The sequence below is a fragment of the Labrus bergylta genome, chromosome 2, assembly GCF_963930695.1.
Source record: "Labrus bergylta chromosome 2, fLabBer1.1, whole genome shotgun sequence".
NCBI classification, from domain to species: Eukaryota; Metazoa; Chordata; class Actinopteri; order Labriformes; family Labridae; genus Labrus; species Labrus bergylta.
This window is the reverse complement of record NC_089196.1, coordinates 19,378,836-19,523,014: the sequence shown is the minus strand read 5'-3', so window position 1 is coordinate 19,523,014 and position 144,179 is coordinate 19,378,836. Positions and strand designations below refer to the sequence as shown.

The 144,179-nt window shown below is 39.1% G+C and overlaps 4 protein-coding genes and 1 long non-coding RNA gene across 6 annotated transcripts; 3 read left to right on the top strand and 2 right to left on the bottom strand.

Moving 5' to 3' along the window:
• Positions 1–24,236: 24,236 nt before the first annotated feature.
• On the top strand, positions 24,237–43,347 carry scarf2 (scavenger receptor class F, member 2). The gene is made up of 11 exons (XM_020636658.3): positions 24,237–24,949; positions 27,166–27,224; positions 27,313–27,414; positions 27,993–28,512; positions 29,044–29,262; positions 29,492–29,620; positions 29,930–30,033; positions 31,633–31,747; positions 32,092–32,189; positions 38,333–38,488; positions 39,823–43,347. The coding sequence occupies exons 1-11, from the start codon at positions 24,840–24,842 to the stop codon at positions 41,058–41,060; spliced, it is 2,850 nt and encodes a 949-aa protein (XP_020492314.1). The 5' UTR covers positions 24,237–24,839; the 3' UTR covers positions 41,061–43,347.
• An 11,447-nt stretch (positions 43,348–54,794) lies between these two features.
• On the top strand, positions 54,795–57,928 carry selenoe (selenoprotein e). Its single transcript, XM_020636654.3, has 4 exons — positions 54,795–54,960; positions 56,270–56,346; positions 56,621–56,699; positions 57,569–57,928. The coding sequence occupies exons 1-4, from the start codon at positions 54,853–54,855 to the stop codon at positions 57,710–57,712; spliced, it is 408 nt and encodes a 135-aa protein (XP_020492310.2). The 5' UTR covers positions 54,795–54,852; the 3' UTR covers positions 57,713–57,928.
• A 315-nt stretch (positions 57,929–58,243) lies between these two features.
• Positions 58,244–61,742, bottom strand: LOC109975625 (uncharacterized). 2 transcript variants are annotated; one of them, XR_002277137.3, is made up of 4 exons: positions 61,651–61,742; positions 60,300–60,421; positions 60,072–60,199; positions 58,244–59,806 (listed from the first exon to the last, which is right to left on the bottom strand). It is a non-coding gene; the product is annotated as an uncharacterized lncRNA (long non-coding RNA). The 2 variants fall into 2 exon arrangements; XR_010664761.1 differs by lacking the exon at positions 61,651–61,742 and adding an exon at positions 60,668–60,832.
• A 567-nt stretch (positions 61,743–62,309) lies between these two features.
• Positions 62,310–65,520, top strand: zgc:112294 (transmembrane protein 17A). Its single transcript, XM_020636589.3, has 4 exons — positions 62,310–62,618; positions 63,154–63,260; positions 63,645–63,758; positions 64,962–65,520. Exons 1-4 carry the CDS (start codon positions 62,492–62,494, stop codon positions 65,280–65,282), a joined length of 669 nt encoding a protein of 222 aa, XP_020492245.1. The 5' UTR covers positions 62,310–62,491; the 3' UTR covers positions 65,283–65,520.
• A 25,608-nt stretch (positions 65,521–91,128) lies between these two features.
• LOC109986100 (calcium-binding protein 7) lies at positions 91,129–118,704 on the bottom strand. Its single transcript, XM_020636653.2, has 5 exons — positions 117,767–118,704; positions 97,816–97,959; positions 97,554–97,666; positions 96,532–96,682; positions 91,129–94,508 (listed from the first exon to the last, which is right to left on the bottom strand). Exons 1-5 carry the CDS (start codon positions 117,873–117,875, stop codon positions 94,378–94,380), a joined length of 648 nt encoding a protein of 215 aa, XP_020492309.2. The 5' UTR covers positions 117,876–118,704; the 3' UTR covers positions 91,129–94,377.
• Positions 118,705–144,179: the final 25,475 nt, after the last annotated feature.

Sequence of the window (144,179 nt, the reverse complement as noted above, 5' to 3'; positions counted from 1 at the left end):
GCTCTCCTCTAGTGGGCATTTGGCGAGGCAAACCGTGTGGGTTCTGTTTCCTCATATAGGCATCATGATCGCAGCAGCTTCAATGAAGATGTGGGTGTCCAAAAACGCCGAATGGGAACGGATGAGTTGTCCACTTTTTTCCCCCTTCACACGCCCTCATTCTCTAGCTCTCACAGCCGGAGCCTACACAAGCACAGAGTGCAGAAATCAATGAAGATGTGCCAGACTTGGCTCTCTTATCTAGAAAATCAGTTCTCTTATAGGCTGCCGCCTCACGTTCAGCCTCAGGGCTGTGAAATAGGGATGGGGGAAGGGCTCTCTGACTCATCGTCCCCAAAATAAAACAAGCAATTATTCATATGCTGTTTGGAAAAGGATCAAATAAGTTAATACTGCTGACATGGCTATCAGCTCACCTCTAATTGCTCTTCTTCTCAACTCTATTTAATGTATCTGCTGTAACATGGCTCTTCATCCCTACATCTGTTCACAATGGGACAATCAGAGCTGTTAGTCCTGTGTCACATAAGATTCATTAAAAACACATATTTGATGAGTTACCCATTTTAGTGTTGTGATCTTAAGAAGACAAATGAATGTTCACTCATTACCAAAGAATATTGGAGAAACACCGAGTTTGAAACATGAAACAGCTCTATTCCATGTTTTGATCAGTTTTAATCACCATGTTTGTTTGTATTGAGGGGGACAAGACCTCCTTGGATAATTAGGTCTCTAGTTAGAACACTAAAGGAAGACAGTGACAGAATCCTAACCTAGAAATGAGCTGCACAACTAAAAACAAAAAAAATAGAGGCAGCTCAACTTCATCCTGATGTCCTGTTTGTAAGTTGATATTTTTTTTTTATAATAAATGGTCCAAATTACCAAAAGTAAAATGTGCAGTGTTGTGCTTTAGCATCTTTGAGCATTTATCTTAGCATGTTATGCAAACCATAAATTAAATTCCATTCATCTAGATCCAAAACATCATGCATGTTCAGATATCTATCCAGGATATAAACATGTGTTGATATGGGTGAAAAAAAGGAAAATAAACTTAAACTAATATGCAGCTTAAACATATCAGTAGAAAGAAAAGGGAAGAATACATGTTGTAGGTTGGTTAGAGCTATAAGGTTCAGTTGAACAAACCTTTGGTTTATCTATGCTGCCTTCAACAAAAGTACTTCCACCTATTTCTCCAACAAATCCAAACACAAATCTGGTCGATTGCTGTTTGTCGGCTCACCGCAGAGCAGAAAGAAAATCCAGGCTGGCAGATCTACTCTCTCTGCTTTCATCTCAGCATCACTGGTGGTCGGGTAAATGATCCCCCTACTGTTTTGGCGTGACAATTGGATCCCTTAACCAAGGAGCGCCATGCTGCGTTGGCCTGGAGTCATGCTGGTTTCTATAGGCGGGCTCACACATATACAATAGTACACACGCAAAGACAACAACAGGAAGCTGCAGGCCAAATAGGCATAACCAAACCGACAAATGTTCACATACATGAGTAGGAGTACGGGCTCATCTCTGTCTCTAAATCGTAAAAGGAAATACTTGAAAATCTTTCAATCTCATGTAATAAGCCCTTTTGTTATACCCAGTGCAAATAATATATAACAGTTGTAAACCTTTCTGATCTGCTATCTACTGTATTTAGCTTGATCAATAACACTAGTTTAGATGTGTATCAAGCTGAATGTATGAAAATTTGACAAAGATAAAAGCTCAGCAGTTAACAAGGGTCAACAACTAAAACTGCATTTGTGCTTTCTTTGATAGCCAAGCTATTAAATGAAGAAGAAATACTAAGACGATCAACTCTGCAATGGCAATTCCATTTTCAATTGTAATGTGTAGTATTATTCAACAAAAACACTTATAATCCAAGAAGAGGTTGATGTGGTTCATAAAGGTCAATTAAATGTGCAGGTCTGCAACAAGCTCCTAAGTACTCCTACAACCTTTGCCCATCTCGGCATGTACTGATTACTCAAATACAATATGGAAATATGACACTAGAAGGAATGATGTCCTGACTATCAGCATTGCTATGATTCAGTCACAGGCATAAGGCTGCGGCCGGAAGATAATCACAGCATGCTTATGTACAGCACAACAGCATTTCCCCCCCCCCCCCCCCCCCCTCCATTAGATATGGCTTTTACCAAGTGGGAACATCTGGTGTCGAAAAACGAAGCTAATGTGGAAGTGCAAAAGACTGCACTTCCTCAATGTCCCCTTGAGGCTCCCAGTGTAACTGTAACACCCATGTTAACAAAGCCTTTATGACAGCAGATCAAGATGTTTGTAGTTTTTTTATAACTCATCTGTATTGATTATATTAGAGCTAGGAGTTATGCATACTAAGGGGTGTGGCTCAATTGACTGGCAGGCAGGCAAAATTAATTTGAGACAGCATTTCCATTTTCAATTAGAGCCGCTTCGGAAATCATTGGGGGACATCACTGAAACTACACCCAAGGTTTAAACAGTCTATGGCTTTTACACAACAGGTCAATGATCAATGTATTATGACAAAAAAGATAAAAAAGCAGCTATACTTTTTAACCATACATTTTGCTCCAGCAGCACAAATAATTCTATAACTTCACGAGAAGTGATCTGTTGCTATGCGACCAAGCATTTCCATTTTTGATGTACATATCTGTTTGTTTCCATTTACCATGCAACCAGTGAAATGGTCTGTTGTGGTGAAATGTGTGTACCATCTTGATGAATCTAGACAATTACTTTTAGATGACACTTTAATTAACATAAATCAGAACCACTAGCTGAAGCAGAGTGATACATTATTATCAAAAGTCCCAGTGCTGTTGTACCCTACATCAGCACTCATGGAAAACCGTTGGTTCAATCAGATTTCTGGGTCATAAATAAAGTCTATACAATTTTTATTTAGCCAGAATATTGTGTTACAAACACTATTTAGTTGTTACTTTAGCTCAGCAAAGGGCAGTAGTCCTATCAGTTGTAACCCCAAAGATATTGACGAGACAAATAGAAGCATGCCCTCTCTGCTACCAGATATATTCACACATATTTACTGTGTGATCTTTGCACTGAAAGAAGATTTATGCGTTATTTGATCCCAGCTCTATTGTGTGTATATAATATATCCACAGACAGGTAAAGGCACAATTGAATTTAGATGTGTACACATGCAGGCACGAATAAACACTCAAAACAGTGCACACACACACACACACACACACACACACACACACACACACACACACAAACACCAACATGGTTTGTTCCCCGCGTATCAGGTAACCGATCCATCCAGTGATGGGGAATTGTTCTTTTTCTTATTAAATGAGCAGGTGGCCATGAGATAGCAGTCTCATTTTTTACTGCTGCAGCACTCCATGAGTCCAAACTAATGATCAAAACACTGAGCCGTCTCAAATCATCTCTCACCCAAGACTGGTAGATATGAGGACTGATAGGAGCGTGTGTGTGTGTGTGTGTGTGTGTATGTGTGTGTGTGTGTGTGTGTGTGTGTGTGTGTGTGTGTGTGTGTGTGTGAGGCCAGGTGTGCTTGTGTGAGTGTATACTGTCAGTGCATGACTGTGTTTGCATCCCCTGTATGCATCTGTGACAACTTAAGAGATCCAAAGCTCAGTCTGCCCTCAAGTTTAAAAGCAGAATACATTCACATTCTTTTACAAAGTTAAAATATGTGTGGAGGTTTTAGAACATTACACACTCAGAGGACTAATTAGTACCTGCTTAAAAATACTTGTTGTTTCATATTTCCTTTGTTCAATTCAAACTTTAAAGTGTTCTTAAACAAGTGCGAAGCCTATCATTATATATTCTGTAGCCAAGTCATACTGTAAGTTAAAAAAAAAGAAAAAAAAACTGTCTTGCACTTTTCTGTTGGCTAAAAGGCTAAACTGCAGGTGATTCTGTTGATAACTAGTGCTCTGTTTTAGCACCAGACGCTGTCCACTGTCTGCAGCACTGCTCACGCACTGTTCCATGGCGAAAATATTTGTGTCTGTCGCTGATTGCCACACCCATTGTTGTTAAGAAAATAATAAAACAAAGAAAAGTCACAATGACAATAATCTTGCAGGCAACAGTTTATAGGCTAGATGAGACCACAAATTAGATGCATTTCCTCGTTTCACAGGGATCTTTTTGGCGCCGATTTGACAAATTGCATCATCTAAATGAGCTCCTTTTTTAATTTGGCTGAAAGCAGAAACATTCCCAAAGTGGCAAAGTTACATTCGGTTTAGGCACCATTACAGAGCTCTCCCGGACTGAAGCATGTAACAGGGTTTTAAAGGTGTGTGAGGTCATCAGACTGGTTTATGTGTATTTGTCACCTCTGAGGGGAAGGCTTTGAGGAAGTTTTCTCTCATATTATATTCTTTTCCCCCTGTTTCTTTGTCTGTAGAAGACCGCTTGTAAAATACCTAATTAGTTTTAGTGTTTTTCTTTTTTTGGCTGGCATGAATACATCTTTTTTTTTACCTGAGAAATGAAATCCCAAATTGTTATTTTGCTGTATAAAGAGATTTGGATCTCGCCAAGTTATAATATCCAAATCGCTCCAGTGGTTTTTTCAACATTTCTAAATTTGTCATTGTATTTTTGCATGTACATATGTGGCCGTAGATGGGAGCCTCTATATGTTTGTAGGGGGGCAATTGTGAAAATATGGGCCTTCATGGTCAGTACCCAAACAAGGCTGTGTGGCCAACACAGTTGTGACGAATCGCTTGCTACACTCTATCTCCATACTGGAGGCATTCTCTAAGCAGCGTCCTCTTCAGCACCCACACACACAGAAACCTCCTGTCTCCTTTTTTTCTGTCTCAGCCAGTCGTGGTTCATTGGTGCCGCACCATGGCTATTGCTTTGAAAGGGAAAACAGCGTACATGACAAAAGAAGAGAAGATGAAAGCAGTTTAATGATCTATAATACATGGGCGCCATTCAGTGGAAGAGAACAAACGGTTTTAGGTGATGGGAGAGAAACAGCCGACTGGAAGAAATCGAGGGAGGGATTAATTTTGTCGCCCATCTTTGTCTTTGAGTGTGAGGATTGGAAGCCCACAGTCACAGCCATTGTGTTTTCAATTCTTACTGGACGGCTTTTCCTAGCCTCTAAACGGTATAACTAAAAAACACAAACCAGTCAGTGGTGACAAACTGACTGAGTGGAAGAAAAAAAAAAAATTAATTTCAGGGATGTGTGAGGCGTGTGATATGCTATTTGAATTTTGTCGGTACTCACTGTCACAAAACCTGAGATAAGTGACAATGTTCTGCCACACACATCCGCTCAGGAGATTTGGCAGATGATTTGTGTTTGATAGCACAGTGATGACACCGACAGAGGCGCCGCGATGTGACGCTTTGGTGTGTGAAATAAAAGTGTTTTCTGTCATGCACACTTGACAGCGTGCAGAACTGAAAACACAAACTTTCCCCCTCTTCCCCCTTGGCTTTTGATCATTTGCGCTACGTTCTGCCACTCTATTTGGGCCGATGAGATTAGTCATAGCCTGTCCCATCTGTTGTGTTTGCGACTCATTTGTTTACTCGCTGGTTCACATCAGAGGCCTGCTGCGGCTGACGGGAATTCCTTTAGCGCAGGACTGGGTCCGGGCTCTGAGGTCAACTTAACTCAATGATCCATCCCATTTCTCACTAGATGAGTTCGACGTCACAGATTTCTGTAGACAATATGCATTTTTTTAAATCGCAGTGTGCTGTAATAAACTGATCACTACTAGTGGCGCTACTGAAGATGGATTTGCAAGTCGTAATTTACCAGACACATTCTGACAAGTCACATAGTCTGCTTGTGGCTGCTGTCTTCAATGGCTTCAAGCATGAACATGGCTGGACAAATGATGTGAAGCAAGCCAGCATTAGTTCTTACATTGTTCCGATGGGAAGAATAGACACAGCTGGAGAAATTCAACGACAAATTAAACTGCTGAAACACTAAGTTGTCCACCACCTTTTGTATGCCAGACTGGAAATGTGTTGTTGATCCAGCTGTATCCCACAGTCTAATGATTTGTCCACCCATCCCTGCATGCAGTTCTATTTCATCCTTCCTGACCGCCAGAGGCAGTGCATCGGCCTAATTATGGAGAATATCCTCCACGAAAGGGTAGGTTGAGTGTGTATACAAACAAAATCATGTGTGACCCAGGATGACCCCTCCTCTACTATAAAGGACCAGTGGCACCCAGTGGTGAGTCTACCCTTACCGGGCCCCAAGCATTTGCCTGCCTTGCCCGTTGACAAGCAGAACCTCTGGTGTCATCCTGTCATAATTTCTTTGGAAATCTTCTCAACACTCCTGATTCTGAGTGACCGAGAAGCTCTGGCAGTAATCCAGAATACATATGTAACTTTCGTTTTATACCGACTCACAGAAAGTGTGTGATATTCTTTTCTTTGTCGTATGAAATCATCCCTGCACATTGAAAGCTTCTTAACATTTTAAATACATAAATATGACTACTGATGAGTTATTCCTTGGTGAGAGGTCTTCATATGCAAAAAAAAAGGAGAAGCCTCTCCAGCCTCAGGCAACACATGCTATCCCCTGAAGTCAAACAAACAAACAAACAAGCAAAAATATTAACAGGTTCATGTGGTAAGCTGTTACAGTTAGCATGAACATGTTAGTAAATAGTTTGCTTTATCTTTATTTATCTGCCTTCTTCCTGAGGTTTCTTGGAAACCTCCAAGAAATCTTGAGCTAGCTTAAAGAGGAATAGCATCCCTCCTACTTATTTTTCAACAGTACATGCAGTAGACCTATGAGTTAGATTCTATGTAATTCAGTAGCTCAGTTCATTGCACAGACACAATTTGCAACAAAACATACTTTATAAAGATGTATCCACATAGGTGAAATGAAAGAGAGAATAAACAAGAAAAAAGAGAGAATAAACATCCTACCTAAGAAGCACTCTTAACATGTGACTATGTTCCTGTGTAGTTAAGTTGTACTGCTTTTGTCCAAAATAGTAAAAAAAATGTAATTAAAAAAATATGTTTCTCAAAAGTAATCCAAGTTGTGAATATCATCACCCTCAGGTATCAGTTTAATTTACTACCCTCTTAAGTCACTAAGGACAAAAATGTCCACTTAGTACAAATATTTCACAGTGTTCAATTGATCTATTAAAAAAAAAAAATGCATTCCAAAATGCCAGATAAAGAGGAAACATTTGCCCAAATTGACAAAAATGTCCATAATGATGCATGAGGGTTAAAGAGCCCATATTATGCCCTTTTTGGGGTTCGTATATTTAATCTATGTACCTACTTTTGTATGTTCACAATAGCTAAAGTCCGAAAAAATATGTTTTCATGTACTGCTCCTCCTCGCTCCCTCTACGCTCTGAGTCAGTCAGCTGCACTCTGTTGAGCCCACACTGTTAGACCCCACATGGGCCAAGTCTGCTCTGATTGGTCTGCCGATCCGCTCTGTCGTTATTGGTCAGTTGCTCAGCACGCGTCTCGGAAATTTCAACATGAGCTGCAGGGCTTGCCATAACGAGCCAATGGGCTTAGATCAGTGATCTCACACTGACAATGATGCTGCACTGACAATTTTTTTTTTTCGAGGGGGGCTAGAACCGAGCGTTACATGCAGCTAATGCTACAGCTAACAGGAGGACGTAGGAGAAGCCGCGTTTCCGCAGACTTTGAATTTTTGCACATAGATGTGCCTAAACATGCACAGGACACATGGAAAACACACTTAAGGGCATATAAAACCAGAAAAAACATAATATGGGACCTTAAAGTTTGAATTAGGTGCCATATTATAGTAAAGGCTGCCGTTGGGAAAGCATTTTCTCCGTCGGAAACACCTTACTTCCTGTACTGTGTTGTTGGGTACATTTGTTCTAATTACATCGCTGCCTCAGAAGAAAGGTGTACCTTACCTTTCTTTGTAACCACCCACCGTCGGACAAGCCCTCAAGTACAACAAACACTCCCAAACGGATGACCAATGGATTCTTGTCAGGAATCTTTGCCGGCATGTTAAAGGGAGCCGTAATTGGCTGTCAAGCAGTCAATCCACTGCGAATGTATCCAATCATTTTTCAAGTCTGGTTGCACTCGAGCTGAGTGAACGTCGCGCCATCGTCTCGCTGACACAGGTAAAGAAACTGCTGGCCTGGAAAATGTTGTGTTATCTCCATAATTATTAAGCTGCTGGATAATTTTTGGACAGATTGTGCTATTTTGGTGACATCCAAGGAAACCCTCTAACTAATTACTCCCATGAGCTCCCATAAGGTAGGCTTAACAGTGTTACCTAGCTGTCTTAAATAGGATATAATGCAGATGTTGAGATCAGCAGGTTTCTTGAATGCTTATGAACATATTGTAATCAATCTTTACAACTTTTGAACTGCTGTAGTTAAGGATGTTTTCCACAATTTATACAAAAACTTTTTAAAAACAATCCAGAATATGTGAAATAAAAATAGAGAAGGACAATTTATGATGGTTAAGCTAACTCGCTAACTGGCTGTAGCTTCTCATGTCAATTTTTAAATGTACTACACATGTAGTGTGTGTCTACTAGTGGGTGACAAAACTATTCGGACTACTGAGAATAGACTTGAATATTTCCAATTATAGAGAGACATCACATAGGGAAGTGCAATTAATTATTTAGCTCTTAGTTTCTCCTGTGTTCCTCTGCTGTTGGTTATTAGTTGTGATATTCTGTTCACCTTAGTGTACAGTGCCAATTATTTTACTGGGGACATGTCAGTGTCTTGCAGAGAGTTAACGACCCTTTTCCTTGTTAGGCGTGTGTGCCAACTTAGCCTCAGATGTTGTTATAAAATATTGACAACATGTCTTGCAGCACATTTCACTGATGCCAATATCCTCTAGTTATACTGTGCTTGTCATTCTGACCAGCCATGTAGAAATGATGTTGCGATTATGTTGCAATGTGAGGAAACACAGTCCAGTGTCTGACTGTTGAGGATGTCATTTTATCAATGTTTCCTTCATCTCTACTGTATTTATCCAAGGTGCTATGTACTGGAAAAGCAAAACCATTACTCACCTGTTGATCCACTTAAAGTTTTATTACAATATGGTAACCAAGACAACATAGTGCTGATTAGGAAACTCCTCTTTAAGTTTTATTTTTTTTGTTGTTGAATGATTAATCCCTCACTGTTTATTGCGAAATTATTTCTCTAATTGTTTTCAGCCTTCCTGGCGTGAAACAGCATGTTAACATCATTACTGAGGGTATGATTATAGGGCCCCCGTTTTTGTATTGTGGATTGTGAGAATGTAATCTCTCACTTTGTCAAAAACATAGAAATGCACAATAACTCTGGGTGGCACAAAGCCAAACATGCCTGCTTCAATGCAGCAGCAAGCCAACCCATCCATTCTGTCATTTCAAAACCTGAAAAGCAAAGTCTGAGTAAGTTTCAAATCTCTTTCATAGTAATAGCCTTTGCTTTAAGACCAGCAAAAGATGTGCCGTCGATTAAACCGACAAAGCCAAGGGCACGGCCAAACATAAGATCCAAGATGTCAGACAACATGGAACTGACTTCAGAGGAACCTGAGAAGATCTGTTCATTATGCCACCCTTCACATCTTGCATAATACAAAGCCAACATTCATTACTTAGAGTAAATTAGCCCGAGCTGACTCTCTTACATGCCTTGTGTGCTTTCATGTAGGGAGAAGTGTTGAGCCCATGCTGGGTCGGACTTAACTTGGATCTTGTGTAGAATTTCTCATTCTATAATGTGTCCTCCAAATCATCTTTGCGACTGAAAATTAACCAGGAAAAACTGAAGCGACTGCATGAGTAGGGATTTGTTGGCAAATGTATACCCAAAGGCACGTCTTACATCAAAAGTCGACTTAATTAAACCGATAGAATACAGCGGCGGTGACAGCTCTGTGGTGCTTTGCCTCAGTAAAACTTAACAGCCACTAAAGTTTCTTCTGAGTAATGATTAATGCCTCCAATTTCTGTGATCTGTATTGAGCGTAGCATCATGGGTAATTAAATGATGGTCTACAGAGCACTGACTGCTCTCATAAAATGACAAGGCCATAATTATCACGACGCCTGGTTACCCTCCGACTCAAATACTAATTGTGTATCAATAACCAGGCGGAAGATGTCAGAAAACCAAAACAAGTCGAGCTGTAGGCTAACAGCTGCGACATCACAGTCAATAACATTAATGTATCCTCTTTAGTAAAGTTTGAGATCCACTTTTGCTCTACATACAGTGGATATTTATTCATTGAGCATGTTCACAGATTGAAAGGCACTTGTTTAAAGGCATAAAAAACAACAAATGTATAACTTGTCTCAAATGTAAATTTACATTGTCAAGTATAAAAACTGCACCGTTAATCCATCAAAATGCAGTAAGCCGACCCTGAAACTTGTTTTTTATTCCCTTGCATTTTATCTTGTAATGAAAAATACACCTGCCAGGCTTGCTGGCAGCTGTATTTAAAAGATTTACTCACTGAATAGTGGCTGCTGTGCATTCTCTTGTAACACCTGAGTGACCAGGAATATAGCTTTCTCCTGTAAATACAATAACAAACGCGTTGCACCCTTTTAAAGCAGAGGGGAGTGTGTGGAGCCGTTTATCCTCTCTCATTGACTCATAAACAGGTTTCATTTTCACAATGCAGTACCACCTCAAACACAGCGGCACAAATAGATACAATACAGAGAAGTTTCCTCTGGGGACTCTGAGGTTTTCCAGGAGTAAGAGAATTCTAATATAGGAGGAAAATATTGATGTTTCCTTTACTACCATTTAAATCAAGCCTGTTATTTTTATTATTGTTGTCCCTGTCCAAGATGAATAGGGTGATAAAAAGAGACACCCGCTCTGGTCTCGTTGACATTTTAGGGAGTCCTTTTGGAGCACTAAAGATGCCCACATGATGGATACCAGAGCTCTATAGACAACAGGAAGACAGCATGAGGGATGCTTATGGATGCAGAGACTGATAAGAAAAAGAAAAAAGAAATACAGAGAACAAGAGCAGAACACAGAAAAGAGTAGGGGTGAAGGCAACAACAGAATGAAGAACAGTGGAACGACAAGAAACAATAAGCGACAGGCAGAAAAAGTCCAGCAGCAAGAAAACTCCAGGACAGGGTAGAACAGGGAGAGCAACACGCAGGCAGAGCTGTACTGAAGGAGAGACCGAACAGACAGCCACAGCAGCAGCCGTCAACCAGAAAAAGATAAAAAAAAGTCGACATGTTGACACCCTCTCCTCTTTGTCTCTTTCCTCTCTGTTTTTAGTACACCGGCCTGTAGGGAAGCTCCCCAGAGGAAAGTCTGCGTTTCATGGATCCTGCCACAGCAGCCTCCTCTCTTTTCGGGCTCCCTTCATGAAGCCTCGGTTCTCCTGGGCGCTCTGAGGCAGGTAGGGCATCACCTCATTCACCGGCCCATAGGGGACGTACTTATAGACAGGGAAGCCTGCCTGACCTGGGGTTGAGATGGGAGACAAAACAAGAAATAAGAGGCTTTATAGAATAATATGGAACAGGTTTTTTTTATTTAAATAAAGAAATTTAAGATTTTTTCAAGTCAGCAATTTCATTGGACTGTTCATCTTAAGGTCAGCATTAGATTCCATTTTTTTGTTTGATTCAAACATAGTTAAAGTAATCATTTGTACGACAATAATCAATTCAATTGCACACTAATATCACACTCGTGCCTACCTCAAACATTTCTGTTAATATGACTAAATGTAGCCAGATGTATTGCCCTGCCACGGTACAACATGTTGTGAAATCAATAAACACAATTAGGAAAGATCTTCTCAGAGAGTAAAACATAGACATGAGTGAAGAATCGTAAATCACAGAGCATTTAAAGAGCATATTTAATTTCAGAATATTGGACTATAGATGTAACGTTTTCTGATGAGAGCATGTTTTTTCATACTTTCGGGAGCGCTCTCTCACATGTTTTCAGTACATTCAAAATTAGTTTCTAATGCACTGCTGCAATGCGTCAAGATGTGCCTTTTAAACATAAATATGTTGAATTTTATTATAATGTTTACACTAAAATATCTAAATTATTTAAAAAAAAACGTAAACCTACGTTATTATTTTGTTGCTCAGTATTTACATTACCTCTAATATTTCCAAAACTTATCAAAGCCAGAAAATTATTTCAGTTTATAGTTGTGACACGACATGTCTTGTTGTTCAGGCCGCCTTGACATGTTTATCATTGCCATGGAAACAGTGGTTGTTACGTCAAAGACCGCTACATAAGGAAACGGGAATCGCTTCTAAAAGCTGCCGTACTCTTATTGTTGTGATAAAAAGGTCATGTATATTGTAGCTGGATACATCGTGGGTAAACATATTCTCTTCCTCAGGACGGTTTCGCCCGTTTGTAGCCTATTGACTATGTTCAACTCAGAGTTCGCTTTTATAGCGGGTGTGGGAGGGTGTAGCAGTGAGGACCACTCCCATGATTCCCTGCCAGACTTGACGTCATCTTTTGTTATTGTTATGAATGAGAGCCCCCTGGTCGCGGAATTTGCATACTGTGCGTTTAAGGTCAGTTCTGCTTATTGTGAATAAACAAAACAGTTACTCTCCAGCCTCTAAATCTATTGACTAAGTATGTATGGCTGGACTATTCATTTTCTTTAGCGATGTACATGGAAGCTTAAAGGAAATATTGTGTTTTAGAAAAACAAACAGAAAAGGCCAGAGCCAAAATGTTTGTTCACCCAAACAAAGTCATTATATAGTGGCTGTAAGAATATGGAGTCACATGGGTTTTGCCAAAAAGAATGATGTTGCCTTCCTCCTTGATCTGAGGGATGTAAGATGACATTCAAGCTATATGGAACTTGTTTCCCCTTTTTTTTCCCTCTCTTGTCCTACTTTTGTAATGACAATTGTGTTTGCTTATTCCAATCATGGAATATGTGGGTAACAAACTCTCAACTCCTGTCGGCTTTATTGCCTGAAACAACATCTTCATTGTTTGGAGATTCAAACACTCCGCACTGACGGCTCTATCCCCCGAGAAGACATCAAAGAAACACATGTGCCTGTTTACATCAATACTGGTCAAGGCTGCTTCAACATCAGCTTCACACTGACAGACAACTGCCTGCTGCCGCTGTGTCTGCCTCTGACAAACAAAGTGTTGAGGGCCAGCAGCAATGCTTTGTTAAGACAGCTTGTCAATATGGAGGTGTCCCAGTCCATATGTCACGTTATGGGCTGCAGACTGACTTTCATCTGTTCTTTGTCCAATGCGAGTAGTCTGTGTGGTAAAATATGTGTAGCGCCGAGGTTTTGAGTTTAAAGGTTGAGGGTGATGAATACAGATCCTGCAGAGGCTGAACTTAAACTGTCAAAGCATCCTAATGTAGGGCAGGAACACTGGGTGCCTAGTCATCGTTGGTTATGTGAGAGAAGGTGTTTGTGTTTTTCTCACCCAATGGGAAGCTGATCTGATCACACATGCACAGCAGTTGTGCGAAGAACACCTTGTTCCATGTGGGTATATGAGACCCAGCTCATTCATTCTGAATGAGACAAAGAGAGAGAGAGAGGGAGAGAGAGAGAGAGAGAGAGAGAGTGTGTAGAGGGGAAGAGGGTGGGACTTCCCTCTCTCGGAAAAATAACTTTGTTTTCTCACAGATGCAAAGCTGTGAGAACACAGATCAATGGTAAGTGTGTTTTCAACAGCTTGTTTGGATAGAATGTAAGTATAGCTCCTCGAGGTGTGTTTCACTGTGCCCTCATTGTGTGGAGCCACCATTATGTTTGTTTTTTCTATTGAGGGCAATCTCATCCAGCAGGTAGTCCAGACACCTTACACAGGTGTACACACACGCACGCACACACACACACACACACACACACACACACACACGAGAAGAAGCCATGATCTTAAATATTGTCTTTGAAATACTGGTGTGTTTTCTCCGGGAAGTGGGAGTTATCATTATTGCCCTTCACTAAGGATTCATTTATTGCATTCATATTGTGGCTCACAGTATTTCATAACACATCCAAACAGATCTTCCTTATTAGCAGTTAAGATTTATAGTGTGTTTCAGGGTTATCTCGACCATGAAAAACACTGAAAATATTTGCCAGCAGTCTAAACACATCCAATCATGATAGATTTTAGCTTTCTCCTACTCCACCAGTAGACATTATGTTTTGAATGTCAAACCTTACTTTAACACATCTGTCAAAAGTGTGTCTGTTTTTTCCTGAAAATCTAGGGGTACACTAGAGGATGACCTTTATGCTGAGCATTGATCTCCACAGAGGGGTTTCTTTGAGTTTCCTGATTCTAGGATGGTACAATTTTTTTTTGCAAATATCAGTCCTGGACGTGGATGTTATTCTGTAACTTGTACAGGGATCAATCTACAAGGTAAAAGCAGACTTATGTTGAACTTAGACACAACAACATCTTTTGCGACGTTACACTTTATCCCTCTTTTTGCTTTCAGAAGGGGCCAAAACCAAATCAGAATGGCACAGGTAAAGGAAAAGGGTATTCATGCAGTGTTGCTATGGTAATAGTTGACAGCATGCTTGAGTATGAGTGAGGGAGGCACAATAACAAATCAAAGGTGTAATTTGTATTCAGAGTCAAATATCCTAGATAAAGGATATGGTAATTGAATTTGTCGTAGTTAAGGACAGTTGAACTTATAATACTGTTGTTGATTTTAAATTACCTCAAAATAAACTCTCTTTTGATGGCTGCATGCCATGAAAAAAAAATGATGGGCTGCGGCTCTCAGCAGACTGACATTAGTGATGCAGAGGAAGTACAACAGAGCAAAGCTTCTCATCTTGAACACCTAAGTAGTGTTAGCTCAAGGTCAGAATCCACAATTGGCCCGAGAAGCAGAGAAGTGAGACCGAAGTATGAATTATGTGTTTGCACACAGAGCCAGTGTGAAGTGGAGGATAAAACTTAGGTATAGAAAAAAAAGATATTTGTAAAGATTCAAGTCAAAAATACAAATTGATTAAATCCCAGTGAAATTATTATCATCCTTTTTTATATTATTCATATTCTGTTAAAAAGTTCTAATTACACATACTTCCATTCATAACATGCATTATTGTGAGATGAAAATAACATCACTATTAGCTGATGGTAATTATTCCAGATTAGGGCAAATTAATGCAAACATTCTCAAATTGAGTCTTCCACGTGTTATAAATATGGAAACCATGAAAAACAAAGTAATGCTTGCATAAACCTGCTTGAATGGAATTCTTAAATGGAATACTAATCCAATAAGTGTCTTACTTTAAATGCTTACTGCTTGCAAATTTTCAACAAATATCATTATGTGTTTTGTTTTGAATGATCAGCTTTTGGTAGTTTAATGAATGTGTATCTTGGCTAAAGACGTCCATACACTGAAATATCCTTTCCTTTTGCTTCTCCTCATCTGCAGTAAACATCATCAACAGAGGCTGGAGCTCATCTGACTGACTTTACAACCAAAAAGAGAGAGCTCCATGTGACGCTAATGAACAGAATGTGACACAGAATGACACCTATTGCTTCTTACTACCCAACATCTGTCATCTGTTATCCACGGCCCTCAGATCTCATAAGGGCTTCTTGACAGCGAGACATCAGTACATTATATCTAATAGATTACATCAGATTTTGTCTAACTTTACATTTCAGCTACGGCCAGATTTATGTAAAATGTCTTTTCATGAATGTGTAACAACAGTGTTTGCATTAACACTAGGACCGCCAACATTCTAGACCCCCCTCCAAGCGCTGCAGCCGTCTGTCATACGGCATATGCAAATTTAATTGTTTGTGCTCAGAAGCACACAAATAATGCATTGGTTTGCTGGGTTTGTTTCCCCGACATAGAGGAAATCATTGAACAACACACGCACACCAAAAACAACAACAACAACAAAAACTATCTATGGGCATGACAAACTATATAGCCTGCAATAATAACTGCAGAAATCCATAACAGATGCAGTGGCGAACAAACAAACAGATGAATAAATGAACGATCGGCACCTTATACAGCGCTGCGGCACGTAATGCATAAACCTGCGACAAAAGTGTTCAACCTTGGGTGCGTGAGTGCACTTCCCACTCACAAGGCGCTTGCACCCCTCGCAGGAGACAATGGTCATGTTTTTCTTGCAGTGTGTGTTTGTCTGACACTGCCTCTTTCTCAGCTCTTCTCATCTGGCACCGATGTCAGACTGGCCTTGACACGCAGGTGTTCCTCTCTCTGTTCCTTTGCCGGCTCAAGAATGAGCATGTATCTGTCTGTCTATGGTCTCTATCTATCTATTTGTATATCCTATCTATCTGTCGCTCTTTGTTAAATTCTCGCCCATATATTTAAAGTCTATAAATAGAAACAATAACTAATAATAAATTAAACGACGCGCGAAAACAATCCAGTGAAATTTATAATTTTCAACTGCCATCTATATGACGGCGTTTAGAGGTTTAAATGCTCAGAAATCTTGTGTTTTATTTATCCCATTTATAACACATAGGCTTCAGAAAACATACAAGACACATATTTAAGAAAAGTCATAGGATGAGAGGCTCGTAGTTTTTATTCAAAAAGAGTTATTTGTATTATATAAACCATCAGACGGTCTTGGCGGTTCTACTGTTGAAGGGAACAGACTCATTGATGCATCGATACATCGACTCACCCACCAAAACATGACAGCTGTAGACAGTGAATTTCAAATTATTCCTTATAATTCAAAATCAGTTCAAAGCAGGTGCAGCTCATACTAAAAAAAAACCTCCCTGCCTTAAATTAGATTTTCTTTAAAAAATCTCCAGCCGGTAAAGAATGACATTTAAAGACTGGAATTTTTTTTAATACCTTATTTTATCTGAATACCATCCTCGCTCAGTGTCTCACGCTACTAACCTCTGTATTTGAGAAACATGTAACAGGTCTGATGTATTGCTTCGGTTATCTCTTAGGTTGTTCCAGTCGAGAATGTCAATGATTCTGTCATGACATGATACAAAGGTAAAGTGTTATGGCAACAGCAGACTGGTGAATCTTAAATATTCACTAATATTAAGGTCATTTCTCTATCTTTCAGTCACTGTGAACCCTGATATGTGTTTGTAGATGTATTTTAAATAGTTATAGAAAAGAAAGTTGCTGTGTCACAGATCCTGTGACCTCTAAAACGGATCAGTTATATATGAAGAAAGATATTATATGTTATACTCTGAATGAGCATTTCGCATAATGTGATTAAAACACATTTGTTTTGCATGTTGGGAAATGAGTGCTGATAATTATATGGTTTAAGGTTGAAAAATATATAAAAAGTACTAAATAATATAATACGATTGCAAAATATTTTAGCATTCATAAGATGGTTTCATATTTTCTACTGAATTAATTTTCTTCTAAATTGTCTGGCGTATAATTAAATATTTTCCTCACATCAGACCACACTGACATTGTTAATGTCTGTGTTCAAGCTTAGCCAAAAGAGGAATTGTTCTTTCCACTAAACCAGAGGTAGAAGTCACCCTTTTCACCCAGTTTGTTCAGGAATTCCTAGATGGAGAAAAATATCAAACGTACTGCAAAGCAGACAGTGTAGCAATATCCTCCTACTGTGTTGGAAATAGGAGTGCAGAGGTGACCTATAACCGTGGATGTAACATCTGATGAGGTAACACTATAATTAATGTTCACCTGCAGAACAGAAGTTATAAAATTCTACCTGCAATTGTTTTAGCTCCGGTCTTCAGTCTTCAGTGCTCTTAGACCTCCATGTCATCTGTCCCCTGCTGTGATGCCAGGAATGTAAAAAAAAAAACTGTCGCCATTTCACCAGCCCCTCTGTGAACTGGAGCTCAAAGAAAGAAAGCATGGTGTCAGTTCGCCACACCCTAGTCCCAAGAGTTCCTGCTAAATCAACTAATTAACCTTTAATCATTCTTCAGTGTCCACCAGAAGCTTAGGTCGTCCATTTGAATGGCAGTTAAACCCTTTATTGCACTCCCACCTAGAGGATGAACTGACTTCAGTCAATATTTTGAACTTGGAAAAAAAGTCAAATGAAAAAAAGACAAAAGCTCAAAGATGACGCATGCTAAAAGCCACAGGAATGCCCCAACCCAAATCTACATCAGCTTTTGTAGATGAAAGTAATAGAAATGATTGTATATATACCAAATTAAAATATTTTCCGTGAAATCTCTTGATGTTTGATTGATTTTGATTGAGTTGCTTAAGCTCACATATCAGATGTCTAAATATAGAAAAAGTCACACAACAGCTTTTCACTTGGCTGCAGTGTTTTCTGTGTTTTGTGTTGGAGGGGAATCTAAGCTCTGTAATTGTATAGCAAAAGGTAATGCCTATTATACATTTATATTTTCTGATTCAATAAAGGTATATGTCTTATGCATGGCATTAGTAAAGGATTATTGATTATTACTACATATCATTAAAAATGATAGCTAGTTCTTTAAAATGTTAAAAAAAAAAAAAAAAAAGTGTTGTTTTTGTAGGGGTGCTGAGATGAAATTCAGGGTAGATATCAACTATGCCAGTTGCCTATATGCATTTGATGAAGGCCCCCATATCCTGTCACATTTGGCCTCATCGCTGTAGAAATGGTTGTGAGCTCGAGTCTCTCCCCCATGATGCTCCCTGAACTGTTTGTGAGCGTTTTAATTTTTCTCTCTGCGCTCTCGCCTGGAGGTGAAAACAAATTTACATGCTCATTACTTCTAATTACATCACATATTTTTTTTCCCCTATAAAAGAACAAAAACAAGGCAACCTACCTATGTTCTCTTTCTCTGCAGCAGATGCAAATGAGCCAAATGATCAGAATTACAGAAGGTTAAAATTAGTTTATCCTTGCGGGATGCGTTAGAAAAATAAGTTTCTTCAGAATTGAAGCAAATGTCAATTATGTTACAGTTTATTTTTGGAAAACTTGCACTTTTATTAAAACATGTTGGACCTGGGGCACTGGTGACGCAGTGGTTAGTGTACGTGTCCCATATATGGAGGCTATAGTCCTCACCGCGGTCCTCAACGCAGGCAACCTGTGGCTCCTTTCCAAATGTCATTCCCCTCTCTCTCTCTCTCCCTGATTTCCATTTCTATCCACTGTCCTATCTCTCCAATAAAGGCACAAAAAGCCAAAAGAAAACATGATGGACCTGTGGCAGTGGCGTGCCAGAAGCTGGCATTATGTCTACACAATATAAGCTGAACTGTCCTGTTGTCAGCCTGCTGAATCTCCAGCGAGGGCAGTTGTAACGTCACACCACAACTAAGACACCAAGACTAAACGGAAGTTACATTCAAATGTAATAATGATATTCATCTAAAGTAATTCAGCATTGAATTACTTTAGTAAGTGTTGGTCTGAGTCCAGATGAGGTTTAGCCTTTTTCATGATTTATATTCAGATGCGTTCTATGTTGTCCTGCCAAAAATTCAAATTGTGCTGAAAGCACTGATTATTAGTTATCTTTTGGCACACAAACACATTCTGATAGATTGTGGCAGCTGGCATAAATTATTCTTATTTGGAACCCTTTTACAAAATGTCAGAACAGGCCCTCTAAAAAACAGCATTTAAAATAAAATTAGGGTTATGTATATTTAATTTACATTGACTTTATTCGACTGAAGCATTGCATTTCTATTATCATGCTCCCAACACACCGAGCCAGGTTTTGCCTCTTACATCCCTTACATCTTCTTTCTGTTTCAGAGAACTGAGCAATGCTGTTGTTGATATCTTGACAGATCACAGGAGTGCCTGTCAGACCCTACTGCCTGAGATCAAGCTGGCTTAATGTGCCTTGTCCTCTTGCTTTACGGTGTGAAGGTGTGTGTGTTCGCCAAACAGACAAACAACTTTTTTTAGTATGAGGTTTGATACAACCTTTTGATGTTTCCAAGAAGCCATCCCCACGACAATATTTATGATAGCTGTGAAGCAAACATTGCAATCAGCTATAGGTTTATCATCAGACTGTAACACTTAAATACTGAAACGTGCTTCCTAACAGTCTTGTCTACCCACTACATCTGAACTTTACACATTCAAAGTGACTGTCAGTCTATCTTCATGCTAAGTATACCTGACAAGTACATTTGACTTTTTCACTGCAGTAAAAAAGCCACTGAGTTATATTCACTTCAGCATCAGTATTCACTGATTTGACTGGGAAGCTATTTCTTAATGAGCCAAATAGTTCCATTTTGATTTAGGGCTGTGAGATGTCCCTAATTAACTCATACTGCATGAATGCCCATTTCCACCACTGAAGTTATATCGCTTCTGCCTTTGCCCAGAGAGAGGCTGCTTACATAAGGTTTGTACAGATGTCCAGTGAAACATACAGCGAGGGGTTTGAAACAAGTTATGAAACGGACTAGCTTTAATCCTGATGCCACTATATGTCACATGAAAGCAAACCTCAACATCATCTAGACTAAAGAGTGTTTCTATATAGTTATTTAAATGACTGCTACCACTACATTCCAGCAAAGTGTTTAATAGCATTATGACCCAAATGACTCTTGCTCTTTCACACATGTCCGCAACTTTTCCACCGTGGGGGTTAGGGTTGGGGGTGGAATGCTACGGAAGTCCGAGTTAATTACAACATATCAAAGATGGCGTATGATCAACAGAATAAAATACTATCATGACTGTGGTTGGCTTTAAATCAATGCTATGTGTCGTTGTTGGCAAGAAGAAAGGAGCATGAAGCAGCTTCATCGTGTGCACAAAGATGGAACCGGTCTCGCAGCAGTATTACCTGCCGTGTTCAACGGCTAACCCTGACCTCTTGAAGAAATAATCGGATGGCAGATTAAGTCTGAATAAAGTTGTAGTGATAAATCTAGCTGTCTCACAAATCTCACATGCAACCCACCTCAAACATAGGCTTTTAAGGAAATATCAAAATTTGCACATGTGAAAGGCTATTTGTAACCATTTTACTTGGCACATTTCTCTCAGCGATTGGAACGTTAGACAGTTAAAAGGTAGCAGGATGAGATTTCAGTTGGATAATTTAACACACACGTACAGGACAGGAACAGCAAATTGAAAAGACTTAGCTGCTCAGTCCTCAGGGGTGACCAAAATCGACACTAAATTAAATATTCCTCACATTTGATTTAAGTAGTATTGTTGCTTCCGCTGCCTGGAGGGAAAGAAAGCCTGAGGAAATCTGTAAGAAATTGTATCTGGCTTGCCAGAAGAAATCTAGAACGAGTGATCTTGGCAAAGCATGCCACTTCTTATTTTAATACAACAAATGATCTTACATCAAGCTCAAAATCTGACAAACAAATCATGAATAAAATACTAACAACGTTGAATCGAAAACATCTGAAATCAATGGTAATAATCCATCATGTTTACTACTTGTCTTTTTGCATGTCCTCCATCTCACTGGTGTATTCCTCCACAGTGTATTTTCTGACAGAGCCAACGCCAAAGGCTTGATTCTTCTGGATCAGCGGTCAGATGGCCATGTGGTCACCAGCTACAAAGTGGCCATAAAATGTCATCTTCATCATCTTGTCGAGAGCTCTCTGGCCAAGGATCTTCTGCCCTAGATCTGTTATCTGAGCAGAGAGAGACAAGTCCTCATAATCAAATTACATTTTAGATTTTTGACAGGCATATAATGTGCTTGTTATTTATGATTAATACTTCCAAGTTAGGCCTAATATCAGTGAGTCTGGTTTAATGATCGTAATTTCACTGAAAAATCCAGGTTGTGTCTTGCCTTAGTTTTGGACAGCAGATTTCTCTGTCAGAAAAAGACGAACATAAACGAGTTGATCATTGATTCGCAAAGGAAATTAAAATTATCCTCTAACACTTAAGCTATAAATGATATGGCTAACTCGAGTAAAATCGGGACAGAGAACCACACACCCTACAGAGAATCAAGACTAATACAAAATGAGATTACTCCTTCACATTTGTTGGAGCTACTTGTTTTTCACAACCTCTGCCAAGCTTTCCATTGATTCCATTGATTACATGAGGACGTGATGTGAAGAATGAACCTTCAGGGCCGAGTCTATTTAGCCACTGACTACCATGATTCATCACAAAATGCACTGGAAAAAAAAATTGTCTGTGCTATGTGGCCAATCCAGTTTAAAACTAGCTGAACATTTACATCATGTTAAGATCTGACATTAGGTTCAGGTAAGGTAGCGTGGCATGCAGAGAAGTTCACTTGCATACTTGGAAAAGCAGCTTGTGAAATAAGAGGTGGGTGTTACAGATTAGTCTGAGGAGCAGGTTGAGTTCAATGGAGGTTGACATGTAGGTGGACTGAGGTTTTGTTATACCCAAAACACCCCATGAGGCCGTTAAATTTGCAGCATACGCTTTAAGGCAGGGTTCAAAATTAAATGAGCACATGCCCACTACATAGTATGTTAAGCATAGATGAAAAGTCTGGTTACCTTTTTTACTGGTATTTGCTTTTTGTATGGTAGAATGGGGTCAGTAGTAACAAGGGACAGTTGCAACCAATCAGACACATGCAAAAGAGCTCCCACTAAATGTATATACTCAGTTAGACCGTTCACCCTACATTCTATGGGAAATGGGACTGATATCGTCCTGCTGCTTCACCTGAGTTGCCTGTGTGGAGGGGCCTGTGGACCGGAGTCTTAGGCTGAGGAGTGACCATTTCAAGTAAATGTCTGCCCCCTTCTGTGTCAGGTCTGTCACGGTTATGACAACAAAAAACCATCAGCCCAGAGAGGAGGTGGGTGCCAGCAGAGAGGTGAGGTTAGACCATATGTCGGTGCTCTGCGCAGCTACACTGTAAACATACAGGAGGTAAACAGTCATATTAATTGAGGGATTTTTTTTGGAAAAGACTCAGCTTGGCTTTCCTTAAATTGACACAACTACAGGTTTAAAGTGAGGCTATAGGGCATATGTTAACTTGAACCCCCACTCCAATCGTATTAAAACTGTCATAGGCCTACTTTTACTTTTACTAAGTTAAACTAAACCTTTAATTATTTATTTATTTTAACAAGCCTTTTAAATTGTTGTTATTAGAGCCATATTGAAAAAAAAAAATGCTTTATTAAATTAACATATTGGGTCATTAGCCCTAGAATGTGGTCAAGGGAAAATGCAGGGCTACAACAAGAAAGTGAACACATTTAGAAAATGAAATAAAAAAGGGGTTAAATTAAAAGAACATGAATAACATAACCATGGAACGTTAGATAACCTACCCAGCTTGTTTTTTTTTTTATCTCCCCTGCTGTTCAATGTGCGCAGCAATGGCTATAATATAGATAGGCCTAAGAATGTAAACAAAGAGTAGGCCTTATTAAATAATATGTTTGTAATTTAACACATTTGACTGTGTAGGAGGGCTTTTGCATGATGATAGTTTTTGCCGTGGGCTTTGTTTACATACTGGCATTATCTGCAAACCATAGAGGTAACTCACAAACATGTCATAACAGTTTGCAGAGAGTAAATTATAAAACGTATGAGTGTTTAACCTGGAGCCCTTCACACCCTTCACACGCAGCTGAAGGCCCACACAACCTGCTGAAATGAGACGTGCTCTTGTGAGAAACTTTACACCCCAAAATGCATGCATGTAGCCTTATCTATAAATGTGTGTTTTCTCTTGGCTTCAGCTGGAAGAGCACTCCCATTTACTCAGTGCAAGGTGTCCTGTGCCGAAATTACTTCATCCGTGTTAACAGATGGGGGAGCTATTGTCTAATATGAAGTCATTACACTCCTGCCCCCTCAAGCCCCCACATACTGAGGCCCACACACTCTCTCCATCCATCAATCAAAAAAACAGAACAGCCCCAAATCCTCAAATGAGTGTTTCTGAGTAGGTAACTGTCTACAAAATATATTTATTCACGTTTTTTTAATGATTGGAAGACACTCTGAATAAGCATATCATGCGAAGAAAATAGTGGTATTGCAGCCTAAATAAGACAAGAGATCAATTATTTTTCATCCTTATCGCTTAATTTTACCTTTTAGTGTGAGGATTAAAAAATTAAGCCGAGGGACATCTTTTGTATCCAAGGCCATTGAAACAGAGCCTGTTGCGCGCAGGCCTATGTAAATTTGGTGGCGCACGCATGGCGCACAGAGCCAAAGATAGAGTAACAAATCAGGAATTTCCCTCCTGCCACTCCTGAGAGCGCGAGAGAGGACAAAAGTTGGGGATTAAGCGCTGGTCCTCAGAGAGGAAAGGCTAAAGGCAGGCCATGTACCTACATTTTTGTTACGATAGCTCGTTTCCAGACGCGCTAAGGATATAATGTTGGAAAAGTTTTGATTTCAGATTGGACACAGCGTTACATGATCTCAGAAACTTTGATGGAATAATTTACACTCAGCAGGAGAACAGTGTCTATTTAGTATAGCCTACTGTGTTTTTCAAGTTCTGTTTTAATGACTTTTTTCAGTTTCTCTGGTGGGATTGCTGTCGCTGGTCACTTTTTTTCGCCACTGAGTTTCTGGATGGCGTAGGTGGTGGCAGGAGTTTCAGAATCACCGTTCTAGGTCAAGGATTTAATATTTTCAACATAAATGGTCCAGGATATTGAACGTGAAACATATCGGAGTATTTAACGCCAGTGAAAGGCAATCATCGTCACTTTCTGAGAGGAGTATGCGGAGTAAAAACGGCGTCTAGAAGGATGCTGCTGCTTGTACAATGGAATTGAAGAACACTTTTGCTGTTGTTGCGGTGGTTTGTCTCTTCTTTTGCTCCAGTTCCTGCCAAGAACTCAACCCTAAAGGACGGAATGTATGCAGAGCACTTGGGTAAGCATCAGAACAAATGAAAATATGATTGAATACGCTTGTAATTGATGCAGATCAGTTTTGATGCTGAAGTTTCCTTTGAGACATATTTCGCCTCTTTCTTCAGCATGTCTCTAGATACGACTTTTTGTGAAAATTGCCCAGTCAGAGTTTTAATTGCGTTAAATACAAAAAGCATTTTGAAATACCTCAAGAAGTTTGCATTTTATTCTGTACAAATAAAGTTTAAAAACACAGCAAAACATATTTAGAACTTCATATTAGACCCAAAAGCTGCGCTGGCCTTGTGCTCGCATAACGGTTCATTAAAGCGATACAAGTAGAAACAAAAACGGAGATCGACTGAACCCTTTGAGATTCTCCATAACTTTGATATAAACGAGTAAAATGCATCTTTTAATAATAATAATAAAAATAATAGACTAAATTGTCGCTTTCTGTCTTTCCTTTCGACATATTTGTGTTCCCAATCCGCTGTACAGCAGGAGGAGGAGTCCAATGAGGAGAGCAGCTTTACAGATGTGTACATCTGGAACAGAAGTGTTTACATTGCCCTGTAGGGGCGCTCTCATTGACCTTAATAGCAATCGTGGCACTATTTGATAACACACTAGGGCTGGCCTGATCATTTAAAAAAAAAAAAAAGTTTTTGAGGTTTTGAAAAAAGTTTATAAAATGAATTATAGTTTGATTGACAGCTGAAAACTGTCTAAAGAGTGTAGGTCAACTAAAGGTAAAGTTAAATCATCTTATATTCAGTCAGCCCCCTCTCTGAGGTCAAGGTGTCTGAAGAGCAACATTTGATGACCTCTAGGATTATAGCAGAGCCTGTGGATGCATGTTTACTCATGTAAAAGAAAAACATCCAAGTCCATAATTGCTAACTGCAGCGTCCAAGCTTGTTGGACTCATGTCTATGAACTTGGATATTGTGGTCGACAACAAACAACAAATGTAGTCAAGGGATCATTCTTAACTATGCTATACGATATGATGTGCTTAAAGTTTGTAGAAGTATATTTTGTTTCTTTTTACATAACTTGAACTCCTTTACAATTGTGGGTGTGAGTAAGCATAAAAGACAAAGTGAAAGGAAACGTTCAATGGGCAAAACTGAAAATAGATCAGCTGCAAAGTGCACTGCAACAATGAAGAGCTGAAAAGTTTTGTATGCGCTTTTGTTTCATTTTAATTTTACCTAATTGGGAAATAAGTTGTAACTTAACTGAAAACACAGTGATCTGTGAAAGTGTATTTGCAAAATTCAGTTCTGGGCACCACTTTTCCACAAGTTTGACGTTTTGGCCCTCCAACAAGCGTTTACCATTTATTGCAGTGAACTTGCTACTTGTTTTTTTGACATTAAACCCATAATACAGCATCAGTGCTTCCTGATGTTGGAAAAAGCATTTATGAGTTAGTAAAAAAAATAAAACGTCTTTGGCAAAGGTAGGAACATTGTTTGTCCAATAGTGAAAGACAAACATGAGTGCATATATAAAAAGAAAAACCTCCACAATACATGAATGCAATCTCTCTTCTTGAGTGCTGACATGTATTGCCTTTGCGAGGTCAGCAAAGGTCAATTGCGTACATGGTTGCTGTAGTTAATCAAAAAATTGGAGCAGAACAGTTGCAAAAAGTTGATTCCAGTTTCATATCTGGCAGATAGAACATAAAAAAAAAAATGTGTTCATTAAAAGTGAAAGTATTACAGAGGTTAGACCTGTGATCTCTTCCACGTGCCTATTCTGGCAGGATAAAAAACAGTGCCGATCCCTTCTCATTGACAGAAAGCAAACTGCTATCTTCAAACACTTTCGGGGAAGCTGACGTGTTGCAGGGGCCCCACAGAGGTCACAGGCGTGGGAGGAAGAGGAGACACATCCATCTTTTCCTGACAGGCCTTAAAATTTGGCTGCTAAATACTATCTCTGATTATTCACTGTCCTGCTTCTATTTTTTTATTAAGCGGTTAAGGCCTGTATGCAGATGGGAAGGTCCTGGTTCATATAAGTATTCAACCATGTGCAAAGCATATGCAACACATACAGTGCCTCGCGTACGTTTTCAGATCTTAGCCACATCAATGAAAAATGTAAGATCACAGAGGCATGAGTTGGGTGTGGACGTTGTCGCTTTAAAACAGGCTTTATTGTACTGTATTTTACCCATAATTCACCTCTCATTCGGAATCTCATAACTTCTTTTTCCAGGTCGTCAGGGTTTGTGTGTTGCAGTGGATGGGGGCAGCTAGGGGATGAATGCCTGACACGTATGTACCAAACACATTCATCAGTTCATGTAATGCAGATCACTGTGCCAGACAGTTCAATGATGTGGCTTGTTCTTGTCCATCCCAGCTCTCTGTGAAGGCAACTTCACCTGCAAGGAGAATGAGGTGTGTGTCAGGCCCAATGAATGTCGCTGTCGTCATGGATACTTCGGAGCTACCTGTGATACTAGTAAGTTATTATGTCAATCATTTTTAGCTACAGTATACGATTGGTTCCAACTTTTTTCCTCTCAGGCTTGTAGAATTAGCTAAACTAGCTTTTATTACACACATTAAACTGAACAGCTCAACAAGGTGACTGCTGTTATCATCTTCTTTCTCATTTCCCCATAGTACACAGTCATTTTCCAGACTTCTTTTTGCAGTTAGATATTATTACAATTACTCCTCTAGGGTCCGCTGTGTTTAGAGCCGTGCCTCGTAGCAATAGTCTGCTTTTCATGGTGTCATCGTTGTCTCATGTTTAGAAGCTCTACCAGGAGTAAGTCATCTAACCCAAGTTGCTAAAAAGTTGTCTATGCAATACCTGCATTCCCATTTGAACTTGCTGTATGTTATGATTAGTGCTTGTTAGCATGTTTTTAGCTAAAACGATAAACAACATGACCAAAGTAAACAGTGTTTCTGCAAAACATTTAAAATCTCTAAATACAGCCATAGAAACCCAAGAGAAGCTTTATACTTTCTTGTTAAAGGGTATTAGATGGATAATAAGATTTTTCTGATCTCCACACTGTCTGTTAACAGAGTGCCCTGCACAGTTCTGGGGACCTGACTGTAAGGGGAAATGTAACTGTTACCCCAACGGCCAGTGTAACGACTTCACCGGCCAGTGTACCTGCAACCACAACCGTTGGGGACCTAATTGTGAGAATGCCTGTATGTGCCAAAAGGGCAAGTGTGACCAAGAGACGGGCAAATGCTCATGCCATCCTGGTGCCTGGGGCCCCCAGTGCAACAACAACTGCTACTGCAGCATCCACTCCACCTGCGATGCAATGACAGGGCGATGCATGTGCAATCCTGGCTGGACAGGGAGGAACTGTGCCATCCAGTGTAACTGTAACAACTCACCATGCGACCAGTTCACAGGACGCTGCCAGTGTAAAGAGACACTTTGGGGTCCCCGGTGTGAAAGATACTGCCAGTGTATCCACGGCAACTGCAACCAGGCAGACGGCTCGTGTACCTGCATACCAGGGTACCGTGGGAAGTTCTGCAGGGAGCCATGTCCTGCAGGGTTCTACGGTCAGAACTGCAGGAACAGGTGGGGGAAGAAAACTTGGCAAAGAGCAAATGTACAATTTTAAACACATGAAACATGCCTTTTTTAACAGATGTCTAATGTCCAGCACCCCTGCCTGCTCTATATTACGGTGCGGTTATGTGGTTTGATAGGAAATAAGATTTGATATATGCTGCTGGTGATAACCCATAAAAGATCTGAACATGTTGCTTAATGGAGCAGTAGTAAAGTGAGATTTGGGAGTTGGTATTCACATTATCCCATAATCATCAGCCAGCATGTAAAAGCAATTCAGGTTAAGTGTTTCGCCTTCCATGGACTGTGCTGATCTCACAGGATACTGTTGCTATAAACTGAAGAGAAACAAAGTTAAATGTTCTTTTTTAATAAAAAAAAAAATAGAAACACATTTGAAGGAAAACTAATACAAACTCTTTTCTCCACAATCAAAATTCTTTAACAGTTTCACCAAAGATTGATGAGGTGGTCGATTTTTGTCAAAACAACACAAATTAGATGTCTGTTGTTTTTGAATTCCTTGGCTGAACACAGGTGTGGGCACTGCAAGGGCCAGCAGCCCTGTAAGGTGACGGAGGGACGCTGCATTACCTGCGACAGAGGCTGGAACGGGACACGGTGTGACCAGCTCTGCTCCAAAGGCTTCTTCGGCGACAACTGCCAGGAGGTGTGTCCAACCTGCAAAGACGGACACCACTGCGACCCTATTCAGGGCAAGTGCTCCCACTGTAACCCTGGCTGGATTGGGGACAGGTAAGACATTTCATACACACTTAAAAAAAAAACAAGCAGAAATACATGCAGAAAAATGTTGTTTTTTCAGAGAGGTAGAGCTTTGTCATTTTCAGAGTTCAAAACATAATGGCTGTTTCTAACTACTAGCCACCATAGAAACCATTTCCCACACTGTGATAATGTCTATGACTCATTCTGCTCAGCTTGAAAATGATGGTAATCACTGCATTCCTTTTGTGTGTGATAGGTGTGAGGTGCGCTGCCCCAATGGCACATATGGCGAGAACTGCGAGAACAACTGCTGTCACTGCTTTAATGGCATCTGTCATGTTGTCACTGGAGAGTGCCTGTGTGACCCGGGGTTTTATGGCACCTAGTAAGTCACAAGACACCTCATACCCCCAAAAAGTCATGTTTATGCCCTAGGCAGTTTTACAATACAAAGGCTTTATATGAACACTTTCACACACTTGGGATTTAAAGAGAGAAGGTAGTGTTCGAGGCATTTTTTTACAGTTACAGATAAAAGAAAGGTTATATACCAGAAAAGTAAAATGACTACAAACGTATAGCAGAGTAAAATGTGTCTTTAACAAAGAACTGGTCTATTTCTAGGTCCCTTTTTTTTACGCATCCAATGCTTTGGATTCATTTTAAACACATGTCTGTGTCTCTTTTGTTAAAGCTGTAATATGACCTGTCAACCTGGCCAGTATGGAGTGAACTGCAACCAAACCTGCTCCTGCAATGACAAGAACTGTGATCCCGTGTCTGGTGCTTGTTATTTACGTAAGACAATCTCCGTTTTGGTGTTTGTTAAATTCGTAAGAAAATCTCCTATAAGGGGATTTTGTACCCATCATAACATCTCCTTTTTGGTGCTAGTTATTTATGTATGAAAATCTCCTCTTTGGTTCTTGTTGTCTACGTAAGAAAATCTTAGTTTTGGTGCTTGTTACTTATGTAAGAAAATCTTAGTTTTGGTGCTTGTTACTTATGTAAGAAAAGTTCCTTGATGGTTCTTGTTGTCAATGTAGAAATTGTCCTTTTTTTAAGCGGCAACCACAAGCTTTGTGTTTATGCTGTTTTAAATGTCTTGCCTGTGTGCGTGTCAGTACGTGTGCACAAGTAGCCTTTTTTTTTTTTTAAATGGCACCTTTTCAGAGACAAAATCAGTCATTTCTTGCCTGTACTACTTGTACCAGAGAAATATTTTTCCAAAGAACCAGATGCCTGTATTAAATGTCTAATAGTTGGCTTTACACACTGAGTAGCAACAAACACATCTATTCAGGTCAGTGTTTGTAGTGGGAGAGTTAGCATAGCAAGGCCTTGATAGCAATTCCAGACCAAAACCGGTGTCCTTTTTATGGCTGTGTTTGTTGGCTCTGTTCCTGTCCAGATAGAGAGAGAGGGGAATAGAGAGAGAGAGGCAGAGGAAGGAAGAAACAAAGAGGGGGATGGTGAAAATACAGGAGAAAAGAAAAAGTAGGAAGGAAGAGAGAGGTAGGAAGAAGATAGATTTAACAGTTCTAACATCATTTAGAACATCATGAACATCAACATCAAGGCAGACAGCTACAACATTGTAGTATAGGACACAAAGGCTTGGGACCAGGTGACATGATCGGCCAATGGAAGGCTGGTCAGTGATGTTATAAGACCTTGACATTTCACACCTTATCCCCCTCGAAACCATTTCTATTCTTTATCCCGCTGTTAGCAATGACACCATGTCACACCGAGACGGTCTAACGATCCAGCTCAGCCTCATGTGACAGAGTCAAGACCACCTCTGCTTAACTGATGCTTTGCTTCTCCTCTGGTGTCGTCTGTCCTCGCAAGCGCCAATTGCAGTCCATTCTTATGCAATGCAGCACTTAGTATCTCTGGGGTGTATCCCACTAGAGGGAGGGGTGCTAATAAATCATTACTGAGTTATGGTTGGGGGGGCGGGGGGCGTAAAAGTAAAGAGGGGATGAGGAGGGAAAGTTGCTTGCAGGAAATCAGCAGTGAAAGGGTAAGTGGCCCTCAGTCATAAGGGAGATAAGACTAATAATGGATAATTTGGAGTGGATTTCAGCCTGTTGCAAACCCATTTCCTCAGAGATGCTTAACGTCAAGCAGCAATTAAAGATACATTGTTAATGATACACTTTGCTCTATCTTTTTTTATCGAGCCTGCAGCAACTTTCACGTTAATAAAATTGATGCACAGTTATGTTAACCTCCTTTTAGAGTCATTTGAATTGGCTTCAAAAGTAAATCATAATAGTTTGCAATATGGCAAGGTCTCAAAAGTTAGCGATGACAGAGAGAGGGATTTTGTTGAAACTGGCATTCAAAGTTGTGTGGCACACCCAGAATTCCTTGCACCTCGTCTTTCAGAGCCCAACCAGCGGATGGGTGTGATTGCGGCTGGAACCCTGGTCGCTTTTTTGCTGATTGTCCTGCTCTCGCTGCTGTGCTGCTGCTGCCTATGCCGACACAAAGACGACCACAAGTGAGTGACATATTGGTGACTTCAACTCAACGCTGCATGATAGGGGTTTGGGTTTTTAGAAGGTGTTTTTTAAAAAGCGCAACCCGGTTATAAAAACAGAGGAAATTGTTTTCTTTCACTCTTTCTCACAGGTTCTAGGTTGTTAAATGAATAAATGCATATAAATTGTATTTGAAGGTTTCTCATGTTTTGACATTACACTATGAGTAGCAATATGAGCAGCCGCCGAGCCCTCAAAATGGGCAGGGGGCCATGTTTAATACGCCTCTTTTGAATGATTCATTTGAATTTCCATGGTGTCATCCCTTTTCAGTCCTAACCATGACAACTCTCTCTACCAACAGCAAAAAAGCCAAACGGATCCTGTGTGGACGATTCAGCCGAATCAGCACTAAACTTCCCCGTATTCCACTGAGGCGACAGAAACTGCCCAAAGTAGTCGGTAAGCCCCAAAACACTTTTTCATATCCCACCACACTGCTGCCAGAAGCTGCTTGGTTTTATGCAATCCTCGTCCTCTTTGGTAATTGTACAACGCAGTTTAAGAAAAGTAGGATCAAGCTTAGCTCTTTATTAGTAGCCAATGCATGATGACATGATGACAAAAGCGGCTATATTATTTCTTGTAAAGTAGACAACATTGTCTGACAAAAGAATCTGAAAAACATACAAGTACTGATGAAACTTTTTCACCAAATTAGAAGAGTACAGGCTCTGATTCAAAGTAAAAAGTAGTCCTCTAAATTACGTATTTTCTTCTGCCTGTGTTTGTGCAAAGTTTACTGGACATCACATAATATTTGGGATACTAAAACATATTAAATCAGTTGAATGCCCACACTTGAACGTCTTGCAGCCCTGAGTCTACTGCATTGTCTTTATCAATGTTCTCTGTTACTTTTTCATTAATGTTGCTTTGATATCAGTGCCTGTCACTGATATCACATTTACTACAAGTCCCTATGGGCAGATGAGTTTCTCTTGAAGGTTTCATCTTGATACATTCTTGCCTTGTTTCTGACATATTGTGTCTGTTGTGTGTGCAATTAATGAAATAATTCGACCTTTCAGTTGGTTATTGTCGATTCCTGGAAAGTGATTCAACAATAAACAACTGATTTTGTGATTTTGATGTTTGGAAAGCCGAGCTAAATGGACTGTACGATGGTGCAGTAGTAGTCAGTGTTGTTTGCCTCACAGCGAGAAGGTTCCTGGTTCGAATCCCGGTCGGACAGAGCCCCTCTGTGTGGAATATCCATGTTCTCCCTGTGCATGTGTAAAGATGAAGCAAAATGCTGTAAAGTCTAATCAAATAAAAAAAATTCCCCTGAAATGGCAGAAGTGTTAGAGTAGAAAGAACATAATACATGTTACAATGTAGGTGTCAGATCTGTGGTTCTACTGACTGTCAATGCTTGAATATGTCTTCAGAAGAGGCAATGACAGAAATGAGTGACAGTCAGGCTGAGCATTCTCCTTCAGTGCTACCTCAGCCTCTCAGATGATAAATAGGGTTGAAAAGTGTATGGTGGCTGCCAGGCGAGTATGGGGTTTCATTTGAAAGGTATGCACTGTTTTAGAGCCCCTTATTATTCTTGGCACCCTCAAATGCCATGTGTTCATATTATTACAACCCTAAACTGGGGCTTACACCCCCCCCCTCCCCCCCAATTTTCTTACTGACTTGTTTCCATCGTCTTTTTCCCCAAGAAAATCTTTCTTGAGCTGTGGAGAAGGCCTTGTTATTTAAAGAAGCCTGGTGGTTGTCGGGGGCCCGGGTGGTGCTGAGTGATGGGCTATCAAAGGCCGCACTGTTTGGGTGGATGCTGCTGCTCCATGCGGAGGTCTCGTGGTCTGTGACAGATCTGTCTGTGACCCCAGTCTTTTTTTTAAAGCAGACAGGGGAGATAGGCTGATCATTTACTCCAACCAGACTTTCCAAGTGGCTGTTTTTGTTTGGCGTTCAGTTGCAACAGCAAAAAAAAAAAGAAAAGGTTTATTATCTGAAATGAATAAGAAGATTCTACACTTCTTTATGACAAATCAGGATAACAATGAGAATGTATTGTCATGTGCTGCATACTGTACAAGAAAGCAATATTTCTCTATACTCCAAAAGCACAAACTAATGGTGCAAAGTGCTTATATTTATGTAATAGAGTTGGAAACTAATGCCTATTGAAGAACAATGACGGACTAAAAGAAAGACAGTTGCTGCAGTGTCGTTAGTCAGTTAATTAATCAAGAAAATGTATGATAAGTCATTTATCAAAACAACATTTGAACACTTTCTGGTTCCAGCTTGTTAAGTGTGTTGATCTTGTCTCTTTAATGTCATAGTGAACTGAAACTTTGGGCTGACAAACATGCCAGTGGCTGTGAGTTCTGAGATCTTGTGGTTGAAAACTTTGTCGCCTCCCTGACATTTAAAGATTGAATAATTGATTGATTTAAAAAAAGCATGTATCTAAAATGTTGCATAGCAGTGTAAGAGCTGTAATATGAAATAATCAAATTTCACTGAAGTCACTCTGCTGTGGAAGGAGTTAAAACATGATGACCTGATTTCTTTTTCATGTCTGAGCAGCATGTGCTGTTTTACTTATACAGCTGTTTTTTTAAAGCTTGAGTTTGTCTCCATTATGACTCGGTCTTTAACCAAAACTAGGACAGTGTTGCCTTTGTCTCTACAGAATGGGACATTAATAAGCTTGTTTCAGATGAGCTTGACCACGTGAAGCAGAAATGGGCTAGAGGCATGAAAACCAACGTCATCTCAATCAAAAGGCCTTTTTCTTAACATAATTGAAGTACTTAATGAAACACAAAATGTTTTTTGAAGCTTACTGGTCAAAATGTCTTTATTGTCAGACATGAAATAAGATTACCAAGGATCAATTTATTTCAAGAACAAACTTCAATATCTACTCAAACCTTGAATGTCTCTTCCCCCTGCTGGTTTGTCTAATTTGTTGCCTCTCTGCTTTGTGTTGGGCTGCCCACAGAAGCGTGGTCTGCCAACATTTAGAAACTCAAACTCTGACTAGGGCTACACAGTCCTGCACACACACATTCCAGAGGGGGCCCAATGGGGCTGGAAACAGGAAGTGGTCAAATTTACCCCAGCCCGTGTCAGAACCGTGATTTATCCACACCAGGGTCAGTAGCAACAGATGTGGCAAGAAACTGAAACAGGAACAGGGGGGGGAAGTGGGGGAGGAAGAAAACATTTACTCGTCTGTTAGCATAGTTAGCCTCAGAGAATTAGCCACATGAACAAGCTGTCACCTTTTACCCTCTTGGTAAAAAACTGAGGCTGTTTGCTTGTAGTTTACATTCCATTCAAAGCATATTTACTCCACGCCTTAAAAACACATGTCTGTCTTGCATTCTTTGCATCCTCCGTGTTCATTAGTGAGGGCCAAGAGTAAACAGTTCCTTGCCATTACCTTCAATCTACCAGACTGTCCTTACTTTATTTTAAATTTAAAGCAGGATTGAATTCAAACAGCACGTACGGCACTCTCAGTTTAAGACAGTACGAACGTTCAAAATGAAAGCCTAACAATTTTAATTTTTAAATGGGAAATAATGTAATTTCAAGTGTGATATTTCAACGTGATTAATGAGGATTAACTATTGAAATTTTGGTTTTAATCAGGATTTAAAAAATGAATCCTTTGACAGCCCTAGTAAATATGTTTGCAGCTGCTCTTAGCGTCAAATTCATAATGCATGAAGAATAATTGCACCTTAAAGTCATTTTGAGTGCATCACTTGAGACAAAGGGAGCTGCTAAATGTAAGTTTGCGTCTGCTAGTCATCCTTATCAAATTCAAAAATAAATAGGCTTGCTGATTGGTTAAAGGCTCAGTTAGCCATGTTGTATATCCCTTGATGTGGTGTATTTGTGTTAGACTTTGCATGTAATCCTGTAACCCTAACACGTGCTATTTCAGGCTGAAACATATTGTTTCTTCTTATTATTGGCAGGCAATAACCTCATTCTATGCCCAGATTTCCACAGCTGGACCAGACATTTGAACTAGCAACCTTCTTGTCCCAGCCAAGCTCAGGTCTGCTTCAGGTCTCTAAATGCATTCCCCCACTGAGCAACTGTGGTGGCGTAGCTGTGCAGCTGGGATGTGTCAATAATACCCTGTTGTGCGTTGGTTTTCATGTTGGGAGGGACCACAGCGGCATCCAGTCTGCACAACAATCTGCCCCACTAGACCCTCAGTCTGGAGGGAGCAGCTTTCAAGGGCAGCAGTTGTTCATCGCTGCATACAAGTAGTGTCCCAAAATGCCCATGTGTTAGCTTGTTAGCTTGTCGACTCGCTTATTTGAAGGCTTTGCATAGGCTGGCTGCTCTACATTCCTCAGTAACCCAGAGGCGCTGCCTATGTATCTGCCTATTGCTGCTCAGTAAGGGCCTTGCAAAAGGTCAGAGTTTATGTATTTATTCTTAAAGTTGAGTTTGGGAAATACATTAATAATCATTCAAACCTGAGTTTCTCGTGGCTCTGTATAAATGATGTATTGCAATTATTTTACCACATTCACAAAGACGATTGCTGTTTGATATGAAGCACAATTAGGAATGAAGAATCAAGTTAGTCTTTACCTACATTTCAATGGCCAAACAGTCCAATAGTAGCTACTGCACATGTTGAAAGAGAGCAAGTTTGCCTTGTGTTGTAGTAAGCAGGATATCCTAAAATAGTCACATAAATGCCCTTGAACGGAGGTCCCTCCTCCATACTTATTAAAACATTTTCTATTTTTGCCCTAAATTCCCCTTTAACACAAACACATCTGTACTTACTCATTGTTGATATAATGCAGCTGTGTAGAGGTTGTCCAGCCCTAAAGTAACACAAAGACCAACGTTTTTAAAAGAGTGATTTTTCATCAGTGTAGGAATAAAGATAGACATCTTATGGCTCATTCTTAGCATATCGGGTCAAATTCAAAATAGATCTCCTGTGGTACCTTCAGTTGAAAGCATTAACTTGAACAACTCCATACAACTCAGCTGCTTGACAGAAGTGAAAACAAAAACAAAAACAAAGCAAGGGTCCTTGAAAATTGCTTCGTACAAACATGTCAGCGTGTCAGTACACAAAAGTAATCTTTACCACAAACACAAACACACACACACACACACAACACACACACACACACACACACACACACACACACACACACACACACACACACACACTTACATACACTAACACACATTGACCCAATTCTGTTTCGACAGTGACTAGATCTGGCTGTTGTTTAAGAAAATGTTGAAAGCAGAAGTAAGGCAACAACAGAGAGTTGCATGATGTAATGCAGATAAATGAACAACACAACGCAACATGATAACATTAGATCAGTTTATGATGAAACATAAACCAGACGTGTTTGTTGTTGACAAAAAGGGAGAGGACGGGAATACATCATCTGCTCACTATTTGAATGGCATAAAGATCAGTATTTTTCTGTTTTGAAGTTTTTAAATAAGCATATCTGTCACTGATAAAAATTAAATTCAGTAAGAATGTGAACAAAATTGCACGACATCTGAGTGACAAAGGCCTCTTATACCCCGATAATACAGATAAAATACAGAGTAAATGCAGCTTTTTGTCTGTATTGCTTACACTTGTATTTGTTCATCTTTTCAGTTTAACAGTCAAACGACAACAACTACGGTACTTGGACGGTTTATCTGCTGTCTAAACAAATGCCTGGGTCCGTGTATCATCGGACATGTAAACAGGAGCATCTGATGTGGTCGGTCATGTCAAGTTAACGCCCAGCAGAGTTTAGGCCAAAACTGCACTGTGTACTCCTGAGGGTCAGCCGCAAGTATCCAAGTATCCCCCAGAAACCACAGCTGTCCTGACACTGAAAGGTCAGCTGAATGCTGCAGTGTCTGAAAAAAACGGGGGATGGAGTATATGTCTGAGAGAGAGGGAAGGGAAATAGAGATGGGGGGGGGGAGCAGACAGTGAGGGAGGAACACTATCAAATCTACATATATAGTTCAAATGACCACAAAACACTTCAGTGACTGATTTTGAAGAATATTTATTTTTTATGTAAATGATTTTCCACTGTTGCATCAACATTACAGTTTGCAGTTTAATGCTAAGCTAAGTTAGCATGTCTGCATTACCTTCTCCCTTTGAAAGACACACATTTTACAAAAAATTGAACCATCCACTTTGAGGAATATTGTATATATTTTAAATCACTTAAATTTGATGACAGTGTGCTGTATCATCTCTCAGATAGATAAATATCTGAGATAATAGAGATATAAGACAATAGTAGTTCACATACTCCTTCATCACTATTAGATAACAATCCACCCCTCGAGAGCTCTATGTACTTTTCCTAGAGTTGGACCTTTTGTTAAATTCACTCAAAACAAATAAAATCTAGTTTTCTGCAGACTCATTTAAACCAACACTTTCTAATACTTAGCAGCCGTCTTGAGAGTGAGTGAGAACAGACTGTTGTTTTTGTAACATGGTACAATACCCTCTGGCTGACCTTTTGGCTTCTGCGTTTGTTTTCTGTTCTCAGTAGCCCACCATGACCCAGAGAACACCTTCAACTGCAGCTTCATAGAGCCCCCGTCAGTAGCGGAGCAGCCCTCCCCCTCCTCCTGGTCATCCCAGGAGTCTTTCTCTTCCTTTGAGAGCGGAGACGAGGGGCCAGTTTACTGCGTGCCCCATGAAGGTGAGTCATCGTAAGAATAAATGAATAGTTTAGTTATCTGGAATGATGCAAATAAATCCATAAATGGTCTGTGGCACAGCAGAGCTGTTTTACATACGGTACACACACATGCTGATAGAGTCACTTTCCTGAAGACCTTAAGATCCCCATTATGGCCGTGCACTGACTCACCCACTTCTGTAAATCTCATTATGGAGATAGCTTCTTTATCATGTGCAATCTAGATCCAGGTTTTGCTTCGATGACAAGGGAAGTATAAACAGGAAGTTGAACAGTCAAGTCAGCATATGGCACACATCCAAACAGTGACTAACTCCTTGAAGTTTTATGGAAAACACTGATTCCATCAGTTTCTATTCTGGAAGTCTGACGTTAGATTTTGTGTTGGGGGATTTTTGGTTGTGTTGTGTGATTAATTAATATTGTAGTTCTCTCTTGGTTTTCATTCTCCACATGGTTCAAGAGCTTTACATCAATTGGTTTAAGCCTCTTGAACTAAATAATTAGAGTTAACAACATGAAAGGGTTTGATATGATAGATATGATCTGTTGCATTAGAGCCACTCCAATCTCAAGCATGTTAGCATTTTCAGTGGCCCTGTTCTGCTTTCTTTGGTGAGAAGGAATGTCTTACAGATGAAAACCATGAAATGTTGTCATTTGTAAATGTGACCACTGTAATACATTGACTGGAGTTGAAGATTTAAAACAAACGATGGAAGTGATAAATTGTTATTTATAATTCAAATTATTAAAATAACTAAAATAGTTGAACTTATACCCCATTGTTATTCTTTGTATGTGTCAACGCATGTGAGAAAAAAAAAACCTTTAAAACATTCTATATTGATGCACAGCAGTTCTGGATAGGATCTACAGTGGCCAGGTAAACTACAGGATCATGGTTAAAGAAGTACAATAGCATCATAAGTACAAAATCACCGATTAAGCAGACTGTCTCCCTTCTGTCATTGACTCCAGTAGAGTGTATTGTAGTGCATTAGTGAACATTTGCTTATATTAGTAAGCCTAAGCCACTCCAACCTGCTGATCATACCAGACCAGGTGAGGCTGCATACGCACAACCACCAGATGTGTTCATTTGACCCCTGTTTCCTTTCATTGCATTGGAATTCAATTTCACGTCTGTAAGAGCAAGAAATTGAATTGTAAATTTCATAATTATTCTTTGATTGATTGATAATCTGAAATTATCGTAAAAGTATTTTTTCTGTTCAATTATTCTGCCAAACAAGAATTGACTCTAACTTCTAGCATTAAATAGTCCCTAAATATTCCTAATATATTGTTTTTGATTTTTCAATGACCTACAGACTCGGTAAATGAAAGCAAAGAGAAGCAGAGCCCCAGCCCAGCAGCAGAAAAGCCAGAAGCTGACCTTACTGAGGAGGATGCAGGGGAGTACACCTCCCTGAAAGACACAAGTGTTACAAAACCAGAAGGCAACGAGCAGCCCCTGCTCAAGTCCTCTGACAGTGAAGGCTCTACCAGTGGCTCTGAATCCAATACTGGAGCCCTCTACGCCCGCATCGCCCGCCTCTCTAAGCAGTCCAAGGAGGATGATGGAATTGGCAAGGACAGGGATGGCACTCCTACACCAGAGGCTAAGCGCAATGGAAAGCCACCACCCTCACCTGGCAAACCAAAACCACGGCCACCAGACCCATCCACTAAGCCCAAGGTATCATGGATACATGGGAATACTACAGGGTCTCCCCAACCAGAACAGCAGGGGCATGGGGGAAATAAGGCACTGTCAGTGCCAAAGGAGAAAAAGAGGAGCTCCAGCGATGGCTCATCCAAGAGTGAGGAGCGGCATAAGATGAAGGAGAAGAGCCGTGAACAACAAAAGAAACAGGAGGTTAAAGAGGCAGAAGTCAACGGCTCCCCAAGCAAACACAAAGTTCTGCGGGTTAAGAAGTCTGGGGACGAACACAGCAGTCCCACTCACATGGAACACATCAACGGTGTAGTTCAAAATGCCCTAAAGAAGATCAGCAACTTCCACAGCTCCTCATCTGAGAAGAAGAATGCTGATATTCCGAAGGAGACGCCAAAGGAGCCACCAAAGAGCCCCAAAGTCATCCACCCTCACATGAACTCAGAGGCTGCCACACTCTTGGCTGCTCAGCTCAAAGAGAAAACTCAAAGCATTAACAGAAATGAGGGAACAGGTCTGACAAAGACCAATGGTCTCTCCACGCCCAAGGGAAACCGGGAGAAGCCGACACCACCACAGAAAGCCAAGAGGACCCCATCTGGTGGACCAGGTCAGCAGGGCTCCACTAAGCCTCTGCTGCCCACCTCAAACAGCCTTCAGAAGATGGTGGCACCTGTCACCACCGACCCAGGGACCCCTGACACCACGAGCCCGGAGAAGCAGGACTTGAACGGCTCAAAGGCAGGGGACTCGACGTTGGACCCTACACCAAAGAAGACTCCCATGAAAAAGCCTCCCAGGAAGAAAGGCAAGGATGGTACTTTGGAAACATCAGAAAGTAAAACACCCCAGCAAAAGACAGCCATTATGCCACCACAAGTAGTGAAATAAGTGTTTCGAAAGCATATGGCCAAATGTTTTTGATGGATCTGAATGAGACTTAAAAGGATTTGTTGGAAGAAGAACCAAATATTTTTTTTGTAAAGGATTTTAAACATTTTCTGTGTAAGTGTGCAGTGACTCCAGGACCAGTCAACAATGAGAAATGTTTTTAAATGGAAGGCGCAGTTGAGTCATATTGGTGAGTTGTATTATAATGCCTTCTATGCACCATTGTATTTCTTTTCAAGAAGCCTGTTTTTATAAATACTGCGTACCAATCTCAAACCACAACCTGCGGCTAAGCAGGGCACAGCTGTGAGAACAGCCGTGCACAGATATATTCCATAGTTTACTCATCTCTATTCATCCACCACTATATTTATACATGGATTGCTTTTGAGGTTGAATAACTGTAATTTTCTATGATGATGGAAAAATAGCTTTCTTTTATGTATGCTTTTCACAGGTACTAAAGGTACTAAATGATGCCAAAATTCAGCCCTATGAGAGCTACTTCTGGGTCTTTTTTCGTTCTCATCTATAAGAACTAACATGCACAAATACAGTTCCATAGTTTAAGCCATCCTAGAAAGACATTTTATCATTCTGCATTTGAAGACTTTTAGCAGATGATAGTCTCATTCATTATAGTTACATGAGAGCAATCTACTTTTTTACGGAAGCAAGTTAGTGATATATGACACTGTTAGAAATGCGTTTCTTTAATCAACTTGATTTGCCATCCCAAAGTACACATGTACAAAGAACACAAGTTATGCCACTTTACGGACTTCAGTAGTCATCAGTGCTTGAGAATCATCAGAATATGCTCTTTCTTTCTGTTTGATTAAGTCAGCTTGACCAAAAAAGTGAACCCTCTCTATACTATGACTTCACTTTTTGTATTGCTTTTGAATCACTCTAAACACAGGGACCTTTCCTCTATTAAAGCAACATCTCCAGTTTTCTTCTACTGTATGTCGGAAAACATACAACAGGACAATCTCCTCTGTGTATCAGAAGCAAGACTTTCTTTAAGTAGTAGTTTTAAACTGCATTCTCTCAGAATGAGGCTGCCTTGTATCTTTTTTTCAGAGTCAAGAAACTAGGTCAGTATTGTCATTGGGCTTTTCTCATTTCACATGAATTTGTTTATGCCATAGGGGTAGGGTGTGCAAACAAATCTTGTGTCATTTTTTTTTTTTTAACCTTAAGGATCAAATTATCTTAAGCTAGTACATTTATGCTGAAGTCCTGGGTGCTTTAGTTTCATATTTTAGGATAAGGTTTAATGGTACCGTGCCTCAAATGTGTCAACTGTGGATCAGTTTAAGCAGAAGAAGCTATATTTTACTAAATGATGTTGTCAGCTTTTATGTCAAGTGTTGATCCTAAAATAAGCAAACCAAAAAAAGAAGGTGGGTTGGGTTCTTTGAACTGGATTAATTCAGGTTGTCTTTGAAAAGTAGCACTCAAAACATGAGCTATAGCGAATGGATGATTGGTATGTATGCAGCAAATAAAAATGCTATTGTGAATGTTTCGTATTCTTCAGCCATAAACATGCCAAGTAGTTTGAAAATGGTCCTTGGTTTTATATGTTTTTTTAACAAGGTACAACACTTTCCCTCAGTTTCTTTTCCAACATTTTCGACTTGTATACATCGTGTACTTTTTATTATCTTTGTAAGCTGTGCTTATATGACCTTTTTAGTTCTTTTGTTTTCCTTGGTGTCAATGAACTGGCTTTCATTTCTTGTTTGCTTTTTTTTTGCGATGTTGCTTATTTTTGGCTCTGAAGCAAGCCTACAGTATGAGTTCTTTTCCTCCTGTTAAGTTTACATTGGCTTGTAATTGTTCTCTGTTGATGTTATTGTTTGTATAACACTTAACTGCATGACGCAGAGTGTAATTATATGGCACTGATAGCTGCACAGGAAATCTGTAACCTTCTTGTTCCCTCCCGTTACTATTGCCTCTCGTAAAAAAAATAACTCATACAGAAAGGATTGTACAATATTACCATGATACAACTGTTGAAACAATAGCATATACTTAAAAGAAACATAACATTGTGTTATATGAAGTGGCATTTTTTTTTTTTATCTGACTGGCCCGTGCCTGTTTTTATAGGCTCACAGTACATTTTTTAAAGAAGGGCCTGAAAAGCTGCAAAAACATTAACAATTGTAAGGTATATCTTTGATTTCCATGTGTGTATGGTCATTGAATTGTTGTGTCCTCATTTACTTCTTTGGAATAAAAAAGCAATACATTTAGCTCTAGTCAAACAGAACTTATAAAGTCAGTCTTCGTTTAATTGCCACAAAAGGACAGTCAACATTTGCTAATTTATTTATACCACATTAGTTCTGATGGGGTCATGACCTCTCAATGGCATCTGCTCCCAGTGTCTTTATCCAGTGTTCAATGACTAGAACAACAAGGAGGTGAAAAGGCCTGTATTGGGTAATACACCACATCATTATCTTACTGTGTTCTTCATACAGACTCATCCAAATGTTCATTGATATTTGACCCTTTTGCTGTGACTTTGGGGCTACTGAGCTGCAGGTTCACAGGGAGGAAGCAGGAGTCCTGCAGAGTTATTCGGTCACAGCGGCCCTTCAAAGAGCCCGAGGGGAACCAGGGAACTGTGCATTTGGCTCCTTCAGGATGGTGGGACAAGAGCTCCTTTCATGGAGGAAAAACAGTGGAAACTCTGTGCTAAGGAGTCAATCACGCGCTGCATATGTGTCCTCTTTTGGCGGGGAGCAGAGGGATATAGCAGGATTGGGCCACAAGGCAGTGAAGGAGAATGAATGGATGGATATATGGATAGGTCTTGTGATGGGTAATTGAAACCAGAAAAGCAAAGTGGCTTTGTTTTTGGGTTCTACACCCCATGGTGTTTTGCTTACTGTGTACATTTATATTATACATTGAAGGATTGAGTAGGATACTTAGGGATTATATAAGCCTAGTCTGATTTACAATTCACTTTTGGACAACATCATTGTCCTGATGTTGCAAACAAATAAATGTTGTTCTGACTTTCTATAAAATCTCTAAAGAGATAGTAAATTTTGTTTGTTTACCATATCAAACAGTTTAATCAACATTTTTCACAATTTAAAGACACATACTGTTTATCGCCTTTTTAGCATTAGTAGCATTGCTCAAGGAATGACAATGTTAGAAATTCCATCATTTGCATTTTGACTTAAATATCTCAACAAATCTTCGATGTCAGGCATTCTTGGTCCTCAGAAGATGAGCTCTGGGATCGTTTGTGGCTCCTGGAGTAAACAAAGTAACAAAATGTAATGTCTGAAGTACCATTGATTGGTCCTTGTCCCATGAGGAAGAACCATGAAGATTTTTGTGATCATCTTTTCTTTCCGACCTTTCCGTTTAGCTTTTCCAGAAGATGGACATCATTTTAAAGTATGAGCGACTATTGAATGAATCTTTGTAAAATTGTCTACTGATATTCATGGTCTCCAGATGATGTACCTTTGAGGCTGCTGTGATTCCTCAGCTTTTTATTTTCTTCTTTTATTTAACAGGTACACGTGTAATGAACATTGCCTCAAATGTTCAGTACAAAGTAGATGTCACGCATACCGGTTTCTAGCCGTGGCTATTTGCAACCGTAGTCACTGGCTAGGCTTTTGGGAATATTTGTAGTTTTAAGTAAACTATCTTCACAACAGTTCAGAATGGATGGCTATGTTTTTCATGTATGGTCCTTATAGCTTGTTGTTGCTTATTACTGTCACCATCACCCTGTTTACTCATCGGGTCAAAACTTTGATTTGTTCAATTCACTGAGTGCAAACTAAGGATGGTATGCTGACATGCTTAACCAAGATAGCAAACATGGGAAACTTTATTTTACAACAGTGTTAAAAGCAAGTGTGTTTGTTCCTCACAGTCATAACTTAATTTGGTGAAGATCCTCTTTCGTTTGTTGGCTCAGTTTGTGGACTTGGTCTTAAGTTTATCTCAGCTACCAGCCTCAAAGTCTCCAATTCAATCTTTCTTAAAACATCCTTGACAGTCTGTCAGCCAAACCACATACTGGAATCCTCCTCAAAATCATCCCATTTTTCATGTGACAATGGCTTTAAGTCTGATTCATTGCCAGGATAGAGAGGAATGTTGACACAACTGCCGCCATCTGCCTGTCCTCAACTCACAGATGGAGAAGATTCTCAGCTGAGCACACCAACACATGTTCTCTGGCTTTTTATGTCTGACATGTTGTGGGAGAGTTGCAGCTTGGAAATGTGCATTGCATGTTACTGCGGTGCAGCATTTCAGGATAAACTGTGTTGACGGGGCATGTGTCGGACTTGTGATGGATTTGTATTCCTTCTGCTTTGAATGGTTTTGAATGAGAGCGGCCTGTGTATGATTATGGAACTTGGCCTTTTCATATCCCCTCAGCAGTTAGTTCAGAGTAATAGTTTGCTCGTTTTATTGACTTGGTGTTGAAGGTTGACGTGTGAAACATGAATTCGTTTTGGCGCCGCAGCGCAGGAGAACACAAAGGAGTGACTATCTAGGATAACGCAAAGCGTGGTCAAAAAGTCAGGGTTAGGAGTGTGGGAAGGGGGTTCAGTGACATGTCGGCTGCCAGTCTAAACATGACTTGGAGCCCGGTCGCCCTCGGCGTGCCAAGTCTATAGAAGCAGCAAAGCTTTAAAACTCCGGCCCCATGAGTCAGCCAAAAGCCCTGGACTCAGAAAACCTATTCCAGTCTCTGTGTTACCATGGCAACGGGAACAGATTGGAACCACATCTGGTAGCCATTTCAGTCCCTGCAAGGAGAGGAAGAAAGAAATTTATGAGTGAGGGGGAAAAAGACAAATATTTTCTGCAATGCAAAGCAGAAAGAAAGTGGAGTCAAGTTACACTTTAAAAAGGGGTTGAAAATATTAATCCTACGTGGACTCAGTCAAGAGAAGTTTTTCAGCGCCCATTTAGATATTGGAAAATGGTTTAAGCTTTACTCCATTTCAGTGGAAATCTTGTAAAAGTCTGTAGTACTTTAGCAAACACAATCCAGCATGTACTCATAAGTATGTTAAGAAAGAGGCATGTTCTTATAAGACGATAGAAAGACATCTGTGCAAATCCATTTTTTGTCTGAAAAAAACTCTTTGTTGTACAGTTCATTAGTGAAATGATTCCTTGAAAACATTGATTTGGAACAAAATCAAACATGGAATGGAACATTTACAATTGAGAAACACTTATTTGTGCTATATTCCAGTTTCAGTGTCTGACATAAATGTGCGTCTGTTGCAGCACAACTTCCTCAAGTGCAGTCATTTCCTCGGCTGAATCATTGCGTCAGACGCGACCAGAGGAGATTTGCAAACGCTGTTTTTGTCTCTTATCCCTGTCGACTTGCTGTCTGCGAGAGACACTGTCTAATTGCAGTCCTCCTTGCACGTTAAATGTTGTTTCTCAGCCCTGTGGAAATGCAGTAACTATGAAATGACATTTACTGGAAATGGAGCTGGTGCTTTTCTTGAGCCAAAACCGCTGAGAACTGAGGTCAGCTCACAACCAGAAGGAGGGAGAAGGAACAGTGCCAGCATCAAATGTGTGTTTATAGATTCCCAGTGACATCTACTCACTCTGCGATTTAAGACCGTCATTATAATAGACCTGAAACTCGCTTACAGTGGCACGAAGCTACAAAAAAAAAAAGAAAACAAAAAAGAAAGGCAGCTCTTAATACACTTTAAGAGCAACCGCACAACAAGCCGACCTCCCAATGAGATGCTTAGTCAGATGGGCTGGTGAAGACCTGAAAATAGGTCAAAAGAGCGGAAACTGAGTCCCAGTTTGGGATGGAACCGCTTATCAGTATTGTGATTAAACCCAATGTATGAAGCTGGAAACTACTATTAGTTCAACCCAATCTGCTTCGTCTGTCACATCACAAACTACTTATAGTTAGAATAATGATACGTCCGTCTGGCTCAGAGTTAGGACATGGAGCTTCTGGAAGACAAATACAGACATTTGTCATCTTGACGAGTTGTATAAATGTGCATATACAAATGAATATGAATAGCCAGGAATGTAATTAAGCTGTTCCCCCCTATCCAGATGGAGACTTCTCTTCCCCCTTTATTTTTCCTTCACATGGAGGGGTGTGCAAACAGTTGTCTGGGACATTTTAAATTGCCCTGGATTTTTTCCCCTTTGTCAGCACAATTCTGTGGAACGAGTGCATCAGGGGAGAAGATTTGGGCGGCTAATAGAAAACAGATCAGTCAGATGCTCCTTCTTTCTCTCTTCTCCTTATGACACTTTTTAAAACCCCTCTTTCCTTCCCTGTAGCCTATTTTCCCTTCTCCTTCATTCACCCCCCCCCCCCCCATCCTTTATTCCCTCACACACCCATCCATCCGCTATCTGTGCCGTAAAGTGGGACTTCAGACTTCATAATGTGGCTTGAGGTTTCAGCTTTCACATAATTCCACAGGCTGACCCAAACTTTTTTTTTTCCTTCTTTCCTTTCTGCTTCTCACTCAGTCTAACCTGGAGCAGTAAAGAGAAAGAGAAAGCTGCTGCTTTAGTCCAGATATTGGGACGGGAAATGATCACAAGACCCGATGTGTCTGCCCAAACTAAAGGAAAATAAGCAGATGGCTAATGTTTTTATGCACTGAACCCCGACTGTCCTGACAATCAGTCCTGTCTGTGACCGATGAACTGTAGCGTACAACATCTTTGTTGTTTGAGACGCAAACTTTCACCTTAAATGTTTTGCCAAAACCAGTCACAGAAACATATGCCGTGCAGAGTTACTCAGCTTTAGCCAGAAGAAACATTCTCCTGTTTTCAAAATTGCATCTGATTTGTTTTATTGTGACTTCGTGACTCATAGGTCAGGATTATTCACACTTTCTTATCCACAACAGAGACTTTGAAAAATACCCTGAAAAATAAAATAAAAATGCATAACCTCAGTATGTATGCTTGAACAATATACTGTATGTGCCTGCAGTCTACTGTTATGTGAATGGAAATGATGTTTGCTGTATATTTACCGTCGCTGTGGAGCGTATACTGGTGTGTATGTGGCCCTCACAGCCCTGTTCTACTTCGCAGGACAACACTGGAGCCATTATGAGGAGCCATGTGTTTCTGATTACCTCTGCACAGATTAGAGGGAGGGGAGCAGCGGTTGCTGTCTGCTTTACCCCCACACCCCACCCCCTCTGCCCCTCTCGGCTCCTCTGATGTGGCCAGCAACTGGACATCCATCAGTGCAAATCCCTCCGTCGCCCTCGCCTCCTTTCCCACCTCTACAACAAACCTGTACATCCGCCTTGATGTCACTACCATTTTCATCCATCACCTTGTTCTGCTCCCTGTTTAGATATGTAAACACTGGAATCTTTGTCAGTGAAACTCTTCTTGCTTTGACCTACATATGGTGCCAGAAGCAGCAAGCTGTCACCGCTCTGTTCCCTGAAAAAAAGTGCTCACATTGCGAAATCATAAAACACTGTTGTGGCTATGTAGTGAGACCACAGAAGACAGAAGTGTTTTGTTTCTTGTTGATTCAGCAATTTGATACTTACTTGACCTCAACAGGGAAATCTGCGTTTGATTTGCCAACCTCTGGGGAGGTTAGAGGTCAGGATGAAATACAGAACAAGGCCAAGAGTGTGAGGAATCGATGATTTTCTCAAGTACTCACTTCAGCAGGGTCATCAAAGTACATGAACCCAGATAGTTAGACTGAAGGAACACATTACTAGTGGTCAAATTCCCACCTTAGAAAAGCAGAAGCAGTTGTTTTACATCACTGATAACTGTCTTAGAATCAACAGAACGTACTCACAAATATTTATTTTAAAGATTGCATACCTTAAATACAGTGTGCTCTCCAAGAAAAAGCCAAAAAACACATGCACATCACTTGATTAGAGTCGAAAAAAATTGTTATGATGGAAACAAAGACTCGCCATGGCTCCCAAATATATACTTATTCATTTGCTATATGTGCATTTAAGGAACACCACACACACAAGAAATACATGCAACGGCAATGACCTCTCAACACGGCATTAAGTGGAGTTTGCAATAAATTTGAAAGATAATTTATGTTTGTCAGACGCTGTTGACAGTTAAATGAGTTCTTCACATTAGCATTTGAAGTCAGAGGAATTTGAGCTTCTGGGATGTTTTCTTTTTCAAGGCTCTTTCAGAAATTAATTATCATCCCTAATTCAGTCCATGTTTCATCACCCTTTCTTAATGAGCCAGATGGTGTTTTTATATTTGTATTTTTTTTCCAGAGCAAAGCTTCATCCCCTCAGCCATACGGATTCAAACTGAATCAAACATATGATCCTTACAAAAAGTGTAAAACCTTTCAAAGACCACTCAAAGGACAAGTACCCTAACCTGACCAGTCTTGCAAAATGATAAAACAATTATAGAGGAGGAAAAAGTTATGTTGTTGCAAGCTGAGCCTCAATAATGTTGTTGCAACCAGCAGACACAGAAATGTGTTTATCTCTTCAAACATTAGGAATGTTCGGTTTTAGGTGTGGCTATTGAGATTCTGGTCAGTTGATGACTTCTTGAAACTGGAGTGATAAAAGAGTATTCAAATATTTACTAAACTAAAATCAAATAGGTATTTCCCTAAATTTGAGACTAATAATGTAATCTGTAAATAAATGTATGCAGATTAAACACAAGGTACACATTCTGTATGGAATTAAAATGATCATCGTACAGGTACTAAAATGAAATCATTGACATCGAGATTTAAAATATACACAGATAGTTCAACCTTTAAGAGTAGATATCAAAAAGTGTTCAAGTGCCCTTGCACAAAATCAGACTGAACATATAAAAAACAGCACTTCTCTTTTACCTTCAACATAACAAAGTCACTTGAAACAAGGTCACTGGCAGAAAACCATCTAGTACAGCAGAGTTTCTCTGCCAAGGCCGACAGCCTCTCAGTCCTCTGCAGCCTTTCTGACTGTGTGGGGGAAAACTGGAGCCACTTATTTTAGGTCGTAGGTTAGAGCCAACCACAAGCTAAATCAAACTCAGTGACGTTCTCATTTACTCCATGAGCTGTACTTTTGCTTACAGTTACTTGTCACGCATGGACATCTCATCCCAAGTCCCTATGTGGTTTCTTCATTTAGTAATTATTTGTAATTCTGCCTCTGATTTAACAACTTTTTGACTGAGTTACAGTCAAGAAAGCAGCATCGTGACAAACAAACACTGCAGATAAGTATTTATAGAATGTGAAAAAAGTCCCCCATAATTAAGAACGTATTTTTATTGGATTTCTAAACTAAGTCTTAAGTTATTTCATTTTTTGCTGGAAAAAAAAAAACACATTTACTATTGACAGTGAATAACATTTTGCACTATGAACCTAAACCTCCACGAGGTTATGTCCACTTACAGCACATCACTCTGTTGAGCACACTCATGAGCATTGTACTTTCATTGAATGAAGCCCTCCACATGGCCCTCACTTCTTTCAACACTGCCCCTCTTCTTCTTCTTTATGAGCAGACTGCAGCGCAGCAGGGATACAAGCAGCAGGCTCCCCCCCCCCCCCAACAGTTGCCCCGAGGCTCCAGACAGATAAGAACACACATACACACATGTACACACAACCACAGATAATAACAGTTTATTTTCAAACATAATTTCTTTCATCTCCCTTGCTCATCCTTTTGCATACAAATAAACATCCACTCTTAAGCACACAGATGTAGACACTGGGGCCAAATATTTCTCACAAAAGCATACCATAAGCGGACAGACACCCAGCCAAATGTCGCGGTGGCTGGTAGGCAGCATCCGGTGCTTTGGAGAAACAGGAAGTGTGTGTGTCTTTATAACAAGCTACTCTGAGGGAGGCAAGATTACAGAGAGGTGTTTTAGCGTTTGATCTCTTGCCAGCTGCAAGTGTTGAAACTTGCAAAACTACTGGGAAAAAGTTCTGCAGTCTGCAAATTTTGTAAAAGTTTTCATTGTCTGCTTCCCTGTTCTGCTGTTAATAAATGACTGTGTTTTCCCCCTCAGTCAGCAGATTAATAATAACAACATCCCCACTTTTTGGCACACGCTGCATAATGTAAGCTGAAACATGCTGATTGTGAACACATATGGTATACATCCACACATATAGACTGCCACAGCCAGATCACCCCACCCCCTCTGCTCATGGTGCATTCTCCCATCTCTCATCAAGCTTTCTCTCTCTAAATAAAGTACTTCAGTTCTTACAGGACGGATATACTTTACATTGTGTGAGAAAAACCGGACTAGAGCTTTAAACAACACAAAGATGCAGACGCAAAACTCCAGCGAGAGAAGTGGATTTACGATGGCTGCCGAGGGGAGGAAACCCTGTAAAAAAAAAAGGGGACTGTTTTACTGCCATTTGACACATAATCTCAAACAGTACAAGCAGAAGCACAGAAAGACTGAGTGCAGAACTCTGAGCTCTTGTGTCTGCAAAAGACAGAGACACAGGGATGGTTTCTGCTTCAGCATTCCAGGCAGGAATGGTTTATTTTTGTTGGAAACATAATTGTCTGTGGCGAGGATTTGGAGTTCCATTTTACCCGCCAAACTGCCTGATAGTGTACATTTGGACGTTATTGCCCTCTTGTGGTGACCTGATGTACTAGCATTTTTTTTTTTTTTTCCACAACAGAGAACTTGAGTAAACTTTGAGTGGGGGGCAGATGTTTTCCTCACACGCGGGTGTTAACACAGTGCAAATGTGCTCTGCTGTCATGAGGTCTGATTTCACACAGAAGTACACAATGGATTTAAGCGTTTCTTCTCATGCAACTACAACACAGTGAGAACTGTAGAGGGAAAACAGGAAAGAAAACAAATAAGACACTGGGTTTAGCAAGTTGCTTATTTTCGCTCTGTTGCTAATGTTATGGTCTGTTTTGGTTTTCTTTGGGAAACAAAGAATACAATGGAGAAAAACTTCAGAAACTCCGTTTATAACTGAGGCTTTGCATAAAGACTGCAACAGGATAAGCCAATTGAAAAATACACCTACCAACATTGTTAAAATTCAAAAAAATTAAAGTTTCTTTCAAATTTTGGTGGCTGGTGGTACAAGACACCAAGAGAATATTGGCTAAATCGGCAATCTCTCAAGCTACTGTAGCTTCAAATGTCTCTTCAGCTTCATTTGAAGGCCTTTTTAGTTGACTGTCCTTTATCTTAATGAACATCAATTCCAACCAAGCTTACAGTGACTGTTTTCAGGAAACAGAACAAAACAAAACAACATCTGTATGCTTTAAGTCCAGCACCAAACAACTAGTGAAGTTTGCAAATAGCTTAGCAACAGCTCAATAGCTTTAGCAGCTAGAGAATTACATTCTTCACTATTGAGCTAGAGACCAAACACACAGCTAGAATTACAGTGAATATTCCACATTTACTGGGAGACAGAAAAATGTCTCCCAATAAATGTTACATATCTGGATGTATTAATAAGCCCCTGTTTGACAACTTCACCATATGTAATGTAGAGATGCTAATCCAGAAGTGTTCTGTTAGCTTGTTTCTGCTGCTGCTGCAGGCGGGCAAACATACATCCTTACAGCTATTATTATTAATTGTTTTTAAAATATATTTTCTGGAGCAGTACAGCATATCATGGAGTACATACTGTACAGTTCATAACATTTAAATGATCTAGGACAGTGGTTCTCAACTCATCTAGCCTCAGGAACCACCACCAGCTCCTCTGTGATAAATCGCAACCCAAATTCATGATTTGTACCGACTCAAACATTGTGCATTTTGGACCTAAGTCAGAACAAAACATGTGACTGAAGCGAAAAAATGAACAAAAGAACGTGTTTAAAAAGCACTTCACAGACTTTTTTTAACACGTGTTTTTCTTCCAGGCACACTTTCGAGACCCACTTAAAATAGCTCTGTGCCCAACCTCTGGGTCCCGACCCACCAGTTGAGAACCACTGATCTAGAGCATTTCATCTGTAGCTCACACTCTGCACACTTCAAACTCACAGTAGAGGCTTACAGTAAAACGTTACTGGAATACAAGGAAACAGGCAGCAGTTAATAACATGAACATTTTGCTATAGTTTAGATAAATAGATGAGGTTAAAGCATGTAAAATCCTTTTAAATTTCTACTTTTGGTGGTAAGTAGACTGCATAGCGGTTTGTTCCACTGAGGGACACTTCACTGGACAGAACATGCTCAGATTGGCTGATAACTTCTTTTACCTTTCAAGGCCACGAGGGTACAAAAGTCTCTTTTCTAGACTCCAATAATCGTCAAGCCAACCTTCAAAAAAACATTTGATCCTGTTCTTAATTCAAAGGAAACTGCTTTAACCAACAAATCTATATGAAAGTGAAAGCACTTTCTATGAATGATTGAAAAAAAAACTATATTTGTTGATTAAGTGAAATCTTTGTAGCATCTTGACAGCCATCTGTGTTCATATGAGCACAGAGTCCAAAGATTATTCTTAATACATCACAGACCGTTAACTCGAAACAGAAGAAAGACATAAGATAAAATAAAAACCATACACACTAATGGTTTGTGGTTATTAATAACATGATTTTCTGTTTCATGTTCAGTGTAACAAGCAACGAAGAGTTAGTGCTGTTCAGATGTTGTTGGTCCTATCAGCGCGGTAATTCTTTTTTATTTTTTATCAACAACAATTTCTGTGGAGAGTCCCTGCTCAACCCAACACATGTTCAAAACAAGCTTGTTGGAAATCTCAGTGTCTGGCTATTGGCGCCCCATAAAATAATATTTTGTTTTGTTTTTCTATTGCTGTTTGCATATCAAAGTAGCAAAGATACAATATGTGAATGGAGTGATTTTAGAATGCTGGACAGGCACATTTATAATCTTTACAACTCAGACTGTTTCCTGCCTTTATGTTTCGTTAAAGGCCTTCATTGACTGTGCATAGTTTAGATCTTCTCATCTACCTCCGAAACAGTCTACTCACAAAGAATCCTAAAGTAAACATGTGAAATGCTGTTTGGAATTTGTCATCAACACTAGTCAAAAACAAATCATTGAGTTAAAGACGAGAAAAGATCCAAATTTAACCCAGTCTTTATCCTGTTTGCTTTATGCTTTCCTATAAGAAACTTATAGGAAAGCAACCCCTGATATTTTCCTTTTTGTACAAAAGTCCAGTTAGTCTTCTTCAATGATTATTTTGTTAAAAGTGACAACATAAGGACACGTCTTTGCCATAAGGACACCTGTACAAATCCAGTGTGACAAAAATGTCTTTTTGGGCAGCTTTGGGCAGTATGTTTCTGGCTCGCAGTAACCATCAACCACCTGCATGCTTTGCTCACTGCGTGGGAAAAAGTGATAAGAGTGCAGATGTTCTGTGGGTTCTGTGGACCCTCAGTGACATCTGATGTGGAAGAAACTATAAACTATAAAACCAGGGGGGCTCTGCATGGCTTTTGGGAGATTAAAACAACTCAATGAGTATAAGACTAAAGATAAAGAATAACATGCATGAACATAGTTTGCTTACCATGACTGTAAAGCATTTCTAATAGAACGATTGCACAAACGGGTTAAGAAAACTCAAACACAGGAAGGCACTGCTCCCCTGTTGAAATGCATCATTGTCTTGTCCAAAGTGAGAAAACCTTCAAGTGGATTTAATGGGTTACATATTGATGGTTAGAGCTCAGGAGAAATCACTCAAAGGTAGGAATTAGTCGTTAAAATGTGGGCCTATTTGGGTATCGCTCTGGCCCTTGCTGTTACTGCAACAGATATTAAAAATGGCACCGCGGTTGAAGAAAAGCTTGTGATAGCCAGAGGGAAACTGATGGTGAGTAAAAAAATAAAAACCGATGTCAACTTTTGAATCTCTTTAAAATGTTACATTTTCATGATTTTGAATTTTCAGGAGACTGTTTAAATATAAGAAATTAAGTGTACAAAATTCTGGATGTTAAATCAATACTTCACTAAAAAGCCAAACACCTTTTTGACTAGAACACTCTTAACTTTCATCATTATAACATTCTCTAAAAAAGTGATGTATTCATCTTTAGAACCCGAGGAGAAACCTGGAAGAAAATTGAATCTGGATTTGTCAGCGAAGATGTGCATGGTCTTCCTCTATTTGAATAAAAACATTATAAATTTAGCAGACAATGATATTAGATCCACCACTACAGGGGGCTGTGAGATGCGATATAGGTGCACCACACTTAGGGGGTCTAAATTTGATTAGACTACCCGTTGGTGTCTACATACATTGGTGTCTACATAGCCCACACCAGACAATCAGTCAATCAATCTTTAGTTGTCTAACAAATTGTTATCTCAAGTCACTTTACAAGTCAAGCCTAGACCATTCTATTTGTTATAAAAATTGACAAAGACCCAATATTAACCCACTGTGAGCACAGCATTTGGCAACATTTAACAAGTGTGCTGGGTAACTCGGGACCCCAGCTGTAAGCTTTATCAAAAAGGATAGTTTTGAGCCTACTCTTAAAAGGTAGAGAGGGTGCCTGCCTGCCAGAACTTGACGGGTGTATGATTCCAAAGGAGAGGGGCTCTACCTCCCATATTACTTTTAGGGACTTATGGCACTACAAGCAGGCCTTCTGGGGGTGTAATGTTCTAGCACTCTCCAACAGCCTTTTAGGAAAATCAGAGTTGTCATACTTTTTATCTTCAAATGAATCTCGGTTTATTTTTGTTTTTGTAAATCTGTATTTCTATATATTTTTATATCGTGTATTCTATTACTTCTATTACTTACCCCAAGTGTTCTGTTTATGTTACCATACAAAGACAATGGATCAAATAAGCATTCTCGCTAAATTCAAATAGTTCATTTTTTTGCTGACTTTCATCAAGATGCTCTGTCCCTATACACTAAACAGATACATAAGCAATACGCTCAGTACCTGAAATTAAAGGAAGGCCTCCACATGAAAAGAGGACAATGGAGACAGTTAAAATAGGAGTTAGTGAGCAAATGGGGGATTGGTTAAGAAGACGGGTAAGCTGTGTACTGTCATATGTGTGTGTATCCTGAGATACCAATCCTATTTCTGGCCACTTTGATCACTTTGATCATCATTATTTGTCATGCTGTTTCAACTGTGTTGTTGTCCCTGCAGGCTCCCAGTGTGGTCGGATGAGGCATAAAGAAAATGCCAGAGCTCCATCATTTCCTCCTGGAGCGCTCGGCTTTATAGTATCCTTATGCTCTTGTGTTGGTAAAACCTTACTTCTCCTTAACAGAAAAAAAACCGCCACAGACTTTCTCATGACCTCTTTCATAAACAAAACAATGTTCTCAGCAAGTTGCCAAATCTGTTGCCAGCTCTGAGAGCTTTCCAAAAAACTCTCCTGGTCCAAGTTGAAATCATGTTTGTGAGTGAGTTTAAAAATAGCCAAGCAGATGGAAGTGCTTTCATTCTCCACTGTTTACCTGTTGTTCCCCTTGATCCCTTGTTTCCCGCGTTCAGCCACAATTTGGAGTACGATTCATCGGAGGAGAAGAATCCCCGTCTGATCTTCTATAATGAAAAAGATGAGGTGGTAAAGGTGAGACGAGAGTTTGGGGATCTTTTTCTCTCCTGCTTTGCGCTGGAGTTTATCTGTGGAGAGCCAGAAAGACGAGACACATTCATGTGGGCAGCTTTTTAAGACTTTCTGTATCTGATGTCACGTCCTCTGTCAGATAAAAAGTCAAGACTGAGTGTATTTGAGAATGTGAGACAGAGTAAAAAAAAAAAACACAAATGGTGAGAAAGAAGGAGTCAGAGAGTGTATATATCAGGGCTTCTGACAGCTGAAAAATATGTTTTAGTGCTGAAACTGGATACTTGGTATGAATACTGATATGAGAAAGAACACTTTTATGCCTTTAAATTACAACTCTTAAGAGTTTCCCACAGGCTTTGTTCCCCCCCTACATCTTGGGACGGCTCCTAAACCTTCATTTAGACCATGAAACTGACAATAAAAGTCTTGCTTTTCCTAAGTGTCTCTTCCAAATGCACAAGAGCGCCTTTTGTGATTGTGAAGTAAAAGTATTTCTTCTCTTCTGATTGTTCCCCCCTTCTGAAGCTCATGTGGGAATTTGTCTTTGTCAAATTCAGTGCCTTGCGTTAGCTGTTTTCATTTATTGTTTCATAATGTGGGAGCCGTGGGACTGCAATTTGACTTTAAATGAAGAATTACCTCAGAGGCAAAGTTACTGAGCTAAGACATGAAAACAAATGTGTCACAGCAGTGTACAAGTTTTAATAAATATCAAATTCTTGTGAAACCAAATTGATTTATCATAAACTAATATGAATCAGAACACACTGTTTGTCTACAAATACACACTTTTCTGCACACACTGAATTTTAAAGTGCTGCTTTCAACATTGTGTGTTTGTATTTGTGTGTCTTCTCTGGACACGTCAGACTGTTCCAGTGAAGAAGATGAAGGCAGACGAGATCAGCAGCCTGTTAGAATCACTCGGTTTCTACAAGAGGTCCCAGAAAGGGGAAGAGGTGCCAGAGGAGTTCCAGCACTTCCCCCTGCGTGCTATCAAGGACGAGCTGTGATGACACCCTGTGGCCAAACATCGCTACTGCACCAAGGCCGCATTAATGACGAGTGGCGCTCCAAGGCCTTGACATGAAGCCAGGCACCATTCTGAAGAGTCGCTGGCCGTGTGCAGCGTGCAGTGTTAGTCATTGCTGTGTCACTGTGTTCATATGCTAGATTAAAATTTAAAGGCTGTAAAATACAAATAAAATGATAATGACTGTGTGGATTAATCCATTTAGTGTGCCTGCTTTCATACATTCTATACCGTTATGGTATATGGAAAACAAAGCAGAACATAGGGAATGTTTACACAGAAATCTAAATGACATTTATCCATACAGGGCGACAGCTTTACAGGTGTTTAAATTAATTAATTTCTGTATTTGAAAAGTCACCTTGTAAATGAATCAACATTAAACACATGTTTATGTAACTGGGTAATCTAAAGACTAATTTATTCAGTAGTGTCTTTGCATGAAGTTGTCAGTCATCATTCATAAGTAAGGAAGAAGGGGGCTAATAGATAATAAAAAAAGATTGCAAAAAAATGTTTTTAAAGATTGATGAAAGGATATTTATCTTTTTTTTCTTAGTTTGACAGAAACAATGTAGCCGACATAAATCAGATACAAAACAGATCACACCCAACAAGTATGCCAAAAGGTTGATTTTCCATTGATAGCTGTTTTACATCGTGTTGTCAAGTTGATAGAATCTAAACTATTTATAAGTACAATATTTAAGATTAAAATATAATTTCCCTTCTATTTTTTTTATTGTAAAAGGGACACTCAACATCTAAAAGATACACAGTAAAATCAGCAGTGTTGATACAACACTTAGTCAATTTTAACAGAGTCAGTGAACATATGGTCCCTATCTACAGTGTTAAAGTAACACTCAACATAGTGTTGAACTTTCAGAGTCAATTCAACTCTCGTAAGAGTTAATATTCTACACTGAGAAGTGTTAATCAAGTTTTACACTACGAGGGAAATAACACCCCTAGTGTAACTTACATTTGACACTGAAGGAATTAAGTGTTAATCATAATTTACTCTTCTAAATCTACTCCTTGAGTGTTAAAAGTACATCACACTCAGTGTTGATTAATAAATTATTCTCAAAACTTCATTTTTAAATGACTCCTGCCAGTGTCAAAATATAACTGCTTTTTCACTCCCTTTAAGTGTAATTCTTAAATACAATTCAATTGCATGTCTTTCCATGCCCAAGTAAGACTTAAACAACAACACACAATTATATCAATTTCTAATAGAAATTTATTAAACACAAACATTAAATCCCAAGGTTTAATCAATTTAAAATAAGTGTCAATTTTCTTTTTTCATGTGCAATAGCATTCTGACAATGCGTAACATCACAACATGTCAACATTTTTAACAGAAAAACAAAAAGGTATTTTCAGACAACACAGGGAGGATACAAGACAGCAGGATTACCTCAGCCAGTCAACAACTGTTTATATCCTGAATGGTGACTATCAATACAATGACTGACTTTTTATTAAGTATTTCAGTTGGAGTTTAGAAAGAAAACTTCACAACAGCCAGATTATTTGGCTATCTTACTGGAGTCATCCTGCTATTTTAAATATCCTCCAGAGAAAATGTCTGCAATGTAAACATCTGGAAACATGTGGACAACTCCACTACAGAAATACAAAAACGCTGTCAACATTGCTTTGACACTAAACACACTGTTTGAAGCTGCATTTAATGACAATATGGAACTACAAAAAGGGAGGAATCTGTTGGTCCATATGACATCTGCACATCAACTGGTTTGAAGTAGAAAAACTCTTGAACATCAGACACCGTAAGCGCCTGGAATGGCTTTAACAAGACTTTAAATGCATGGTAATGTTGTTGTGAAGCATGTGATTGTAATTGGTACCAAATACGTAGTGTACCTTGAAGAAGTTCATCAAAAGCTCCAAGAGAACTGGTTGACTTGCATGGTATGACCTGTTTGTCCAGGACGATGAAAAACTCATGGATGGTGCTTCTTTTCATCGTGACGGCAAGTAGATAGGGCTGAGTGATGCTCTTGATAGGGTCAACATGTTCCTGGAGGCTTGTTCCACTCTGAAGATATAAAAATGTGTTTAGATTTAGATTAAATGCTTGAATTAGATTTAATAGGTTTAAATATCTTGTTAGGTCTTAGAATGATCACTTAAGGTACAGTATATAAAAAGGTGTAAGATATGAGATAATTTAAGCTACGTTTTTGATGTAATCTACTTTTACACAAGAAACAATTTTATACATGAGATACAAACAGAAAAGAAAAATGGACAAGCAAAAATAAAAAAAAAAACTTAGTCATAATAAAAGCTACAATACAAACCTTCTTGAAGATGACGAGATGCTTCTCAGCTTGAGATGCAGACACCTCGCCTGGTCTTTTATGGCCTTGGGCTAAAGGTGGAATCAAGTGGAGGAGGAGGATAATGGAGGAAAGATCACTGTCCCATCCTGTTAACAGAAACAAATTAGCTTAATTTTATATGTTTTTATAAGCTACAATTCAAAAACATTGCTTTAAAGCTACAGCTGAAAAATTAAATAAATCTACCAGAGGCAAGGGTGTCATCCATTTCCTCTTCATCTGATGCAGCTTCTGCACAATAGATCAGCTCTGCAAGGTCACATGAGGCAGGAAGAGACTTACTCTGCTGTCATTGCAGCTTCAACTACCTGTAAAAAGGAACAGACAATAGTCATTTAGAATAACATAATCTTGGACAATTGACAGTAAACACACCTAATAAAATTAACAATCAAAAAAAGGGCGACCCCCTAAAGGAAGCTGTAACTTACATTCTTACATAATCATTGTCTACTTATGCAAGAAAATATATATAATTATTGTTTTCTCCAAGAAAACTGTTTTTTTTTGTTTTTTTTAATTGTGAACACCTTATTTTGAAAAACGGAAGTTACCGCAGACTCGCAGAATTATTCTCACACTAACTTCCCCGACCTCCGAAGCTATTCCCTGTACTGTATTCTGTTTACTCCCGTTTCATACACGTGTATCTCATAGCCAGTTTAATGTAAGACCTAGACATTTAGCACTTCACGTCATCGCTCTCTCTGTCTGTTCCTCCTGCTCGCTCTGCAGTCCGGAGCATTTACCATAAAGATCAGAATACGTGGGCACTTCACATTTAGGGGCGGCTTACGTCACCACGTAAACTCGAGGAGCGGCTGGCTTGACCGCAGTGACGAATCGGTGACGTCGGACCTAATAATAGATGTGACTTTGATAATTTCAATTTTTTTTGTATTAATTGTGTCTATAACAACAACTGTTGTAGCGTTACATTAACAAACAACACTTTTAAGTTAAATTAAAACACAATGCTGTCACACATTAAGCAGGGCTGCATAACATTTAGCGTTAGCGTTCACGTAACGCCACTCTGAGGAATTAATATTCGGCTTAACAAGCCAAAGTGAACCAATATAATTCAGTAACAAATTGTATGTGTGGGCGCTCATGTTTACGGTCGTGTTCACCTCGTACTACCCGCGCAAGCAAACGTTAACTTGGGATTCATGGTCGAGCTCACCTTGGCTAGTTTAGTCCCCACACGTGCAGTATCAGCTAATTGACTTGACTGTGTGGCTTTCCAAATAATAAAGCCCACTCATCTCTCCCCATTAACATCATTTACGTTACTTCTTGCTGATATTGTCGAGTTTGGCTTTAGTTAGTGCATATAAGTAGTATTATTATCAGTACTAATATTATCACTTGCACATTTAAACTAGCCATCCACTCGGTAAACTCGGTTCTTTTAAATTCCGTACACTAAGACCCAATATTCAGGTGGAGTGTATATTGAACATAAATATTAAGACATCCTAAAACACTGCTTGTGTTGAAATTGAAAATTGGTTATTAATTGGGAGCAGCTTACCGCAGTCTTTCAGTCAGTGAACCTCCTGGTGGATTTGAAACACGAGTAGTGGGCGTGGCTTCTCAGAGTACGTCATGGCTTTCAGAGTGACTTACTTTCAACACCACCATGGCCTACTGGAGTACTTTTTTTTTTTTTACTCTGCGTTTTTAACTCCACAATTTTGCACCAACACTGGGGTGCATGTTACTCAAGCTGTTGTTAGAATAACTCTGACAGAGCATCAGAACTTTATGACTGCATATTTAACACTGCTGATTTTACTGTGTACAAATACGCCGGTGTTAGCTCTACGGCTTATTCTAATGGTCAGTCCCTTTGCATCAAATCGTCAGCCATACCAAAAAAAAAAAATCAAAATGAGGAAAAATGTAATAACATTGTGTGAAGAAATAATTAAAATATGATAGTGCAACCATTATGTATTGTTCAGGTTTTATGTTGTCCTCTGTTTAATCTCTGTGAAGCCTACATTTCTGTCAAATTCTATAATTAGATAAGCATATTGACTGAGCATCATAAATGGCCTCTTAGTTCCTCACAAACTGCCATCCTGCTGCCTCATCCTAATCCAGCCCCCCCCCCCCACCGCCTACACACACACACGCACACACACACACACACACACACTATAATCTGATTAGCAGCGGTGTCTGCCAGCATGCGTCTGTGTGTGTCCATCTGTGTGTGTCCATTTGTATCTGTGCCTTCGTGCATTTGTCTCCTTGTGTGATTGAACACACAGCGAGGATTAGCAGCAGAGTCTGAGGCACAAACCGAGTTTTGGACTCTAGCGTTTCCTGATTCTTTGGCTTGGTCATGGTCAGCTGCTTTACCCACCATGCCTGTGTTTTACTCACCTGTTCCAGAGAACCTGCAGTTGGGCCTGAGCTACATGGGAGGCTCAGTGTTCACCAACAACAGGACGGCAGACAGCGACTTCAGCAGGGAGCAGGAGGACGCCAATGGTTGGTTATTTACTAGAGTGCTGCTCTACAATGATATAGATTTGTGATCACAGAGAGGGAATATATCTGCTTATTTATAACCAAAACCAAACAGTGATATCAAATAACTGACAGTGAGGGGTAAACATAATTACGTGACCACTACTCAAATCTGCTTTGAAAACATCAACATTGTATTAACAGTTGATAATGAGAGGGGACAGAGTTGGATGTTGTAAGCAAAGGCTTTGTTATCCATAGTGTAATGTAAATTTATATTATGCTGCATTAAAAACGACATGGAAATGAACTGATTTCCTGATTTTAGCTGAATATTGCTTTATTTGAATTAAATTTAAAATTAGTTCCTATATGATCTATGTACATTTTTCTGCATTATCTCTAATTGTGTTTTATATTAAGATCATGTCTAATAAAAAAAAAAAACTAACCTATCTGTGGTGGTGATTTTTTTTTAAAGAAAAAAAAACACTTGATTGTTCATGATAGTGAAACATGTTACTAATAAAAATATGTGATTGTCTTTGCCTTGCAGTGGTCAACGAGCTTGTTTCTCATCTTCCCCTGCAGATGATGCTCTACTTCAACATGTTCTATTTTCCCTGCTGGTGGTTTTCTGCTGTTTTCATGTTGGAAGTGAAGGTGAGTTTGGAGTCCCCACAAATCAGTGGTTCTCAACTGGTCAGGACCCACCAGCTCCTTAATAGGAAATCACAACCTAAATTTCTCATTTTTTAACCAATGAGATTCGTTTTATGAAAAATGGTGCCATTTGAACTTCAGACTGTCCAAACAAATGATAGAACAAAGAGATGAAACAAAACCAAAAAGTGAGTTTTAGACTTTTTAACACTTTTTTTTTTCAAGGCCCACAGTCGCAACCCCCTGAAAGCGACTCCAAGACCCACTTCTGGGTCCCAACCCACCAGTTGAGAACCACTGGCCTAGATGACATACAATCACATTATTAGGTTCATTGTACAATTTTGATACGTCTTTGTTTATAATATTTTACTTTACTCCCAGTTCTATTATCTTCCGGGGTACTACCAGGCTCTGCTCATCACTGGTATGATCCTCCTCACAGTCATTGAGGTGGTCCGGCTTTATCTCGGCTACATTGGCAACCTTAAAGAGAAGGTAAGTTAAACCTAGATCCTGTCCGAGGCACAATGCAGAGCTCTATCAGCACTCCTGAATAACACAAGGGGCTGCTTTAGTATCATGTGCAACCACTCTGCTGGCTACAATGGTCTATAGGGTTTTTGTGAATGAGTTTGGATGTAAAGGTGTGTTAAATTAACATTACTATGCTTTGATTTTGATCAAAATATTAGCAGCATCTGCATTATATTTGGGGGCGGCATGTAGCTCAGTCTGAAGGAACTAAGGGCACATCAACATATGGAAGTTGGTCTATTTCTGGAGGGGTGCCAGGTCACTTCCCAAGTACTGTCGAGTTGCCCTTGAGTAAGGCACAGAATCCCCAACAGCTCGGCCGCGCTCCCTGCGTAGCAATAGCAGCCCCACTCTGACATCTCCCCATTAATGCATGTCTACAGGTCCTTTTTGTGTCAGTATTTCAGGCCTATGTGTGTGAGAGCCATGTCTCTCAATAACAGAGGGTAAACCAGCATTTTCCTCAGAGATTAATAAAGTATGTGAAATATATATATTTTTTTAAATCAGACAATCAACAGTGAAAACCCAGAGGCTATATTTTAAGCTTAAACAACATATTTGATGACCCATGTATTCCCTCAGACAACAGATAATGTAAGCATTCAGCCAACTCCTTGCTTATATCACTTTTAGCCAGAAAGCAGAGGAATGCTAATATTTTTTTATTTTTTTATAGAATTTGAGGCAGTGTTTAGATTTGAAAAAAAAAACAGCATATTTGACGTGCATACATTATGCTAATTCCTAACATTACGCTAAGCTACTAAGTAGTAGATTTCTAAGATAACATTTTAAAGTGTTTTAGGGTAAATAAGTAGTCAAAAAAACTGCATATAGCTTATTTGCTTCAGACATCATCTAACCTATACCTGTTGTACATTTAGGCATTTCAACTGTGATATTAGCCATTAGCCAACTTATGTAGCTCAGCTGTTGTATAAAATAGGCCAACTTATGTTTTTTTTTTATACGTGTATGAAAAGATAGTATACCATATAATGTAAAGACAGCACTACATTGTTTTACAGCATTTGAGCTTCACACTTGAAGCCCGATGTTAGAGGGAATCTGTGGAAACATGTTGAATGCCTGAGTGCCTTATCTTCACATCACTCTTTACAGCCTAAACTCTCTCTGCCCCCTCTTCCTCGCTGTCATCAGGTGCCAGAGCTAGCAGCTTTCTGGCTCCTGTCTTTCTTGTTCCAGCTGCCAGTGCTGCTGTTCTTCGTGACTGATGAAGGAATTATCATCCTGCCACTGGAGAGAGCTGTCCACTCCCTCTACCTCCTCTTCCTATTTGCAGAGATCCTGGCCTCTTTCCTGGCGCTGAGGACCATGACACGAAAACTCACCCTGCTCTTCCATCTGCGCCAGTTTGGCAAGGTGCAGAGCTTTCAGCATGCAGGGATGAGCCCTGTGTATGGGATTCCATATCATCGCAGCGTGCTGCCTGTTTCATCAGCACATGATATGTTCAACTAAAGCATAAATATCCTGTCTCAACTTGTATTGTTAGATATTTAAAATGTGAGACGTCTTTAGCATTCATATTTACTGTACTTTTGTTTACTTCCGGCCCCTACAACTGCATTTTGAGGTGTAAAGTAGCTATTGCTCCCAGAATACTTCTCAACAACTCTATGAGAATGAAAGCTAATGTTTTACCTGAAATTAATTGTGCTATTTTGAACATATAAATACAGCCATCATAATGGTGTCTCTGTGTTTGTATGTGACTATACTGCACTTTGTTCAGGAGAACTCAAGATTCAAGGTTCAATGTTTCTTTATTGGTACCTAGAAAGGTAGATTTGTTGTGCAAAGAGGAGATTCAGCATTCCAATAGATACATACAATACAAATTCAAGGTTAAAAAGAGCAGACAGAACACATTAGAACCAGTATCGTTGATTATATCAGGTTATGGCAAAGTCCCACTCAAAACCTGTGTAGACATTCAGAGAAATTAGCAACCTCTTGAAAATGTAATTTTTTTTTGAGATTCCATTACTAATTCAGAGACAACCATAAGTCAGGAAGGCCATGAGCATTTTTTAAATCCTATATGAAGACATTTTACTGAGAATACTCTCAACTCTACAATCCTGCAACATATATTTTCATTTACACATAAACTTCTCATGACATTCCTACCTGATCGGTTTGTGCACTTTTGAAGTTAAGGACAAACCTGTCACAGTCCTACAGGGAAGTCGGCGAATATGTGAATGTACAGAAATTGTGCATGTTGGTGCTGAGAAGTCTGTATTACCATATAAACACTTACGGACTTAAGATTTGGACATCCATGATCACTAACGTCCTTAGTGGAAATGCATCTTAAACCCAGCATTCAGCTGATTTCTGATCCATTGAAAAATTGTGTGTGCATGGGAAATTGCACTTAATGTGTACATCCCTCTAGTCTGGACAGCAACTCAAAATTTTGGAGAAGATTTTGGTAGCAGACTTGCGTTGTAGACAGACTATACATTATATTACGCAGGAACATATCATTTATTTGTACATTGTTTACCTACGAGCAAATAAATAAAACAAAATGCAAAATTACGTAAAATTGCAACGTAACGCAAGGCAAGTTTGTCTATAGCACATTTAAACTGTAACACAAGAGATTAAAGAATTACTTTAGCTAAGGAACTTCTAGGATCCAAGGAGGATTTGAATGCAGGGAAAGTCTTCAAGTTTGAGTATGATTAGGCCAATCTGTTTCATAATTTCTGGTATGACTTCCATCATGATGGTTGGTATATATAAAAGCTCTACAAAAAAGCCCCTGACCAATTTCATTTTTAAATAAGCCAAATGTTGATGTTTTAAAAGAACATGTAAAACCATTTTAGCCACACTCTAAATGTCAAAACCTGATTCCATGTCTGCCAAACTGTCATGCAGTGACACCCCTTTTCACGGCAATGGAGCAAAGTACACCATTAAACAACAAAAATGGGCTCAGAATAAGAGTACAATTGCAGAAGATGCTTTTATCAGAGAGTGTTCAAGGCTTTTTTTTCTGTTGTGATGATGGATGATGAAGGCTGAGGTATTGGTGCAACAAAATTGTTTTCGTTGAGACAGATTGAATTTTTTGCCCACGAGACAAGATTAGAGTTCAGGTGGAAAGGTTCTTAGGTTTTTTTGATGGAAACAATGAGAGACCCAGATTACATTTTCCCAATTGATCTTTAAGTCATTCCTACAGTGTATAATATTACTGATACTGTTTGATAAGTTGAAGAAGGAATTAAATTACTGATGCTTGTAAAATTAGAGTTTAAAGATGACTGCTGCCGCAGAATTGTGTTAAATATTTATGACCACACAGTGGCAGTCAGCCACCAAAAGAGAGACGAGCAGAATCTGACAGTGCTGCAAAGTGCAATGAGAACAGATTATCATGCAGCACATGTCCTGCTCAGGAAAGCCTCTGGCAGCAGTATAAACGTTAGGCATGGACACACTTGAATATGATGAATTATTAGATAATCTATAACTCCAGCTTGTATCATGGAAATGGATTTCCTTTTTTTTGTTGCCACTTCTGTTGAATCAAAAATGTTGCATCTGTATGGATGACTCACTTGTTTTACAAGAAGCTCTCAGTCAGGACTTTGTGAGAAATTGTGAGTGTGGTGCAGTAAGTAGTGTCAACAAGCTGTTTATGTGAGAGACACAGTTTCAGTGATACAACATGCTTATTCCGCTCTACTTTACATTCACGAAACAACAAGCTGCAGAGAGAAGAATATGTGAAAACCTTCATAGTGCAGGATACAGTATGCCTACCAATGTATAATGAAGTGGGTGCTCAGAAGACCTCCTAAATGTACAGCCACATGTTGCTGCACAGACGAATTTCTTGACTTTTTTGTTTGTATCGTCATTTGTGTTCAGACTTGAAGAAAGGGCTAAACAAGTTTAGCTTTACTTGTTAAGCAAAGTAACAGCAAACACAAGAGAAGCCGAACATGATCCCTTAAAAAAATTTTTTTTTTAAAACTCCACATGCCTGAATCATATCTGCATGACCTCTTGGAGTGCATAAAACTGCATCCAGAGCTGATGATGGCACAGTCAGGTTTGGTGCTACTACAGCAGCATAGCATGAAAGAAACTAATGTAAACAATAGCAGATAGGCATTTCAGTAAACATTTCCATACGTTAAGGTCTGTGAGCAGTAAATGCCTGGTCAGGCAGGTACAGTTGCAACACATTATACCATATTCAAATGAGCACATGTATTTCAATATTTTTTTTTTTAAATGTTAAATGTTTAAGGCCTTGATACAATCATGCAAAAGCAAAACATATTTTCATCCAATAGTAACACTTTCGCTACTTCATATCTGCACATGCACTCACATAAGACAAAAATACATGTTTGACCATGTTCAAATCTGTTCTTTCTAACTTTGTTCCCTTCCCTTGTTAACACATAATGGGATTCAAAGAGACCATTTATAATTTAAAAGAGAATGGGAGAGAAAAATAGCCTCCTCTGTCATCAGTACCTGTGTGTCCGATCAGTCATACAGCTGTTTGTTTGAACTTACTGATGTTTTCTCCTCCTCTCTTGTTCCTTGCTTATGTTTTCCTTACTCTCTGATGTACGTTGCTTTGGATAAAAGTGTCAGCCAAATGAAATGTAGATTGTAGAAATGTAGAATTCCCCTCAGGTAATCACCTCACTTTGTTCACCTATCAGCCCAGATACACCACTACATTCATTAGCTCCTCCAAGTTTATATATTGAGGCTGAATTTCAGCTCAGCTCTGGCTTTCATTTTTAATCACCACAGTTCTCCTTGGAAAATGAACTTTAAATTGAAGATGAATGTCTTCTTTTTTCTGCCACATTAACTCTCAATTTGAAACAGATTTAAAACTGAATCTATTGTAGAACATTACACTCTATTATATCAGACTTCCAGCACATGACAGAAGAAGTGACTGTCTTTTCGACAAATGAAAACAGAGCTAAAGCTGTGCTCAAATGTCAGCTGTTGAAACCGGTGAAGTGCTCATGGAAAAGTCACTTTGAGCATGTTTTTTTCCTCTTCAGCAAAGCCAAAGAGAAAATTAACAAAGACACAGTGAACAGAAGGGGAAAATGAATTTAAAAAAAAAGCTGCAGAATCCTCCCAGCCTTCTCATTTGACAGTTGACAGCCATAAAAACGAGTAACAATTAATTGTATTGTCATGTATTGATTGGGTTTAAATGTTACTAAAGGCATGTATCATTTTCTCCTCTCTTTTACTGCTGTGTGGTGATATATAAATTCTATCAAAAGTTGAATAACACTCCTGGTGTGAAGCTTATATCTTTCTTGGAGTGACACTCGTCTGACATGCTCTATAATTTCAGTATTACTTTCACACTCATGCTCCCCATAGAGTACTGTTCACCAGGATGCTCTGACCCATTCAGCTCTCCCCCTGCATCCAGTTTTAACAAGTATGAACTCTATTAAGTTCTGGAGAGGAAGGAGATTAACAGCTGGGGGGTTGAGAAAGGGAATAGAAATCCCCCTTGGAGACACAGTGGTCACATCTGAAGCAGCTCCTCACACCTTTTGCCTCATCAAATTGCCTTTCTTTGGTGGAGAATAATAGCCTGGGAGAGTCTGGGAACATAATGTTCTCTATCTCTCTAAACAGATTTCTTTTCCTCCTGTTTTTGAGCATCCTTTGAGCTCTGTGCCATTTCTGATCAAGTTTTCTTCTTCACGTCTTTGCGACAATACAGCTGCGTAGCGTGACGTCAGCCAGGCTTCAGTGAGTCTGTCGGCACCATAATAATGGTTGCGCGCACCTAGGAGGTAATCACACAAAAAGTGAGTGACGAGGCTGTGCTGAGCATCGACAGAGAGCATTATCCAATACCTCATGGAGACGTCCTCTTGCTTTATTTCTGTAATCCCTCATGGTGAAGAGCTGACCAGCCCTGTAAAGAATCTTAGAAAAAATAATTAGGTGGTAAAACAACAAGAAATCCAGCTTAACTCATAAATACATAATACAAATCTCTTACACGCACCACAACTACTTTAAAAGGGTTAGACGTCATGATTTGTTCTTGTTTAGTTTTGTATTTTTTTATTTTGTTGTTTGAATTTTATTTCTGTTTAATTTGGTATTTTTCTTCCTTATGTGGCTTTTTCCCTTGAGTGTATCTTTGCTTTTTTTTTCAATAAAGTCTTTAGTGGTTCCTGTTTTATTTTGTCATTTATTATCCTCATGTTTCTCTAGGTCCGCTGTGTATTGTTACTGTTACATTCTTGAGATTTCCCTGTGTGTCTTTCTGATGAACTTTTTTTTTAACCTTTTATGCCTTTATTTGATAAGATAGTGGATAGAGTTGGAAATCAAGGAGAAAGACTGGAGAATGACATGCAGGAAAGGAGCCCCAGTGAACCCAGGCCCCCTGCTTGGAGGGCTATAGCCTCTGTACATGAGGCACGACTTAACCCCTAGGTCATCAGTGCCTATGTATTGTGTCAAGATATGTATTGGGCTGGTCCGTATAGATGGGACTAGAAGTGATTCAATCTGCATCTCCTTGAATAACCATGCTGAGTGTTCTTGTACTGAACCCCAAACTGTGCCTGAAAGATCAACCTCAGATGCATGAGTGATCATGGATATGATGATTGGCCTTGCATGCTCTAGTACAGTATGGGTGTGCATACTGTTTGTACTGTCAGCATGCAATGTTAAGCTCTTTAAGTGGTCGGGAGACTATGGTGTCCCGCAGTCCATTTAACACCAACCTTCAGCCCTAAGTTACAGAACAAGGTTGGAATGGTGTGGTTAAGTTAGTACTATCTTCAACATTTTCAAATGAAACATGAAAATAGCATGCAAGAGAAAACACTGGTCATCCTGCGGATGAAAGATGTAATTGAAATTGAATCATCAGCTGCAAAGTCGTCATATAGACTTATAAAACTTCAATTTGCAAACAAACCAGAATATTTGGAAAAAGGTTTCTGTAACCTTAAACTGTCTGAAACGGTCAAGCTAACAGAGAAACACTTTAAAACCAGTAATACATCAGCAGCTGACCCACCTCTGCAGGCCCCTGCTATTCCTCTATAACCTGTTTCCATTAGCAACCAAAGATAAACTCAGAACATATGATTATGAACCTCATTTTTGAAGGTTTGCAGGGAGTTTCAAGCTGTGAGCCCTCCATTAAATCATCTTAGAACATTGTTCAATCTTCCATTTCCTCACAGAGATGGCTGATAGATTACAACCTGGCATCTACAAAGAAACGGAAATACAATGGCTGATGGGTACACATGTATGACTCCATTATTGGAATGCCGTTGAACCAACTGCTTCCCCACTCAAATCAAAATGACCAGCTGTGGCTCTTAAGGCCAAAGAAAACATATTGGCCATTTACTGAATCTAAATGATATTGGGGCCATGAAATTCAAATCTCATTCCTAAGCCACTTATACCTTCCCAGCCAGCAGGCCCCGAAAGAAATGTGACATCACGATGGCAGGAAGGAAATATTGAAACTAACACTGAAATTGGAGACTGGCGATATTCAATTTGGGGTTGATTAACTGGGCGAGGGAGGATGGCTGGCCAATTCACTTCTCCTGGTGGTTTAATGGCCATTCATCGCACAGTAGATATGTATTCTTTATTAGGAGTGACAGTATTAAATCAGTGCAGCTTGATGAAGAGGGAGGCTGTACCGAACAGAACTAAAAAAAAATAAAGGTGTTATATTCAATTTACAGGTTTCCCTTTTTTATTTTGCTTTAAATTGAGTGGGTTTTGAATTGAGCCATTTGCATTTTACCTGGTTTTGCACTCAACATGAGAGGTAGGTTTGTTCTCTGGGAGATGGAACCCTAATCCTTTGAAAAGCTGTGACTAGGTTTGCTTCTTTGTGGGAAATGAAACAATACAACTGTAGATTCATTCTGCATAATTGTGTAGCTGTGTTTTGACAAACTGTAGAGAACATTTTGATAATCTCATATTTTCAAAAGCTAAGGTTTCCTGCTGGTATCTGTAATAAGGTCATATCCAGTATTAATCACTAGAATTTACAATATAATTTGTATGGATATAACACCTGCCACATTCAAACATGCATAAACAAAAATATTCTTTTGAGTTCAGTTTGAAGCAATCAAATCTATTAAGCTCCAAGGTTCATTTGCTTTGTACCATAACATGAAACCTAGATGGGATGACGGGTGTGAATAAGAATATTAGAAAAGACAGGAGCGATGATGAATGAATCTGACTGCTTTTGCACTATAGTCTACGGTGGCCCTGAAGTGCAAAACACAACAACAAATAAGAAAACACAACGACAAATCACAAAACACAACAACAAAGAAGAAAACACAACAACAAATCACAAAACACAACCACAAATCAAAAAACACAACCACAAATTACAAAACACAACAACAAATCACAAAACACAACCACAAATTACAAAACACAACCACAAATCAAAAAACACAACCACAAATTACAAAACACAACAACAAATCACAAAACACAACCACAAATCAAAAAACACAACCACAAATCAAAAAACACAATGAAATTAACTTAAACCGGAAAAGGTAGTTACCTGCAGTCGACAAGGATTGTCGCTGATTGGACGAACGCAATGTCCATCTTTTTAACCGGAAGCAGCATGCTTCCGCGAGTTGATTTCAAAACATGAGCGAAACCGGAGAATTTGGGTGGGTGTGTTTGAATTGTCCCTTCTAACTCCTTTCACTATCCACTTTACCTTAACTCGTTGTGGCAAACCCAGCAGCTCATGTTGTTCACGCCTGTTAACTTCTGTAGCTCGCCCACAATATGCCGTAGCCTGCGGTAGCACAGTAGTGCTCCCCTTGGACGGAGCCAGTGGCTGCATTCCCAATATGGTAAAAGAGGCGGGACATTTCCGAGAACCGTGCTGAGCAACTGACCAATAACGACAGAGCGGATCGGCAGACCAATCAGAGCAGGCTTGGCCCACGTGGGTCTCTGACAGTGTGGGATCAGCAGAGCGTAGCTGACGGACTCAGAGCGTAGAGGGAGCAAGGAGGAGCAGTACATGAAAACAGACAGTTTTTTCAATCTTTATCTATTGTGAACGTACAAAAGTAGGTACATAGATTAAATATAAGAGCCCCAAAAAGGGCAGAATATGGGCTCTTTAAAGCGAGTTGCGCATCCGACCGTTCACGGAAATGAACAATGATTGTAAAGTGACATAGATCATGTAAGGGATAAAAGATAAGAGACATTTTTATCCAGATGATGTTTTATTCAACATATTTCATTCACTTAAAAATGCTGTGTGCAGTTGTACATTTGTATGCTTAAAATATTATGTGTAGGTTATATCTTACTTAAATGTAACAATTAATTTCATACAATCATATTTATGTTGATGTTGATTCACAAGTGGACAGGAAGCTGATGGTTTCACTTTTGTTACTCGTAGCCTGGTAATCTATATTTCTTTTATTTCAATCCCAACCTTATGGTTATTAGGATTATTTCACCGGTAAGAAGGCACAGGGGAAAGTTTTTTAGATGCGTTTTTTGTAGTCCATTGTTATGGGTTGTGTTGTCTGTGTGTGTCTCCCCTCCCTCTCTGAGTTCCTGGACAGGTTGGTGCTCCGCCCATCTCTGGGGGAGACTGATGGAGAAGTGGAATCACCTGTATACGCATGCAGCCGATGAATAAAAGGCACGGGGTGCAGGCTGCAGTGGGGGAAAGACAAAGAGTCATATCCGTGTGCGCAGGCTGCTGGAGTGCCAGATCGTCTCCGTTGCAGTTGTTCTAAATTTGTGTACCTTTGTGGGTGCACCTAAAGCAGGTCATCTTGTGTGTTTCCTGTACCATTAAATACAGCGACTATTATTTTTGAAACCAAACTCTGGTCTCCACCTTGAGTCCAGGTAGATCTAAATTTGTTGTTCCCCGCATCCCCTAGAACTACAGGGAACGTAACATCCATTTTCTGAACATTGTAGTTTCAACACGGCGGACCCACATCATTAACCTCTGCCGGCCCGTCGCATTTAATGACGTGGCCTAGTGGAAATATGGTCAGAGCAACGAGATCGTCTTTCCCTAAGTCCTTTATGAATTCTCCTAACATCTTTCCTTAACCTCATGACGTTTTCCCCGGGGTTAAGGTAAAGTGGATAGTGAAAGGAGATAGGAGGGACAATTCGAACGCACCCTCAGACTCTCTACTCTAAGAGAATATTTTGATGCAGGCCATACATATGAGGTGATATTGGATATGCTGTCAACCTTTCACAACATTCATATTAGTATCCGTACGCTAAAGACACGTTCAAAAGAAGCAGGTTTGTACAGACGACGGAACTATTCTCCATTAGCCGAGGTGAGACGTGCCATTCAGACTGAGCTGCGGACTATGTGGCAAGTCCTTCAACAAAAACACAAACTACGTGTGAAACGAGAAGTAGTAATGAGCTTGTTGAAACAACTAAATCCTCACGGGACGGCTTTGAGAACACGCCGGAGGTTTACAAGATGCACGTATCATTCCATGAGTCTGAACTACAGATGGCATGCAGATGGCTATGACAAACTGAAACCCTTTGGATCGGCCGTCTCAGTATGTATAGATGGCTTTTTGAGAGGAATAATGTGGCTTGTTTGTGGAACTACTAACAACAACCCATCTGTCATCGCGCACAATTATATTAATTGTATATTAAAAGTGTTGGTGTGATCCCAATGAGATTAAGAACTGACCTTGGAACAGAACAGGGACAATTGCAGCAATACAATGTACCCTCCGCCATGCACATATACGGACTACTGTGGAGGCTCGTCAAGCCACAGTTACGGCTCATCAACAGGGAATCAGCGTAGCGAGTCCTGGTGGTCCTTTTTCAGAAGAGGAAGGTATGTAACTATGTATTGCCTCGTGATCAGATCAATTTTCAATATTCACTATAATGAATTATTGTTTTCAGACCACTCAATGCTGATAACATTCCTCATCTCAGCCCTCTAGATTATTGAATCAATTAAACATTTCTCCTCGTGTGTAAAAAAAACAACAACAACTTTGCATTTAATGTATTCCTAGGTCTCAGTTTTGGATGGACCTGTTTGGAGACCTAAGAGACTCTGGACACTTCAACGGTTGCCATGAACACCAGTGCTTACTGAGATTCTGCTTCAGTAATGTTCTGCAGAAAGACCTGGATGAATGTACGGACCTCTGGAACAAGCACAGGATTCGACCATCCAGACTTGCCTCATGTCCTGGAGGGATTCCAAACAAACTCTGTTTGTTGCCTCACAGGTAATCCACATCAACTCAGAGTTAAATGATCATAAACTGAATATTGTATTATAACAAATTGCACTGCACTCGTTATGGTAACTATATTTGGATTACTGTATATTTTTTGTAAATTATAGTATTTAATATAATTTTTAGGCTAGTTGTCCTGCCTTTGTTTACTTTCACATTTCTGTATCAACAAGCAAACACATCTTATTAACAATGGTCATTTCAAACTACATTTCTAATATCTGGGTAAAAAACCTTTTCATGATTCTATAATTGTCTGAATTTTCAGGTTTGGTTCAAGGGACTGTGGATTTGCTGTTGAAGACAGGGAACTAAATGTGTTTCCGGAGGCCAGGCAAACAACTGATTCATGCGGTGACCCACACATTCAGGTTTATCTACAACAGGCTGTGAAAGAAAATGGATTACAGCAGCCACAAAATAGCTGGGCTATAGATGTGGACTATACTGAAGCCCTTACCACATAGTCCATGTTACAGTGAACCTATAGCTGAGAAAAAATGTTTCTGTTTTAGCAGGAGATGGCTTTACATTACATACATTACTGATTGGACTGTAAGTGCTTATATTTTGGGAACTACTGAGTCTTAATTGTGAACTGACATATAAGTGGCATAAAGGGTTTAAATTGTTAATAATAGGACGATCTACCAAAATTCTCAAATGTGGTACTTTCAATTTTCAGGTTTGGTAACTGGAATTCTTGCAAGCACACAATATTTTATTCTGTGTGAATTGATATCACTATTTACACTACATGTAGAACATCTAGTAGACAGTTTCCTTGTATAGTATGCCATGTTAACAGCAGATTCTGTGCATTAATGCTACAGAAGTCACAAGCTAAATAATTCACAACAAATTACACAATTGACATCTGTACACACCAGTATTTTACCCTCATAAAGGTATTTGTTTTATTTATTGAAAACCAACATATGTTGCTGGAAAAAAATGCAGAATACATCATATTTGTTAGTAAATAAAATGTCATAGCATTTTTTTCGAATGAAAGTAAGCCATGAAAACAAAGACACAGCAAATTAAAAAACAAGGAGCTAAAATCAGGACAAGAACCGTGAAGTGTGGACCGTCTCCAAGGTTTGAAAACATCTAAATACATTAACAGATCTGGGGCCTGTTTCTGAAAGAAGGTTTTGTGTAAACTCTGAGTCAGTTAACCCTGAAATGAGGGAAACTCTGGGTATTCCGTTTCAGAAGAGGAGGTCACTCAAACCCGAGAAAGAGGGGTGACTCCAGCCCGTTTCAGAGGGTGAGGTTACTTTACCTCTGAGTCAGTTACTATGGTAACTGAGTCTATGAACCTAACCTGGTCGGGAGCAGGTTTTCTTCAGTGAACCCCGAGTTTCTCTCGGTCTCCGCCCTCTTTCAGAGCCAGAAACGCCGTTTCATTTCCTCATTCTTTCATTCGGTCTGTATCACGCCGTGTTAGTGAAGATTCACCGTTTGTCTGAATAAAAATCCAGGCTGTTTTAATATGATGTGTTAGGATGGCAATAGCCTATTACAGAGTATAAAACAAACTATTTTATCGAACATGGCATGTCTTTAAGTCGTTATGAAGGGGCTGCATTACTCCGCAGGGAATTAAAGCCTAGGCTGCATTAACGTCGGGAGATGTTAATTTATAAACTAAACAGGATGAAGGTGAGAGGACATTTAGCCTATGTGTGTGAATACAGCTTTATGTTACGGATAAAGTTAATGCACATTCAAATAAACTCTGAATGAAGTTAACTATATATCTATATGAGCCTATTATGTTATTATATTTCATTTTGAGCTGTTTAAAAGTTGATTTTCTTCTGCTGGATTGCATCTTAATGAAAATAAATTGTAGGTTTAATAGCCTACCATTCCATCAGTTTTGACCTGCAATATTATAATTCTGATTAAATATTAAATTAATAGACTTAATGAGCAGCTGTTTTCTCTTTCACCACTTCTCTCTCCTTTGCCGCTGCGCTGCAGCAGTTTTACTTTTTTTTCCTTCTTAAAACCTGTTCATATTCGCCGTAGCCTGTGGCCACATGAAGATATTGATGTATTTCGAGATGGTTAAAGTACGAGGATCTCTTTTTTGTCACCTGTTGCCATGGTAAATCGTAGTATCAGGGCTCCATTCATGTTGGCTTTTTATCGTCGTGGTGCACGCGCTGAACACCGAGTGGACCTACTCAGAGTTTATTTAGCTAATTCAAATCTGCTGATCTGGAACCGAAAACTCAGAGTTTCCCACCTGAGGGTGACGCAGAGCTCAGGGTTAGACTGAGGGTTTGTTCAACCTTCTTTCAGAAATGGGCCCCAGGTCTGTAAGTGACTGCCTCAGAGTCAAACAATGTTTATCAGCAGTCACAGGGGATAATACAATCACTCTTAATGGATGTAAAATCTCGTAACCTCTTGCCACAACCACTGCAAACCACGGCCGTACATTTTCTGGGAGCTCTTTGCCACAATTTGGGCAACACATCATGCATTTTAATCGCGGCTTACTTCGTTGACATTACAGCAGCCACAAAATAGCTGGGCTATAGATGTGGACTATACTGAAGCCCTTACCACATATTCCATGTTACAGTGAACCTATAGCTGAGAAAAAATGTTTCTGTTTTAGCAGGAGATGGCTTTACATTACATACATTACTGATTGGACTGTAAGTGCTTATATTTTGGGAACTACTGAGTCTTAATTGTGAACTGACATATAAGTGGCATAAAGGGTTTTAATTGTTAATAAAAGGACGATCTACCAAAATTCTCAAATGTGGTACTTTCAATTTTCAGGTTTGGTAACTGGAATTCTTGCAAGCACACAATATTTTATTCTGTGTGAACTGATATCACTATTTACACTACATGTAGAACATCTAGTAGACAGTTTCCTTGTATAGTATGCCATGTTAACAGCAGATTCTGTGCATTAATGCTACAGAAGTCACAAGCTAAATAATTCACAACAAATTACACAATTGACATCTGTACACACCAGTATTTTACCCTCATAAAGGTATTTGTTTTATTTATTGAAAACCAACATATGTTGCTGGAAAAAAATGCAGAATACATCATATTTGTTAGTAAATAAAATGTCATAGCATTTTTTTTTTAATGAAAGTAAGCCATGAAAACAAAGACACAGCAAATTAAAAAACAAGGAGCTAAAATCAGGACAAGAACCGTGAAGTGTGGACCGTCTCCAAGGTTTGAAAACATCTAAATACATTAATAGATCTGGGGCCTGTTTCTGAAAGAAGGTTTTGTGTAAACTCTGAGTCAGTTAACCCTGAAATGAGGGAAACTCTGGGTATTCCGTTTCAGAAGAGGAGGTCACTCAAACCCGAGAAAGAGGGGTCACTCCAGCCCGTTTCAGAGGGTGAGGTTACTTTACCTCTGAGTCAGTTACTATGGTAACTGAGTCTGTGAACCTAACCTGGTCGGGAGCAGGTTTTCTTCAGTGAACCCCGAGTTTCTCTCGGTCTCCGCCCTCTTTCAGAGCCAGAAACGCCGTTTCATTTCCTCATTCTTTCATTCGGTCCGTATCACGCCGTGTTAGTGAAGATTCACCGTTTGTCTGAATAAAAATCCAGGTTGTTTTAATATGATGTGTTAGGATGGCAATAGCCTATTACAGAGTATAAAACAAACTATTTTATCGAACATGGCATGTCTTTAAGTCGTTATGAAGGGGCTGCATTACTCCATAGAGAATTAAAGCCTAGGCTACATTAACGTCGGGAGATGTTAATTTATAAACTAAACAGGATGAAGGTGAGAGGACATTTAGCCTATGTGTGTGAATACAGCTTTATGTTACGGATAAAGTTAATGCACATTCAAATAAACTCTGAATGAAGTTAACTATAAATCTATATGAGCCTATTATGTTATTATATTTCATTTTGAGCTGTTTAAAAGTTGATTTTCTTCTGCTGGATTGCATCTTAATGAAAATAAATTGTAGGTTTAATAGCCTACCATTCCATCAGTTTTGACCTGCAATATTATAATTCTGATTAAATATTAAATTAATAGACTTAATGAGCAGCTGTTTTCTCTTTCACCACTTTTCTCTCCTTTGCCGCTGCGCTGCAGCAGTTTTACTTTTTTGTTCCTTCTTAAAACCTGTTCATATTCGCCGTAGCCTGTGGCCACATGAAGATATTGATGTATTTCGAGATGGTTAAAGTACGAGGATCTCTTTTTTGTCACCTGTTGCCATGGTAAATCGTAGTATCAGGGCTCCATTCATGTTGGCTTTTTATCGTCGTGGTGCACGCGCTGAACACCGAGTGGACCTACTCAGAGTTGATTTAACTAATTCAAATCTGCTGATCTGGAACCGAAAACTCAGAGTTTCCCACCTGAGGGTGACGCAGAGCTCAGGGTTAGACTGAGGGTTTGTTCAACCTTCTTTCAGAAACGGGCCCCAGGTCTGTAAGTGACTGCCTCAGAGTCAAACAATGTTTATCAGCAGTCACAGGGGATAATACAATCACTCTTAATGGATGTAAAATCTCGTAACCTCTTGCCACAACCACTGCAAACCACGGCCGTACATTTTCTGGGAGCTCTTTGCCACAATTTGGGCAACACATCATGCATTTTAAATCGCGGCTTACTTCGTTGACATTTCTCTGCCTGGCTCCAAAGGCGTATGAAGCATTAATGTCCGGTTAAAAAGACTGACATTGCGTTCGTCCAGTCAGCAACGATCCTTGTCGACTGCAGGTACCTACCTTTTATGGTTTAAGTTAATGTCGTTGTGTTTTTTGATTTGTGTTTGTTGATTTGTGGTTGTGCTTTTTGATTTGTGTTTGTGTTTTTTGATTTGTGTTTGTGTTTTTTGATTTGTGGTTGTGTTTTTTGATTTGTGCTTTTTGATTTGTGTTTGTGTTTTTTGATTTGTGTTTGTGTTTTTTGATTTGTTTTTGTGTTTTCTTATTTGTGGTTAGGTTTTTTGATTTGTTGTTGTGTTTCCTTATTTGTGGTTGTGTTTTCTTATTTGTTGTTGTGTTTTGCACTTCAGGGCCACCATAATAGGCCGATAACACAGATGTAATTTGGTCTGCTGTTTAAAAACTACAATTACCAAAGATTAACTACAAAGAGCCCATCTATTGCCCAGTGTGCTCTCATTATGTTGTTTGTTTGTGTAGTTTATGTTTGTGAAAAACTTAGTGATAAATACAACCTAACTAAGGTGACACCAATGCCGGTTTGCCTTTCTATTAAAAGGCAAACTCTCCCTAATGGAGAACTTTCTGACTTTGATAAAAGTGTATTTAATTTTATGTTAGGTGCTTTATCTTCAAACTAGAACTACATATTACAATGGTGTCTGTCGAAGACCAAATATCGACTGGTGCCACAATTAATACAAGGACGAATTATGAAATACTTATTCCTAATTCACTTATCTTCCCTGCACACAAAAGAAGAAAATTACCAAGTGACAGTTTGTCTTTTGACACATATTTTAAGAAAACACACAGCTAATGTGTCAGACATCGTGATAAATAATGTGATATCATGTTGTCAATATAACCACAGTAACTATATGTTTTAGAATTGAGTGCTGCGTGTGAAGAAATAAAACAAACATGTGAAGATTGGCTTTGCAGAGCTCCTATTCAACAATTTTTTTTGTTGGCAAACAGAAACATCTTTCCAGTCTGGCTACAGCTTCTTACTCAGAAAAATATATATATCCAAGACTATTGCCAGCAAAAATATTTCCTCCATTAATCAATTTCATATTAGGAGGTTGTAAATCCTTCACTATTACAGATTATATTTAACTACTCCATAACGCCATCAATATGCCTGTCAAATCATGTGGCCTTAGTGAATTTAGCAAGTAACAGTTAATACCAACACTATACAGCTAAATTATAGACAAGCACAGTGAATACAATAGATCTGTTAAATGTTTTAACTGATGCGGATATCAACGGTGTGAAGTATCTGTAAAAGGACAATTTCAATAATGCATTTAAGTCAGAACCTCCATTTAATCCATGATATTTTCTAAAGTAAATTACGATATTGTTCAGTTACTGGCAGCATAATTGATGAAAACAATTCTGTATCACATTTTAATAAGCCTACCTGAAGGTTTCTCAATTATCCTTAGTTTTAGATTTTAATCCAGAGTCACCAAGAGACCCGAAATAGAAGGATTGAGTTTAATATTTGTGATATTTATATTATAGACCATTTATATTATTTGAAGACCTGTTATAATCCAAGGTTAGACACCACTATAAATCTGACCCACAGTGAGTGTAGTCTAACCAATACAAATGGTAGGCTACTTGAGCTGTAGTGGATTACAGTCCAGCTCATAGTGTGAGCAGGTAGGGGTTAAGCACCTATCTCAAGGACACTTCATCCTGACACTTTATCTATAACAGTAACCTTGGTTCAAGCAGAAAACCTGATAAAGGCCTAAAGAAGAGGTCATTAAAGGGATACTTCACCCATTTGCATTAAGCTTTGTATCATTAGAAACCTGGTAGTGATTTTGAATGGTCGTGCATCCTGCTCTCATTTTCCCCTGAGATGGGAAATCTTTGTATTTCTAAGTCTGAAAAGGAGCTTCCAGTGACGCAAAATTACGATTTTTGCGTCACTAGAAGCTGTTGTGGTTAGCGGGGTGAAACTACAACGCTAGTTTGTCATATTTTCGACCACTGAAGCTACAGACCAATCACAGATCAGTGGGTGGGAACTCACTCCCAGAATCGAAACTTAACATTCGCCATGTTGCTAGGAAGCTATGCTAACAGGCTCTATGGAGAAAGCTGATAATGGGGAAAAAAACCTAAATAGAGTGGCGAGACGGCTGCTGCCGACAGGATGGTCTTGTGTTTAGGCTGCTGTGGCCGCTGGCCGCCACGACACAAGACCGGCCTGTTGGCAAGAACCGTCTCGCGGCTATATTGCTATATTGCTGGCCGCTAACTATTAACCTTGGCTAACCAAGTTAAGATCTGCAGATTTTAGACCCTTCTGAACTTGTGCTGCTGTTATATTGTCACCTTTTATCAGTGTAAGGAAAATGACATACCTCAAACCTATATGACTATCATACTCTGAATGAAGGTAGAAGCCTTCTATTAAATCTCTTGTAATAGGTGACTTTTTGTTTGATTTTTTCCTTTGTTCTGAAAATAAATTCTGACGATTGGACTGAGCCTGTAACTATTAAGGCTGTTTTAGGCTATTCTACAGAAGAGTAGCCGAGATCCACTAGCATATAGACTTTCATCAGTTTGAAACGTTAAGGACTCATTCTGTCTGAGATGTGTTCTGACAAAAGTATGAGAGCCTTTCAGTGTGTAAGATTCCAGGAGTACAAGTACAGCCACGCTAATTGATCGTTGGTATGAAACCACGCGCGATGTGCAAATACACAGAAAAACATTATTCATTCTGAATAGAAACTATGTCTCATTTCCAAAAACTCCCTATGAGTACCCTCATGTGACCTCTGTTTTTCTGCATGCTCTGATGTGTTTGTGTTTATTTGGATACAGCAAAAGCAGAACTGGAAGCCACTGAGCTTCTGAGAATTCTCCACAGGCGCTGATGGGAAAACATGTTTAGCCGTGATAGTTAGCTGGATGATCGAGCTGCCTCCAAGCTGTCAAACAGAGGGGGGAACATGGCAGAGAGTGATGCCAGGCTTCTTTGGGGGGGAGAAAAAAAAAACTAATAAGTACTTTCCAGCCTGGCAATTTTTCATGTGGAGTGTAAAACATCAAAAAGATTTAAAAAAAAAAAAAAAAAAAAAAAAAAAGTGGAAAGGATTTGACAATCAATATGAATTGATAAAAAATGTGTCATCAGAGGATGGCACAGCTTCCATATTTTAGATTAGATGAGACTTATTTATCTTCACTTTTTTTTGGTAAAAGTGTATTTAGACCCTATTGTTTCTATTGGGTTTTTTATATTTTGTTTCTCAGTCTGAAATCAAGCTCCATGTATTCTCATCACAAAATTGTCCAAGAAAAAAACCCAGATATATTGATATTCACTGTCTTTTAACCACTTTTAAGCCTCCAGTTAATGCACCCTAACCATCTCATACATATTCCTAATGTTCTGCTTAGTATTTGCTACCCACAGGCTGCTGGGAGACTCCCGGGGAGAGAGCAGCTTCAATTCAATTAAAACTGGAAGTTCGGCGACTCCTGATCCAATCAAACTCTTGGCTCCGGTCCACAGCCATGACGGGAATGATAATGCCACAGGAGACAATCGCAGAGACAGACAGAAACATGGCACACTGAACTCTGACAGGCTAGATTGTGATGGAAACATATAGCATTGATTGTAATTACAAATCAATGACATTAAGCATTATGTCTATACTGTAGATCATTGCAGTGTGATTGCCAGATGTGGACAGAACGCAGTGATAATACTTCAGTTTGAAGAGGGAGGAAAATCAAGTGCTGAACTGCTGCCAGGCTTATGAAGAAAATAATTGCATCATTAGCATATGGCAAAATGAAAAATGGCAAGGATATAACTACATTTTAATGACACTGAAATGTAAACACAAAGGCAGAAAGTGAAAAGTTTCACCTCAATTTCGTCTTTTTTATAATCTACATTTTGTGTGACTTCCTGTTTGATTGTTGTTGTTGTTGTTGATGGTTGTTGTTGAGGGTTTTTTTTGTTGGTGTTTAGGATCAGGGTTAAAGTGATTTCTAGTTTTTAGTTGAACCACAGAGTTATCTGGTTCAAACAACTGTTTTACTGACTGTGATGGACAGTTCTTCTTTGACAGCCTCATGAGTCTTGACTGTGAACATATCTCTTGGAGATGTGTATGTTGCTGGCAGCTATCTTACATAGCCCTTGGGCCACTAGCCTAAAGGCAGCAACAAAGAGCATATGTTTTGTTATAAATCTAACAGTTTTTCAGCTCAAACCAACTTTTAAGTAACTGACATCACCTGGTTGATTTTAGCATACTTCACACAGCTACCTCTGGAGCCATGCAAAACAGCATTATATATCTTAAATGCAGTAATACTCCCAGAAGAACTGAAAAAAGGTGCTGAGGATATTCGGAGCTATGCTGGGATATCACATGATGGCACCAATTTGATTTCTTCCTGCCTTTGCTCATTGAAGTCACAAGTTGTCTGATCAAAAATGCAGTTCTGACCATATAGCAAAAAGTTCCACCAACCTGTTAAACTACTGCTCTATTCTTTGCTACAGTCCAGCGGGAGAATAATCTTGCTCTCTGTTCAGCTGTTGGTGCAAGAAGTGGTGTAATCTCATTGTTTCAGAAGCAGGTGTTAATCTGTTAAATATCAAGGATCTATAAGAGTAAATTTTTGCAAAAACGGAGGCCCTAACCCTGAATTTGAAGATGCACACATACTAGACAATGCTTTGAATCTGTAGTCACTCTGTAATCCATCAGTACCTTGTGTGACCGCCTTCTGAAGCATCACTGCCTGTCTCCTCTGCAGCACAGAGCCGCTGAGCCTCCGACTCTGCTTTTGTAGGATATAATCCATCCCTACAGGGAGACCTGACTGGTTTGATGGCCACAGGCAGGCAGAGGGTCATGTCTCTTAATGTTAAGCCCAATGCTCCATATATTTGACGTATTACTAACTGTGCAAGGAATTGACTAGCCCCGGCCCCTAGCTTGCTTTGACCTTAAGGTTTTAATTAAGAGCTTTGTAAAGATGGAATGATTAAGCCTTTTTTTCAAGGTCTCATTAATTCAGGAGCACCTCTCAGCCTTTTCGTCTGAATAGGAAGTTACATGATACCTTAAATCAAATGTCTTGCAAAGCTTCACAGCAACTCTGACAGAGCGGTTCCTTGTGTGAAAGCAAATTAAAAATTCCGTTTGCATGAGATTTCACACTCATGTGGCTCAATTAAACATCTTTTCAGTCCTGTGTAAGCATATACAGGCTGTTTGTGACATCATATTGTGGTCAGGAAGCAACTGATCCAATACATAATAACAAACGAGCAAATTGTGCACTCATTAAGCATCCAAAAGTAGATGTATTTCTTATTTTAAAAAAACAACAACAACAAATGTTTATTAGACTTGTTCTTTCTTCTTCTTCTTTGTTCTTTCGGTAACCGCACAGCTTTGAGGGGTATGTACTGTAACACAACAACTTCGTCACATTTCAACTGGAAAACCAAAACATCGGCGCCTTTCCTCCTGTGATAAAAGAACCCTCATAAAATAAACGACATAATGAATAAACCATGAGAAGAGAACATAAAGAAACTGCTGGCAGCTGCAGCTGGCTCATCATCAGAAATGAATGATGCACCTGCTTCCATCAAGTCCAATTCTGATGGCTACATTTAGGTCCCCAGACCCTCACCCACATGATCAAACTGACCTTGACATATGGGTCAACTTAGAATGACATCTATGATCATCATAATAATATTTGATTTTCCGGAAGTCTGATGATTACTCTTCGTCTTCCCTGAGTGGTAGCCTTAGTTGGACAGACATGATGCGCCAAATTCTAAGTATAAAGTTGCATAACATTAGATGCCCCTTTGTTGTGCTGCATAGAGCCTATATATTTGTATAACATCCACCTAAAAACAGATGTTCTCATATTTCTTTGAAGAATATATATGGTTGTAGATAGCCCTAGAATTAAGGTATGGATAAGTTAATGGACATAGGACAATGAGTCTGAAGAACCTTAAATTCACCATAACTTTACTAAAGTAGTCACTTTTGGTCCAGTGTTTCTACTTTGAACATTGTTTTAACATTGTGTTTAAAAAAAGTTAAAAGCTACTGCCATGACTTTTAACTGGTCAGTTCTGCATAATTATTTTACTGCCTGTCTCTGCTGCAACCAGATCAGTGTTAGACGAGGTAATTAACAACAAGTAGACCGGAGGAGCCTTTGTTAACATTTTCACAGGAAAGATTCACACTGACTGATATGTTTGACTGTTATAAGGCAGCAGGCAGGTGTTATTTTATCAATGAATACTACCCATGTAGCAGAAAGATAGGTGATAAAGTCTCACTAAATGAGTTTATAAAGTTAGCTTCAATTGGGCAACCAGAAAAGCTTGAATTCAACTTTCTTCCAGTGGGTTATGTGAATCTTTCCTAAGCTTCATCTCTGGCAGAGAAAGCAAAATGTATTTGAGCATCAACTATGTTTTTGCGACTTTGTCAACTGAACCATTTCTTTAGTCCAACTTTGAACACCAATAACAATCAAGAACGATTCATCCAGCTGTAAGTGTGTTTTTTTTTATTTTTTTACATTTTGAAATAATTCTGATGCATCTTTATGTCAATTTGCCTGGCTCCAGGCCAGTTTGCATTTAAACCCTGCTTTCCATCGTTGTTGTTTTAGAGTCACCCTACCGTGCAAGTTCCCTAATGTTTTGTTCAATCATCATATTTCAACAGTGTTTGGTGCAGAGGTATGAAATATCTGCCTTAAGCTTCACAGTTGATCCTGACCAAAGATATGAAGTATTGACTAAACAATCTCCCTCTTTCCCATTTCACAGGATTTGTAAAATGAACTAAAAAGAAAAACAAGTTTGAAACAGTGCAAAATCTGTGCTTTGTAGTGCTAAATCATTGCTGCTTTTTGTGCCCAGACTTAAAAAAAGAGATTGAAGAAAGAAATTGCCTCATGTTTTTAACTTTCTTACTTTTGGCTGATTCAAGAATTGCTTTGTGACAAACTTTTGGACAAAAATATGGTAAATATCTGGAAGAGAGGTTTATAATTTTAACACTGCATTTTTAGTTTCAAGCACACAAAGTCTACAGCTGACTCGAGTATAGAGAAAGTAAAGTGGATCTATTTTTCTAAGGATCCCTATTCATTTGTGGTCCACAGTTACTTAAATCAATACAAGTGATGACTTCGATCTTCCCTAAATGGGTTTGTACTCTGAACCTTTGTTTGCTATCATTTACTGTGGATTATAATGACTTGAAAAAGCCAATTTAAACAGTTATTTCTCTATCCGTGAAATGTTAGATTGAAAGAATATACTTGTACTTATCTCAGAACCATCGTTTTCATCTTTAGAGGCTAAACAGGCTCATCAGTACTAGATGAGAAATGTCTGTGAGAACCCGATCTTTTAATCCCTCACTCTCTCATTGGGAAATCAAAGTGTGGCCAGTGACTGCTAATGTGCCAGCTGAAAACAATATGATCTGATGCTGCAATATGCAATCAGACAAATTCCAGTAATGTCATTTCTGAAAATCTGCTGCATGTTTAGATCACACAACCACAATCAGTATGCAGCCTGGGCAGTCTAATTTGATTGGCAAACACTAGCTGGCCCCTTGACGATTCTTAGTGCAAATGTGTTTCGCACCTTATAGGGAACTGATAATGATCTGCTCAGATGCCCAGGAGAGTGGACAACCAAAATAACTGGCTGAAAGAAGAACGTAATGTATTTTTATTTGTGATGGAGTTTCATTTGGAACATGTGCATGTGTAAACACACGTTTATGCACCAAACTAGCAAACAATCAAGCAATTAGCGTTTAACAGTCAGTGTTTTCCTGCATGAAAATTGTTTTTCTTCTCATGAGAATATTTGCATTCAGTGTAAATTAGTTTTTTCTTTTATGCTGTGGAAGAAGCCGTGAACAAACTTTTACTTGCTCTCTTATTTTCTCTTTCTTTCTCCCTTTCATACATTAATTCAATTACCACTGGTGCTGCACCATATCACCTTAGCTCCAGTGCTTATTTAGGCACGGTAGAGAGGAAAACATGCTCAATTGCCCATTTTCAGAAACTTCCTCTAAGGGTTCATATGGCTCCTCGATATCATCCTGAGTGTTGAAAAGATTTCCTTCCTCTAGCAGCAATTGAGCCCATGCCAGAATTTGAGAAATGATCAAAATCTGTGTTTCCACTAGAAGTACCTGAGATTTTTTCAGCCTCAGAATCTACTTTCCATGAAATGCTAAAGTTTCCTACAGCTCGTTGTTGCATTTTCAATGAGGTCTTAAAGGTCCCATATTATATTATATATTATATTATTATTATATATTCTGGTTTTATATGCTCTTTAGTGTGTTTTCCAAGTGTCCTGTGCATGTTTAGGCACATCTATGTGCAAAAATTCAAAGTCCATGGAAAAGCGGCTTCTCCTACGTCCTCCTGTTAGCTGTAGCATTAGCTGCATGTAACGCTCGGTTCTAGCCCCCCTTGAAAAAAATTTGTCAGTGCGGCATCATTGTCAGTGAGATCACTGATCTAAGTCCATTGGTTCGTTGTGGCAAGCCCTGCAGCTCATGTTGAAATTTGCGAGAAGCGTGCTGAGCAACTGACCAATAACGACAGAGCGGATCGGCAGACCAATCAGAGCAGACGTGGGGTCTAACAGTGTGGGCTCAACAAAGTGTAGCTGACGGACTCAGAGCGTAGAGGGAGCAAGGAGGAGCAGTGCATGAAAACAGACACTTTTTTTAAACTTTAGCTATTGTGAACGTACAAAAGTAGGTACATAGATTAAATATACGAACCCCAAAAAGGGCGTAATATGACCTCTTTAACACACAAAGATTAAGGAAATTGGTCTGCTGACTTGCCAAAGATTGTTCTGAATACTTTAATCTTTCAACCAATTAGAAATCTTTAGCACTGCGACTCACTCCTTGAGTTCCAGAAAGTTAATGAAGTACTACTCCTCTTACAGGGAGGTAATTAGTCCTTAGGACTTTATCTGGAACCTGTTCACTGCAGTTAAAATGCACTGAGTACCCCCTGATATTCCTCTAAAAGTTCATGCTGGGGAAAAGGATTAATCCCCTCCTTGATGCCTAGTTCCTGGAGACAGTTTTCTGTGGTCGTAACAAAGCTTTGGTCAAACCTTGGCTTGGTATTTTTAAAGAAGCATCAAAATATCAAAAGAAAAGCCCTCTGGCTTTAAAAGGGAGAAAGATTGTCCCTGGATGCATGAAGGCACCAATGATTCCCAAAACCTGTTGCCTATTGTTGTTGTTGTCATAAAGTAACCACGAGTCACTGATCCCTCAGAGAATTAAGAGATAAATATGGCTTCGTTTCTGAAAAAACAAAGCTTTTTACTTTGGTGCGCCATCACCTCCATGTAGAAATATTTAATACCTCTTCTTCTTCTTCATTCATGATTTCTGTATTCATAAAGAACTTCCTTTTCTGACCTCCATTGATCATCAGGTCCCTCTAATGGTTCGCTGGTCATTGGAGGCTGCTCACTGGGTGTTTTTCCTTTTTTCTCCAAGGTGTTTTATGTTGCGCACAAAAAAGATAAATATCATGTCAGTTTTTCTCTTTTGATTACCTTATGTTCACACAAGAAAATGAAATACTTTTCCAATGTCCTTCCCCCCTGGGAATGACAAAACCGTTATTCATTCTAGCAAGGGCTTGTGCTACCATGTGAAACCATGTAGAGCATAACATGCTGAAAAATGTATGGGGCAAGGCAGAAAAAAAAACGGTCTTCTAACATCATCTTCATAAATCCCTGGTGTGCAGATATCTGCAAAGGCAATTACTTAGTTGCTTTATTTTATTGCTTACTAATTGCTTAACTTGAATTGAGAAATTTCAGCTTGTCTTGTACACTCAGCATGCACAGCATGTTTATCAGCTGCTTGGATTTCTTCTTTTTATCTATTTTTATTTCTGGCATCAATAACCTGAAGCATCATCATTTTACTTTTACAGTATGTGATTCCACAGGACTGTTATAGTTTCAAACATTATTAATCACATTTTTGATTAAGTATGCAGAATTGACATCTGTGACATTGAAATTGTATTTGAGGCAAGAGGGGAACATACCGGTACATCAAAATGAAAATAATAGAAAACTGTGCAATGTAATTGATAGAAATAGATGGTAATACAGAAAGCACCTTAAATGGAGATTTTGATGTTTTTTTGTGAATCAGAGCAGTATGACACCCCAAGGGTGGAAAGCCCAAATGTTGTTGTCGTGTCTTAGTCCATGAAGTCATGTTACCATCGCAAATCTAATTTCATAACATTGTGACGTGAAACATTCCCCGGGGAAGCCCACAACAATTGAAAGGTAAACAAACGGCATAAAACGGAAAAAAGGTAGACACAGTAAAAAAGCAGGTGAAACCACGCTCTCTTTATAGTCTACTAAAAAAGTATATTTGGAATCTACAGCTAATTCAGAAATCTACTGTGAGGCTTTAAACAAAAATAAGAGAGAAAGAGAGCATATTAGTCCCGTTATATTTATATAAGATAAGATAAACCTTTATTTATCCCACAATGAAGAAATGTATGTATAGGCCTATATTGAGTAAAACTTTTTATAAGCGCCATGGCTGTGAGTGAGTAAAAGTAAAAAACGTAAAATGAGCTCTTGCTACATGACATCATGCAGTCATGGTTACAGAGAAGTTGCAAAGTGCTGTCCCATTTGTATTTAACCATTGGAGCCCTCACAGCCTCATGCACTCAATCACTTTCCAGGTGATGTCAATTAAGTCAATAAGGGGTTAGGGAGGACATTGAGATTCAGCCAGTGTTTCACTGCACCCTGAAGAAGGCACAAGCCGATACGCGTTGGTGTTTTTTAATGTTGTAGCCCATTGAATTAAAGGCCTTTATATTTTTCAACCATCCTGAGTGCCTGGACCTGGATTATTTATACCAGTGTTTTTGAGAAAATGAGGCAGATGGGGTCCAAAACACCAAGCGGGGCAAAAGGGCATCTACGAATAGAAAAAGGCAATCCAGAGATTCAACAAAACCATCACTTTCTATAGATTTTAATCTTAAAATGGCAGGTTGTCAATCAATACAGCAATTCATAGAGACACCTCAAGCAGCCCGATTGAAGAGTTGATGATTTGAAAATGATTTCACATACCCAACACAGTCGTCATGAGATTTTATTTGTGAAATACAATACCACAGACATAGAAGAAGAACATCAGGTGGTGACAATGAACAGATATCACATGGTCAATAAACTATTTTGCAAGATCCAAAGGCAAGTATCAAAGTACAGTACAATGGAAATAGAACATTCAATAGACTATAAACATTTTCATACAGCTGTAAAATTTAAATAATATTGGTTTGTACATTTTGGTCTGATGATAATATGAAAAACCCATGATTATTTTTTATATAATGTGTATAAACTATATCAAGAGTCTCAAAGAATAAGGCAACAAATCAAACATATATATCTTTTATTCCCTATGAAAATGTTCCCTGTATAATGATATAGTAGAAAACTAATTAGACAGCATCATCGTCAATCCGTAAATATTATTTTCTTTCACATTCTTAGCACAAAAATAGATACATCTATGGCAACGTAATACCTAAACTCAATCTGGGAATGGATAGACAATCATGGTGGTGAGTTGTTGTGCACTGCAGCACGTTTTAAAGTGCAAAATGGAAACCATAGTATTTGTTGATGTATTTTTTTTGTCCTTTTTTTCTAAGTGTGTTACCTAGAGAGTTGACACTTCTGACAAAATTGCCCCAGTGCATCAGATAATCGTTCCCCTGCTTGGCTCTGGGTCTTATTCTGTTGCCTTTCTGAAGCTGTGGCTCTGGTGTAAGATCCAAGTTTTAAGAAGCTGCCAATAGTAACCCAAAGAAAATCTATTGATAAGATGTGAATTAACTGGATCACTATATATATATACTATATCATGTTTTTAAGGGTTTGGAGGCTTTTTATCATTTTTACCAAACATGTTTTGGCCCAGTCAAAACTTCAAATTTAATTATAAAACAAAAGAGTTATAAAATGTTTTTCCTGTTTGAGGAGGGAGTTTAGTTTAGTTTCGAAAACCCAACTGGTCATTAAGTTGGCTAGGTCCACTTCTTCCAGTTTAGTTTTTTTGTCTTATTTCTTATGATTGAATTATGAATTGATTACTAAGCATTTAATCATTTTCCAGCCATAGACTGTATTTAAGAGGTGGCCATATAAACTATTTTTTTCTAATGGCCGGAAGTCTTTTTAACTTCACAACCAGATGAACGAAATACCACACTTCCCAGTCAAAATATTACCTAAATATACATTTTCTCCATGTTGTCATGGTCTCATTTGCTAGTTCCAAGGCTCCTTCAATAACGCACGTTAGTAATTGAATGCATAAATGATCTGATGTCTGGTATATTTTATTTTATTTGAAGGCATAAAAGAGCATGCTTTGAAGTCTGACTACTTGTGATTGGCATGTTGTTACCATAGTGACCTGTCAACCAGGATAGAAAGGTATTGACCTATTTGTCCAAATATGGTCACTTCCAGCACCAAAAAGAGGGAAAAAAAAGATGGTGGCTGCCAAAACGACCAATGTGAGACTTCAAACAAAAGGTTGAAAAACGAAAGGGTGACATCAAGGTGGCAAGGTCCACTTCTCATACACAGTCTATGTATCTGACCCAGCTCTAATGTCACAGATCGCTTCATAGCTTTGGTTGAAGTGGGTTCCTATGTACATAACACATTATTAGTGACATACTTTTCCCAGATGCATGCACTACAGCCTAGACTACATCTAATCATATCCATTTGGTGCTTCTCACAGACAATGATATGTTATTGCAGTTGTTTACATCATTTGGCCCAAGTAAATCTTCAATGCACTGGGCAGCTTCTGACACCCAGTTTTCTTATTCAACTCTTTGATCTTTGTATTTGAATTACAGTGGTGTCTCCTTTTTTCATATTTGAGCCAATTTCTCTGTTGTATTGCCAAAAAAATTGAAAAGTCCTTTACAACATTTTCTGGCCTCAACAGTTGGTTGGTCCATTGGTGCTAACCTTTTTTATTTTATTTTTGGTCTGTTCAAAGCATTGTTTGATGTCTATTTTAAATACATTTATTGCTCAATAGCAATGCATCCAGACGAAAAATAACTTGAAACAAAAGATAAAAAAATCCTGCACTGTAGCATCAGCACTTCCAACTCGACAAGTTTTAATGCATATTCTTTAAATGCTGAGTGAGTGGCACGTTTCTTGAAGTTGTTTTGCTCTGCTGCAGCAGTGAACATGATCAGGTGCCCGGTGAAGCAAAAAGGGGCCTAGTTTAACAATCCCGAAAGTATTTTTCACAAGCATGTTTTAAAGCAGCCCTTCTTGTTCATGCAGTTGTATGCTTTACTTTTGTTGTGATTGCTGATTCCCTGGGCCACACAATTGCTCACAGTTGTCATTTAGTAGTTGTAACACAGCCATTATGGTAAACACATAGATACAATCTTTACAAATGTGTCAAGACAACTGTTAATCTCCATGCACTTCATGCATAGATGATGATCATCCTTTTTAGGGTTGCAGAGCCCCGCTCTGGAGACGAAGAGAGTTGAGTGTTTGTTGCCTGTCCATCCTCTTTCCAGCCAGTTACCCATCCATTCAGAGCTCTGCACCTTCCCCCAGAGAGCTGTTAACCCGCCTCACCCTGCTCCATCCATCTCAGACCGAGGTCCTGCAGCCCGTGAATGTGTGAAACTACTCTACACAATCACATGCACCACCCTGCAAACACTTCTATTTGTCTCTTACCAAGCTATTGTTATTTCCAAGTGGTTTTTGAACAATGTACCTCGAACAATATCTCCACAATGCTGTGCACTCGAGACCTTGCACATAACATCAATTTCCAGCCTCAGGAATACATTTTCTCCAATGCCCCCACAACATTTCACATATTCCTTTCTACTTGTTTAATAAACCGTATGAAACACATGGATACAATAACTTGACAGTCACTACACTTCTCTCTATAGCTGCCACCTTACTAAATGCAACACTGCTCAAATGCACATAGCCAATGGATACTAACAGGTGTGTAACAAGGAGTGATATGTTTTGTAAGACCTTCCAGTTGAACACTGCTTTCTTTGCTTGGGAGGTCATTTTGTCCTAGAAAGACTGTAAGTTGTCTGTATGTCTTTGGAAACATGAGACATTTCTGCACATGTAGTGTCCTTTGAAAGTCCAGGACAGTCTTCGTTGGCCTTTTTTTCTTCTTTTTTTTCTTTTTCTTTTTTTTTACAGCTGGGTGATTGTCTGTATGGATTGTTTTTAAGCTTTAATTGCCCAGTAATTTATTAAGTTGTTGGTCAAGGCTTGAAATGCCAAAGCTCCTATTTCATACCACTCCTCAGCACCTGATTGGCTGCGATGAGCATGACGCTGATGATGAAAGCAATGGCGAAGGCGCATATCAGGCTTTTACGCACACATGTTTGCTTGACATGCTGCGTCGGGCTGGAACCTGAGGGGGAAAAAAAAGAAAATGGAGGGAGGGGAAATAAGAAGAAAAAAATCAAATGAAGGTCCATTGAATCAAGTGTTATTTTATGCTTGAACAATATCTGATAGTAATTTCCGAATGACAGAGCTCATCACAAAACCTTACAATTACATGAACACAATTATGAGGGATGAACATTGGCAAGAAGATTTCTTTTTCGCACCTGTAAACTGCATAACTGCATCAAGATTGAAATGGTGATTGGAGCTTTGGAGCAACAAACAAAAAGGTTCACGCCTGACTGGAATATTAAAGGCTGCTGTTCAAAACAGTAACCAAAAGGTTGTAGTGTACCTGCAGAATCATTGAAAGTTTGAGGTGCAGCAGAAGAGAATGATCAAATAGCAACTTTCTTGTGCCCTTGTTTCTCTACAACTAGATTTCCAGCATCATGAATTAGATTTGGCTTTTGTATAATTGTCCTGCCGTCTGAGGTGATTGCTGTTCTTCAAGAAAAACACCTCACCTCTATAAGGGACTGTACATAAAGCAAAGCAGAGTAACAGTTTTATTAAAATGAACCATTAACGCACTTTTCCACCCAATAAGGCCTCATTTACTACCTTTGGTAATTTAAAACAGTTTGCACTAAAGGGGTGGAATCAGTTGTTTAATGTTGGACATTCCACCTAAACCTGCCTCTGCGTCAGTCAGGGATTTCCTTCATTTTTGAGAATGGCTTTTAAATTAGCTACTAGAAAACAGTCCACTCCGCCACTCCATGCAGGGTCTGTGCAGGCAGATGGAGATTTAGCAAGAGTGTAGTAATTTTTTCTTGTAAGGAAAAAGCAACAGGGGAGAAGAAACAATGACATTTTCTTGCAAAGCTTCTCTGTGCACTGAGATGGAAGCAATTGATCTTTTATTTCCTATTGCATCTATAAGTGCTGGATTCTGGTATGTATGGTGATGAGACTAGATTCTGAATATGCTTATGTTTTCATAGATATTTCATGTTAAATTTCTAAGTAACGCCTGAAGGCAGTTTCATCAGTTTTTCATTTATTTATTCTTTATTCATTGGCGATTAACTACTGGAAATCCATCCTCCTTCTACCACTCGTGTACTTGGTTGAGAGAGGCTGATAATCTCTGGTATTATGGCCCTTCTGAAAATGATGTGACCCGTCCTGTTTAATATATCGGCCTTCTAGAGTTATTTAAATTATTCAATAAATATATCCCGAATCCAAGCCAGTTACAATGCTATTTTAAGAAATCCTATGGGATGGTAGGTGCAACCCGACTCATCAGCAAAGGTTTAACATTTTGAGGTTGTAAATGTTTACAAAAGCCCCTTTTACACAGTCCTGAAGATTTTTAAGTGGCGGGGTTCATGTGTGGACGCAAACAGTCAAAATTTTTCCAGAGTGTTTCCCTCCCGGCTCCCTAGTCAAATTCAAGACTAAAATGGTTTGAGTCGCTGTGTGAACTCTATGAAGAAAATATTCTGAAAAATCCACTGCCGAGTGGACAAGGCTGATGATATTGATAAGTGACTGCTGACCGTGACTGCATTCGTTCACACTGTGAATATCTCCAATTAAATGAAGCATTTATATAAGAGCAAAAATTGTATCATAGCATCTGACCCTATTGCTTCCTCGGCCATCTTCAAAATGTTGCAAACATAACTTTGATATCAGCAGCATATTTCTTATCGCATGTCTTACCTCTGGAAAATATCGAAGGCTGTATTAAAATATTTAGTTGTGCTTTTTTGGAAAGTTTTTTTAATTTTTACAAATCCATTACTCATCCCAGTGGTTACTGTCCATACTGGTATTTTAACAGCAATACCAACCTTGACTTTATTGGAATAGTGATCAAAATGTATACAGAATTCACATACAGTATTATCATCAGTTGTTGGGTATTGATCTAGTAAAGTCATGGAACTCTACCCCTTAGAAAAAGGTCCCGATATGCAGAGACCATCATGCACAACATGAATCTGTTAAAAGTGTAGAAGATTGTTCCTTACTGTCTATATCCACCTGGCATTCATCTGGGTTCTCTATGTGGTTCTCTTCAGTCATGATGATGTTCTCGATGTCTTTCATGGAGAGGTGATCACAGAAGGTGTCGTACAGAAGCCTCTTCAGCTCTTCAACCGTTAACTTCTGCATGTCACACTGCAGACACATACACAAACACAGAATGATGAGACACTAATCCATATTTTTTACATCATTGTCTTTTGTTTGTTGATATGTTCACTTGTTATGATGTATAAGGTCATAGCATAAATACAATTTTTAGTTATCACAATCAGGAATCTGTGAAAGAATATGACCAAAACTAAGAGAGGATCCCTAAAAAAAAGGTCTATTGTGATTGTGTGCCTGTTTTTTAACAGCATGTTAATTTCTGCTCAGCCTGAGCCGAGCTCCTGTATGACCGCAGGCTCTATGCAATCAATCCAGCTGCACATGTTTGATTCAACCATTCACATATAATGCTATGTGAAGCCATGCAGCCTTTGCATCATTCCCCTGAGTTTCTTGACTTTCCCAGCAGGTGTCTCTGCTTGTGATGTTTCTTTCGTGCTACGGTCTGCACTGAGAAGTCCCATAAATCTCCTTCACACTCAATTTAGAGCCTCACTCTCTGACAGCCTCTGTGGTGCTTTTATCACCTAAGTACAACAAAGAAACACGCTCCATCCCATTAACTTCATCCGACTGTCAAAGTGAGCAGCTGATTATCTAATGAGCTGTCTGTAAATACATTCATATCTATTTCATATTACAATTGACTTTAATGGTTTAATAAGTCTCCACACTCGAAGAGGTGCAGATAGCAACTCAAAGTCTTGATTAAGGACACACTTCTTGAGAGAATTCCAACCTCTCCAAGATTAAAGTCCTGCCCCATAGAATGCAGCAATTAAAACTGGTTATGCATCACAGTCATTCAGTGGCAAATTCAGACTGTTTCTGTTGGAGGTTTTCTACAGCTGTCTGTATTTCTCTAACAAAATGAGTTACTTAATAATGAGTATACCTTCCAAAAAACGGAGTCAAAGTCAGTGCCGTGGAACTTATCTGGCATCCCAGCTGCCGTCAGCTTTGGGCCAAGAAGAGTCACAAACTCCTCAAAGTCCACCAGGCCATCGCCTGTGGGGGAAAAAAAGGAACAGTTGGTGTTTATTGCTGCTGGTTTTTCTTCCTGCTACAGTCTAGTTTTGCGGGCAAATGGACAGCAAATGACTTCTGTGCTTTGTAGGCTTCAATGATCTAAAATATAAGCTGTGTGTTTGCCTCACCATCCATGTCCAGTCTCTGGATAATGACCTCCAGCTCCACCTCATTTGGCATGTAGCCCAGGGAGCGCATGGCCATCCCCAGCTCCTGCTTTGAGATGAACCCGTTCCCATCGCGGTCAAACACTTTGAAGGCCTCACGGATCTCTGCAGAGAACATACACATGAACACACAAACACGCACGTTTAGCTTAAGACTTAGGACAAATGAAAGTGGGACATGATCCACCCAGCAAAGACAAATTTGTTATGCTGCATCAGTGCTTGAGTCATAGTTATATGGGGGTTGGCAGCTCAGGAGAACAAATTCCACCAGTACAATGACAAAAATAGCCAAAATATTAAAAAGAAATCCTTGAACAAAGAGAACAGGACAAATCATCCCACTTTAAGAACAGTTGTCCCTGCCTTCCATGTACGTTAGATTTCATGGGGATTAATCAAACTATCAGGTCTAACCCTCTTAGCTACCAAAATTTGAAGAGGTTTAATGCCAAAATAACCGAGAGAAGTTTTTGTCATTCCGAGTGCAGTGTGTCAAATGGGGGTTGCATTTCCCATTTGACCAATATTTTCTTAAAAAGAAAATGTAAACACAACAGCCAGAAAAGGATACCTTCAGTGTGAAACTATTACAGCAAATTCAAAAAGACAGCTGAAACCTAGTTTGAATGAGTTTAAATCTACCATCAACTTGCACGCTGTCTTGGGCTGTTTTTGACAGATGCTGTGGTTACAAAACAAAATGATAACATTGTTGGTGTTGAAGATATTACAATAAATAATTATAGAGACAAGAACCTGAACTTATGGAGCAGATTTCAAAATTCCAACTCACAAGTACTGCACAAAAGAAGGGATATATGTTTTTAAGGAAACAGATGTGAGTATTTGAGTAGACTTAGATATTTGGCATAGCAAAGGAAGTAAAAAAGAGAGCTTAAGATAACCCAATGTTTGTTACTATAAACCAAAGAAGAACTACAGGGCCACAATAACCCTATTGCATGAAACATAGACTCTCACACAAGTGTCAATGTATTTGACACATATGAGTTACACTAAGAAGCAAATTCAAAAAGAGTTGAAGAAATAGAGGATTGCCCCTTCTTCCAACATGGAGCCAATCCCTGTGAGAAATCTTTAAGCGGCGAACTTCTCAGTTCAGTCCCACTGCATATTTCGCCTTGGTTTCTGCATGTTTACTCTTGAATCCCCTCATTAATATGCAATAACATCCACAATTGAGTCACCTATGATTTCAGACTTGTCAGATCTTTGTGTCATACGCCTGATTAGCACACAAAAGAGCAGAGCGGAAGATGAATCTTAAGATAGAGATGATGTAAATCTTGAGAAAATGAAGGGAAATATCTGTAATCTCTCTTATCTAGCAAGCGGGATACAGGAAATGTAATGCGTCAATGATTAGTCATGCAAGAAAAATAATCAGGCTTAAAGGTCTGACTGAGCATTCAACATTAGGGCAGCCTAGTATGGAAACTTTTTAAAGTATACTTTTCATCACATGTTTATGTTTTTAATTTATTTGTCTTTGGGAAGGTGGTTTAAAATAGTTTTTCTTCAACAATGATACATGACAGGGAGTTAGAAAACCAGAACAAAGAGCCATTCATATATGAAACAAACAAACACTTAACTTGTTACCTTATAACAATTATGCTAACAGCGGAACCGTTAACATACATTTGAATGTATTGGAATATTCAGCAATGACACTGAATGTTACTGTCAAGCTTTAGCATGGCTCTTTGCTTGCCAACTTTCTTGTGTTTGTTAGCAACGTTACCTAATACGGTTTCCTTATTGAGTCTATGCAGTGACTTCTATACATAGCCCTTATTATAAATGCTGTAATTAAAACCTTAGCTTCTTTTGACATACTTTTTAATGGATATTAATTGTTATTTCCCCCCCTATGCAGCCGATAAAATGTAGCTCTCGCGAAAGTTCAGTCAGGAAGACTACTATATATTCTGCATGCTTGTTTTATTGTCTTTTCTCATACTGTGTTACATCGCTTCTCCAAGCATGCTCACTCCTTTTTTTGTAATCATCAGCTGTTCACATAACTCGGTCCCATCTATCCAATAGCCCTGCTCCACTCCCTCATTGTTAGCCTATCATATTGCTGCTGTCTTTTTTAAACACGACTTTCTCTTTCAGTTTCATCACATTCTTCATTCCATCATTCTCAATCACACATAGTATCAGCCGTCGTGTGGTCAACCCCAGTCCTTTGGTCAGCCTCTTCATCCCTTCATTGGCGGCAGTAGCTCAGTCTGTAGGGACTTGGGTTGGGAACCGGAGGGTCACCGGTTTAAGTCCCGGTGCGGAACAAATTTGGAAGTTGGTCTGGTAGCTGGAGAGGTGCCAGGTCACCTTCTGAGCACTGCTGAGGTGCCCTTGAGGAAGGCACCGAACCCCCTCTCCACCATCAGCTCAGGAGCACCCGCTGTGGGCCGCTCCGTCACTCTGACATCTCTCCATTAGTGCATGTCCATAGAATCCTGTTTCTGCATGTGTGTGTATATTTCAGCCTATGTGTGTGTTCATGACTTACAGAGTGTAAAAACTGAAATTTTCCCTTGCGGGGATCAATAAAAGTAAGTCTTAATCTTAATCCTCAAATGATGTCTTCAGCCTTCCGGTCAACCCAAGTCTTCAGCGTTTATGCCATCAGCCTCAGATGACATCATCAACCATCTTCTCATCAACCCAGTCTTCACAGTTCAATCAGCTTCTTTATCGAACATGCCCAAACGGCATCATCAGCTAACACCTCCACCACCGCTCAGGGCAGAAATCTTAAATCACCCTGTCTCCCTGAAGAGTGCAAGCACCAAAGATTCTCTGACAATCATTTACTATCACATCATGTAAAATAAATATTTATCTTTGAATCATTAACTTGTCTCTCCTGATTGACCTAAAACATGTTTGACTTACACTCTTTCATCGCCTACAGTTTGGTTCTCTATTAGGGGGAAACCCTATATTAGATATGTCAGAGTAAAAGGAAGTTAGTAAATTCATTGCAAAGTACGTTTTTAATTAAAGAAATTGAAGAAAAAAAACTTCAAAAACTGAATGCTGTTGCAAATAAGCATAATCTGTCTCTGAATGACAATAGCAACCTTTAGGATGGAAAAGTTAAAATTCAAATGTGAATATGGATGATTTTACCTGCAGCAAATCAGTGGTTTTAAAGTTTGTGACGCCAGTACTAAGCAAACTTGATCATCCACTGCAAAGCCACAAGTATTGAAAAAGTGTAATTGCTTCTCTGATGATTTGTGTCAAAACAGTAACAAATGGCCGAGCCTTGGGCGAAAAATCCACAGCTTGACAGACAGTAACAAATATTCAGTTGTGGAACAACACATAAAACGTCACTGATGACAGGAAACAGCATGAGTTATACGTGTGTAATGTGCTAGGCTTCTGAAAATAGTTTTTTGTGATAAAGTACATGTCCACAGAGTAAAACCCCTCCACAGGGACAAGGATACTTGGCAATCATGTATTACAATGGAACCCATCTGGGTCTGCACTATATAAAAACCCAGCTGAGCTACATGGACACATTGGTTTTTCCTGCAAAATGTCTTAAAGGAGGTAAAGTTTGAATCATTGAGAGCCACCAGCAGTGTGTGTTTTTTTCCCCCTCCATCCATAGGTGAAATCTAATTGTTTATAGAATAACACTGCTGCAATTTCCACCTGAGGTCCCTGCTCCACCTGTTTGCTTTGGAAAGTGGGTCCTCCCAGCAGACACTTGCTGAAAAACACATGATGCTGCCACGCAGGAGGAAACACACAATTAAATAAGGTGCCAAAACAATTTTGGGGAATATTCTGTCTCCCAAGAAAGCTTTATTTATTGATGGAATGCCAAGGAGAGCAACACAAAGTAGTTAATGTTGTGTAGTATGTTTTAGATCAAATTTGGTGTAATGAAATATGTTGTTGCAGGAGGAGTTTATACCATGTCACAAACAGTGACAGAATACAAACACCTTTTTTGCTGTATGGACCCGAATGTAGTAAATGGTTTATCAAGTTCTGTGAGATATACAGCCATAAGACCGGGAATATGTAAAGGGAAATGCAATTGTGTTTTCAGAATCACTTTGCTCGGGTTGAAAATAGTAGAAACACCCTTACCAGAAGACATTTCTGAAATACAACAGGCCGATATTATCCCCTTTCCAATTGATCTAAAAAAGGCTGACTAATCATCATCTAAAAGAATCAATTTCTCTTTTTGACTACACTGCATCCAGATATAGCACTATCTTTTTCAGAGTTTATTTTAATTGTCCCCCGGAGAGATGACTATATTCTTCTATTTCCACTTCACTCTGTGAACCAAAAAATGGGAAAAATCCAAATGTTCTGATAGCTCTGATATCAGTGTGTTCCTGCACAGATGACCTGAATTATTCTGCTCAATCAAAGGGCGGTAGTAGGCGAAATTTAACCACTGCTTACGAAATTTCACTTTGAATAAATGGACCCAAATATAAGAAACACTCAATTAGAGCTGCAGTGTGCCAGTAGCTGAAATCTAATTTCATGTTCCCAAACAAATTATAGCGCTACAAAGAATAATAGAACAGTGGAGGACAAGCTTTTTATGCCAGCAGCAATGGCAGGAGAAATGACTCACTCACACTGTTGGCTTACAGTGCTTTTGACTTCACACCTGTAAAACAAAGCCCAACATCTGATATAGAAAAGATAATGGTGATTTTTTTTGTTCCCAATGTCCAAGAAGAATGTGTTTTAAAAAAAACCCCAAAGTTCCAGTCTAGAATTATACTAAATATATAATACTGAACATTTTGAATCAATAGATAGACTTCGTTAAAGGGATATTCATAATGTTTTTTTATTCTAGTCAATTGGCTGGACCATTTTTTTCCATTTTTTTTTTTTTTGTGTTTAATTTTTAACACTTATATCCTACAGGCTTTATGGTTGGAGTAAGTGTGTTTAACAGACCTTGTAGGCACTACAACAAGCATCAACATGACACTGCTAACTACCACCATATAAAGTGTATGAGGAACTTATTTACAAAATTTCAATATCTGACAGTATTGAATATTTATTAATGTCCATATTTGTAGATGTGATCTAATAGAATGGCTTGAAAATGGTTCACTACTGAAGGACATTTTACATGTCATGTAACACTGTTGCATTTCTTTTTTTCTTTTTTGCCATCCAGGAAAATGTTTTTATCAACATGGAAACAATAAATCAGCTGACCTAACAATCGCAGCCAGGTGACCTTTATTGACCCGGTGCCAATAATAAACTTGTGGTTGGTGTTGTGAAATGGCCAGGGGGTTGGTTAGGGTAAGAAAAAGATAATGTTTGAGGTTAAAATATTTATTTCATTTAAGAAAGTTATCTACTAGTTAAGTTAGGTTCAAATATATGTCAAAGTTGGCCTTTGCTCTCACACACAATGCCAAGTGTCTTTGTCTTTCAAATTATAGATGACATGAGAAAGGTAAAAGTTGTGTTGTGACGGCAGATGGACCTGTTTGTGTTCATTTACCATTTATTGATGATTTGGTTTGGTGATGTTGTTCTTATGTTATATTTGGAAGGTTATCTGACTTTAAAGCAAAATGTTCCACTATGTGCTTTATCTACTCAGACAAACCACATAGTTAAGCGTTAATTTTATTATGTATTGTTAATTCAAGCAAACAATATCATTAGCATATAAATGTTTTACACAAATAATTAAGAAGTGCAATTTTAAATGCTTTGTATCTTTAGTGGTTACCATATGGCATTTCCCCCATTCATAGCAAATTACATGGCAAACATTTATGTTTTTTGTGTTTAACCCTAAATCATAATTTCATTTACAGTATGTAACTTGCTGAAATATTTGCAATTAATACAATATCATAATATGACATGAAAAAGCAACGGCTTGCAAGGCACTGCATCATTTTCAAAGTTGTTAAAGTTATAGTTTCCCTCTTTCAGAGTGAAGAGATTACAGCTTTATTTCTTCATTGCTGCAGATTTTGTTATGGCCTCTGGCTCTAATCTTACTTTCAGCTTCTATTACATTTTGCTTTATCACCTAATCACTATATGTATAATTTATTTTCGATAAACTAGCTGCTGTTTCTGCATCTTCCACTCTGTCTCGGGGACTCGGGCTCCACCAGGGAGGCACAAATATTTTCTGTTGAAATCTTGCGGTATTTGCTTTGATGAAGAGAGGTGCTTGTTGGCCTTCAAAGATGTGATGCCATGCAGTCCCCTGTGGTGTGATCTGACAGAGGATGAAAAGCCTAAGTTAAGATTGTGAGTCAGGGGAGCCAAGCATCTGAAGCTGAACTCCCACAAAGAAAAGGTGCAGAGCACTGCCACCGCACTGCTCTCCCTGTACACTGTTGTATATCAATTAAGTGCACTAGATCTGACTGCAAGAACAGACGCAGAACAGTCTGTGTACTGTGAACAACATTAGAGAAAGACACAAAACACTTGGAAATTAAGCTGGTTTATGAGGACAAAAAGGAAATATCTGCAATGGTGAAAACATGAACGACCAGGGGCAAAACATCCAACTTCTTTGTAGTACTTTCTATTGGACTATTACAAGGTTTAGCAAATGTCACTATTTTATTAGCTCTATGTATTTAATAAAATAAAGTAGTGCAAAAAAAAAATGGGTGAACTGAACTATTGTCCTTAAGGAACAGAAACACTTCACATTCAGGAATATTTACTCTTATTTCTAGACTTGCCTGTGGCAAATTGTTACGCCTCTTCAAGCTAAATTTAGTATCAGTGAAAACTTTTGCTAATTACACTCAGTGCACTTTGAGCAGAACAGAAATATACCTGGGCTTTTTGTAGCGCTGAAGTGACAGTGAATGTGATCCAGGGCATGTTTTGTTCAGAGCCAGAGATCTTCTTGGCCTCAGTCAGACCTGCTACTGGTTAGGGCCTCTTTGGAGCGGTAATTGCAGCACACCCACTCTTTATGTAAGACCTTATCAGTGTGAGAGGAACACTGCTTTGCTGCGCTGTGTGTCTGTGCGTGTGTGCGTGTGTGAGAGTGTTTGGTGTGTGTGTGTGCGTAAAGCAACTATTTTTAAACACCCATAGCAACCTTAATCTGTCTTTAGCTGGATATGGACTGACTTGGGCACCCAGAAGATTTGTTATTGCCATTGCGTGCTTTAAATAAGACCCTGGGGTACTCTAGGGGTTTATGGCACAGATGAGTCGTCTGTGTCTCTAAAAATCCTCCTTCTGGGTTTGGATGTAAACTTGTCTCTCCATTAAGAAATTTGATACGCTTTAACCTTGCCAATACTCACCATATTGACATGACCACAGAGCAAGACTGGAAGGGGAACAAAAGGAGTTTGAAAGGTCAGGGTCCCTTCTCCTTAATAAGGAAATATCCACCAGCCAACTTTTTAAACCCCACTTGACCTCGTATGATTGACGTCAGTGAAAGCCAGTAAAACGCATGTCCATCTCGGTTGCTTTAGTCTGTATTTTTTCCAGCACTGAAGAAGAACCGTTTATCCATCTAAAAATGTTTCCCTCTCTGCTCTTTTGTTTCCAAAGCTGCAAGTTTTCATCATCACAGCAGATATCAAGCTGTGTCGAAGCCAATATCCACAAGGCAAAAACCCATGAGAAGAACCTCAAACAAAGGTTAAAAGTGAACAATCAAAAGCATTTGCTTTGCATTGCAGCTTATTCAACAATCTCTTATCAGTTCCACCACGTTGACAGTAGTCGCTCAGGAATGGATGAAGCTAACAATGAATTTTCTATTTGTGTGAGGTAGACTTTGCAATATTGCCCATTATAGAGAGGTAATATTACCTGGTGAGGGGGGGCACTTCACCTTGCAGAACTCATCACATTTAATTTCACAGGTAATAAAGTCTGCCAGATTCACTCCTACATTGCAATCGATCAAAATGGATAGAAGTGACCTAACTTGAACTTGCTCAACAACCGTAATCAAAGCATATTCTCTGCTTATCTTATGTTTTCTCTCTAAACCCAACGATACAAGGATTTCATGCTAGTTTACTGATCAATTCAACAGGAAAGAACATTTCTGACGTCAATTGTTTCACTTGTAGAAGCACACACGAGTATGAGTATACAATTGGTGGATGAGAATTATTCAAATCAAGAATACTCATTAAAAAAAGAGATAACATTCACCGTCATTTTTTTTAACAATCAAAAAGTACACAATGTTGTCACTAAAAAGGCACAGCGCAGTATGAAATGCTTCTTTCAACTTTTTGTTTCACAGTGTGCACGAGAAATGTTTTGGTAAACTACCTCAGTCAGAGTGCTTCTTTCTTTTAAGTTTTATCTGTAAATATGGCTTAGTGTTGTTGTACAGGAGGTGATGCGCCTGGTTATTTCGAAGTCAATTATATTTTATGCTCAAAAACATCATCAGCAGTTTTTCAAGCTGGGGATTTATGCTCTTGGCATACAATTTTTAAACCAATGCGATAAAACCAACATCATTTTGGGAAACACAGTCCTTTTTGCACCAATCCCAGTGTAGGGTTTGGTGGGGAAGGCAGTCAGTGATGTGGATAGTAGCCTATTTTTTAGCAAGTTTGTTATTGAAAGAATTTGAATTTTGGGAATATGATCGTTCCTAGTAAGGCAGGAAGTAAGGTTCCTTTGAAGGCATCAGATGTTGTAGGCCTCAAGTTTGTAATATGCCTCTGAACAGTGTCCATGTTTCTGCACTCTAAAGCAAGTGCTGACAAATACCTTATCATATACAGCAACCTTGGTGATGACCTTCAGGCATTCAATTTCAAAAAACCCTGTGCTGAGATGCAAAGAGCTGACGAAGCTTTGTTGATTCGGCTGTTTATTTCAGTGTCAAGGGAGTAGTTTGACTAAAGCTTGTACCATGGAGCAGGACTCAAGTAATTAAAAGCACCCTCATCAGACCTGGATCTAATTCTGGGTACATCACATCCAGAATACCTCCCCCTGATAGCCCTGTGGCCAGACCGTGCTAAGGAGGGGTCTGGCTGATCTCATCATATTTCTCCACTTGTGGAATATATGTTTAGGATTGTTTTCATTTTCAAACTAATCCCAGTTGTCTCGGGGGGCTCCAAGCCACAACTGATGCAAGAATGGACCCCTTGCAACAGCAAAGGATTGGATAGTGTATTCAGCATTTGCTAATGGTATGGCGAGCCCTAACTATAAAAATGATGAAAAGTGGCAAAGAAAATGCCAAACAAAACATTAAAAGATATTAAAGATTCAGGGAAGGAAGATCTGAGACACCATCCCAATTCTGTATCAGTTTTCAGTGAGTGAGTCAGACAGACATGAACTGAGGAGCTAAAGATAGACTAGACTTACTTTGAGTGTAAAATGTGTTTTTTGTACCAACAGATAAAAATGAAGTGATATCAGAACAAAGCAATACATTTAGATTTCCAAAAGTTTAAAGGTATATGAGTTATTATATCAAATTCATCCTAACAAAATATATCCATAAGAAATGTATTTTTAAAAATTTGTGAATTCAAACTCACTTTTGGCTTGAGTTTGAATTCACTCACTTCTCAGCACTGTATTCAGGTGACAGGCGCTTTCTTCTGCTTGATATGTTTTCCTATTAGGCCCAAACATGTTTCATTCACATGACATCCTTCCCTGACAGACCATCAGCCCTGCCACCACTTGATGGAAGTGAGAGGGCTCCGTCCCCCCCAATTTATGTGCAAGAGTAAAATTAAAAATGTACAGGATATATTATTATGATAATTCCATGAAGAAGCATGTACAAATTGAAGAGCAGTGGTCTAAGATTAGACCTTTGTGGAACACCAAAGAACTTTTTTGTTTCTGCACACTCAAAACCACTTGATAATGTAAAATGTCTTCCTTGCTTTAAGAAAATTGGAATGCAATAAAAAACAGGACACACTAAGCTTACTGTTGTTGCATACAGCCCCCTGAATGAAAATGACATTATCAGGTGGTATTAGTGATATCAAGCATGAAGGTCAATAACTTCTCTGATTATTAAAGCTTTCATTGACTCTGATACCCAATTTGCATTGATTATTTTAATGTGAATTATTAGCTATTGATTATTTTGCATGTATAAAACTTTTTTCAAGTATTTTGCATATGAGGCAATGCATGTTTATACAGAACATTTCACACACAAAGGGAACGTAATGTGCTTAAATGAATGAAATATTAAAATATGGTAATACTGTTTAATTAAGAAGTACATTAAGGATATGGTAACAAATGCAGGTATAGACATATGCTTCTGGTAGTAAATTATTGCAAGGCCAGATGTCTTGCAACAAAGATTAGGATATTATTTATCAGTTTGTCAATTGAAGAGAAAATAAATGTATCATTATTATGGTTATGATTAAATGTTAATAGCTCTCAAAAATAACCAATGTAAGTACATATTAAATCAACTACATAACAAACTTAACATAGAAATGTAGGCAATATCAATAAAAGTATTTGGAGTTTTGTGGAAATGCAGTGAGACTTATGAGTACTTATGTACAACCTGTGAAATAAGTTATTTCTGAGAGGGCCGTAGTGACCTAGCACATCTTTCTCAACATCCATGTCAAGTAGAGCTTTTTCATGTGCTTCCTGTCTCATTCAAGCAGGTGATACAACAGAGAGAGCTATTTTGAAATCTATTCCTGCCAGCAAAGGTGTCGTTCTAGAAGATTGCGTAAGACGACCTTCCATCATACAGACAGAGCGGGAATGGTTGAGGATTGAGCTGAACATACAAAGTGAGATTTATTGCATTCTGCCTTGTTCTATTCAAGCAGGATGCTTTCATGGGTGTCCCCACATCTGTTCTGTCACAAGGCCCTTTTCAAAGATGGATGAAGTCAGTCAATCTTTAAGTGTCTTTTCTTTTATAAGATTGTGCCTATTTTATTGGGTGATTTAAAATTATGTTTTGGGAATAACCTTTCAGAATAAAATTACTCTTGAATACAGGTCTTCAACATTCCATCCAAACTTATACATAATTATTAATATACGTTGTACTTTATTACATCAGAGTCAATTTCTGAAAATGAACTCTGATTTTCTTGTCGCTGGTCTAACAGGCATTTAACTTGTCAGTAATTGAACTATTACAACTTTCAGTGATGTTCATGTCGTGTCTGTGTCTCCATTGTTAGTCATTAGCAAAAGCCCTCTTGTAAACTGACGTTTGCCAGTTTTGTAACATTGTCAAAATGATTTGAAAGGAAGTAATTGGAAACCTTATTTTGTTTGCAGTGCAGAAACACTTCATTTATTAGCTTGGTTAATTTTTCCGCTTCGATGTTGTTGAGAAAAGAGAATGCTTTGATGAAAAGTTTTCTGCAATGTTCTGCAGGAAGGTGTGAAAAGATTTCTATTTGCAAGGGGAAACAAACACTCTCTTTAGTGGATCCAATTTAAGGGTAATACAAGATGTTATTTTCTGAAAGAGAACAATAATTGAACTAATTCTAGCTTCCAGCTGGGAGAGAGCCTTGCTAATATCAGTCAATACCTGAGGTGAAGAGAAGAGAAAATTAAGTGTTTGGTTTTTTGTAAACATAGCTTTGCACACTCCAAACTCCTGAAAATGAGCCAGCATATCTGCTGGCATCATGATTGGTCAGTTTGTCTAATTCTAGTTAGAAGCATCTGCTTTCAAGAGGTCTGAGTTGACCCTTTGGAAGTACGCCCCCACAACGCCCACTGATTCTGCACCAGCAATACGTTCGGTGCATAATTTCTGTCTTGCCAAGCAGATGCCGGTGTCTTTAAATATCCTCATTTGTATTCATGTAAGTATTTCCAAAGGAGTGGAAGTCAACCCTCCACCTCAGGGCAAAACGAATGAGTCAATGTTTCTGCTTAACTCCTACTGTAGCTGCAGCAGAAACATCAAGATCGCCTCACAGGCAGTTCTTGCTATTAGGAACACAGTGGTGTCTGAAGTTGTTTTTTTTTTCTGCAGTCCTCAGTCAAAGTTGTTTGCAGAGTCCCAAAATCTCAGCTGGGGAATGACTAAAATGTTGAAAAAGAAACCGCAAAAGTATGTGTTCATTTTTTTACAACTGAAACCAAATGAGACCTCATGAAAAATAAAAATGCAGCGTGGGAGACTGTATACCCTACGAATTATTCTTGCATTTATATTTTTCAACTCAAGGAGACATGGGAGGAAAAAAGCCCACCCAATAAGTTCCATCATCAAGTCCAAACATTGACTTAAAGAGTTCAGCATCGAAATACCTGTGTGAGTATCATTGGCGTTTTAGGAGGGTTTCACACTCAGCCACCATCTTTTCCCCCATTAAGATTTTTCTTCTCTGACACACATCAATCCGTACCTGTAAGCAATGTATTAGAATCTCAATCATTTCTTTAGGAGGTCTGCAAAGTGATAGAAGATGTAGCCAGTAAGGTAATAAGGTGTAAAGGTAATTAACTTCCCATTTGGTGGACTGATTACAATTTTTTAATTAATTGATTTTGTCACAAAGGGAGATTGATAATGGTGTTTTAAGGAACAATGCTAAACCTGACCTAATAAATCGTTTCATAGGCACCTGGTTTAAATGACAAGAGCTATTCCTTTAAGACCTGTTTATGTGTTCTACAAGCTTTCAATGCAGATGCTCAAACACGGGACATCAGCTAGCTGCTCTGTAAGGCTAACCTTTGTGTCAAAATGCTGTCAGAATGCTCACATGTTGGACATGGCAATGCGCACGTTTTCCAGCTGTACAGCTATTGGGTGTGTCAATACCTTTACTTGGTCGTAAAACATTGTGAACTGGTGGTGGTGCTAGAAGTAAGGGATCATGGAAACATTAAAGTCTCTTCTAAGTTCCATCATACCGAATCAATATTTTAGTGAGACATGTCAATAAGGAACGAAATGAAATGACTGACCCCAACAGACTGAACCACAATGTCACAAGCCCCAATTTAAAAATTAAACTAACTACTGTTTTATTTAAGTTCAGTAGTCTTCTTCTTTTAATCAACAGACATCAACCAAAGATGTCTTCACTGCAAACCTTCTGGATGCTATGCTCTTTAAGTAACTATGAAATAGCAAAGATCACAAATACACTAGCCTTTTACACATCGGGATTCCGCAACAGCACCATTGTGAAGTTCTGCCGTCATTACTTCTTTCTGAGTGCAGAAGCATGAGAGGCAAGACTCGTAAACTAACAGCGGGAGCTTCACGTACTCAAACACAATCAGACACGCACACACACACACACACACACACACACACACACACACACACACACACACACACAAACACACTGCACTGTTCCACCCTGCTGGCTCTGACAGTTAACATTGCCACTGACTCTGTCCTGTTAAGCCTCTTTTACTACTTTCACTATCAGATCCGGGGCAGAACAACTTCACCAACCATCCCCCCCCTCCTCGGTGCTTTACCATTGCAGACTTGAAATCCCACCTTCAACTGGGAATATGCATACAACAAGCTAATCTTTTATTCAGTAATAAGACAAGAAAGACATTCCCACAATTGCCCCACAGAGTAATTTTGAAAAACTCACACTGAGCCGCAGTCAAATCCAGCTTGAATCTTTGCCGACTTTTACCCGTTAGCTTTTGATCACTTACTATGTGCAACATCTTGGCCTCTTGTCTCTCAGGGGGGAGTGACAGCACAATCTGTGTTTGATCTAGAGACGAGGAAAGCCCCCTCACTCTGCCACCAGCATGAACAAATGGACAGATAACTTTGTAGTCTGCGTTGACTTCTATTAGCAAATACTGTTATTTAGGAAGTTTAAAATGCTCCTTGAGAGATTTTGGCCTGCTGGGGCTCTCTGACAGGTATGTCTCTTGTTACGTGTCTTTGACAGTTATTAGATAGGCTTTCATGATTAACCATAAACAGTGTAACTGAATTAGGAAAACAAAGGATCATAAAAATCTTGAAGAAAATAATCCATAAATGTAGTGCTCAATTGACATTTTTACAAGAAAATATTTTATATTCTTTTTCCACCTGCAGAATAAAGGGTTCCTGTTTTGTATGAGGACCATCAAATGTATAGTATCTCCCCTGTAATTTATGTAAATTGGCCTGTCTGCTTCTCCCATTATCATTATTTGTGCTGTATTAATACAATTATTTCTGCAGGCTTATTATTGTCTACGGTAGCATGTGGTAATGACGAATCCAAACAAACTTAAATTAGTGTAAATAAAATATTCAGCTTTTATTTTGAAATAATGAACGTTTGTGGCCTTTGCTTTTCCCTGACAAAAGTACAGTTATATTATGTTCCTCCTAGATACGAAATTGAGTTGTGAAGAGCCAGGTGAATTATCGACTCCTGAAAATGAGACCCCAAGTGTTATTTAGATAACCTGTATTGAAAACAAAAACAAAATTTTAAAAAAGCTCATGTTCAGCATAGCAGCTTGATCTAGAATGTTGAATTGGTCAACTTAACTTTATGAAAAAGATTCAGTTTTTACTCTTGGTCCCAATAGCACAGATGTGTTTTTCAGGTTTTTGGGACAACTCTCTTGAGAATCAAACAGAATTCAGGCCTAGTTTATGAAATAAATGGAAGATTCAAAGTCCCCGAAGCAAGCTTAAAAGTTTATTTCCAGGGACAATAGACAGGGTAAAAATAAAGACAGAGGAGTATAATGGTGTTTGAGTTTATTCTATTGAATTTAAAGTTTGTTATTTTGGAGTCTGGAAATTACAAAGTTGAGAAACAATGAAAGAAAATGCCAAAGTAGATTGGCACTGAAACAATAAATAAACTGCATCGATTACAATTGATTACAAGATACAAACATGCTGCTCCCGTCATCTTGAGTTTGTGTCTACACGAAACTAGCAGCATCTGTTTACATGAGCCTCACTCTGGGAACCGTTACAAATGCTTTAAGCTCAGCCCTGGGACTATTCTAGAGCTGGCTCCAATAGGGCTGTTGTTAGGCAGCAAGGAAATGGGCTTCCCACTTAATTCCACCTGCAGTGATATTGACACTGAGCTTGGTGTGTGTGTTTATGTGTGTGTGTCTATTAGTGGTGGAGGAGGTCTACACTCTACCAAGCTCCTGTAATATGACCAATTGTTTTTCCGTCTCTCATGTGTAGGCGGGGAAATGGAGAATATGAAGCCCAGTTCAATTTATGCTCGCATCATTGTACATTAAGGCACTTGTAACCATCTCCCGCCTTCTACCACACACACACACACACACACACACACACACACACACACACACAAACACACATGCACAAAGTGACTCACACACAAAGTGACACACACAGGCTTATCTAGCATCAGAAAAATACCATTTTGTTCCAATTATAGCTTTGACAGCCTTCTCTCGGCCTCAAAGTATTGCGCCATTGGTCAGATCCCAAAGGTTTCCGAGCCAGTAATTGAAAATCAAGTCCTTGGCAATGCATGCCAATAGGGCTCGAGCCTACAGAACCTATATGCACTCACACACATATGCTCTAATGTGCAATTTGGTTTGGTGACAAAGCCCTGTGTCCCTGCTGACCGAGCTGATGTATGTGACATCTCACACATCTGACCAATTCTCATCTGCCCCTCAAGAGATGTGAGTGCTGAAGAGACATACTGTATAAGCCATCACTGGTGAACTGAAACAGGACGTACATTGTTTTTCAATGCATAGCATCTTATCAAATGGAGCAACGTCTGTCATTTTTGTGTTTGCTAATATTTGCCTTACTACCTGGGATCACACAGACCAACTATAGTTGTGTCCTTTAAAAAACAAAGTATACAGAAAATTGTAAAGAATATTTCATGGTGTGATTTTTTAGTATTTGCAGTATGTAATTATCATTTCATGGACTGCATGAAGTGAATATATAATTCATTATCTCTGGTTCAAAATGCCAGTAGGCATAATCATGATGGCTTTTTTTTAAATTTTAGCAGATCTGCATTAAAGATGCTTACAACACTAGCCATAACAAGAACATATATTGTCTTTTTTCAGCGAAGGTTTTATACAAGAATTGGACTTAGCTGCAGAGACATTGCCCACTGGAGTGTGAAATACTGTTTAGGAGCCATGGAGCCGTATTCAGCTGCTCTCTGTGACAAAATTCTAAGAAAATTATTATAATCATGTCATTTTCTAATAATTTCCCCTTAAAGTTAGGACAAGATGAAAGTTATTCACAAAGCATCTTAGCCCTTAAGAGAGCTCCTAAGGTGAAGAACTGTTAAGAGTAGGGAGGAGGTCTTTTAAGAGGCTTAAGAGTTTCTCAAGATGAGGGGAAATGGAGAAATGTTCTCCAAACACTGAATGAATATTCTTTTTGAATCCTAGATGGGCTGAACATTCATTATTGTTGCATTCATGTTGTGTCGGGCACTTCGAAAAAACATTTTTTGTGCTGGAAAATTCACATGAACGCCTGCTCAAGTCGGAACAACAACTCGTAAACTCGGGAAAGAATTTAGGTGTCAGACTTGCTGAGTTGACGTCTTATTCATCATCAACATGGGAGGCAAAAGATGTGTTGTCAGTGTTAAAATACTTTTGATTAATTCACGTATTGCACATCAACTTTTTGCTCAAATATAAATTGTTCACACATCTTATCCGTAGCATCCAGGCTGTTTGTTGTTTAAAAATTCAGAAAATGGACCGTCCGAGGACCGCCTGAATACAGCAATAATTAGACAATGTCTGACTAGATTCTATGATTGGGCCCAATCGATTTCACTGTCCTTCTATGTCCATAAACACTAAGAGAGCCCTTTTTGTTTTCCCCTTTTTAGATTAACCAAACACAGCTTCTGAATAAATGTGTCATACCTAGCAACAAGGTCAACCACAACTCCTCATTAAGAAAAAGGTTTCTGTCTCTTCCTTATTCAGATTTGCTCTCAGAATGTTCCTAAATCAAATCCAAGTTAACACTCCTTGCTTGGACCTTTCAAGCTAATTGAGGAGCTCTCTGATTGGATTCTAAGAATTTTTGTGAATACGGCCCTAGAGTTTGGCTTTCTTGGATTTTGGAGCCTTTACTGACCATATATTTGGATACCTATGCATCACTCCACCTTCATCAAATAGTCAATAAGGTACAATGTCCAATCCATACGCTTCTATTTTGCTGTCATTGGGACCTCAGTGAACATCCTGTTGTGTTGAAGAAGATTTAAGACTTGATACTTAGGGAAGATTTGAACTGCGGTAACTAAATCTACTTTAATATCTGTCTTATCTAACTTATTTTATCACAGAGGAGTCCACTGCTGAAGACAAAGTGCAGCTTTATATTGTAGCACTTCATTTTATTTATTTTTTTTGTTACTACAAGCTATGTTGATTTCTTATTGATAATCCACAGTTTAATTAAAAAGTGTAAACCTTTGCTCCTAAAGTAATATCCAATATTCCAACAGTTGAATGTTTTATGCAACAAAGCCTTGGTTGGGAGGAAAATGTGATCTTATGTCTGTGTCATCCCTCTTTATTTGAACAGCTGAAAAAAAAGACAGAATCAAGAAAAAGGCTGTCTCCAAAAGCTAGAAAACTGAAAATGATGTATTCAAATCTCAACACATGGTGAGTGTTTATGTTTTTTTTCAATTATCAGAACAACCTAATCAGCGATGTCACACTTATCTGCTTTCTGTGCTATCTGGCAGGAGAAGCTGTGACCCTCAGCTCCACTCCCAACAACAACAACAACAACATCAACACTCAATCTCCTCAGTGACAGAGCCTTTAAAGCCTGCCTCCTTCACACCCTGTAAGACATCGCTCACAGTGGATCACTAATGCTCTACAGCGGCTGAAGGAGGCTCTGTCACTGCTGTTAACTGTGCTTTACCTCCGACTCTGCTGTTCTCCCCACAAACCATCCCATTGTTTCTTAAGTCAAACTGCCACTATAAGTCTGCCTGTGAAGGCCAAATGGCTCACTTCGTCTTTGAAAACAGAGTGGCTGCAGCCCCTAAAGTACAAGTACATTATCAAGTATATTTAACAAATGAAAGCTAAAGTGTTGTCTTTTTCTCACACCCAAAACTGGTAAACTTGTGAATTAAAGTGGGAGGGTGAAAGGGAAACTGAGAATCTGCAATCTCAACAACTAAAAGCTATTCTGGAGACAAGAATAATGACTGACTTATTTCTCTGTGCACATTTTTGTGATGCAAAGTCTCTCGACAGAAAATTACATTTGAAAATAAGGCACTGAATGATGCAATGCTCCTAAAAGGGCAAACAATCAAGCAAAGATCACTTTTTTCAACTGACATTTTGGTGTTTCTCTTATATCATAGGCCACGTATCAAAGCATAAAAAAAGAGAAGAGAGAAAATTGCACATGCTACAATGGCACCTTAAAACAGCCTGATCTTTTATGTGCACCAGTTTTTGTCTTTTCCTGATGTTTCTGGCGCTGTCTGTGCTCAGAAACAGGTGTTACGTCAAAGCTACAGAAGCTCGTCATTAATTACCTTTCAGGAGTCAAAACCTGTTCATACTTGGCCCTCTTCCACTCGACCCCTTATTTAACATTGAAAAAGGCATGAATAGCATTTCTCTGTAACCTCATTATGTGTATACAAGTCTGACTCTACAAAGAGATGCACACTTTTGTGTGTGTTAGAGAGACAAAGCGGAGTGCTAGGCAGTTCATTTCACAAATTCTGCACCGCCAATCAGTGACTAGATTTCTAACATCTTGTTTGTCATCATCCACAAAGCATGTTTCTTTTCAGAAATGAATAACTGATGGGACATGTGTGCTCTCTGATTTCTTATTTCTCCAAAATTGTTTGTGTTTTCAAAACACCAAGGATGAGAGGTGCCCTGAAAAAAAATCGATCAGTAGGGCACGTCAGCCACCTTACAGCGTCACTGCATTGAAAAAAAAAAAAAAACAAGAGAGCAGCACAACAACTCCCTGTCATCACGCACGCTTTGGGACCTGAACAATGTCCTGGAGGGGGGAGGTGCTGGGTGATAATGTGCAGATGATGCAGGTCTACATCACAAGTGCTCCAGGCATGAATATTCTTAGGATACTGAAAAGGCAAATTGCTCAGAATAGCTGTCATCATGTCAGGATACTCGTTGGAGGGCATGTCACGGATTGTGCTGTTAGGTGCCACTAAGTTTGGATTGTATAAAACAAAATCTTTCATCAAGAGAGAATTCACCTGGATATTTATCTGACTCGTTAAGATTTCAAGATTTCACAGCTCCAGAACAGATGGGAAAAAAACACAATTATTCGACTGCCACAAAGTCTATGTCTAGTATAATGGTCATCTGAAGTCAAGCTTTCCTGAACCAAATTTTAAACCAGCGACTTCCTGCCTCATCTTATAGCCAATGTATAATTTTTGCCATGAACAAGCAATAACTTGTGACCAAAAGGGTGCAGGGAAGCCTTTTTGTTTGCAACCTTACCAGCTCCACACTGTGAGCTATGCATGAGTGATCTATCTTAAATATATATATATATATATCTTAAATCAGTGAGGGAAAATTGGAAGATGGCATATCTTTGAGTTGAACTAAAAGGATAGTGAGTGATTATTTTTTCCCCACATGCTGTTTCAATAGTCAAGAAAGAAACATCAGAAATGAATCCCTAAAAGAGTCCTCGTGTGAGCTGAAAATAAAGGAAATCTGTATCAGTGTGCTGGATCCCTGAGCGCTGTCCAAGGTGCTAGTCGCGCGTCTGTTTGAATGAGCTCCAAGTTACACACACTGCCTCCATGAGCTTATGATGAAATAAACACCCTCTTGTATTGCCTGAGCACTCTCGGGTAGACACGAACAGGTAACATCTCACCTTCAACTTCGTCCTCCGGCAGGTTCACTGGAGCGCTGTAGGAGAGGATGTCCGGGATGGTGCAGATCCCCCGGTACATCAAAGTGGAGGTGACTGGGTGCATCGGCATGGCTGCGACCTTTGGGTGCCACCTGCGCCCTCGTCATACAGAAACGTCTACAGAGAGGAGCCCAAGTTCCCCCCACGGTCACCGAGGGAACGGAGGAGCAAGTCCATTGATGTGGGGGGAGAGGGGTGAGGTGGGAGACGGTGATCCGCAGCGTGTCCACCGAAATCTATCTTTTTTTTTTGTCGATGAAAATGTCGCAGGTGTTACCTCATTGCAGTTTCTATGTGTGCTTGGGGGGGAAAAAAATCTTGATCAATACAAAAAGTCACTCGATTTTACAGAAAACTACCTCTGACCGAGACTATGCGCACAAACATGTATCACAATCAACCAAGACAAGCTCCACATCAGAGCTAATCAGTCCAGCTTGTTTATCTCTGTTGTAAACAGATCAATCGATACACATTTGTAGGTAATCAATCTACTGAGTGATTGTCGTCCTTAGTCCCAGTTTCTGTCCGCTGCGAGTACATTTAAGCATCCACTTGTTGGATATGTGCGCTCACTTGACGCACTCCGTTCTCGACATCTCTCCACCTTCGTAAAATCCACTGAAACACGACGTGTTATACTTTCGACACTCGAAATAGCGTGAACCTATGACAGGTGAGCGGGAGTCCAGGTCCTCGAAGGCATTATCTGCTCTCGCGCGCTCAACTGGTCACGGGCACGGGGGCGCACTGCAATCCAGCTGTTCCATCTTCAGTGTTTTACTGTGAAAGAAGCTGTCTGTGTGGATCTGATTTTTAGTCATCCACCTTCTCTCTCTCTCTCTTTCTCTCTCTCTCTCTCTCTCTCTTCTGTCTCACCCGCGTCACTCTTATACATACGTCTGTGCACATACACACACTCTGTATGAGTGTAATAACACTAACACACCCACCCCTTCCTACCTCTCTCTCCCTCTCTCTCTCTCTCTCTGTCTCTCTTTGTTTTTCAGAAATTACTCTCCCTTTGCGCATTCTGGTAACTCCCTGATGTCAGACTGAAAATCATAAAGTGTGATTGATGACAGTTTACTGTAGGTGTATGGTTCAGTCCCTCCAACTGCTACATGATCAAACAATAAAAAAACATATCAAATGAAAAACTATGATGCAAAGAACTAGGCTCTTGTATGGATTTAAAGTTTAACTGCAATGCACACATGCATCTACTGCTAATTTACTTGAAAAGGTAAAAAAAAGATGGTTTCTTCCTTTCCTCAATTCTCGTTCTCTGTTGTCAGAATGTCTGACTGTGTTTCCCTGTAGCAACTTTCAGAGAGCCATTGTAGTTTTAAGGGACCACAATCTGTCTTTTCTGTTATGTTATTAAATGCATCTAATTCCACAAAGGATAAAAATGTATGTATTCCTTTGTTCTGTTTTTTTTCTTCTATTATTTTTTAATCATTTACAGAACCATCCATGGCACCTTATGACCCATTTGTTTGTTGCATTCACATTTGCTCCTGCTTCATCATTCATAAAAAAAACAAATGCCCTTAAATGCCGTGGCTATACCTTGGGGAAGACAGGTATTGGAATCGTCTTGGGGAGCAAAGCAATAAAAGCTAATCATCCTAATTAAAAGTGGTTATGAAAACATTCACAAAGTCAATTTACAGGCTCTTCAGTAACCCTTGTGTTTGTTGTTTTGGCTTTGCTTGGGCCCAGGAGACTCCACTTGTGTATGTGAAGAAGTAATGAGACTAAATGTTTGTTCATGGGACCTGTATTTCTGTTATTTCCTGTTTTATTTCATCACTTACCTTTGTCTTCTAGATCCTGCTCCCTGTGCTTCCGGCCTTGTGTCAGCCCCGCCGTGATTTAACTTATCTGCATCTTGTTATCCTCTGATTGTCTGTGTACTAAACCCTGGTGTGTCCTCCCTCATGTTTCCAGTTTGTCGTGTATTCCTTCCTGTTGCCTCATCCTTGTGAGCTCAATAGTGTATGATTTCTGCCTGTTTTTGACCATGCCTTTGCCTGCTCCTCTGAATTTGCTAGCCTGTGTGATTGGACTTTTTGTTTATTTGAACGGACTAAAAATAAACCTGCTTGATTGAAAATGTTTTAATTACATGACTGAAATGTTTGGGTACCACCTAGCAACTAACCTTAAGCGCATTATCACCTCATCTGCAGCTCTCCTCAGCCTTTAACGAGTTTTATGGAGCATTTTACCACCCTCAGTGGCCTGCCACTTTACTGTTTCAGTTCACTGTCTGCTCATATATCTTAATGTTCAGCAACAGCAGGCAGCTGTTCTGACAGAAAAAAGTTCAAAACAAAAAACTCACTGATAACACTACCAGCTAACCATGAGAACACAGAAAAAATACTATTTGGTAGCTAAAGAGACAGGCAATGAGAATGTTCCTCCTTCAGGATGTATACGCATAGGACTTTTCACTAACACGTTTTTCATATTCAAAATAATGCTGTGTTCAAACTGTGTCATTAGTTTGAATATCTCTGCAATTTTTGGACTTGAACAAGGATGCCATTTCTGAAACGTCGGAGGACAAAAAGCTTATAGAAGAGCCCAGGAAATGCAAGATGTAATAAAATATAGTATGAAAATATAGTATGCATTTGCCTCTTCAAAATTTTCTGTACAATTCAACCTTTTACTCAGTTCTGGAGTTGCAACATTGTTAAGAGTCTACACTTAAAAGCATGGCATTCTCTAAGGCTCAGCAGACCACTAGTTACTAAACATGTCAGCAGTGTCTGACAACAACAACCAGCGAGACACGAAAGGGCATCAGCTACTTTGTATCCTCGGTTGACTTTTTATTTCCTGCAAAAAACTAGTCCACCCTCTCAACAGGAAGAAAATCTGAAGGTCAGACCACTCTGAGAATCCAGTAGATGCAGTGTTCAGACTCTGACGCGTCATCGAGCGTTTTTGTCATTGAAAATGTTCAATGATCGCCTCCTGCTAGGTGAAGGTCTCTCACATTCTAGTTCCCCACAGTCTGTGTATGACTTGAGCTGGTGTAAAGGCTGGCACTAGATGGCAGCTGATCCTACCAGTCCAGTGTCTTCTCACTCTGTTGTTCATTCTCAAAATGCTGCTGTGACTGCATTTTTTCATATTTATGTTATAAATGGAGTTGAATCATATCAGAATGGGTAACCATGTACTTAAAGAGATGGGCTAGCGTCTATTGGAACAAAATTGACAAAATAGTTCAGACCAATTTTATCAGTGAACTATTAATTTAAATTGACATTAATTCAAGCAACACAATACCGAAGAATGTATAAGATTTTCATTTAGCATTACCTGGGCCACATCCTGGGCCACCTACTTGTAATCATGTTGAGCGACACAGAGAGTGTACAGAGGTTATATCTCACAAAGACTTCAATCTCCACGGCTCTGATAACTTTATCTGTAGTTCAGAGAAAAGAAATGCAGAATTGTGAATTCTGCTGAACAAGAAGTTTGTGAATTTCGTCAAGACAAAAAGGAGATATATTCTTTTGATTTTGACAAAAATCGATGTCTCCTTGTATGACAAACTTATGCTTAAAGATGCTCTGTTTTCCATTGACTGCCACAGTTCACATGAAGACAAAGTTAGAAATTCTGTTGGAAAACCTTTTTTTTTTTCCAACTAATATTCTAAAAAAAATACGTTTTCTAAAAGCTGTATACAGTAACAACGATTGTAATATAGAATTTTGAAGCACTTTTTTGTCAATTCCTCCCCCCCCAAAATAAAAATAAAAATAAAATAAATATATATATATATATAGCTGGATCCTTTATGAAGTACACTGTGTGGATGCTGAGCAAGTTTGGTGTAAAATGAGAAAAACAGAATGTAGAAGAGGTTTAATTAGTTCTATGGCTTTTTGGGAATAAAGTCATGGACTTATAACTTGGACACCTGAGCTGTGCAGCCCCTAATTAGTGAAAATGAACTTTATTGTCATTTGCTTCTCGCCCTCAAGTCGTTTCAAACCCAGCTTTTAATGTCCACATTAACTCAGCAGCTGCAGTGGATGTGAATATGCATTTTCTTAGTGCCAAAAATGCCAACAAATGACCAGTAATTTACCCTAAACTATTCAGCAGCATATCCAAATGTTCTGAAGCATAATGATTACACTGTGGACTCAAGAGTCCAATACTCAATACCCTCATTAAGTCCAACATTTTCCTCCTTCAGCATCATCATCATCATGCATTAACCTGTAGCAGTCTGTCATGCTGCATTCATCTGCTCACAAGTTTCTCTTTCCAAGACAAAAAGTTTCAAACACTTTGTGTAATCACGCTTCTGAAAATCAGAAGACGCTACGTCTGAGTCATTTATTATTGACTGAGAGGTTCTTAACTACTGCTTCAGCAGAATAAATCATGTGAATAATTGTGTCAGTGTGTTTGATGATTATATGCTTTTAGGTGCACTATAATGTCAGTTGAACCAAACGAGTGGTAGAGAAAGTATCAAGATCCAAAGATTAAAGTCCAGTATAATCACAAATACATATATTAATGGTAATTCCTGTATTTTTCCACATGGGATCCTATTTGAACATGTTGAGGTGTGTAGATTACAAATAGGTGGCTACAAAAGCAATTAAAGGGAGCATGTTTCGCAAAGCAAGTTTAGTAAATGTGCTTGTTTTACAACTTTCAAGATCCTATTGGTATTTTAAGAGTGATAACATCACATAGAGGACTCCTACGGTGTTTCATCAGAAAGTTAACTCTCATTTAATTGGAGGTCCTGTTATTAACATTTTTCATCGAGGAAAGTCTTGCAGGAACACAATGTCATTTTACAGGAAATCAATGTAAGTAGAGAGGAAGAGGCCAGGAATGGATTCTTATACTCATGCAAAAACACAAGGACAATCACATGTAGAGGCCTTATCTATTAAGATTCCTCATATCATCTAAATATGCAGCCATCAATTTTGCAATAAATTCTTGAAAGCCGTTTCACTTAATAATCTCTGAAGTCTTTCCTCCATCTCTCTGACTCACGTTTTGACGTTTCCTTTCCTGTCACAAGGCTCCTAACATCAGGATTTCATTGTGATGCTTTAACTTGAGGGAGAGTTTACTTTAAGGTAAAATATTTGAGAGGTTGTGTCCAAGATTGTGTCAGAATTAAAATAACATTACAAGCCTCTTAGCTGCAAAAAGAAGCACTTTTAGAGAACTTAAACTAATATTGTCATCACAGCTGTGTCCTGCTTCCTGCTGATACAATACAGTATCAACACATCAGTTACATTAAGACTAGATAAAAGGTATGGACCTTATCAATCTCACAGGATTTTTCATTTCATTTTTGACTGACTTTAAATAAGCCAATCTCAGCTCATCTGACAGAAATGTTAAAATCCTTTCTTCCTTGTTTTCTCCCACATGTCATACTCTGATCAGCAAACAACAAGGCTTGATGAGATTGTAGTAAGAAGACAGGCTCAGGGAAGGGCCTAGGTACCAACACTAGATCCCTGATAGTATTGTAGCAGCAAAAATGAAAAAGGCTGCATTTACCTATTTAAAAATGTAAACAATATTAAATTGCCAGGACTGCATTTTAAATAAGCAAAGTATTTTGGGGGAACTATATAGTCCATAAGATGAGGGCTTTTTGTATGCTGCCTCTCTGGTCACATCTGTCTGCCCCCATGGAACCAATAAACCTTTTCAATTCTGAGACCTTGGCTATTGACCAGCACAGAGAAAAAGTATTGGAGTGAATAATGGCTCATACTGCGAGCCCATTGAGCTGCTCCAGGATTATAAGCATGGAGCCAGAGAGAGCTGCAGACTGATGGAGGGAAAAGCTTTTTCTCTCTGATTGGGAGGAGCAGGAAAGATATATGTGGTCATTTCACAAACCCCTGAACAGATTCTGTCATTAAAGCTCAGCATTACGACTAGTTAATGTCGTTTGGTGATGCATTTACTAAAGTGGGATGAGTGGGATGTTTTGGGAGTCTGACATATACCGAGGAAAGTCTGCCATAACAGACTTAAGTGTTGCCTTGGATCACTCCACCACCCCCATCCATCCAGACATCCTCTGCTGGGACAACTGGCGTCATCCTTTTCTCACCCCTCGCTTGTTATGCCTCTGTCCTCAACATAACTGGTCTGGTGCTGCCATTCTTAAACGTTTCAGGCTGTTGGGAGGACGAGTTCCAGTCAATGAGGGAACTATGAATCTGCCAGTGTATTTAATCTGCTTCTGAATGAAGCTGCAGGATCAACATAAGCTGCTCTGCAGGCCCAAACATGTATTCCCTCAGCGTTCTGGCTGATCCACCCTCTTTCCTCCCACCTCCTCTCTATGCTGGGCAGCCCCAAGCTGGACCCCGTTGATAGTTTTCAGAGGATGTCGGTGCCTGTTTGAAGTGCTGCTTTGCTATTTGGGGAGTTTCCGCAGGGAGGAGGTGTAGAAGGAGGAAAAAATTGGATTTGGAAGCAAAGAAAACCTTTTTTTTATTTATTTGAGGAAGAAATGAAACAGCAGCCCCTGGTGGCAAACAGACACAGGCTGGTTCCTCCCGGTAGTAACAGACACTTGATCCTCCAAATAAGAATCTTGCAGCCCTTTGTAGAAGCTGGAGACTTTGAGGGTATTTGTGGTTCTGTTGTGAGACAGAATAGAGATTATTCAGCTTATAGCTTGATATTTATGTCAGTGTATGACTCTAGCTGTTTATTCCCTTAAAAATCTGACAGCGCAAGAAACATCTGAATATTATACTTTAAATGTTACTTATATTCCCTGAAATATGAACAGCCCTTTACCTATGAACACTTAACCGTTTGACCAATCTAAAGTTTCTACAGGTTATTTAACAAATCTATGCCTGTATGTTCTAAAATGTATGATCCCCTTTCATTTGTCAAGGTTGACTTGTGAGTGATGATGATGACAGTGAAAGTCAGCAGAGGGATGTAACAAAGGACGAGTATAAAACTGACACACTTGACAGTTTCTGACAGGCAGAAGGATTTGAGAAGGATTTCTTACATCACTTTTTAAAGGATGTCCCTAAAACAATGAAGGAAGAAATAGAACAAGAAAAAAGATCATTACATCATTCAGAGGAATTTCAGCGGTTTATAGTGGACACCTCATGATCATGTGCCAATTCCAGTATAGAACTGTGCCTTTATGTAGAGAAGTGGGATGTAGCCTACAGTACATGTAGGTTGGAGTGTATCAAGTCAGACTTTGGTGTACAGGAAAGAAAGTATGCATCCTGTGACAGACCTTAAATTAAAACTTCACCTTTTTAATCAAAGTTTTTATTTATGGCATAGCTACTTTTAAACAGTTTAAAGTTTAATCCAAATGGCAAATGGTCTTGGTTGAATCCGGCACATTTTTTTTTAGGACTGAACAAGACTTTTTAGAAATGAGGCCTAATGTGTTCAAGAAATCCAGTTGCTTTTTGGATTGATCTTCTATACAGCCTAGATGCCTGAGAACTTTTGTACGGAGCCCCTAAAGGGACATAGGAAGACTTTTTTTTTGATGGATAAAAAAAAAGTATACCTAAAAAATACTTTTGCGTTCCCTCGCAATACTTTTGCTGTACTTGGGCTTCTAGGTCCTCTGTTTCTGCTAAAACTATATTTAAGCTAGGTAAACACTACATACTGTAGACTACAGATGGGAAGATAAGTTGTATTTGGTTAGAGACTGGTAATTATCAATGCAAATCATACCGGCTTAAAGTCAAAATATTTAAATTCAGCTGATAGTTGTGCATCACTGACGATATCTTTACTTTATGTTAATTTATTTTAATCAAGCTAAAATAAATGTGTTTGTTAAGGTATCTTAAAGCAATAAAAGAACATATTGAACAGAACAATTGCCTGCTGGCCTGCATTTATTAACATTAACAGTCGGTCAGTCTGGTCAGTGTCCACAGACCAAACACACAGTAAAAAGTTGATGTTGCCAGACGATAGCCGATGGGTTTACCATGGAAATAATTCCTTTGCCCTCACCCTGATCTTCACCTAAGCTTAACTGTAACAAAGATGGCAATATAACGAAGAAGATTGATGCACATGATCCAGTTTTGTAAGGTTGTACAATAAAGACTACGTTGTCCATGGTTGTAAAAGAGTCTCTCCACACGTGCATAAATCAATGTTGGTAAAGTATAGACTCAATTCTTTCACTTCATCTCATTGACTGTTAACTAAAAGCATCCAAAGTTTCCACTTTTGATCAACATTTTATTTATTATTGGTTATTGGACAGATGGATACTTCAGCGCTTCAGCTGAGTTGAGGGCAAATGAGCCCGAACTAACTGCAGCAGTGCTATGTGAGCAGTTTAAAATGCAAAGATAACACTGTGCATTCATCACAAGGGCTCCTGCTCATTAAAACCTTGTGCTGTTGGCTAATGCAGAGCTTCCCACCAGCCATTTTATGAAACTTAATGTTCCATTAAGTGTGCATCAATCAGATTTTAAATGATTCGGACGTCCATTAGTCCTCACAGAGCCTAGGCACTGACATCACTCCCAGTGTAATGATTGTGAACAGATGTAAGAAAAATCAGCTTTTAAAACAACGCTTACACATTCACACTCAGCTTCTGCCAAAAAAAAAACCCTCTGTGATGTCCGACTGGCCACTTTAACATCCAGAGTCATTCTAGCAGCATGGACTAATCCAAGACACAGCCAGGACTTAGAACATAACGTTTTTTTTTGGTAGGCTTTTCTGCCTTTGGAACCAGTTTGAGGTGTATCAGATGAACACACGCTCAGAGCTGGCTCTCCTTCCAGAATGTTAATTCCATCCCTGAAACATAAAAGTTGGAGAAACTAGGGTAAGAACGCTGCGTCATGTTTACCTCCTGAGCGAGCAGCTGAGTGTTAACACACCTTTTCTACAGAAACCGTTTCAACAGATCAAAAAAATACCCGAGTCTGTTTTCACGCTCATGACCCAGAAATGAAAGACAATACTGAAGGCAGTGGGAAGAAGAGAAGCCACGAGGGAATTATGCCTTTTGAAAAAAGTTAAGCAAACTCCAAGTTCAGTGAGAGTGAGGTGAAATCTGATGAGATAACAGTGACATTGGCAAATATATATATTCTTTGTTTTCTATTTCTCACACATCCTGAGGGTAGAAAATGCCTCAGTGGAAGTCCTTAAACATGAAAACACTCAAGATATTAAAGTGTTGTAGCGTATGACATCTATTTAGCATATTGCATGGGTAGTTGTAGCTCCATGTTGCTTTAAATATTTAAAGAAATCCTGCCAACCTGCAGAGAGAAGTTCAAACACTCTTTCTCAGATTTCTCAATAAAACCTTACATTATTCCCTAACATCCCCAGAGACATATCCTAGACCTACAAATTATTATTCCACTAACTTTTCGAAGTGTTGCAAGTATCAGTAAACTATTGAATCACCTCCTCAAGACTTCATATGGAAATGGAGGGTGAGGGATGCAAACGTCTCCCTGGTTAAAATCAATTATTCACAGTCATCTCAAGGGATGTGCAGGCCCTGGCAGTTTTCTAAGACGATTCAAAGTGTGTGTTTGAGTGTGTAGAAGGTTCATGCTAAACCCTTAAGTGTAATGTGAGTAGCATTAAGGACGAGTACTGTGTCCGGTCAAACCCCTTCAGGCCGCCTCTGTCTCCTCGCCATGACTGAACCCCACAGAGGAAAAGGGCCCGTCAGACAGGTCTGGAAGAGCAGATAGTAAAAGGTTACTGTGTCTCTTCAGCGTATGCCGTCTTATTCGCTATCCCACTGCTGAGAAGTTGAAGATGTCTCAGAGAGAAACGGTGTGCAAAGTTCCTCTGTAGGTCATTGTGTTTGGAACTGTTTTGTGCTTGTCTGATCAAATGTGCTTTGAATTTCTTCTTTTTCTGTCAATTTGTTTTTCTGTTCTTGACTTTGTGCCCATAACAGGAACTACAGGTACCAGTTATCCTAAAGCTTGAAGAGGTGATTATGTCCAATGTTGAAATTGACAATTGTGTTCTATAGTGGCAGTTATTGTACATCTAGCATGAGTTCAGGTATGTATCAGATATGGAAATCATCTATTCAGTACATTACATTTGAATTGTTCTGAGATATGTTATCAGTGGTTTGATCTGCTTGGAAGAGATCAAAAATGTAGATGTCAATATTTTGCATCAGTTCTCCTGACAGGGGAACCCTGAGGAAAACCAAGCAAGGATTCCAAGGGCTGTCACGTGGTATGAAATGATAGCCAATTGCGATGTGAGCGGGCTGAAAAATTAAGCACAATTTCTACTCCAGCTTACACTGTAAAATGAACAGTCAGTGTTCACAACGTCTCCAAGACTTCATCCATACCCCTTTAAGTAGTACTAAAAAATCTTCAGTAACTTTCAGAAAAAAGGAGTCCAAAAACTATGATAGCCTAATCTATCTGTCTGTCATCTGCCATGTTTGTTCACTTTAAAGACGCCTTTGGCTGCGAGAGGTAGTGCGAGATTTGGAATCTGTTAGTGTGTGGTCTGCTCGTTTGTTCAAATTGTTGCTCTCCCCACTTTACGGGAAATAACCTTTTTGATCTATCGATATTTGTCATATGTGGAGTCTCTCACATATTCAACATCTGCTAATATATGTGTGTGGGCCAGGCTTAATACAAGGAAAGGTAACTACTAATGGTTTTATTTCCATAACAGTTCACAGACAATACACCAGAAAGTTCATTATCCAGGTACTTATACGATACCTTGACATTAATCATTTTAGATGTTACCTATATGATTCACTGATCAAAACCTTGGGTTAAACATTGGCAGATTATTCTGAAGACAATATGAGAGCTGAAAGAAGAAGATACAGGAACCCTTAAATAATGTATTTGTTATAGATTCTGAAGAAACAGAAGGTCTCGATGTCTTTGTCTGTGGGACAGGTCGTTGAGGGCAATTCCAGGTGAATTAGCTGCAACGATTGTGTCTGGCAAATTAATTAATATTGATAAGGGGCTTAAAACATCCCAGCATCAATAAATATACAGCTGTCTTTTCGTCCACTTTCTCCGTGAGATCGTTATTCCCTTTTCCAACAACACACTTGTTACCCTGATTGATAAGCTGTCTATCCCAACACAGCATCTAACTGAAGGCACTTTATATTCTTTTGGGCTTGCTTAGCCATTTCACAGAAAACATATTTTTGACCTCTGTCGTTTCACTGCAATGTGACTGAGTTTTACTCTTATCAACCTATTACAGAACTTCTCTAAAGTTATAAGACTAAGTTCAATTTCTCTGGTACAAGTCTGACAAGAATCCAATCGAGACTCTACAGACAACTAGTGAGAATGAATTATTCATATAGATGTAATGTGTTCTTTGAGGATTGAGCTTTGAGAAGTAATTTGCCTTAACATTTATTGACTCATGGTTTAAAACATTGCAAGTCTTTTGTATGGTTTGCTTGGCATTAAAGTTGTCTTTTTCTGACAACAATCAAGCAACTTGGACATCAAAGTATCAGTTAGCAAGCAAGTAAAGGTTGAACATCGAAGTTTTCCTCACAGCTTTTTTAAAATTCCAAATAAATACTTCATAAGACTGCGAAATGTCCGTATAATAACTAATGCACCAAATTTCCATTGCCTTCTTCCTTCCTCAAAACACCAGCAGATGTGAACTGTCCCCTTCTAAAGTCTTCAATATTTCATGCTGTATTGAGAAATGTGATTGTCTTGGTCCAATTGTTGATTCAGAAAATGTAAACATAATGTATTGTATTCAGCCCACACTAAGTGACACAAGGTGTTGCTTGTGTTTCTGGAAATACTGGTGCAAATATCTCTTTGTATTTTAATTACTGAAAAATCATTGAACTGTAGTGATTTATCTGTTTGTTTGTGCCCTGTATTTATATTTCTTGTGCTTTTTTTCTTGATATACCCCTATAGATCTGAAATAAAATATAAAGTAAATAAAGTTTAACACTATGACTCTACACAGTTAACAACCCCCCTTGGTAACAATCAATGTCAACTTGTGTAGCTTCATCTCAGTGATGTTAAAAACAACATGGCATTTACTTTATGTGTAGTCAGTCATAGTACCATAGGTGGCGTGTTCATGTGCTGCTCATCAATTCTTGTGGGTAAAAAATGAATAAATAAATAAATAAATGACAAACTCTTTTCTGGTTCATCTTGTGTCTTTCTCAAAAAACCTCTAATGCATAAACATTAAGACAATGTGGAAGTACAAAAATCTGTAGTGCTTTGAGTTTCCTTTGAAAGATGGATCCAAAAAACAAGGAATCTTCATTATGTCCCATATTAAAATGCCAATTTTTAAAGAAGAAATAGCACGTTTGGCGCCTAAGCAGTGCCCACAGCTCATGTCTTTATTTAATTTACACTGCCTGGGTGAATCTTTTTTTACAACTTATCCATTTGGATTTTATTAAGGCTAAGAGTTACGCATACATTTACATAATTAAGGACCCACCACAGACCTTTTCTACCATTTGATTGTAAAAAGTTATTTTATTGCTTAGCACAACTACCAAACCACCATAAAAGCTTGAAATTCAACATTTTCTTTCCAGAATAATTTCCAAAGGAAGGACGTTGTCCACTAATGCTCTTAAGCAAATATGAAAAGACAGTTTAACCTTAACAGGTTCTGTCAGAAAAGAGCCAAAATGACTCGTAAAATGTCAACAGCCTTGACAGCAACTCATTCACTCAACACTGATACAGACCGATCAATTTTTTTCATTCAATTGCAAGGCTCATTTATTTATTTGTAATGGGCTTCGTGAGTGGGACAGAAAATGAAACATGTCAATGTATGTACTGAAAAAATGTATGCCATATTTTTTTTTTTAAATTCTTGCTTAAATCATTACAATTTGTAAGGAAATGTTAAAAACCAGGGAATTTTTGGTGTTTTATATTTTTTTTTATTCATTGTTGGACAGTAGTTTATATTTCTATAATAGCTTCATGTTTGCTTAAATAAAAGAGCGTTACAGGGTCCAATATTCAACCCTTTTGGCTGGAGTTTAATAAATCCTTCTTAACATTTTAATCTTATATATTTCATAGATTTTGTACCTGTTTGGTCACAGTTGTTAAGACACTGGGTGTAAGATGAATCCAGGATTATTCTGGTAATGTTGAAATAGTTATTATTACTTTAAAAAAAAGTTTTAGCTATTGTAACTAGCTGAGATCACAAATGAATAAAGTCCTTGTCAGTTTTCTACGGTACTCTCTCAATCAGCTGGCCTCTCTGTTTCACTCTCTTCCTGAGTCACATTATGTCTTTATTTACAGTGTTTGCCGGAGGCTGATCACAGTAGTCAATAAAGTCTGACAGCCACACTTTCACTATAGTGTTTGTACGCTGTCAACAGCTTCTCCACTTCACTGCATCATGTGTCCTCCTGAATACCAAACAAGGTGCCATCTTCAGCCTTCTCTGTCAGTATCATAATGGTACATTACTACAGGACTGTGTGGCTCAGTTATAAATCTGGAGGAAAATGGATCTGACCATGAATTCTTTGCTGGCCTTTCTTGGCCGCCCTCGGCCCCCCACATGTGTTCGCTCTGTGAGGTAGAACCACCAAACCGTGACAAAAGAAATGGAAAAGAAGTGAGGGAATTGTATAGCCGATGGTTCTGATTCACATTATATATTATGCATGCAGTCTGCCTGTTAGTTTCTCTCCGCTTGTTTTGTTATGGAACAGCAGAGAGCCTTTGCCATGACTTAATTGCATCGTTATTTTTTTAAATATGGGGGTTTTCTGATGAATTGTCATTTCCCACCCATTTCTTGCTTAATGATATCCATAATGGATGGGATGAATTCATTTGATTTTAAATACCTGAATAATTTTGACGTCCATTAATCCATCTTCTATAAATTAATCGCTACAATTATGAGGAATGTAAGTGTTGGAATCAATTATCTGAACATCAGAAGAATCTTATACTTCATGGTCTTAATTTGTCTCATTCTCATACAGTAATTTGACGCCGCTTTTTAGTTCGCTTGAGTTATTTTTGAGTCCTGCAATATGTAAATGAGAATTAAGGGTATGCCCAGATGTCACTTTTCCACAGGAACACGCCTGCTCAGACAAACTGAGTGTCAAAACATCCTGCAACATGGCTGCCTTTATTATGGTTAATTACAAAACCTTTATTTGAGAGTCAGAAAACAGGGAGAAAGAGAGTGGGGAATGACATGCAGGAAAGGAGCCACAGGTTGGATTTGAACCCGACTAAAGCCTCCATACATGGGGTGTGCGCACTAACCACTGCGCCACCAGTGCCCCAAGAGATTGCTACACTTTACCAAAGACTATGTGTTTGGTGGATATTGGCTTGGCCACATATTGGGTTACTGTTACTTCATGTGCATACCCTCAATTAAACCTTTTTGAAAGTCATTGAAATTCAAAAAGGCCCATTTTACTTTCATGAGCATAGTCATTCTGTAGTATTCTGATTTTAGCTTCCTGAATTCACTTTGTTGGTATGGAGATGAAGTCAGTGTTCTCTAAAAGGTTTCTGTCAACCACGGGCATGTAAAACTTGCAGTGAGGTGGAAACTTCTGGTGTCAATCTGCTTCTCCCGGTACCAGTGAAGGGTCATCAAAGTCTTTTCATTGTGAATGGATGTGTTCAAGCTGGGTAACCTCAAGGCATCTGCCAGGATTCTATCAAAACACTTAGTAAATCTAACTGTATTTTCAGAGCAATCAACAAAAAATAAACATTGAATTGTAGACCTTTGCATTCACTAAAATATATGAACATATAGAGTTAATTGTTTTGAAAATGCTGCAACTGGGGCTAATTATCCAAGTCTGCACAACAACAAATACTAGGATTATTAAAAAATGAGGGGATCACCAGTCAAACCCAAGCAGTATCCTCCAGGGCAAAAAAAAAGAAAAAAGAAGCAAACTCACAAGATGCAACTCCTCAAGTGAACTCCAATTGTCCACTTGAGTTTAGCTCCAAAATTGAGGCACTGCCTATTAGTCCCCAGTGTTAAACTCTACAGCAGAAATAAACATCTTACAGCCTTGTAAAATAAAAGCAATGTGTCTCCAGAAAGTAAATCCTCTATTCATGACAACTGTACACTTTTTTACACTCCACTTTCTGATCTGGGTGTTAGGTCAAGAAGCGAATTAAAAAAATAAACTGGCAGGCAGACAGGCAGGCAGTCTGACAGGTGTAGCACCTCTTATTCCAGCTGGATTTCAGAGAGACCTTCAAATGCCCCTTTTTGGAGGGACTTCTAACAAAGCAGTAGCTCAATGGAGCAGCTGAATGGTTCTTGTCCGTCAATCTATCCTCCCCAAACCTCCCCTCACACAACACCATCTCACCAAAGTAACAGCCTGTGGTCGATACTCCCCCATCGAGAAAGACACCCATTTCCCTGTGGCACTATGTGTTCACAGCCAAGTATTGGCGTAGATGTAACACAATGGAACAAGTCCTTTTCCACTTCCAGGAGTCCACTCAATCTGTGCAGGATAGTAACATGTTGTGTAACTGTGACGCATTTGGCCCGTCACTGAGCTCTGAAATCATTCATTACATCAGTTTCATTAAGAGAAAATGATATTTTCTCTGCCTATTTATGTGGATTGTGTTTTAGTTTTGAAGATTTATTTTCACAACATTAATATTACATATTTAAACAAGGCAGTACAGGTATATATAGAATAAAAACATCCTTTTTACTTCATGGAATATTTTCAAGTTTTAAGAATTTTGTTTACGTCCACTAAACTTTAAATAATACAAATTTGAACTGTGAAATGTGATGGATCAAAATCACTCACATTAGTAAAAAAGATTGTACAAATATGTCAATTAGCATTCTGGTATGCACAACTGAAGCAAGAGTATAGATGTCAAGCGAACTGACAAATAGCCAATGCAATACCACCCAACCCCCAGCCCATCCCACCCCAGTTGGAGACAGGTGAGTAAAGACTTCAACTTCAACTTCATTATTATCTCGAAGGAAATTAGATTTGCAGCATGCATCAAGAGACATCAGATACACAAAAGACAATATTTTTTATCATCCCCGTATGCTCTTTTGTAAAGCGTCTTGAGATAACAGTTGTTATGAATTGGGAATATACAAATAATGATTGATTGATTGAACAACTGAAAGACAAAGGTACTTGAACCACACTGAGTCAAAGACTGTAGGTAAATAAACACTATATATAGGTAAGTGAATCACACTGCATTGGAAACAGAAAAAAACAATGTTGAAATAAAAGAAGGTAATCCACAAACACACCTTAAACCAATGCTACTTGTGGTACTACGCTGACTGATTTCCTGCCCTGCAAAAACTGCATTAAATCTCAAATCCATTGAGAGTGGGTGGTTGGTGCCTCATCTTCCAACTAGTCTAGCACTTAGAGACGCAAAGGCTATAGCATTTAATTTATATTTTGGAAGGTTAACTTCTTCATTGATCTCTCTGAATATTGCTGTACAACTTCATATTGACATTATAAGACTCCCCACAATTTGATTTCCTTGCATTTCTTCTGCACTTTTATTCATTGTATTTGTCCTTGCCTTGTTCTTATTGATGCCAGTTTTCTCTAGTCCTTTTAAAAATGACTTTTCTCTAAATATACCGACCCTTGTTTGTTCAGACACCAAAGTTTGTAACGCATGCACATCAATGAACACTTGTATGAAAGTTGAAAAAGCTGTTGTGTAAATTATACCTTGACACAGATTCTTGTACTCAGTGCACTACCACTGAGTACAAGAATCTATGTCAACAGATAACTAATTAAGAGATTTGGGACAGAAAAGGCATTTAATTTGCAACAACATCATACCGTTTCATCCATTCAATGGCTCCTTTAGTTATATATCTTGCTATCTGCTTTAACAATGTTGTATTAGACTTTTTTTTGACAAAAACTCCAGCCCTAAAAGTCATGTGGCTTATTACCATCAGTTTTTTCTGTAATATTAGGCGATGACCTAAAGTGGGCATAGAATGGAATCAAGAGGGATCAGGTGATTTGGTATAGAAAGAGCAAAAGGGTAGAGAACATGAACAAAACTTCCAAGACTTTGAGTCCTATCAAAGTGAGTCAATGTTACACAATTTAGCCGACATGCATTTCAATCAGTAGAGACCTAAGTAATCCCTTCAAACCTGATATGCAAACTGCAGTGCCTTGGTTTGTGTGATGCTATCTGTGAATGGATTTTTAGTTCCTTGACTCTGAGACCTCAAAGAGTTTGAATCAGAGATTGTCTGTCTGATGAACTTGTTTTAAGCACTGGGTCACCGCAAGGCTGTATTCTAAGCCCATTGTTGTTCTCCTTGTGTACTTGTGACTGTACTGCTTTACATGATAATAACCTTATCGTAAAATACGCTGACGATAATACTGTCATTGGACTCATTAACTCAAATGCTGAATCACACTACAGATCAGAGGTAAAAAACTAAGTCAGGTGGAGTGAGTTAAACAATCTAATCCTGAACTCCTCCAAAACCAAGGAGTTAGTCTTTGACTTCAGAAGGGAAAGGGTATCCCATCCTCCCATCATCATAAATGGCAAGGCAGTTGAGATGGTGAGGAGTTTTTAATTTCTTGGTGTCACTATTTCAGATGACCTTAGCTGGCACTTAAACACCAGTAACATCGTCAAGAAGTCCCTACAGTGTCTCTTCTTCTTGAGGAAATTAAAAGAATTTACCTTAAACAGACACATCTTACATAACTTTTACAGGAGTGTTATCGAAAGCATCCTCAGCAGCTCGCTGACAGTCTGGTTTGGTATCCTCACTGTGCAGGAGAAAAAAAATTCTTAAACAAAGTTGTTCGCCATGCAGGTAGAATGATTGGTGTCAGCCTGCCAGCTCTGGAAGAGATTTATAGTGCTAGGCTCCAGTCACGTGCCCTCAGCATTACAGCATTACATCTTAAGGCAGACGGTATCGCCCTATTAAATGCACTTTATCCCGTCGTGAAAATAGTTTCTTCCCTTGCGCTGTGCGCAGCCTAAGCAAACCTGCATGATTCACAGCATTTTTCTCATGTGGGCTTACTGTCTCTGTTTTTCTTATTCCTTTTTATTTATATTTATATTGCCTGTTTTTTAAACTCACTGTCCTGTGTGCTTGTCCAATTGTACTGTCGACCTCTTGCAAATGTTTTCCAATGTGGTTCTCATGCTACAAATGGCTATGAACTGAACTGAAGAGTTTACAATTATTTATTTACTATTTTAGGAAAAGATAAATGTGCTATATCTTTGGCGATTAGACTCCGTAATGATGACTTCATGCACTCAGTGGAGTAGCGAGGCCAATAGATAGATAGGATACCCCCCTATGGAGTATAGACACTAGATGTGGTGGTGGTGGTGAGGGAAAAATGCAGGATATGATGAGGAGTGGGTTTTTTACCTGACACACTGAGCTGGAATGGAGGTGACTGGGCCAAAGGAGGGTCGCAGCGATCTCACTGAAATGACAGACTGACTGTGATAGAGAGATTTTAAAATGTTACAGCAGCAGGATGATTGGTTGAGAGAGGTTGTTGCAGAATCTGGTTGGAGAGCCCTCCTGTACTACTTTAGTATTGGTACAGTTTTAATTTGTGCTACAGTGTATTGATTTAAATGGATGATAGAGCAGAAAATCATTATGTATCTGTTATACCTTCAGGCAACAATAACAATTTAATTGTTTTCATACTGTGTGCTGCCTTTTAGTTTTTCCCCATTAATATCTTTGATGCCATTGACCTGTCTAAACCTGTCTACAACTTCAAAACACCAGAGCTTTAGTATGATGCTTAGACAGCTGGGCTCTTAAATTAGAAACTTTCAACACTTGAACTTTAGATTTCTTTGACATTAATACATTTATGTTGACATTGACTTGAAATAAGACTGTTTCCAGGAATCTGTGTGTTATTTCGAATGATAGAGAATTACATTTTTTCTGTACACGTCTCCAAAAAATGTAATAGTCTGGATTAAACCTTGATGTATGAAATAAACTGAAAAAAGCAGCGTATTTTTAAATGTGTACAGACAAACATATCAATATGGGTTCTTTTTTTTTCCCTGGATAAAGAGACTGTCAGGTGGATAGAGGGTCCTCATGATTGAGAACTTTATCTGTAGCAGCTCTACTGCAGCTTTGATGAACGACACAGATAACAGAGCAGAAAGAGTACCAGCGTGAGTGAGGTCAGCAAAACACTGACTGGCAGTCTCCAATCCTCCAAAGACACACTGAAGATCAGAGAAAAATAAATCTACCTTTGAGACACACATGTTTTTGTCTTTGAAGTGTTTTGTTTGGATGAAACTGCACTGCTTTGGTTTACAGAGCCTGCTTGTTATTAATAATTTATCTGTTTGAATACAAATACATTTCAAGATCTTAAATAATTTATTGTGACACCATTTATACTGTTTTGGCTATGTTGACTACACAAACAGTTTTATTAGTACAACCCATTATACCGCTATAATCTGTACCACACCAACCACTGAGGTCATCAATCCACCGAAAGAAGTCAGTAAACATGGCACTGGTCCATTTCTTGTGGGGAAAAAAAGAAGAAAGGAGACAAAAAACAGCAAAGAAAAAGTAGGCCAAGTTTGAGATACAAAAATACTAAAGCTTGTAACAAATAAATCTACAAAAAAAAAGAAAGCACATGAGGTAAACACCAAACAAAATATTGTAGGGGAAACTACAATATTTTAAGAATGATTAATAGAAAATAAATTGTAGACAGATTTGGATAATTATTAAGTTAAAAAGGTCAATCAAGTACTGTGGCGACTTGTGGTCCTGTTACCTTTGACTTAAACAATCAGCACTGGCACCCCCCAGGGATGTTATCTCTCCCCACTGCTCTTCTCCCTTTAAACGAATGGTTGCACCTCAGGAGGTTCTTCTGTCAAACTCCTGAAGTATGTAGACGCCACCAGCATTATCGGCCTTATTAGGACATTGATGAGTCTGCTTACAAACAGGAGATGGAACAGCTGGCCCTCTGGTGTGGATAGAACCATCTGGATCTGAACCCACTCAAGACTGCGGAGATGACAGTGGACTTCAGGAGAAGCCCCCCTACACTGCTCCCCCTCACATTACTCCGCAGTGTCTACTATGGACACTTTAAGTTTCCTGGGGTCCACAATTTTCCGGGACTTTAAGTGGTCCCCTGAAATATACACCATTCAAGAAAAAGCCCAGCAGAGGATTTACTTCCTGCGTCAACCAAACATGACAGACACAGACATCTACGAATGATCGAGTGCAGAAAAAATGATTGGTTCTGACTTGCCCTCCATCCAGGACTTGTACTGGTAAAGGGCCAGGAATTGGGTGGGTAAAATCACTGCAGACCCCACACACCCCAGACACAAAGTTCAAATGCTTCCCCTCAGGTAGGCGTTACAGATCACTGTTTCGAAGATCACCTAAACTGCTATACCATCCTCTGGGTTTGTATCATTGTTTAGCATCTTCCTTGCATGTGTTTTGCTTTTCATAATATTCAAAATTCATCAGAGATGTACCCTTCATAAACAGTGGATGTTTTTTAATTAAGTATAGTTGTTCTCTCCTAACAGCAGGCCGCTGTGAACTGTGAAAGAGAACCGGTCAGGTATACAATAATACAACAGTAGAAGAGGGACCTGCTTTGTAGACACATTAGCACCTGATAAGCTCCAGCCTGTCTATTTCCTCAGTGCTATGTTGCTGGAGCCTCAACACTATAATAACCTAGCTTTGATTATAACCAGTGAACCGAAAAGTCACTCGTTCCGCATACCAATATGCTGTGCCGGCTGTTGAGTGATGGGCATTAAAAAATGGCTCATAAATCATCTGCTATCAACTGCTGATCACATAAGTCATTGGCTGTTTTGCACCAGGAAATGGCCACTTGTTCAATGGTATTTTATGTAATCCTCAGGCTTTATATTTGTCCGCATGTTGTTTGTTATTTGCATTTATAACAGCGGTGACTTTAGTTGTCAGTAGGGGATTTACAGAAAAAAAAGGGAAAAAGTGGGAGAATGTGAGACAGTCCTGATCCCCCCTGCGCTCAGCCTGATGCTGTCAAATAGAAAATGGACAGTCAGTGGCTAATGTATTTCTGCCTGTCAGGGAATATCAAACCAAGAGCCCTGCGGGAGGGAGACGAGCCTTCATTAGCGTGTTAAAAAAAAACAGCCACCCCCTTTCTTCCCCTCCCAGCACCACCGTCTGAAATGGACAGTCCTCTACATCCCTGAGTAGAGATTAAGGATTCTAGTGCTGGGGGAGTCAGGTAGCTGATAAGCCTGACTGTTAAAGACAGGAACCTCTGAAGTTTAATATGCAGCTTTGGACTAAAAACTTCCCATTACAGATAAAGGGGGAAAGGGATTTTTACTTATATACAACTGGGGAACTGCCCTATGCACATTATGTTTGTTGATACATCCACCGTGGATGTAAGACGTCTCGTGGAGCAAAAAAAAAATATTCTGAGGGTAAAAACAAAAAAGACCAATCGATGACAGCATCTTTAATTAGCACAATTGAAGATAGCAGAAATTACAAAATTTCTGCTAACAAACAAAATTAAGGATTCTGGAAAAAAACAAAAAACATTGAACTTAAAAAACATCAGGTTAAGCGTTTAAGGTTCTTTTCTCTATATCTATATTTATTTTTTTATAAAAATGATTGTTCCAGCCAAAAGTGGGCTTACAGTGATGACATCAAAGAGAATTATCAACCAATTGTGAAGACTGCAGAGAGCACCGTGCAAGGTTAAAACCCCTCTGTCGAGCTCTTCTTCTAGCTACCATCCCTTTTCATGTGTACGGTACAAAGTTTATTAATTATGAAACTTACATTTCAAGATCTTGAATCGAAGCATTTGTGTTGTTTTGTTGACCATACTCACTGAATTTATTCAGTTTCTAAATAACAGGCTTTTAATCTCCCCAAGTCAAGTGAGGCTGTTTCAAACAGCTTTAAAAGCTTTGTTTGGTTTCTCTTGTGGAGGGAAACATGCTGTGCAAACATTTCAATCTGAGCTTTCCTCTACCTAGCCTGTTTCTGGTCACATTTATTTCACATATTAAATTTATGGTGGTGTACAACTGTATGGATGTCTTTTTTTTTTAAGCATCAGTAGTTTTCTTAAAAAAAGGAAAAGAAAGGTAATGGTTAACGACAAACAGCACAAAGTTAGCAACTGGCTGGTTATTTGGGGGCGGCAGTAGCTCAGTCTGAAGGGACTTAGACTGGTAACCAGAGGGTTGCTGGTTGACTGATACAGTGTAAGACCAGAATTTCCCCTCATGGATAAATCAAGTACGTAAAATGCATTCACATCATATTACTACATGTATCTGTAAATCTTAGTGACTAACCATATATTTTCCTGGGAGCTGTCTTGTAAGTTCCTCAGGATTGATGGTGGGGACGGCCTGCATGCTGCTATGCTACTGCAGCCCAGCTTTTTGCCAAGTGTCTCAAGATTACATTTGTTATGAACTGGTGCTATACAAATAAGGATTGATTGATTGATTGATTGATTGGTAAAATAAAACAAACTAATAGATAAGATAATTTGCATGTTACTAATGTGCTGATACTTTCTCACCAGGAGTTGGAGTCACTACACATGAGTAAGCAGGGATTACTCACTCACAAGCTTGCGTTGTTTTGTCTTCTACAGGAAAGTGTTACATAACTCAGACATAATACATGTACATGTATTGTACAAGAAAAAAGTCATGAATCACCAAATTCAGCCCCGTTAGCTTCTTAGAGTTCCTTGAGTACAAGATAGCAAGCCCACCAGAAGATCAAGATCAACTTTACTTGTCACCAAATGGAAATTGTCTTGGACTCTGTCCTGCAGTTACAAGAGAATAAAAATTAATAAAATACATGAATAGAGTTCCTGCAAAACATAGAGCAATTAATGTAAAAGCATTTCATGTGAGCAGAAAAGGTATTGTTCTTACAAGAAAATTCTAAAATGGAGTTTAAGGAGTTAACAGTTTCTAAGTTATAATTGTATCACCTCCAATCAAAAGCAACAATTGGTTTCAGCAGCTTTCAGTTTAACTTAAGTGCATTCATCCAACAGATTTCAGTCGCTCAATTCCTCACGTGTCTGACGTCAGTTACACGGGTTAAAATAGACTGTGGACCCTAACAACATTAACAAAGGGCCTTCATTAAGCAGTCCAGTCAGTTCTCGCCCTGACAAGTCAGCTGACAGCCGTGGTTATGAGGAGACGAGCTGAGCTGGTCATGCCTGAGAGATCTTGATCGTTATTTGTCGTAGCCTACAGTCAATGTTTCAGTTCCGGCGTCAGAGCATGCATGAGACAGAGCTGTCAATCAAAGCTGGAGACAAGGCCTTCAATACGTTTGATGCCATAGATCGATATAACATCAGTGACTGCTGCTATCATAGGCCAAATGAAAACCATGTAAGGAAGTGAATGAGACAGGGGAACGTCTTTGATATAATATCTTTAGGCTTCAGCTGACAGTGATGATGTTGACATGTTGACGTGTTTGAAGAGGCAAATACACTTTTTCATATCACTGAGGAGTTTGGTACCAAGAGGAAATTGTCTAAAACTTAAAGGAGAAGGATATGAAACACAGAGCTGTTACATCATACAGACAGAAGAAACTTATAAAAGTGTCACAATCATGTCCTCTGAAATAAAAAATACGACAATAAAGTTTGTTTATTCAACCAACAATCCATTTTTTTTTAAACTCATAGATGCACAGCTGACACATAGCAGATACAGTAAAAGGCTGAGTTTATTAAACTGTCAGTAAACAAGTCATCAATAATCTATAGGCAAACAAATCCAACAAAGAGCATAAAGGCAACAGTCAAAAAACAGGAAACAGTCATTCACTAGGACAGACTGTGAGGATGAAGTGACACTGAGAACACACAACAAACCGGCAACATGATGGAGGACAGGAAGGGATTAAATAGTAAATCAGAGGTAACAGGCAGCAGGTGAGGCCAATTAGGTGAGACACAAAGCGGGGCAATCTGGAAGCGTGATCCTAAAGAAACAGACAAGAGAAGGGGCTCCAAAATGAAACAAGAAATGACAACGATAACATAAACAGAAAAATAAAACATGACCTTTGTTGGCTTGACGGATCATGTCATCTTTTTGTGCCCTCCAAAAGCAAAGAAGACGTATTTGTGCCCTCTTTACGATGTACGATCAATAATTGCAGAAAAGGCCAAATGTACCATTAATTGGCAATTTTAATGTCCCCATAACCAAACGTTGTATGTGATTTGAGAGCAACCAATCACATCAGCATGATTGAGACAGCTATCACATACAGATCATCACCTGTTTCCCTGCTCACGCCTGTGGCCAGACAGACTGAAGACAAACGCAAGTCACAACAACTTAAGATGCTACTAGCCCAACTACACAGGGACTGAAGACGGAGCGGTTTGTTCTTGTGTTTGTTAGTTGTTTTTTTTACATTAAAGGAATACGTCACCCATTTGCATTAAGCTTTGTATCATTAGAACCTGGTAGTATTTTTGAATGGTCATGCATCCCGCCCTCATTTTCTCTCTGTATTTATTTTCTGAAAAGGAGCCTTCGATGAGCCTGGCAAGAGACGGTGAAACTACATTGCTAGTTGCTCATATTTTCAACCCGAGGTACGAGACCTGACTTTTGGCGGTGGCGGTGAGGATGAGGAGCCGGGGCCGGCTCGAGCTGGGGCGGACTGGTGGTGTTGGTGCTCTCACTGTTTGCCTATGGACACAGACATTGAGTCTTTTTGCTGCCCAGAATTTCCAAGATGCAAATTGCTTCTGTAAGAAATCTCATTCAGTTGAGGAAACGGCCGTTTGTGTTGTAGTGAATGTCTACAAATAGAGCACGCTGGCTTCAGTGGGAGTGGCCTGCGGTGCTGTGCATTCTAGGAGTTGTTGTTTTTCGTCCACATGAGCCAAAAAGACACGTTCTGCCTTTTCTCGGTCAAGAAGGCACCAACTTCAAAATGTATTTCACATTTCTACTACATATATGATCCAATGTCAATATAGATTCATGTTTCAACGGGTGAAGTATCCCTTCAATGTACTGTGCAGGGCATAGTTTTGCCATTTAGTGTGGTATTTAGGACGCATTTCTTTTTTTTTTTTATATGTACTATAGTTTAAGGTAAAATACAATAATTTTAAAGCTGCAGTATGATGTTGCTGTATTTTCCATCTGGCAACACTGATTATCGTATCTTCCTATTGACCTGAAACATGTACATCATTTGGCATTATGAATGACTAGTGCTCTAAAGATAAATGTTTGAGCTTCTTTTGGTCATGTGAATAAATATTCAAATGTTAATGTCACCACAAAAAAAACTGGAACAGAAATCCGAAAATGTCTGCTATTAATTCAAATTGTGGATATATATAAACTACTAAATAATTAAGTATTTCACTCAGATTCACTAAATGTGTCTTCCCACACAAATCATGCAGGCGTCAGAAAAAACAAGCTGCGTCATCAGTTCATGAGTTTAAGTTTTGTGAGCGCCTAAGAGCTCTGAGAGTGCTTCACAAGGAGACACAAACAAATTAAAAGTTCTATAACATCCTTAAAGAGCAGATAAAAGAGACTCATATTGACAAGAAAAATATTCACTACGGGGAAGATAAATACTCAGAGGAAATTAAGTTGTTTTAAAGTTGCTGTAAATGTAGTTTATCGAAGTTCACGCTATATGATTGGATCCTGTTATAAAGTCTTTACTGATTAACAGATCTTTTGATGAATGGACCAGCTCAGGGCAGCAACTAAAGGCTTATTTACAGATGTTATGTAAATTAGGATTAAAAGGCAAAACCCCTGAAACACATAAAAAAACAACTTCATTTTTGTGTTTAGTGTTGTGGTCCATCAGGATCCCCAATAGAGTCCACTTATGGTATTGACATTTTTAGTTGTTGCATTTCAGATGGCATTAGGAGTATGTGGGTACAACAATAAAGTCGCTCTTTGAATTGCTTTATTGGGTTTTGACCTCTTCAGTCTTTTTCTGCATGCTTCTTAGTAGTCTGAAAAGTTCTTCCAGAGATCTCTAACCTGGTTAAGTGAGTACGTAGGAGTACAGAGAGAGGCAGAAGTCTAAACAAGATGAAGTATAGGGGATGACCTCCTCTGTGTGAGAGGAACATTAGGATAGATAT

What these genes read in the sequence shown, in the direction of transcription:
- scarf2 (XM_020636658.3), top strand. Translation starts at nt 24,840, where the DNA reads ATGGAATTGAAGAACACTTTTGCTGTTGTTGCGGTGGTTTGTCTCTTC. An exon ending in AGGGGATGAATGCCTGACAC is followed by an intron (nt 27,225 to 27,312) that starts GTATGTACCAAA and finishes TGTCCATCCCAG; the next exon opens with CTCTCTGTGAAGGCAACTTC. An exon ending in GGTCAGAACTGCAGGAACAG is followed by an intron (nt 28,513 to 29,043) that starts GTGGGGGAAGAA and finishes GGCTGAACACAG; the next exon opens with GTGTGGGCACTGCAAGGGCC.
- zgc:112294 (XM_020636589.3), top strand. Translation starts at nt 62,492, where the DNA reads ATGCCTGTGTTTTACTCACCTGTTCCAGAGAACCTGCAGTTGGGCCTG. An exon ending in GGAGCAGGAGGACGCCAATG is followed by an intron (nt 62,619 to 63,153) that starts GTTGGTTATTTA and finishes TTTGCCTTGCAG; the next exon opens with TGGTCAACGAGCTTGTTTCT. An exon ending in TTGGCAACCTTAAAGAGAAG is followed by an intron (nt 63,759 to 64,961) that starts GTAAGTTAAACC and finishes CGCTGTCATCAG; the next exon opens with GTGCCAGAGCTAGCAGCTTT.
- LOC109986100 (XM_020636653.2), bottom strand. Translation starts at nt 117,875, where the DNA reads ATGCCGATGCACCCAGTCACCTCCACTTTGATGTACCGGGGGATCTGC. An exon ending in GCCGGAGGACGAAGTTGAAG is followed by an intron (nt 97,960 to 117,766) that starts GTGAGATGTTAC and finishes TGTTCTCTGCAG; the next exon opens with AGATCCGTGAGGCCTTCAAA. An exon ending in CCAGAGACTGGACATGGATG is followed by an intron (nt 97,667 to 97,815) that starts GTGAGGCAAACA and finishes TTTCCCCCACAG; the next exon opens with GCGATGGCCTGGTGGACTTT.